Source organism: Staurois parvus, unplaced genomic scaffold (genome assembly GCF_062004578.1).
Source record: "Staurois parvus isolate SC_StPar_1 unplaced genomic scaffold, SC_StPar_1.0 ptg000734l, whole genome shotgun sequence".
In the NCBI taxonomy this organism is placed as follows: Eukaryota; Metazoa; Chordata; class Amphibia; order Anura; family Ranidae; genus Staurois; species Staurois parvus.
The window spans coordinates 3156593-3300771 of record NW_028318530.1 but is presented as its reverse complement, the minus strand read 5'-3'; the positions used below and the strand labels follow the sequence as shown (position 1 = coordinate 3300771).

Here is a 144179-nt window from a genome sequence, read left to right as displayed (position 1 = left end):
CAGTTCCACTGAATCTTTTCAGTGGTAACAGGGCATGCTTAGTCTTGCAGTTCCACTGAATCTTTTCAGTGGTAACAGGGCATGCTTAGTCTTGCAGTTCCACTGCATCTTTTCAATGGTAACAGGGCATGCTTAGTCTTGCAGTTAAAAAAAAAACTTTCAGAAATTGACATTGTACTCAGGATTCTAATGCCTTACCCAGGGGCGGACTGACAACTCATGGGGCCCCCGGACAATAGGGGATCATGGGGCCCCTGTGTCCTTGCCCAAACTCAAAAAATCCTATGAAAAAGGTACCAGGGGCATCTCATGGGGCCCCCTACTGACCCCGGGACCTCGGGCAGTGCCCGAGTTTCCAAATGGTCAGTAAGCCCCTGACTTGGATATAACGAGCATCTAGAGCCTATATCTCAATTTATAGGTTGGGAGGGCATGCTGGGCTTTCTAGTTTTATAACAAGCTCAGAATCTAGCATAGAATTGTACCTAAGGAAGCTCTTATAACAGAGGTGTATAGGTAGGTCTGAGTTCTCCTAGGATAGGTAGCATATTGGCCAGAAATATCAAGCTACCAATGGAACTGATACAAGGACTCACCGCCCCCACCGTCATCGACCCCCCCTGAGCACACAGTTCAAGCTAATCATTGACAGCACTTTTACAATTCAGTTCTATAGAGCAGCTGAGATAAGACAGCGCTGGCTGCAGAAGTCAGCAGAGCAGGGTCAGTGGGACATCTATTCTCTCTGCAGACCCTCAGCCATTGAATGGAAGATTCTTCATCCTAATGCATAAAAGAAGCCCCCAAACCAGGAGACCATAGAGGGGGACCATGGATGCCATTTGGCTGAAAGGCTGCTGGATCTTTGTGGTTTTGCTTTGCACAAGGCAAGTCGCAGGTGGACCCGGAGAAGGCAGAAAAGTCTGGAGAAGGATGAGTCAAGTGAACCCCTTAAATGAAAGCCAACTCTTCACCCATGGAACCTTCCCCAGTGACTTTCTGTGGGGTGTAGGGAGCTCTTCTCTGCAGGTGGAAGAAGACCACCCCACCAGAGGACAATCTGTATGGGACCAGTTTATGAAATCTCGCCAGCCCTGGGTGGCGAACCGCACATCTGGGCACCGTGAAGGCATCTCAGATAGCTTCCTTAGAGAAGAGCTGCCAGCCTTGGAGTTCCTAGGGGTGGATTTTTATCATTTCTCCTTGTCATGGCCAAGGCTTTTCCCACAGGGGAATAACATCCCCAGCGAGCAGGGAGTCCTCTACTACAACCGTATCATCAATATTCTCCTTAGTAAGCGCAAGGAGCCCATCATCACCCTCTACCACTGGGACCTACCTGTCCCTATCCAGGAGCAGCACGGCGGCTGGGCAAACCAGAGTGTCATCCATCTCTTCAATGACTATGCAACCTTCTGCTTCCAGCAATTTGGCGATCGAGTGAAATATTGGATCACCATGCACAACCCTTACCTGGTAGCCTGGCATGGTTATGGCACAGGGACCCATGCCCCTTGGGTGAAAGGAGGAGAAGCAAAGGTGGCAGCAGTGACCCACAACCTCATCAAGGTAAATCCGTGTATAGACAAATGTTTCCCTGTTGTAATCTCTATTACCTTCTTGTTTGTGATTTGAGATATTTGCTACCCATTTTCGGGTGCTTGTCAGTTTATTTCAAGTGTCCTCAACAGTCTGTACAGTTATTGTCAGGACTCTTTCACAATGAACTTAAATATAAAAATGCTAACATGTTCACACTCCCAGGACTCCTGTTTTTCGATATGCCTTGAGTTTTTGTAGGAGATCTACTGTATGTTCATTACCTTAATATTTGCACACATAAAAAAAAACTGCTACTGTTGTATAAACTGTGATCTGGATGCAGTACATCTGCAAGGTTACATGATATTAATCTGGTATTAAATCCAAAAGCAAACATTTATTATAATGCAGCTGACCAATTTTTAGATGTGACAGCTGCTCTACTTTTAATTGTTTAAGGCTTTTTTTCTTTTTTTTTCAATTGGTGATCCTGCCAGTAAGTCTGTTTTTCAACAGAACAAGCTCTCCTGCAGGTGTAGCAATAGGGCCGTGGATAAAGGAGTACCACCAGTCCAACTGTGTGGCCCCAGCCAGGAGGGGGACCAAGCAGCTCCGTGAATTGGATATAGGCAGGGTGAGCGGCATGGTGGAACCGATCCCCCTGTATGGCTCTCTCTGCAGCAGCCTAAAGCTGGCTTCTTCTCTCCCTCCCGCTGGCTTTTACATTTTGCAGAGAGAGCCATACAGGGGATCAGTTCCAGTAATTGCCCCCCCCCCCCCCACACACACACACCCATCACCTTCCCTGTGTACCATATGTTTCCCCCTGCTGCCCAGGCCCCCCATGTGTAACCACCGCTGCTTTGCTGCCAGCTTTCCCACTCTCCTTCCCACCAGCAGCTGCAAAAGGAGCCTTCAGCATGGAGATTGGGGGAAGGGTATTGTAAATATGTCATATTTACCAGCCCCTTTCTTTTCTGAATGAACACAATGAGTGGTCAGTACTGATCACTTGCAGTGTTCATTCATAACTGAAGCCTAGTAAACTGTGTTTTTTTGGGGGGAGTCTGTCAGGTCGGCTGTATGGGGCGCTGCGGTTTCTAACAGCAGCCCTGTGTAGCAGTTAGGGAGTTGAGACAAACCATTTAACACTGACAGGCTGCTTACAATGGGCAGCATTTATTTGTGTAAAAACCTTTATCCCTAAAGGAAAAAACTGTTGCTGCTTAAAAAGTGTTAAAGTGGAACTAAACCCTTCAATAAGGCTTACCTGTAGGTACTGTAAATATCTCCTAAATGTGCACTGTGTGGGAAATATTTACTGTAGCAGCGCCAGTGATGTCACCAGCACATGCTCACTGAGCTCTGAATGAATGGTGTGCCGTGTTGCGACCAAAACTCCTGCATGTATGCGCAGGAGTGAGGTCATCGCGGCACAGCCAGCACTGTAGCGCTGCCCACGAACCTTGAAGGAAAACTGGGTGAAGATGGAAGCCTTGAGGAGCTGTGACAGTGCTCCACTGGAGGCTTCATTTTCTGGTAAGTCTTTCATAATGTGCGATGCATACTAGCACATTATGCTCTTAACTTGCAGGGAGAAGTTCTTTTAGATTTTTTTTGTGGTTTACAACTGCTTTAACTGCAGTTTATCATCAATTTGCTTTGAACATCTAAATCTGCTAGCCCATCTAACACTACCCTCTGCACAGAATAACAGTGCTGCTGTCCACAAGTGTCTCTGTTGATCTTTCATCCAGAGTGTAGGCACACTAATACAGGAGCTGTGTTACTGGCAAAATCACCAGGTGAAAACAGACAGAAAAAAAAAGCTGTAAAAAGAAAACTAACGCAGCCACTGCATCCAATGATTGGTAAGCTGCAATATATAGAATTTTTGATTTTGGGCTTAATACCACTTTAAACATTCATTTTTAAACACTATCAGCAGCTAATTTAATCAATTACTGAAAATGCAGCTTTACCTTTTAATCCTTACTTATGTTCCTGTTTAAGCTGGTGACTGCTGTCCCAGGTTCCCTGATTCAGGGTTGCTTCTTACTCCTGCAGCATCACATGAAGCCACCCTTGCATGCTGGGACAAGAGTTGTATTTCCATACACTTTGTGCATCAATAAAAACAGCCCTATAGTGGCAATCCACTCCCCTGCTCCTGCCTTCCCTTCTCCAAGCTAACCGACTGACTGGAGACTGCACTGTCCACTGGTAACTCTTTCCTGTGAAGACAGGAAGTTCAGGGAAGCAGCACTGTGAGAACAGGAGCCAGCTGCAAAGTTGTAAACTTTCAGTGGTTAGGGGGCGAGTTAGAACTTCTGTGAGATTTTTATTGCTGTTAGGAAAAGTAAGAGGAGATAAGGACAGAAAGTGAGGGAAAATCCAAACTTCTGAGTTGGCTCATTCACATGGGCAATCACACGTTTATCAGCGGACGCTCTGTCCATGTGAATAAATGACAAGCTGACATTATCAGGAAATGTGGGTAAATGCAAATTCAAAGATTACCTGTGGTTGGGGTCAGATGACTGCCTAAGTGCATGTGCATTTACCCTCGGACAGCCAACAACATATCTGGCTGTTGCAGCTTGTCATTCACACAGGCAGAGCAGTCATAGCTAAACACAAACACCAGTGATTCCTCCCGCTCCAAGAATCTGCGGATATTTGCTGCTGAGACTTGCCCCAAGTGAATGTGAATAAGACTTACCATTCCCTGCTCTATCCAAATTAAAGAAAAACGTTTTGGCTTAAACAAAAGAGAAAAAAAAAGGCTAAAAAAGAAAAAGCAGCCACCACATTTAGGTACTGATAAGCTGCAATATATACGTTTTCTGTTTTGGGCTAGTCCTGGAAAGGAGAAAATGCGGTCATTAAAGAATGACTAGTTTACTGCAGAAAGAGTTGTGCTAGCTGCAGGTTATATTGCTATTAAATTAAGACAATCATTGTTTCCTGTGTAGAAGATGCAAGAACAATATTGCAAACAAATGTTACAAAATGTAACTCTAAATAAATAACTTGCCAGAGTGCAAGCTAAATGTAGATTACACAGACTCTAGACTGGCCTGCCTCAATCGTTTTAACTAATAAGACTTGAAGTAGTGTAGACTTCCTTTTTCCCCATTAATACTTACCTAGGTGGATGCAGCATGAGTCCCTCGCCGGCTCAGGGATCACATAATCACATGAGAACTCAGGGATCACATGACAGCTATTCACTGAGTTCTCCTTGCTGCTGTGAGCAGAGAGCAGTGACTGTCATTCACTGCTGTCTGCTCTGCCCCCCCAGTGCTCACTGGAGCACTGGGCTGTGGAGGAGGAGGGAACGGCTGGCTCAGACTCTCAGCGACTCACTGAGAGGCTGAGCAAAGTGTCACTCCAGACTCTGGGTTGAATCCCGACTTTGAAGTCGGGATCTATCCCCGGCCTGAATCGGCTGAGTGGCATCAGCCAACAGTGGGCTTCTGCCTGCTGTCAGCTAAAAATGGGTCAGAAGAGTGCAGAACGAACTGCATTTGTGTGATCCACAGGAAAAGTACAGCAAAATAGCTTTGGCCGTACTTTCCCTTTAAGGGATCAAGGAAGCCCTGCTTATAATTATTATATCTGCAGCCAGTGGTGTATTTAGGTTTTGTGCTGCCCTAGGCAACACAAAAATTGGATGCCCCTCCTCCCCAGTGTAGAGAGCCTGACACTGACCAACACCAGACCCCCCCCACGGAGAAAGCCTGACAGTAACCAACAACACCCCTGCCCCATCACCCCCCACCCGAGAGAGCCTTTCATTAACACCCACCTCCCTGGCGACAGAGAGAAAGACACTCACCTGTACAACAATGGACATCCCCGGGTACGGCAGTCGGGCTCTGCATACACCATCAATCAGCCCGCAGACTCTTTCAGATCCCCTCTGGTTCTCATGCTGCATATGTTCTTCCTTCCATGGGGCTGTACTGCCCCCTTAAAAAATGCCTCCCTATGCAAATGCCTTGTTTGCCTTGTGGTAAATATGCCCCTGTCTACAGCTCAGTGGACATTAGTGTGTATAGAATGTTTAAGATATAAGAGTAAAAAAAAAAATAATAAGGGTTGTGGCACATTTAGAGTATGAAATAAATAATAACAATGACCAATGATCAGAAAAGAAACTCAGACCTTGAGAATTGTGGTACCTCCCATTAGTGGTCAGTGGAAAAATGCCCTCTTACATAGGTGGCCAGTGATGTCTTCATTTAAACTGATGGTCAGTGTGGTGCCCCTTACATTGGTGGTCAATGCTGTGCTCTGTTACAGTGGTGGTCAGTGAAGTGCTCTGTTACATTGGTGGTCAGTGGCCGTTAGTGTCAGAATGCCTGCCGCAGTCCTGCTATAAGTTGTTGATCGCCACCATTACTAGTATATAAAAAAACAAAATTCCAGTATATATACCGCCATTTGTAGATGCTATAACTTTCACATAGACCAATTAATTTACACGTATTGGGATTTTTTTTATTAGCAAAGACATGTCGCAGAATACATTTTGCACTAAAATTATGAAGAAATTTGATTTTATAAAAAAAATTTTACTGGATATGTTTTAAAAAAATAGCCAAAAATTTTTTTTTCTTTTCAAAATTGTCAGGTTTTTTTTGTTTATAGTGCAAAAAATAAAAAATGCACAGGTGATCAAATACCACTGAAAGAAAGCTCAATTTGTCAGAAAAAAGGACATAAATTTAATTTGGGTGCAGAGTTGCATGACCACGCAATTGTCAGTTAAAGTAACGCAGCACCGTATTGGCCTGGTCAGGAAGGGGAGTAAATCCTCTGGAGGGCAAGTGGTTAAAGGTAAAATGTACCTGAAGACACAAAAAGGAGGTCAGATGATTGGAACAATCGCTCAGAACTCTCATTCTATAAGCACATAACATCAGCTGAGTATAGTTATGCCCTGTGTGACTTCTCTGGAGGCAGCCAAGAGCTGTCATCTTAGAAATGTTGGGATAGATCAAAGAGAGGCCATATATGCAGACAAACAATTGTTTTCTTACGTCATCATTGTTGACCAGACCAAGTGACAGTTATCCTAAATCTAAGTGAACCTTTCCATTCCACAAGCATGTAAACATAGTGGTACCTTCATAATCTGTTCCCTCAAGCTGTGGGTCTGCAAAACATATAGAAGACAGCAACATTACATATTTCCATTGCTTCCATTGGTTACTCAGAACAAGCACAATGGATGGTAAAAATAAAAGGCACTTTTTATTTTCTTTAATCTGTTCTTCAGTACTGCTACTTAGCTTCACATGTACTACATAGAAAGTTTCTTTATCCTCTTGCCAACTACACATATGCTTCCATGGCATTATGAGGTTCTGTGCTGAGAGTGCGCTCACATGATACAGAAGCTACATTACCTCCCTGTGGCTCTTTACATGGGCCTTATTGTCTAGGAAGTACGGCTTCTATTTCATGTGAGCCTGCTCTCAGAACAGAACCTCATTCCGCTGTGGATGCATAAGTGTGGCAGCTGGGCCTATGTTTCTTACCACAGCATATATGCTTTAAAATAAATGAAGTCTACAGTATAATGCCTCATATAGTACAGTGCAGTGATATATACCTCATAATAATGATAATAAACATTTAAAGTGATCCAAATAAAATTGTGTCAATGGAAACATAAATAACGATAAAAGTTCAATGATGTCCTGTGCTTATATGAAAAATATTAATCCAATAGTGATTCAAAATGTGCCAATGTGAAAAGGAAAAAAAGTGTCCACATCAAGCTTTCATTGCTCTTTTCTGTGAAAAAATATTATACATATTGCAAGGAAAAAACTGTCCACCTTGTGAGATATGTCCTCCTAGGCACTGCCCCAGAAAAATCACAGTGATCCCTTTCACCACAATAATAAGATCTTCACTCACCAGACTAAAATGCCTTTCTTTCTCAAGAATATGCACACAAGCTCAATCTGGCTCACAAGGAATCCTCCAAACTGCAGTGTCTCTCTCAAGTTATCCTTTTCTGCCTATGCAGATAGCTGTTCCAGACTCTAAAGAAGAATAATTTGCCCACAGATAGGACATTTTTACAAAGCATAATAAATTCCTTTATTAAAACAACTATTATATTCACAAGTAACAAGCAGGGCTGCACAATTTATATCGGCTGACACCCGGGACATTCAGCTCCAGGCTCCAGGCAGGTGCATTTTTTTTACATTTAGCCCTGCTGTGGGCAAGCAGTCTCTTTAGCCTGGGTTCACACATATGTGTACTGAAATTGCATTCCATTTTCTGTGCATATTTAGTACAGGTGCGATTTTGCTGGCTCTCTATCTCTACAACTGCCTCCCATTAACCTCAATGCAAAATTGCATCCAGTTGTACCTCAATGCAAAATTGCATCCCACTGACTGTGATGCAAAATTGCATCCCATTGACTTCAATGTAAAATCGTGTCCCATTGACTTCAATGCAAAATTGCCTCCCATTGACTTCAATAGAAAAACACCTTCCATTGACATCAATGCAAAAATGCCTTCCAATGATTTCAATGTAAAAACATCTCCCATTGACTTCAATGCAAAAACGCTTTCTATGCACTTCAATGCAAAAACTCCTGTCAATAGAAATCCTATGTGAACACTTATCTCTACATGCCACTCTACTCTATCCCTTGAGAGTCTGGAATGCACCTCAACAACGTGGACAGGACCCTTTTCATAATGGCACTCAAGAGCTGACACTCCCCTTTCCTGATGAGCACCCAACCTCACCCAGGTGTGGTGCTGGAGACAGGCAGGGAGGTGATTAGGAGGTAATTAGCGCAATGTTAAAAAGTTTTAAATAAAAAATTTAAGTCGCCATAATGCCCCTTTTATTTTTAAAACCCCAGATATTCCTAAAAGCACCTTAGATTTAAATACAGTTTTGGTTAAAATTATTTATTTTTTTATCAGGACAAGTAGATTGTCATGAGGGACAAATAGACTGGGACCTTGATTTGGTTCATTGGACAAGCAATTTTTTTTAAAAACTCCACACCCCTGAACATGTGAATAAAAGCAGGCATTAAGATATAAATCTGCTGTGGCCCAGTAAACTAAAAGTATTGTGTACACAAGAGTTACCAGCCAGCTAGGTCTATGTACTGGGAATCCTAGACACTGCAAAAAACAAAAAAAAAAACATTTTTATGATACACAGTAGTTTAGATCAGGGGTCTCCAAACCTTCTAAACATAGGGCCAGTTTTCTGTCCATCAGACGTTCGAGGGCCAGACTGTGGCCATTGGGTGTAGAAATTGTCCCAGCATCAGTGGAAGTAAACAAAGCATTTTTGGTATCAGGGGGAGGAATAGCGCCCCTTCATTGGTGTAAGTTGGAGGAATAGTGCCCAATTGTTGGTGTCAGCGGGAGGAATAGTGCCCAGTTGTGTCAGTGGGAGGAATAGTGCCTCGTTGTGTCAGTGGGAGGAATAGTGCCCCATCATTGGTGTCAGTTTGAGGAATAGTGTCCTATTGTTGGTGTCATTGGGGGGAAATAGTGCCCCATTGCTGGTGTTGGTGACAGTAATAGTGCCCCATCATTGGTGTCAGTGGGAGGAACAGTGTTCTATTATTGGTGTCTGTGGGAGGAATAGTGCCCCATCATTGGTGTCAGTTTGAGGAATAGTGTCCTATTGTTGGTGTCATTGGGGGGCGAAATAGTGCCCCATCATTGGTGTCAGTGGGAGGAATAGTGCCCCATCATTGGTGTCAGTTTGAGGAATAGTGTCCTATTGTTGGTGTCATTGGGGGGGAAATAGTGCCCCATCATTGATGTCGGTGGCAGGAATAGTACCCCATCATTGGTGTCAGTGGGAGGAATAGTGCCCCATCATTGGTGTCAGTGGGAGGAATAATGCCACATCAATGGTGTCAGTGGGTGGAATAGTTTCCCATCATTGGTGTCAATTTGAGAAATAGTGCCTCATTGTGGACATCAGTAGCAGTAATTATGCCCCATTGTTGGTGAGAGGAAAGGAATAGTGTCTTGTATCAGTGGGAGGAAATGTGCTTCAAGGGCCAGATAAAGGCAAGCAAAGGGCCACATCCAGCCCCCCGGCCGCAGTTTGGAGACCATTGGTTTAAATAAACAATTTATTTAGGATTTATATTACTTTTTTAATTTGTTCAATAGCAGTCTTGTGTCTTTGGGTACTTTTCTGCTCATATAGACATAGACATTTGAGAGTGGTTGGATGTACAGCAAAGATCCAACTGTCCTGAAAGCACATGTACTAAGGCTACAGAGTACTCCATACATGAGAAAAGGCTGGCTTTGCAGAACTATGAAGTTGATGCTGATGTAGGGGGTGAGAACAATAACCAAAATCAAGAGAAGTTTTCTAACCTGCAAAATCAATGTTCCCCAGGGGAGCGTGTGACTGCGGGACAACTACCTTCAATCATAGATACGAGGCTGTTACCTAATCAAGCTGACAACAGTTGGATTTAAAGACTGTCATCACATGTCTACGGCAGTGAATAGTGGTATCCTTGACCTCTATCCTATATGTATGATGGACTTATGTCAGGCACATCCAATATTTACTTTGTTCAAGCCAGTGCTGGCCAGTCTCAGCTTGCATTAATTCTAACCAATATCTTAGTTTTTGTCAATGTACTTCTAAAGTGTGCCCAATGAGGGTTTTAGTGTCTGCCAGCGGACATGAGTGGCCTACTTAATTCCAAATGATTTAACCTTGCAGCCTGGTTAAGGTAGTTCTTGTTATGGTGCTTTTAGTGCTTGAAATAAGTTCAAATGTTGTCCCTCAGCTATTCTCAAAAAATAAAATGCTCATTACCTCTACCGAAAGCGTTAACGACTAAAGTGGACTTAAAATCAGAAAGTAGCCACCCATGCTACCAGCTGTCAGGATAACCTATAACCCATAGCACACTTATTCAAACAGCAAAACTGACCACGGCGCATCAAATATAATACTGTGGATATCTGCAACCAGAAAGTCCTGTGCAAGTCAATGACAGGCTGACAGTAGCTATGGCTGTCTGCCACTGTATGCATGCGTCTGCATGTATCCAAACAACAAGCAGTTGCAGTTTATTCAATAACTACTTTCCGACCGCCCTATAGCAGAAATTCTGCTACAGGGCGGCATGAGTGCACAAAATCACACACACACACATATATATATATATATATATATATCACTGGGTCCCAGCTGATGATTACTCGCTGGTGCCCGGTGATTTCCAAGGATCTCCGACAAGGAGGAGAACTGTTTTGTTTACTAACAGTTCTCCTTCCTGTCAGCTCTGGCACACTTGGAAACTCAGGCACTGCCCGAGGGCCCGGGGTCAGTAGGGGGCCCCATGAGATGCCCCTGGTACCTTTTTCATAGGCTTTTTTTAGTTTGGGCAAGGACACAGGGGCCCCGTGATCCCTTACTGCACGGGGGCCCCATGAGTTGTCAGTCCACCCCTGATGCGGAGTAACACTGCATCAGTTACAAGTACTACTACAACATACATTGTAATAACAGTCTTACAGTGTATTTATAAATACTTTTTTCTTACCAATCACTCTTTGCAATTATATTACAAAAACAATTGTAGCACACAGAAGGTGATTGACAGTCTCAGCTTTGCATGTTTCCCTATGAGACTGTATGGAAGGGGGTGTATATTTTGCCTCCGGTCAGGCCGCAGCTCTCCTCTCTATGCTGTGCAGTTTGTGACATCAGCCCCTTTCCACCCCCATCTGCCTTCTGGAGTTCAGAGATGCTGTGTAAAATGTGTGTTTTAGGAGGCTGTAGAGGAGAAAGAACTGTAGATAAACAGGCTAAACTTATAGAGGATGATTTGTTTTATCTCTGTACTTTACCTGATGCGAATCACTTCAGCAGGCATGTGTAAGGGTTTCTAACCACTTTAAATCTGTATTGGTTTTTGATCAGTCTTTTCTGTTTAATATTTTTGAGCTTGAGTTTTTGAGTTCTGTAAACAACATGCTTTTTTATTCAACAAAACAGCCATGAATAGAGAATTAAAGTGACACTAAACTCTGGTTTAAAAAAGTATGTTATATTCAAAAATATATTCTTAACTCAAAAAAGTGAATTCTATTGCTCTTAGCCTGCTCCAAATCTCCAAATTCCTTTTTCTTTTTTTTTCTTTGCTGCTTTGATAAAGGAGGTTATGTTCATTCTTCATATCCGCACTGTATGTAGGAGCGTAGCCAACCTCTCATGCTCACTGTTTCCAAACAAACAAAAAAAAAGAGGGAGAAAAAGTTTGGAGGATCTTACAAGGGCGAAGAAAAATATAGTGGGGTTGATTTATTTGTAGACAATTAGAAATAGTATAGTGGGAAAGGAAGTAGGAGAAAAGAAAAAAAAAAGGGGGGGGGGTGGGAGAGTGGGTGGGTAGCTTGGCGTGCTGTCCAGGGTTCCCTGCCATGGGCACATATTGTTCACAGCATCCAGAAATGTTAACATTTTACCCATCAGGTGTGAGTGAGACCTGGTAATCTGTGGATAGGGTAAACTCAGTACAATTGAACCATCGGTTACAACATTGTTCCTCTTTATTGTATCCTCTTCTATTTTGGTGAACCACAAACTCTACTATGGTGTTGTGGTTTGTTTCCAATATAGGGGTATGCATCAGGGCCAGATCTGGCCTGTCTGATGTGGGAGTGTAATAAAAACTGTCAGGGGGGCAGAGAATGGGAGGTCAGCAGGGCAGTGTACAGGGGTCAGCAGAGCAGAGCACAGGGGTCAGCAGAGCTGGGGATAGGGGACAGCAGAGCTGAGGACAGGGGTCAGCAAGGTGGAGGAAAGGGGTCACAACTGGCAGGGAAGAGGACAGGGGTCTCAACTGGCAGGGCAGAGGACAGGGGTCTCAACTGGCAGGGCAGAGGACAGGGGTCAGTAGAGCTGAGGATAGGGGACAGCAGAGCTGAAGACAGGGGTCAGCATGGCAGAGGACAGGGGTCACAACTGGCAGGGAAGAGGACAGGGTCTCAACTGGCAGGGCAGAGTACAGGGGTCAGTAGAGCTGAGGATAGGGGACAGCAGAGCTGAAGACAGGGGTCAGCATGGCAGAGGACAGGGGTCACAACTGGCAGGGAAGAGGACAGGGGTCTCAACTGGCAGAGCTGAGGACAGGGGTCAGCAGGGCAGAGGACAAGGGTCACAACTGGCAGAGAAGAGGACAGGGGTCACAATTTGCAGGGCAGAGGACAAAAGTCACTTTTGGTAGGGCAGAGGACAGGGGTTACTGGTGCCTGGGCACTCATCAGAGCTCCTTCTTACCACACAGATAGCTTTGGCTTTGGGGAGGCACAACAAAAATCTGGGGGACATAGCCCAACCCAGCAACCCCCTAGATCTGTTCATGCATGCTTTGGCAGCATTGAGGAGATGTATAAGGAGGGAGCATTTGTTTCTCTTTAGAGACATTGGGGTCGGGTGGAGAAGGAAGGAAGGCAGCCAAGTCATTCAGCAGCTGTATGTACCGTTGTCTGTGAATGATCTGTCTAACCTGATTTAAAAAATTGGAGATCTCTGGGCATGACCAAAACATGTTAAGCACAGAGCTTTTGTTGATTTACTACAGACAAATACACTGGGCACTTTGCAAGTGCGGTTGCACTCATTTTCCCAGGAGCTTAGTGAATGTGGTGACGCTTCACTTTGTAAAGAATGACTAATCAGATGCAAGGAAAATTTTAAGAATTGCACAGTTGCTTGCACATGATTGGATGATGGAAATTAGCAGATCTTCACCACATTCATTATGCTCTGGGAAAAATTAGTACAACTGCGCCTGCAACATGGAAACAGTTTTATGAAAAATAGATTATAGAGCCATTATGTAATGGCTGCTTTTAAACTGATCAGTTCTTTTTTTTTGCGTAAAAAAAAAGCAGAAGAGAAATGCATGACCATTAACCCTTTTGCTGCCAGTGCTGCCTTTTGCATTTTTTTTGCACACATATTTAAAAAAATAATTTTGGGCCTGAAGATTACACAAACCCCCAAAACATTATGTATTTTCTGAAAGCAAACACCCTAGAGAATAACATAGTGGTAGTTCCAATTTTTTATGTCACACGATATTATGGCAAAGGTCCAGGAAATGCAAAATATCAGTAAAAATCACACTAAAATGAATTTTAGGGCAAACAAACGCAATACATTGCCCACATTTTTGGTAAAATAAAAGTAAAAGATGAGGTTGTGTAGAGTAAATAGATACCCAACATGCCAAACCTTGAATTTGTGTGCGCCTATGAAATTGCGTCAAACTTCAGTACCCTATATTTTCTATAGATGATACTTCAAAAGCCCCTATAGGTCATCAGTTTAGCGTTACAGAGGAGGTCTTGTGCTAGAATTATTGCTCTCACGCCGACATTTATGGCGATATGTACTATGTGTATTGCAATCATCATTTTCACGTGTAGGCACCCTGACATGTGCGTTTATGTTCATACGTGTGAATATGTGGGGGTGGGCTCAACATTTTTTTTGTGGGGGGGGGGGTGTTATGTGCTTGTGTGTAATTTTATTTTTTTATTTCATTTTCTTAACTTTTTTTTTCATCACACAGGGGACACAAAGTCCCCTATGTGATGATTTTTTGCAGGGTCTAAAATACCCTGAGCTCCATTAGATGTATTGCAATGCAAACTGCATTGCTATACATCTTTCCTCGGCTATTTTAGCTGGGAAAGTGACAGCCATGACCCCGAAGTGATGTCACGGACCTCGCCTTCCAGGTCACACAAAGAAGGGGAAGGGTGCAGACGATCGTCCGCTCTCCTCTTTCCCCTCCACCCATAGACACCCACCATGGCACTCCCCAGGCCCGTAGATGGGCAAGTGAAGCCCAGTTACATGGCGGGAGCATGCCAGTGCAGGAGGCGGGCACCGGAACCAGAGGCTGTGGATTCAATCGGCAGCAGTGGAGCTGCTTGACTACTTCCACCTGACAGGCAGGAGTATGCCTGTCAGTTTTGTACACAATTCCAGTGGCCGCAGCCACTGGATTGTGTATAAAACCCCCTGCTGTCAGGTCCATACGGTGTACGGAACTGGCAGCGAAAAGGTTAAATCCTATGGAACTGTTCACACTGGTCAGTTGCAGGTCCACTGCTTTTTTGAATGTCCTGCAAACTGCATTTTTGGTAAATGTCTGGTGTGGTAAAAAAATGCACCTCCCTAATGAAATGAATGGAAAACACATAAACAATATGGCAAAAATGCATCAAAAATGCATTTGTTGTGTTATTGGTTTTTTGATGCATGTCCTTTTTTACAGGTGCAAAATGCACTGGAAACACAGCAAAAACGCTGAGTTTTTATGCAATCTAGGAATGTGAAAGTTGCCTTAAGCATGTAACAATGAGCCTTGAACTCAACCTGTTGTCTACAGATAAATCAATACTATTAGTTTAGCCTTGAATATAGCAAATAAACAGAAAATGTATGCACGAAAACATTATTTTTCCCTTTTAACAGACTTTCTTGTATGTGAGTGAAGTGAGGATTTGCAGATAGTAGTGTGCAATGGCAGTGTGTGAATGGCTGTGATGAATAATGGTGATGTGTCAGTGACAATAGCCCTTAGTAGTGATTCTCTGTGATTGATGATGTCACTGAGCAGCACAAAGATCAACTGCAGTGCTTTCTACAAACCAAGCTTCTTATATTGATTGGCTTTAGGAAAGCGAAGGCATGCACTGCAGATGGTTGAAGGTCATGTAAGGCTAACCACCAAAGATCAGCAGGGACCTAAAATGAAGCTAACTCCTTGATGTGATCCTCTAAAGGTCTACAGATATCCGCATTGTATAATCCAGTGCAATTCAGATTGGTCCTTGTTCATGAAAGCCAACCTGGTCATCTATGCATGATAAACTTTGACAGGTTATTTTATCCTTTATATGTTTTTTTGTACTGATTATGGGAAGACCTACACACAGCTACATGTCTGTGCTTTTCAAGGTTGGAAGCAAAAGCTAATCCAAACAGACCTTCACCTGTATTCTGAAAACTTGTTTCATCTGTGAGCACTGGCTGTATACCAAAGTCCATTACGTCCCACAGTGTTAGAATTCCTTCACTTTATTATCTTTTATTTCTTGTTGGGTGGTCAGTTACTGGCTCAGCCACCCAACTAATGGAACACTATAGCAAGGCTGAACCTAGCATGCAAACATTCACAATTTTCATTTGTTTTACAAATAGAGTTTCTATCTTCCTTTCTTTAGCAATTATTGGTCATTTAAGTGCAAACCCAAAAACAAAAATGTAATATATTGCGGCTCACTAATCCTGAAATGTGGTATCTGTGTTAGTTTTCTTCTTTTAGGCTTTGTTTTCTGTTGTTTTAACCTGGTGATGGGGCCAGTAACACACCTTCTGTCTTAGGGTGTCTCAACTCTGGATGAGGGCAAAGGAGACACCTCAAGACAGCTGTTGGCCATACACATATAGATTTTTCCATTCCTTCATCCACGCTAAACAGCGCAGATGACTGAATCTCCTTCTGTGGCTATTGTATTTTGAGAGCCTCATAGCCACTGTTTGGAAGATAATTTTCCGCTCCTTTGGTTTTTCAGGCTAGGAATTTTTTGCAGGGGTGACTGCCAGGGTATCCCGCTGATTAAATTTTGGACCAGCTCATCAGGAACTGGACAAAATTCAAACAGTGCATGGCCAGCTTTACAATTGCTTGCAGATTTAGATGAACATGACTAACAAAATAAAGTGGAGTTCCAGCCGTTTTTGTGTTTATTAAAAGTCAGCAGCTACAAAAACTGTAGCTGCTGACTTTTAATAAACACAGATTCACCTGTCCCAGAGTCCAGCAATGTACGTGAGTTTTTAAGCTTTTTTTAGTGTTTTTTGCATTAGCGTTTAGCTGCATTTTGCCGCGTTTAGCAGGGTTTTTCCGCATTTGCATTTTTTGGCGTTTTTTGACCAAGAACTTTTTTTTGGTCAAAAAAAGTCCAAAAAAGCCAGTTTGTGGCATTTTACCATGTTTTTCAACGTTAGAGCGTTTCTACAACTAAAAAACCCACTAGTCCTGTTTTTTTTCCAGCCTAAAAATGTCACAGCCAAAAATGTTGATTACAGTCTATGTGTGCATGGACACATAGGATAACATGCTCTGGGGTTTATTGGCTGTAGAAAAAAATGTCAAAAGCCAAAAACAGCAGCTGTAAAAACATTCAGTGTGCATGAAGACATATAGCCACCTCTCTTTTCAATACCAGTCATAAGCTTTCCATTCATGGAGTCTGTCAGTTTCTTGATCTGTTGATGATCAACTTTTTATGCAGCAGCAACCACAGCTTCCCAGACACTGTTCTGAGAGATGTACCTATCTCTTCAGGAAAGCCTATCCTGCCGTCAGCTAATAATGGAATCTTCTACTCTTCCTATCAGTCCATCCCCCTACAGTTACTACCTTTCGTACCACTAGCCCCTCCCTCCTAGACTGTAAGCTCCGAGGAGCAGGGCCCTCCTATCCCTCTTGTATTGAACTGTATTGTCACTGTATTGTCTCCCATTATATTGTAAAGCGCTGAGCAAACTGTTGGCGCTATATAAATCCTGTATAATAATAATAATGTACTGTTTTCCTTCATCGTAAATCTCCCTTTTAAGAAGGGCCCACAAGTTCTCATTAGGGTTTAGGTCAGGTGAGGAAGGGGACCATGTCATTGTTCTTTCATCTTTAATGCCTTTACTGGCTAGAGATGCAGTGGAGTACTTCCATGTATGCGATTGAGCATTGTCCTGCATAAATATCATCGTCTTCTTGGAAGAAGTTTTTTTTCCAGCCAAAAAACGCTCCTGCCAAAAAATGTTGATTACAATGTATGTGTGCATGCACACATATGATAATATGCTGGGGGGTTTATTGCCTGTAAAAAAAACGTCAAATGCCAAAAACAGCAGCTGCAAAAATGTACATGATGACTTAAAATGCTCTAATGCTGATAAAAGCTGAAAAACGCTGATAAAAGCTGAAAAACGCTAAAAACCACAGCTATCTGGCGTTTATGAGTGTTTTTGAGCCTGAAGATTGTGTGGGAATATAATTTTGCTAAAAAATGCAAATGCTGAAAACACTAAAAATGCTGAAAAAAGGTACTGCAAAAATGCTAAAAAAAGCGACAAAACTCATGTTTTAATGCAGTATACTACAGCTAAAGCTACTGGCGTTTTTATATTGTCCAGTGTGCATGAGGCCTAAGTTTTAATTTACTCTGTCATAAAGTATCTTGTGACTGATCAGAACCGTAATTCATTCTGTTTTCAAGAAGAATCCTCAACAAAAAGAGACATTACAAAAATTGAAAACTATGCATACGATAACACGCACTTCCAACAATTGTAGGCTTCATACGTTTCCTGATCTTTCATTGGCTTTTACATTAAACTGCTGAGACAGGATCAGGCCATTTACATCCACCTTAAGGCTTCCGAAAGACCTTTAGAAAAATGTGTAGGAGGGTTTAGAGGTCTGCAAAGTGTCACTGGGTATTGAAGGTTGCTATTCAAGATCGATCAATAGTCTCTATAGTGATATATGTATGTAAACACTGTTTCTAACACAGTCTAAAGGAGGCGTTAGTAGCAGCTGAAGCTAAACATGCTCAAGACCTTATGAACATTGAACATGATGTCATATACAATCTCAATAATTTGCTTTTCACATAATTGGTTAACTAAAGTGAGATTCTCAACTCCTCAGCCTCAATGTGTGTTTAGGAAATGTTAGGCATAAATACTGTATGCAGACTTATACACTTTGTCTTCTACTCAGACATGTTAGGAAAGGCTCATGTCTTTCAGCCAACTAACATATCAGTGAACCTTGACTGTGCACCTGCTGCACTAATATGTTTCTCACTCCAGTGTACTCTGTGCTCCTATTTAAAAATTGTTCCACTGCTAATGGGAAAAAGAAAGGGTTCTTAAACACAAGGCCAGAATATTATATACACCCCTAGATCTCCTGCAAGTTCTTCACCTTGATTATACTCCTCGGAATATCTTTGAAGGTTATGTTTAGTAGGTAAAAATGATATAAGTAAGTTGACCACCCCCTCCTCCTGAAAAAACTGTATTTACTTGGTTTCCGTGACTGTAATCTCCATTGGTTCGAATCTTACCTATCTCACCACACCTTCAGTGTCACTTACAACTCTACTTCCTCCTCTCCTACTCCTCTTACTGTCGGGGTCTCCAAAGGTTTTGTCCTTGGACCTCTCCTATTCTCGATCTACACTTCTTCCTTGGGTCAGCTGACAGCTTCCCATGGTTTCCAATACCATTTCTATGCTGATGACACACAAATCTATCTCTCTATTCCTCAACTCACCCCATCAATTTCCTCACGTATCACTACTTACTAACAGACATATCAGACTGGATGTCACACCACTTCCTAAAAATCAATCTATCCAAAACTGAGCTCATAATATTTCCTCCCCCAATGCCTCTTTTCCTGATTTCTCGGTCAGGATCAATAGCACCACTATCAACTTATCGCTGCATGCCTGGGAGCTAGGTGTAACCCTGGATTCTGAACTATCCTTTAACCACCTCCCATCCGGCCGTTGTATATAAACGGCTGGACAGTGGCAGTGCAGGGTCGGGTGGCCATTTATAAATAGCCTCCCCGCCCCCTGCTTGTGCGCGCTCCCTGGGAGCGCACAGCACAGCGATCCGGTGCCCACACAGTGGAACACCGATTGTCGTACGGGACCTCTGTGCGAGGTCCCGATCATGTGATCACTGATTGGCCAGTCAGTGATCGCATGAAGAGTAGTAAGCAAGATGTCACTTCTGACATCATTACTTACTACGTGTGAAATCTGTGAATGATCACAGAGGTCACATGGTACAAGGCTATTCACAACCGCCTTGTACCATGTGACAAGCTGTGACCAATCACAGCTCACACAGTAGTTCTCAATGGATGCAAGAATGCAGCCAGAGAGAAGGATAAATTATTGCTTTTACAGCCTTTATGGGTGTAAAAGCAATTAGTGTAAAAAAAAAAAATCTTCAGCACCCCCTACAAGTAGTACAGTGTCACCATGGTGACACTGTACTGCTAGGGTGACAGTATTTAAACAAACAACAAAAAACATAATATAAAAAATAAAATAAAAATGTAAAAACAAAAGTTTAAAAATTTTAATTTTTAGTTATAAACTAATTTGGGTTATTATTTTTTTTACTAAAAAGATAACAGAATACATTTTGGCCAAGATTTATGATGAAATATTATTTATTTGCAAAATATTATAAGAAAAACACTTTTTTTCAAAATGTTTGGACTTTTTCATTTACATAGCAAAAAAAAAAAAATCCCAGTGGTGAATAAATACTACCAAAATAAAGCTTTATCTGTCTCAAAAAAATGCTAACAAATTCATATAGGTACAGTGTTGCATGACCGCGCAATTGTCATTCAAAGTGTGATAGCACTGAAATCTGAAAATTGGCTTGGCAGGAAGGGGGTAAAAGTGTCCGGACTTGAAGTGGTTAAGGCCCACATCTAATCCCTGTTCAAATCATGCTGCTGCAACATCTCCAGAATACGCCCCTTTTTAACCAATGATACCACAAAGCTCCTAATTCCCTCCCTGGTTATCTTATGAATGCTGCTGCCAGACTCATCCACCTTACCAGCCGTTCAGTGTCACTACTCCTCTCTGCCAATCCCTCCACTGGCTTCCACTCACCCAATGAATAAAATTCAAAATACCAACAACAACTTACAAAGCCATCCACAACTCTGCCCCCAGCTCCATCACTGACCTGGTCTTAAAATATCAACCAAATCGCTCTTTTCGATCCTCCCAAGTCCTTCTGCTCTCTAGTTCCTGTGTCACCTCCTCCCATGCTCGCCTCCAGGACTTCTCCTGAGCTTCTCCCATCCTATGGAACTCCCTACCCCAAACTGTCCGGCTGTCTCCTAATCTATCCACCTTTAGACGATCCCTGAAAATCTTTCTCTTTAAAGAAGCCTATACTGCTTCTACCTAGTAGACAGCCATTTATTTCCTCCATCACCTCATCCCCCCACATCTATTACCTTTTGTATCACTCAACCTTTCCTCCTAGATTGTAAGCTCTAATGTGCAGGGCCCTCTTGTACCAAATTGTATTGTAACTGTAATGTCTACCTTCGTTTTGTAAAGAGCTGCGCAAACTGTTGGTGCTATATAAATCCTGTATAATAATAATGTGTCTTAAGGGACGTTACTAAGCTAATCTCTTAAGTAGGTAGAAAGGGCTACCCAGTGCCTTTGGTCCTGCTGGTAACCTCTGTAGATCTCCACTACCCAGGAGGTCCCAAGAGTCTTCACGTGCTGGTGCATCAGCAGACTAATGAGAGTCATTTTGATTGCAGGACAGGATATTGTATTGGTGAGCTTATTCTTACAGTGTTACTAAACCCACAACAGTAAAATCAGTCTGCACATGCAGTAAAGCATACTTGTTATACTCACTGAGGTTTGTGTACTGTGGGAGACCAGATATAGTGAATTCAGGGTCTTGGGATTAGTAACACTTTTAAGTTTCTAAATATTTGTTTTTTTTTAGGACCTTCAGGTTGTGCTGGAGCCCCACTTCAGTTAGTTAGTGGGACCTATGAGCACTGAGTGGTGCCTGCCTACAATATGAGGATATCATTCAAGGCTACTGTCATTTAGAAGGAAGATTCATTAGGTCTTCAGTGATCATTTCTATTATCTGGCATTATGCATTAATGCCACATTACATACCAAATTTAGAGTGGCATGAAAATTGCAGTCTGCACCAAATCCATCACAAGGATGGACTTCTAAAAAAATAATTCAAGATCTATATACAGAACATGTGAAATTAGCCTGGGTATACTCATATCTGGTCCTTAATGGTTGGTTCAGGTTCAAAAGTTATTAAAGTTCATCTTTTTATGAAACTCGTTCTCACCAAACCTAGCCTACAACCATCCAGTGCCTCCCCTCCCCCAGTGCTATACCAACGAGATAAGATCCAGTATTTTGTTTGTTCTGTTCCAACAGGCATGCATTGAGCTAGTGCACCTTCCAGGCTTACAGCTGTTAGCTGTCAAAATTCTTCTCTGACTTTGTGTGTCTGCCTGGTTGTCAGTGAAGGATTGGTTGTGTAGCCATGGCTCTACCTCCCAGCCATACTGTATTTAATAGGAATATGACTGAGAAGCAAGGTCCTTTGCCCAATGTGACTGAGAAGAAGACATTCTCCAGATTCCACAGATCATAGAGCCTAGGACATTATTAGAAACTCTTTTTGAAAGAGTGCATATATTATAGAATTTGGGCAAAATTTAAAAAATATAATTTTGGCTCCCAAGTCAAATTTTACAAATAGGTAGGAGTCAACAGACACAGTCACACAATTACTCCATACAGTGACAGACAACAAAAGAAAATTAATTTTCTGTTTGTTGGTATCTGGGCACATGAGCTTTTGTGATCTTCATTTAAAAAAAAGTTATCAGCAGTAGATCAGGTGTAACTGTAACATTAATTGGTTAAGTTATAAAGAATTTGCATGGCCATTCATCCACTAGAAGAACCTATGCATTCATTCTGTGTGAATGGGGCCACAAAATTTAGTGTAAATAGGGCATATGCTGTGCTGTTCGATTGTAAATAGTGGATTTTAAACAGAAAATACTGCATCATTTGGCCACTGGATGGAGCTAACTATTATAGGAAATTCCTATGATAATTAGCTCTATCTAGTGGTCACATGTAGTATTTTCTGTTTAAAATCAATGCTATACATTCGAACAGTGCAGGATATAGCTTATTTGATTTTTTGCCCCATTTGCACACAATGAATGTACATGTACTTTTACTGGACAAATGGCTATGCAAATTCTTTATAAGACAACACCTTTCAAAGCATCATTCTTGGGTTACTGTACTGTTCTGTATGATGCGTGACAAGCAAGTGATGCATTTATCTGTAGTTTTAGATTAACCACCAAAATGATATACTGATTCATAGTGGGGAAAATGTCAGCTGGAATAGGAATTTCACAAGATGAGATCTTAACGCTTAATATTGATGTGGTGTGCTTGCTTGGTATTAAGCAAACATTTGTCTTTGATAAAGACAAACCAATAAACAGTACCCAGTGGTGCTATATGAGATCAAATTGTACAGAACATTGATTGTGTTTCCTTATTTCAGTAATTATTAGGTTATCTTTTATATATATATATATATATATATATATATATATATATATATACTGTATATACTGTGCACAATTACGGTATTAGGCAAGTTGTATTTTTGAGGATTAATTTCATTATTGAACAATTACAATGCTCACGGTCAATCCAAAATGTTAAACTTCAAATCTGAATATTTAAGCAAGTAAAAGTGAGGTTTTGGCTTTCTTAGGGAAATATCTCTGTGTGCACAATTATTGAGCAAATATTAATGTGCAGAAATTTTATGCAACTAAATGAAAACTCAAAATTCTCCCATCTTACTTGTTATTTTCATATGTAAGTGAGAATAATAAACAAACAACTAAAAATTTACAAATAAACATTTAAAAAAAAAAAACAATTACCAATAGGCTCCATGCACACTGAGCGTTTTAATAATAATGCTGGTGATGTAAAAATGTGTGTTTTTTAGCATTTTTGTATTAGAGTTTTGATGCGATTTTTCGAGTTTTTTTCATGTTTGCGTCTTTTTCGGCCTTTTTACAGTTTTTTTAACCAAAATATTTTATTTTTTGGTCAAAAAAAGTCCAAAACCACTGGTTTGTCGCAATTACTTCAATTTACAGCATTTTACCATGTTTTGCCGTGTTTTTCAGCATTACAGCTTTTTACAGCTGAAAAACTTCTCTAAAAACCCACTAGTTCTGTTTTTTTTTTTTCAGCCAAAAAATGCCCCTGTCGAAAAACATTGATTACAGTCTATGTGTGCATGGACACATAGGATAACATGGGGAGTTTACTGGCTGTAGAAAAAAATGTCAACAGCCAAAAACAGCAGTTGTAAAAACTTCCAGTGTGCATGAGGACATATATTCACCTCTCTTTTCAATACCAGTCATAAGCCTTCCATTCATGGAGTCTGTCAGTTTCTTGATCTGTTGATGATCAACTTTTTATGCAACAGCAACCACAGCCTCCAAGACACTGTTCTGAGAAATGTACTGTTTTCCTTCACCGTAAATCTCCCTTTTAAGAAGGGCCCACAAGTTCTCATTAGGGTTTAAGTCAGGTGAGGAAGGGGACCATGTCATTATTCTTTCATCTTTAACACCTTTACTGGCTAGCCATGCAGTGGAGTACTTCCATGCATGCAATTGAGCATTTTCCTGCATAAATATCAACGTCTTCTTGGAAGATGCAGACTTTTTCCTGTACCACTGCTTGAAGAAAGTGTCTTATAAAAACTGGCTGTAGGTTGGGAGTTGATTTTGAGTCCATCTTCAACCCAAAAAGGTCAAACTAGATCATCTTTAATAATATCAGCCCATACCAGTACCCCATCTCCACCTTGCTGGGGTCTGACTCAACGTGGAGCTCAGTGCCTGTTAATGATCCAGACACTGACCCATCCATCTGGTCAAACAAGAGTCTCTCTCATCTCTTCAGTCCATAAAAACTTTGAAAAATCTGTCTTCAGATATTTCTTGGCCCAGTCTTGACGTTTCAAAGTATGTGCTTCTTTACCTTGGCCATGTCTCTGAGCACTGAACACCTTGTACCTCTGGGCCCTCCAGATAGGTTACAGTTCTAGAATATGAAAGCCCTGGAGGATAATTGGTTCCTGGTATTGCTACGTTTGATTCTTCTCAAATATTTGGCAGTTAGTTTGCGTCTTTCTTTCTCAACACATTTCTTGCAACACTGTTGACTATTTGCAACAAAAAGTTTGATGGTTCTGTGATCACGCCCTAATATCTTAGCGATTTCAAGAGTGCTGCATCCCTCTGGAAGACTTTTTATACTTTTTGACTTTTCAGTCTGTTAAATCTCTTTTTTGGCCCATTGTACCTGAGGAAAAGAAACTGCCTAATAATTATGCACAGCTTGATATAGGGTGTTGATCTCCTTAGGTCACACCCTTCCTCATTACACATCACCTGATATGCTTAAATCCAATAAACATTCAAGTTCATACAGCTTGGAGTTGAACAATGTGCATAAAAATTATGATTTGGTCAAAATACTCACTTGCCTGATAATTGTGCACACAATGTATATAGGTTCTTCAAAATGTTTCTGCACTGTTTTTTTAATATATATTACTTTTTTTAATCTAAAACAAATATAAACTGATATTTTCATATTTTATTGGATAAGTATCATCATGGTAAATTACCTTGGTGCTTTTGTTTGTTGTATGTGTTATGAAGTCAGGCTGCATAAAAGTATATGTCTTTAATATTTTCTATGTAATAGTACTGTAGCCCTATGCTAAGCTCTCCTGTGCTGTCGGGGAAGGAGGGTAAAATTGGGCTTTAAAGAACACAGCAGCTTCTTATATCTCTCAGGGGCACAGTGAGTTCTCAGGTTTGTGCACATAATGCAGACATTATACAGGAAGTTTATTACCTTGTTGTATTTTTTATCTTTACAATACCCAGAATGCAACAAGAAAAAAAAAAAGCCACCAAACACATCTGGATTTTCTTTTGTTCAGCCTGAGAGGTAAACAAGAGAAATCAACTGATTCCCCCATCTGCAGCAGTGAGGATGGAGGAATTTCTATTGCTGGATATTTTATTCAGGCAGCCACAGCACCCATGGCTGCCTAAATATGGTGGCCCTGTGGAACAGTAGCTGCATCTTATAGATTTCAGTCACTGTTTGGTCCATAACGTTCCAGCTAGTTCATTCAATTTTTAAATCGACTTTTGACACGCTGGGTGGTGTACTTACAGGCCACTCATGATTCACATTTTGAATAAGGAGTCTATTTTGGTAAGGAAAAACAGAGGGTACACAAGTGGCACAGTTCCTTCGAGATACAGTCCAGATCTCTAATGCCCCCCTCTTCCTCCCCAAATTATACAGTTTTGGTTACAGTGACCCTTTAAATAGATTAGAGCTATATACATTGCATAATGACAAAACAATTCAAAATAGTCTCTTAATTAAAGCTTGTTCTGCCCATTATATCTGCTCAGCAGCACTAAGTTGTATTTAATTAATCTGCTTCCTTTCCCCAGACCATTTAATTGGGCACATTTTTCTTGCATTTTAAAGAAACAGCCCTATTTTTACTGTTTGTACAGTTTATGTTGCTACTGTTGTAATGTAATTTTCTGACGTTAGATGTTTTTGACCTTTTATATAATATGTTTTCCTATATAGACTAATTCAGTTTTAATCAGTCTGTTTTTGGTCACTGTGTGTATTATGCATGTCCCATGGGATTCTCCATGCTGTATACTATTGCTGCCTCCTTCATACAGAAAGTAATGATGCGTCTGTCAGTGCTAATCTCTGCATTATATACAGCCTCATTTATATGAGCAGCATACCTCTGAGCAGGTGCAGTTTTATGAAATTAAAAATAAAGAAAGTTTGTGGTTCATATGGTTAACAACTTTATGTATTTGCATATGAAAGCAGGGTTATGTGTATTTTTAGCTGTTTTGTTTTGTAGAAAAAAGCTCCCAATATAAGCACATCAATATGAGCACTGAAAAAAAAGCATGGTCAAAGACCAATATTAACACATATCATTAGATAAAAATAATCTAAACACTGATGCAAGGATACATTTTTTTATGATGGACAGGATACAAACCAGCATTTGTTTGACCACAGCAAGCTTCCCAGGGTAAAATACTTTGACCAAATAACATTTTTACAAACATATGTTTGTGTAACTTCAGTTCCACTTTAATTCAATGTGCTTCTACATGCAGGAAAAATGTTTGATGCACATTGCAGATGGTGGCCACATAACACTGTTTCCATTCTATAGATCTCTGGGGCAGAACCTGTGGCCCAGGGGCTGCATGGGGTCCTTTGACACTTTTCTGTGGGCTTACTCAGGCCAGGTGAAGGAAAATATTCTTTAGACTGGATTCTGGTACTTAAATGGTTTGGTTTATTTCTTTCACACTACCTAATGTTTTTTGCTATTTATCTCATTTATTATTTTTTATTTTTTGCCCTCTGAGCTTTCAAAACAGACATTGCTGAGAAAAATATTCAATATGGCACAAGTAATTTTTAAGGGGCTTAGATGTAGAAGCATTGATTTGTAATAGTAGAGATTTATAAGAGTCACCAACCACTCTTATAGTATGTTATAGTCTCTGACAATCTCTTGTAGCATGTCTGCAGTCTCCAACAATGCCTGTAGCATGACCTTAACCTTTAACCATGTCCTGTTTCTATTTTTTTTTACAGGCTAAACCTTAATGATAGTAGACACTGCACTTTTTTTTATCGATTGGGTTGTAGCTCCATAGGTTGATCAAGCATGCACATTGGGAGGAAGTGGAAACATTCTGTGTTTGCAGTTTGGAATCTTCACCCTGGGCAGTGGTCATCCTTGTCCCGACACTGATCCCAAGTCTGTAAACATCTTAAAATGAAACAAAATATACATTACCATCTAATATTAGAATTAGGAGAACACTAGATGTTTTTTAAATGTGTATTTCTCACTTTAATCCAGTTTTGTTTTTGTATTGCAGGCTCATGCTATGGTTTGGCATACCTATAATACCAACTTCCGCCCTAAGCACAAGGGGTACTTGTCTGTGACCCTAGGATCTCACTGGTTAGAACCAGAAAATAAAAACATTGATGCTTCAGCTATTGATATGTGTCAAGAGTCCATGGAAGCTGTACTTGGAAGTTTTGCCAAACCTATTCACGGTGATGGTGATTACCCTGACAGTCTAAAGACAAAGTATAGCTCTGTTTTGCCCAAGTTTTCTGAAAATGAGAAATCTTACATTCAAGGCACAGCAGACTTCTTTGCTTTTTCTTTTGGACCAAATAACTTTAAGCGCTCAACTGATGACAACAAGACACTTAGGGTTTCCCTTTATCTGAGAGGGGTATTGAACTGGATTAAACTCGAGTATAATAACCCCAGGATCTTGATAATGGAAAATGGTTGGTTCTCAAACAGCAATATCAGAACTGAAGATACTACTACGCTATACATCATGAAGAAGTTTATAGTTGATGTCTTACAAGGTTGGTAAATATATATTTAGTTCACATATGTGAAAATTATATAATACCTGGCTCAGAGGTCTGAAATAAAATTAAACCAAAAAATAACTCCCTTTCTACTTTGATTATATGAAAATACTCATGTAGCAGATGTGTACCAAAAACACCAAAAATATGCAGAACATTGATGCAGAATTCGTACTGTCCTGTCACTCAATGGGCAAGCCAGGTAGCCTTTTCTGCTGTGCATAGTCAACTTCAAAGACTTATTGTAACGCCATCTCCTGTGCTCCATTCAATTCACTGTATGAAACTGAATGAGTGCAACTAGTTGGTTTTCCTGAGTCTTATTGGGAGAACTGTTGTCAGCCTTGATTTCAATACAGCTATGAAGCAATCTGCCATAATCTGTTTGTGATATAAAGCTGTTTGATATTGGTTGTCATTGTCTGAAAGTATCATGTTCATGTCCAGCATAATGCCTAGTACACATGCTTCGAAAGTGGTATTTTTCATCCCATTTTTTCATCAATTGTCAGATAATCTGATCGTTAGTACACAGCTTTTGAGAGCCGATCACAACAGTTCATGCAAAATTATCCAAAGGGACAAGCACCAAAAATGTTTCTTATACAATAGTAGAACAAGCAATTTTCATTTAAACAGTACAGTATTTATCCAAAAAAAATTGAGTAACCAAGACCGATTTTGAGAGCCGATCACAACAGTTCATGCAAAATTATCCAAAGGGACAAGCACCAAAAAATTTTCTCATATGATACACCAGAATAAGCAATTTTAATTGAATCAGTACAGTTTTCATCCAAAAAAAATGTAGTGACCAAGATTGTGTATGCCTTGAAACAAAAGAATACATTTTCGATATGAGACTAGCATGCTGGGAAAAAAACGGACAATCAAACATCCAGCGTTCTTATCGTGAGTAGGAGGCTTTAGTCTCCATGTATACTGACAGTTGTGCAATTTGTCTGCTCCAGTTGCTTCACACAGCTGGTGGGGAAGATAGCTGTGCCTGAGTAGGAGACTGGTGTAGAGTAAATCCATGTGCACTTGAGCCATTGACAGGCACATCATTCTAAAACTGCCTTATCCAAGATGTTTGCCTAATATAGCATATATTATCATCAGAAAATATTATGGTTTATCTTTGACATACTTTCTCTTTTAATTTTTTTGTGAACAGCTATTAAACACGATGGCATACAGATCTTTGGTTATACTGCATGGTCACTGATAGACAGTTTTGAATGGCAAGAAGGCTATAAAATTAGGCGTGGATTGTTTTATGTAGACTTCAACAAGGACAAAGCACTTACACCCAAATCCTCTGCACTGTATTACAAACAAGTCATCAGTCGGAATGGATTCCCTTCAGCTACTCTTGATTCACCAATTAAAGGGCAGTTTCCATGTGACTACTCCTGGGGAATAACAGATTCTGTTTTGAAGGTATGTTTCCCTACTATGTATACGTGTGTTTCACAATACGTCCAACAAACATTATCCACTTCAATCATCTATGTTTCATAGATTGCTTTTCATTCATGGAAGCTATATACAGCATCTATGAATGGAGGAGGTGACCTGAAAGAGCAGGCATAGTCGAGCACTCCTGATCAGTGGCTGTCACAGGTCCACAGCTGGATATATCTTCCATAGCACAGAAAGTTTATGGCTGCAGGGTATGGGAGGGGGGCAGAGAACTACAGATTTCCACTACTACAGCTGGCAGCAGCACAAGGGACCCTTCTAATTAAATTTAGGTAATGTCCCATATTATTTTCTAAACAAAGGCCTTAATTTGATCTACAGACAATTTTTTACATTTTGAATAGAATGGGGATTGGTTAGAATTGCTGTCAGTTTGGTTTTTTTGCTGTTTACTTTTGCTGTATGTTATCGAGTTATTATTGTTGTCTCTTCTTGTTGGTGAAACTTTTATTTGCTTTGTTCTATAACAGTATTCACTGGAGCAATAACTGAGGTGTCATCTGCACAATGGGGACACAAACAACAATAAAAATACATTTTTAATAGTTTGGGAAATAATTAGAATGGGAAAAGGGAAATGGGAATGGGAAAAGGGCAGTTATAAAAACCTCAAAGAAGTTCTTGGGTGAGCGTGCCTGTTTAAACCATTATTTTTTATCTATTTATTTAAAGCACTATCCAGGCCTTAAGTGTTATTCATTTGGGCAGAGTAGGGAAGGCTCAAGCTGGCCATACATTAAGCAGATTTATTTATTCATCTCCTGGTCTACCCCCATTCGCTTGATGTTCTTTGATTACAAAATTGAAGGAGCGGGGTGGAAAACTGGCAGCCAAACAACACCTATCCAATCAGATGCAAGTACCAAGTGGGTGTTTTGATATCCAGTGCATCCATTCTCAGAATACAATAGACATGATTGGAGTTTTGTCCATCCAAGCTGTTAAGACAAAAAAAAAAAAAAATCTATCTCCAATGGAGGAGCAGACCATAATAAAATATGGTTTTATAATAGAGTGAAAAGGGGCGTGTCCAAAAAGGGTTACAGGGGCGTGTCCAAAGGTTGGTAATAAATAGCATGTATTCAGACTGGTCGGAGTGGTAAGGGGGGTACCCCAGAGCTCTGTCCTGGGATCAATTCTGTTTAATTTATTAATAAATGATATAGAGGTTGGTATATATGGCTCAATCTCATAAATAAAGGAGTGGGCAACTAATGACAAATGAGGTTTGATGTTGAAAAATGTAAAGTAATGTACCTGGGGGCTAATAAATATGAACGGAAGTTACTCAATAGGAAAAGAAGCTCTGGGGGAATCCAGGATTGAAAAAGATCTGGGGATCCAAGTAGATGATCAGATTCAGCAATGACATGCAATGCCAAGCTGTAGCAAGCAAAGCTAGCAGAATATTAACATGCATTAATAAGGGAATTTATTCCAGAGTTAAATTGATAATCCTGCCACTTTATAAAACTCTGGTTTGGCCATATCTGGAGTATGCAGTTCTGGTCATCTATCCTCAGGAGGGAGATGCGGGAACTGGAGAGGGTCCAGAGAAAGGCAACAAAGTTAACAAGGGGACTGGAGGACCTCAGTTACGAGGAACGACTACAAACATTACACTTATTCTCCCTGGAGAAGAGAAGCTTGAGAGGAGATATGATAGTGATATACAAATACCTTATTGGTGATCCTAGCATAGGGAATAAACTATACAGTCTCCGGAGGTATAAGAAGCCATGGGATCACTCAATGAAATTGGAGGAGAAGCCGTTTAACCTTAAACTTTGTAGGGGTTTTTTCACTGTCAGGGCGGTAAGGATGTGGAACTCACTTCCACGAGGGGTGGTGACAGCAGGTAATATTGATAGTTTTAAAATACCCTTAGATGGGCATCTTAGCGAGCACAATATACATGGATATGGGATATGATATTTGACATGAGCACACACGCACCCACACAGGTGTGAACTGGATGAACTGGCATTTTTATCCAACCTTACTAACTATGTAACTATGTGAAATTTCCTGAATAGGAGCTCAGATGTCAATAAAATCCTGAGAGATGTTATAAACATTCTCTATTCCAGCATAAGCTAAAAATAAATTTCATTGGAGATGGGCTTTATGAAAGATAACTGAGCAGTTGAATCATGCTTGCAAGCTCAACCACCCTCAACTGTCAATGGTTAGCTCATCTTAGGAGAACACTGATTAACCTTTCCAAGAAACATCTGACCATTACAGCTAACACATCTCTGTAAATCCAGTAAATGATGAACACCTGAAAAAATGTACTAGATGAAAGTCATTTTTGGTGTGACCCACAATTTACTGATTTGCCAATTTGTATTTCTGTTATACCACTGAATACACATGGTTGTTGATTCCTTCTGTAGGCAAAGGATGGGATCATCCTTGCTGAGATCAAATCAATTAAAAGTTAGAATGGATCTAAACTGGTGGTGGTCTTTCGTGATGCAGGGAGCCTCAAGTGCGGTCCTTGACATCACCAAAGGGGCACACATAAAATTCAGAGAATATTCATTATCAGAGACAGCAGCCACAGAACAGAGCATAGTCAAAGATTATGAGCATGATACAAGAGATGGTCAAAGAGATGGTCATGTAATAAAGATGATGAGCAGAGATTGCAGACATGTTAAAAGAAATGGTCAGAGACTGCAGACGTAATGCAAGATATGGTCAGAGATTACAGACATAATACACGAGAGGAGCAGAGACTGCGGATATGCTGAGAGAGACTGTGAACATGCTATATAAGTTTTTGGAGACTGGGAAATACTTCATTCACTCTGAAGAAACAGCATACCCGTGCTGTTCCTTTAAAGCTCTGTGCCGTGGCCCGGGACTCCCACACGCATGCGCGGCGGTGACGTCATAGCAGCTCGGCCAGTCAGACAGCCAGAACTCGCATTCGGAAGGAAAACCGGGTGAAGATGGAAACCCTGTCAATAGTGATGACGCACCGCTGGAGGGCTACGTATTTAAGGTAAGCCCTGATACCATGCATACTAGCACATTATGACATTATTTTGCAGGAGATTTTTTTTTTTTGACCTGCGGTTTACTATTGTCCAGGTCCCCCTCCCTGTATATACCACTAGCAGTTAGTAGGTCCAAAACATACCTGTAAAAAATAAGGTTAGCTTTATACTTACTTTACCCCTGTTCTCTGACCAAGCTCAAGAATACAGAGCAGCTGAAATCTTACAAGAAGGTGCTCTTTTAATGGTCTGGAGTGTGTTCTCAGGAGATTTAGCCTGCTCTGCATCCCCCAGGAATCTATAGGGAAAGATGGAGATGTCATGTGCAGTGATGCATAATTTGTTTCTTTACTATGGGCTAGTAATGAAAATGGGGGAAGGAACCTGGACAGTATAAGCTGATCTTGCTTTTTATTGCAAGGTCCTCTTTAATGCTACCAGTTTTCACACCAGGGCCATGGATAAGGGGGTACCACCAGTCCTCCTGTACAGGGCCCAGGCCAGCAGGCGGACCCAGGCAGCTGGGTGATTCAGATTTGTGGGCAGGGATGGTGATCAACATGATGGGGGGGGGGGGGCAATTACTGGAACCAGTCCCCTGTATGTCTCTCTCTGCAGCAACTGAAAGCTGGCTTCTTCTCCTCTCCCTCCTGCTGGCTTTAATCGTTTGCTGGGAGAGCCATACATGGGATTCATTCCAGTAATTCACCCCCCTGCCGCACCCATCCACCCTCCCTGTGCACCATATGTTTCCTTTTGCTGCCCAGGCCCCTATGTGCCCCGGTTTCCCTCCTCTCCTTTCCACCGGCAACTACAGTCACGCAATAGGTTCCTCCAGGATGGAGAGTAGGGGAAGGGTCCAGTAAATATGTCACATTTACCATTTACAGTAAATATGTCACATTTCATATTTACCAGCCCCTTACTTTCCTGAACACAATGAGGGATTGGTACCAATCACTCATTGTGTTCATTCATAACTGAAGCATAGCAAAATGTGTGTTTTGTTTTTTTTTGAGGGGGCCCTGTCAGATTGGCTATATGGGGCCCTGTGGTTCCTAACAGTAGCCCTGTTTGCCACTGTCATTCATTCTGCTACAGTGAAATCTGTTATTAAATTGTGGCCCCCTGCTCTTCCAAAATATGATAAAAGCAATACTGAGTATATCCCATCACTGGACAGCCTCTACACTGCACAGCCAGCTACTGCATCACGAGGTCTTACCAGGCATGGGTGCATGCAGCTCAGGAAGCACTATTGTACTGTATTGCAGTGACATACACTGCATCAAAGAGAAAAACTAAGTTTAAAAAAAAAATGTGATTTTAGTTATGGATGTGGGGAGCATACCCAGGCTGCCAGGGAGGTTCTCTTTCGGCCTGGCAGATTTTCTGTAAGCCATCCAGTGATAGTACCGTTTCAATAAATTTGAATATACAGGATGACAGACAGACTCGCATTATAGAGGAATAGAGACAATAAAGCAATGCTGTATTATGCTGTATTAGTAAGAGGAATCACCATGCATGTGATGGTCAACACTGCCTAGTTCATATATATATATATATATATATATATATATATATATTTATATATATTAATTTAACAAGTTTCTTTATTTTTTACACAGTACATATACCACTTGAGATCAGCATGATGCTACAGTGCCATTATTATACAGTATATTGCATATATTTTCTCCTTTTTTTCCCATTAGGCAGAGCTGGCTCCCTCCTCACCACAATTTGTAGATCGTAGATTGTATGTGTGGAACATTACAGGCGATGGCTTCCTTCATGCAGTAAAAGGAGTGAAACTAAAGACTCGTCCACCTCAATGCACTGACTTTATCACCATCAAAAAGCATCTCGCCCTGCTGACCAACATGAAAGTCACCCATTACAGATTTGCCCTCAACTGGTCTTTAATTCTGCCAAAAGGAGACCTGTCTACAGTTAACAGAGAGGTCCTTAGGTATTACCGCTGCATGATAGACGAAGCACTCAAACTTGGAATCAAGACCATGCTGACACTTTATTACCCAACTCATGGCTCTTTAAGCCTTCCAGGGCCATTATTAGAAAATGGAGGGTGGTTAAACAGATCGATTGTTCAAGCATTTGCCGATTACACAAATCTATGTTTCCAAGAACTTGGTGACCTGGTGAAGCAGTGGATCACAATCAATGAACCGAATCGGCTAAGCCAGTATTACCATGGCAGTAGCAATAGGACTTACCAAGCTGTGCACAACGCCCTTATAGCTCATGCCAAAGCATGGCGATTGTATGACGAGAAATACAGGCCTCTTCAGCATGGCCACATATCATTGTCTCTACACACTGACTGGGCTGAGCCTGCCAATCCTTTTCTCCAGTCCCACACTGCAGCAGCTGAGCGTTTTCTGCAGTTTGATATTGCCTGGATTTCAGAGCCAATCTTTGGCTCTGGTGACTATCCACTGCTCATGAGACAATACATCCTTTCTAAAAACCAAAAGGGGACATCCAGGTCTTTCTTGCCCCACTTCACTGAAGATGACAGGAAATTGCTGAAAGGTTCTGCTGATTTTTTAGCCATAAACCATTTTACCACCAGGCTGGTGATCCATGAGCCAAAGAACGACAGCAGATTTGATGCTGACCGGGATGTTTACTTTCTGTCTGATGTAACAAGTCTCACTTCTTCTAGTGGCCTAGCAGTAGTGCCACATGGGATTAGAAGACTTTTAAACTGGTTAAAAAAGAATTATGGGAACTTGCCCATTTATATTACAGCAAATGGAATAGATGACAAAGCTTCAGACAATGATGTACTTAGAATGTACTATTTACAGGAATACAACAAACAGTTGTTACAAGGTAAGTGTGTGAGAATATACATGAATGGTACAAAATGACCTGTAAATCTATCATGAGTCTGTCTTCCAAAAAAGGTGATATTTCACTTTATTTGATGTTAGAGTAGAGTGACCAGATGTCCCTGATTTCCAGGGACAGACCTTAGTTTTAGGGGGCTGTCCCCAGGAAAAAAATGTCCACAATTTGATCTACAAGTAATAGAATGTGTCCCCGATTTCTTCCAAAATGGCACCCCCCGGCCTGGGAGGCTACAGGGTAATCCATCTTAGCAGCATTTCTGTGAGTTGATTGGCCTTGAGCAGAAGGAGGGAGGGGAGGGGAGGGGCGTGTCTGCTTTGGTCTGTTCTTGGGATTATTCAGCCATGACGCTATTATTTTCACCTCTGCGCTGCTTCTGCTTCAACACCAATAAAAAATGTTCGTGGTCAGTAGGGTGTCTCCAGATTTAATTTGGAAAATTCAGTCACCTTAGGCTAGAGGACTGGATTCTTCCGTTTTTTGTCTTTTAAGAGAATCCAGTTGCAAGATCTCTTTTTCAGCTTGTCTAGCTTTGCTTCCTTTCATGGAGCCTTCTATGTAGCATGAAATAAATGGAAAGAAAACAAAAAAAAAGAGGGTAAAAGCAATTTGTATTGAGCATAGTATGTGGGTGCAGGGATGGGCCAACTCATAGGCAGGACAGTTACCCACCTTGGCCATTATAGGTGGGGTATGTAATATGGTACGTTAATTGCATTGGGACAGTTGCTTTTCTATTATAATCTGTGGGGCTGAGTTGTATACTTGATAGCTAGGACCCACTATTTGTATCAGGAATGCTTATTGTGGCTCCTTTATAAAGGATGCCTGTGATTGTGATTTTTTTTTTAAAAAAGTTGTTCTTTTTTAACCTTTAAACTGTCATTTTTAAACTTAACTGTCTTTAAACTTAACTGCAATTAGTTATTAACAACACATTTGTAACCCTTTTTTTCTTAAGCTATTTTTTGCAGATTTTTTTTCCATTCATTTTCTTCATTCCTTTAAAAAAACAAACTAAAATTTTTAAAAGCCTCTATTTCAGAAATAATGCCACCTTGCTTTGTATTAAAACCATAATTTTAGCACAACAAATCAGAGAATAGAATTTATAATTTTGAGGGGTTAGTTTCCAGATGGTAATGTTAATGAAAACCCATCTCTGGGTTACCATGTTTATTTGGATCAAACTGACCATAGTTTAGAATCCAGGGACCCAGCTTTATATTAAATTAGTTGCAAACCTCTGAAATTAAAAATTAACAAATCATATCCTTCTATAGTGTGCACATGCCTATAACCAAAGCAAACTGTAATTTCTGTCTCCTCTCTCATTCCTCTGCTATCTATATGAGTCATTGTGACAGTTGATGCCCATGCCAGAAAATTGGCCTGCCACCCAGCACATAGCATGTGATCGACAGCCTCAGCTGTGCATGTTTTTCTGTAAGACTGTGTAGTGGGGGGTATCCATTCCCTCCACTCAGGTCTCAGATTACACTCATCTCCCTGCTCTTTGCTATGCATTTTGTGACATCAGATCCCCTCCCCCCTCGCCTACTAGGGCTGAAAAATGCAGTATAAATTCTGTACCCTACTCACATCTTCAATCTCTCCCTCCCTACTGGCACCTTCCCCTGCCCTCTAAAGCATACACAGATCACTCCCATACTTAAAAAGCTCTCACTGGACCCCACCAGCCTGAATAACTTAAGACCCATCTCCCTGCCCCCATTCACCTCTAAACTCTTAGAACGCTTAGTCTACAATCGTCTGAGCTCCTACCTCACTGACAAAAACCTTCCTGACCCCTTACAGTCTGGCTTTTGCTTTCAGCAGTCCACTGAAACTGCCCTACTAAAACTCACTAATGATTTACAAACTAACATGTGGTGCACTGAAATGAAAATTCTGGTGCCGAAACTGATACCAAAAATTCAGAAAGCACGGGACCAAAAACCGAAACCAAAATGTCCGCGTATGTTGGGGTGGGGAGGCTCAAATATTTTTGTTGTATTTTTTAACTTTAATGTGACTTTTTTAACTTATGATTTTATTGCTATCACATAGCGGACCAATAGTTCTCTATGTGATATAATATGAGTGACAGGTCCTTGGTTTTTGCTCCCTTCACTGTAGCTCCAAAAATGAGCTGTCATTCTCCCCTCCCCTAAAGGAAACTAAGGGGCGCGGGTCACTGGGTAATGTCACTGGGTGACCCCGCCCCTTAGTTTCCCTTAGTGGTGGAGAGAATGACAGCTCATTCTTGGAGCTATAGTGAAGGAAAAAAAGGCGGTAATTGCATTTAAAAAACAATTAGTTGTTAAATGTAATTACCGCTTTTTTTTCCCCTTCACTATACGGTTGTTGGTTCGAATCCCAACCACGGCACCACCTGCCTGGAGTTTGCATGTTCTCTATGTGCCTGTGTGGGTTTCCTCCGGGTACTCCGGTTTCCTCCCACACTCCAAAGACATGTTGGTAGGTTAATTGACTCCTGTCTAAATTGGCCCTAGTATGTATGAATGTGAGTTAGGGACCATAGATTGTACACCCCTTGAGGGTTGGGGACTGATGTGAATGTACAAAATATATGTAAAGCGCTGCATAAATTGACTGTGCTATATAAGTACCTGTAATAAATAAATAAATCTGAGAATTAGCTGTCATTGCACATGTAGTACACACAGCCACCTATTGGCACCTGTATTGTCTAAAATTTTCTTATCAGCAAAATGCCGATAGGGCTATTTTCGGCCGATATGTTTCAGCCACCGAAAGTTCGGTGCATCCCTAGCAAAAACCAATGGCCACTACTCCATGCTCTTACTACAAAACCTCTCTGTGGCTTTTGATACTATTGACCATCCCCTCATCCTCAAAAAACTCCGCTCTCTTGGCCTGCGAGACGCTGCGCTCTTCTGGTTCTCCTCCTACCTATCACAGCATGCCTTCAGTGTTACCTACAACTCTGTCTCCTCCTCTCCACTCCCTCTTTCTGTAGGGGTCCCCCAAGGTTCTGTCTTTGGACCCCTTCTCTTCTCCATCTACACTTCCTCCCTTGGTCACTTGATTAACTCCCATGGCTTCAAGTACTTTCTCTATGCTCAGTGGTGTATTTTGGTTTTATGCTGCCCTAGGCAAGACTAAAATCGGGCACCCCCCCGCATCTAAATTTGCCCCACCCCTTCCTGTTTAAGATCCACCCCTTCATCTGTAAAACCCACCCCTTCCTATTTAGACTCCACCTCTTCCTATTAGAGCTCTGCCCACTGAAACCGATGGGGCGCTATTCCTCCCACAGACATCAATAATGGGGCACTGTTCCTCCCACACTGACATCAATGATGGGGCACTATTCCTCCCACACTGAAACCAATGATGGGGCACTATTCCTCCCACACTGACACCAATGATGGGGCACTATTCCTCCCACACTGACACCAATGATGGGGCACTATTCCTCCCACACTGACATCAATGATGGGGTACTATTCCTCCCACACTGACATCAATGATGGGGTACTATTCCTCCCACACTAACACCAATGATGGGGCACTATTCCTCCCACACTGTTACCAATGAGGGGGCACTAATCCTCCCACACTGGCACTAGTTATGGGGCACTATTCCTCCCACTGACACCAATCAGAGAAAGAGAGAGGGGGGAGAGAGGAGGGAGAGAGGGGGGGGAGAGAAGGGAGAGAGAAGAGAGGGAGAGGAAGAGAGGGAGAGAGGGGGAAGAGAGAGAGAAAGAGGGAGAGAGGGGAGAGAGAAGAGAGAGGGAAGAGAGTGAGAGAAGCGATAAAAGACAGAGGAGAAGAGAGAGTGAGAGAGAGGGGGGAGGGAGAGAGAGAGAGGAGAGAGAGAGGAGGGAGGTAAGGAGGGGGGGGGGATGGGAGAGGAGAGAGAGGGGGGGAGAGAGGGGGGAAAGAGAGAGGGGGGAAAGGAGGGGGCTAGAGAGATGGGAAAGGAGGGAGAGAGAGAGGGGAGGGAGAGAGAGATGAGGGAAAGAGAGAGGGGGGAGAGAGAGGAGGGAGGGGGAGAAGAGAGGGGGGAGAAAGAGAGGAGGAGAGAGAGAGGAGAGAGAGAGAGAAGAGAGAGGCAGAGAATAGAGGGAGAGGGGGGGAGGGAGAGGGGAGAGAGGGGGGGAAGAGAGAGGGGGGTGGGGGGAGGGAGAGAGAGGGGGGAAGAGAGAGAGGGGGGAGAGAGAAGGGGAGGGAGAGGGGAGAGAGAAGAGAGAGAGGAGAGGGGGAAGACAGAGAGGGAGAGGGGGGGAGAGGGAGAAGGAGGGGGGAAGAGAGAGAGAAGGAGAGAGGGTGGGAGAGAGGGGGAAGAGAGAGAGAAGGAGAGAGGGGAGAGAGAGGGGGAGGGAGAGGGGAGAGAGAAGAGAGAGAGAGGAGAGGGGGAAGACAGAGAGGGAGAGGGGGGGAGGGAGAAGGAGGGGGAAGAGAGAGAGAGAAGGAGAGAGGGTGGGGAGAGAGGGGGAAGAGAGAGAGAAGGAGAGAGGGGAGAGAGAAGGAGAGGGAGAGAGAGAGAGAGGGAGGGGGGGGAGAATACACAAGGCTGGAAGTGTAGGCGGGACAGACACAGGAGGAGAAGTCGGGAGGAGGAGGGGCAGCTTTCTCTCTCCTCTCCCGTCTGTGTGAGGGGTGGGGGGACTGTCAGCACTGGGGACTGCATATGCTGACAGATCCCCTGCAGTGCTGGAGGAGGGGGGGGGGCGGCCGTGGGGGAGCATACAGTAGCTGATCGCAAGAAGGAGATGGACAGGGGAGGTGACAGGTGGCACATAGAGCAAAAGAGAAATGCACGGTCCTCTATGTGCCACCCGGCCCCCTCTCCAGCCGGTTCCATTGCTGACAGGTTCTCTGTCTCCTCACCCATCCTTGCCGCTGAGCACACACGAACCCGCCCCAACACGCCCCGCTCTAGCACACACGAGCACGCCCCCTGGCCAAGCACAGCCCTTTGCAGCGATGGCATTGGTCCCTTCTGCCTGGGGGTGATGCCGCCCCCCTGAAAAGTGCTGCCCAAGGCAGATGCCTTGTTTGCCTTGCAGCAGATACGCTCCTGTCTATGCTGATGACAAGTCTTTCTCTCTATTCCTCATCTTACACCTTCAGTCTCACTTCACTGGGTATATGTAAGGCTTTATAACCACTTTAACATTGGGTTCAATCATGTAATTCCTTTTGTGTATTGTCAAATATTTCAAAGATTGCATCTCCCACTCTCCCAAGTCCCAAAGAAGATTGGCAGCCACAGTTTTAGTATATTTGAAATGCATTGCTGCCAGAAATTGCAAATGACTTATAACGTATTGTACTTTGCATCTCATCAATGGTTTCTCTTCCAGCCTACCTACAAGATAACATCAACCTCAAAGGATACTATGCTTTTAAACTAACTGATAAAGCAAAACCCCAGTACGGATTCTACAATTCTCCCATTTACAACATGAAACCTAAAGCTTCTGTGGACAAATACACTACAATCATTACCGCAAATGGCTTCCTTGCTGACCAAGTGGACAACTCATGCAGAACGAGTGAAGAGAACTCATGTCACTTCTGTACGTTTGTGCAGGAGAGAAAGCCCCTTATTTTCTTCAGCTTTTGTCTTTTCTTCACTTCAGTTCTTTTATTAACTGTTGCAATAATAAGAAAATATAAGCGAAAGAGGAGAAAACTGCACACAATCAAGCACCAACACAATGCCTGCTTGCTCATTAAAAAGAAAGGTGGTTTCAGCCAGTGCTGAGAGAGATTGCACACATGTAACTCTTCATTACAGTTCACTCCATTTGTTCTCCTAACACCGAAGACCGTTGAACTCCCATGTGTATGTGAGCATGTTTACACTGGCGACACATCTATGGACTATGTTGTGTCCATCACATGCCTTGTCTGCACAGGTGCGTGTAGTTTTCCAAATTGCAGGACGTATTTAGATTTTAATTTATAAAAGTCAATTCTGTTGTAATATTGTTTCATTATTTATAATGCAAAAAGCTACCTAGGTAAGAAAAGGTTTTCCCATTTCGAGCATAAAATGACTTTTTGAGTCAGCAACCGCACAGTTCACCCCATCCAGATTCCAGCCAATCAGCTTCATATTATTGGACCAAAACAGCTCAGAGTAGTAGGTAGTCATAGAAGTTTAAAATGGCTAACTCTGTGTAGGAGAGGTACTCCACAACTCAAATTGTATGCTTGAAAGTGTAAACAGTTTAAAGAGCAAGATAGCCCTCAACTGATTTAATTTTGGGTGGACTTGCTCACAAATTTCAGAGATCCTGGTGGAGAAAGATTCCCTCCTAGATTCCAGTTCATGTATTCTTTCATGCCTTTATGTATGTCAAGGGCTTGAAGGTTCTTGGTTGGAAGTACTATTTCCTCATGTCATCAGCCACCATCACAACAGAAGTCAATACTGGCCAGTTGATGGTGGTGGTAGACTATGTAAGATTTATCATGGCTGTTGTGGGACAGGGTTGTGTTGGCATTCCCCTAAAATTTGTTAGTTGGTATTTCTGGTCCTACATAAGACATGCACAGTCAGAAAAGTTAACAGAGATGGTCATGTTGACGATGTAGCTTTATTCACAATGTATAGTGTGCTCAACTAAATTGATAGACCACTTCAAAGTGTTACATAAAATAAAACCATACTCTGGTTTCTCTTCAGATCGTATAAATCTTTCTCCTTTTACATAAAATAAAACCCATCAGATTACTGATTTTATTTTAAAGCATTAAGTATTCATTCACTATGCTTTGTTTTCTTCACTGGCTTGGATTAAGTGAAGTCTTGAATAATATGTTACCCAAGATAACTAGATCTGTTAGGATACGTATAGACTATGCAAATGAAAATACTGTGTAGCACATTTACTGAATCAATTTTGAACAGAAATGTATGCATTTTCTTTGGGAAAACATGATCCATAAACAGTCAGAGAGGCAAATGATTTGGAAACGTATTTAGTGTAGTTAGAGGTATATAATGTAATATTACATACTGTATAGATCATGCAATTTCCATTGAAACTAAAGTATGCACATTTCACAAAACTGGCAGATCTAGTTAATGTGGAATAAATGCGTATAGATTAGGCAATGGTGTACATGTACCTTGAATAGGGAATACACACTGGATGATTGACTATGTTAGTATGGAGATTTTATATATCCCCGGTTACATATAGGAATGCTGAATAAGGAAATTATATATGTGCAATATTACTATGCTGACATTGCAGTATCTGTCATTTTTGGTTTTCAGCTTTTAGACTTGCCATAATAACCAAAGTAGAGCAGTTACTATGACTGCCAATTAATTGATAACATATTTATTAATTTCTATGCCCCATTAGTTGAAAATTATTCAAAAGACTAAAGCCTTACCTGTGACAAGCAGGCCCCCTAAGGTTTACAAAAGGATAAACAGCACTCCATTTTTTGGAAGTGATTTCTGACATGTCAGAACATCTCTTTCCAACCTAACATTAATCATTTTTTTAATTATATAAAATGGGAATTACTGTGTATTTGTCAGTACCATTGGGCCTAGTAGTGTAAGTGTCATTCAAGAGCTAACATGCTTCTCACAACCTATTATATTTGGTGGGACATTTGTCAATCCATTATCATAAATGGAAAGGACTTGAAGGGAAATATGGCTATTTCTGGTCCTTGAAGCAGCCGACAAGCACTGCTGTCCAACATGCCTAAGACCTGTAATTTTATGTGGTACAGGTGCAGTAAAAGAATTGTTCCCTTTTTATACAGAAAATATATTGCTCAGATATTGGTCATTAGATGTTTTCCAATAGCCTGAAAAATGTTGCCAACTTGGTCTCAGAATTGGTCACACCATGCACTTTGTACTCTGTAATACCAAGTGATGCCAAAATCAGTTGCATCGTATAGTGTATGTTCAACCTCAAAGTATAACTAATGGCAAAACATTTTTTTTTTAGTTTTGGATAGAGTGGAGAGGGATTTTAACTGATTCACTCTTTCTGTATGACCTGGTCAAAGTCATCACCAAAAGGGAATCCAAAAGAAAATCCCAGTTTTGAGTTGCTTTTCTGTTCTTGGAACAGAAATAGAGGGGAAATTAACTTATTAACAAATATTCTGTTGACAACCAGAGATTTCCTTCACTTCCTGCTGTGACTATAGGCCAGAAAGTGAAGGGAAATCTCCCCAATGGGACACAGATGGCAAAAGAAAAAAAAAAACTTGATAGGGAATATAATCCTCCCTTACTCTATCCAAAATGGAAAAAAAAGTTTTGACTTTAGTTCTACTGTATGAATGAATACAAGACTTCCTGTGATTGGCTGAGGTGGAGAAGTGGGTGGATGACATCATTATCTCCACCTCAGCCAATCAGAAGAAGCTTTGTAATCATTCATAGAATACAAAGCTTCCTGTGAATTGCTGAGTGGTGTTCAGCACCACTCTATTTTGATGTGAGATGGGAAGTTCTTGTCCTACTGCCGGGACACAGCGTTGTATATTGTATGTAGCTTAGGCTTTGCCCAAACTAACTATTTAAAAGAACATTAAACCCAGAGATCAGCTTTAACTTTTAATGTACAAGGACCATGTTTGGGTAGCTTGAATGTAAAACATTGTTATAATGAATTAGCCAAATGGGGCTAAATCTAAACTCAGTCTTTCACTAACTTTTTTACATGGAGAAACCCTTGAAATAGTTTTCAGGTTTCAGGTATCCCCTTCCAAAAATTACTATATCTACAGCAGCCTTTCTCAACCCTAAAGGAACCCTTGAAATAATTTTCAGGTCTAAGGGAGCCCCTGATAAAAAAGCAGCCCATGGAGGTGAGTTGGAATAATACCCAATACATTGGTGGCTAGTGTAAAGAATGCCTCCACCCCTACAGTGGTGGTGAAAATGCTACGTTTCCAGACAGCTAAAAAGATCATTGGTTTCATGCCACTGGCTCCTTCACATGGTGTTGGCATTGGGATTATGCAGAAATCATCAAAAGGGAGATTATTCTAGGAACCCTTATCAACCTCTGAAGGAACCCTAGCTGAGAATGGCTGTAACACTTAGACGTGAAATATGAACAAAACATATCCCTCTATAGTGTGTACTCGTCTCTATCCAGAGTACCAAGTGTCATTTCTGTCTGCTGCTTCGTTCCTCTACTAAGTGCATGAGTCACTTCTGACACGGTGACGGGGAGGGAGTTCCAGCAGATTGACAGCCTCAACTCTCTTCTTGTGTGCTGTGTGAAGGGGGTGTGCCCCTTCCCTATAATCAGCTCTCGCTGAGCTCTGCAGTGTGTAACTTCAGCTTTCCACCCCGTTTTATGAAAGCCCAGGCAAACTTTATAAATTCTGGACTTTGAAGGGATATACAAAAGAGAAAACTGAATAAACAGGTACAACTTACATAGAAGGATTTGTTTAATCTTTGTGTATGTATGTAAGGGCTTACAACCACTTTACAGTATATTAGAGTGGTGGTACGTGGGAAGAATGCTCCTTATATTGGTTGGGAAGAACGTTCCCTGTGCAAATAGCTTAAATGATCATTCATGTCTGTGGTTATGTATATGAGAGGCAGAAATAACTCATCGTTCAAAGTACCCACAACAGCTTTTGGAGGTACCCTAGGGTTCATCACTCAAGGAACTCCAGCAACCTCTGGAGGTACTCTAGGCTTCTCCAACTTCATTCATAAAGTTCTGACCCTGACTTCTAGATGGGAATGTTCAGCAATAACTTATATTTACCAAAAAACTGGGAAAACTGTGTAATTAAAACACAGGGTCATAACATCCCAACATGCCAGATCCTATATATGTAAATAGATTACTATATTTATTCTTAAAAATGTGAAATGTGTTAATATCAAGAGAATTCCTCAGTCCAGGCATAAGACTCTGTTTAACTACATTTTTATTTAGCTATTTTAATTGTCATGAGCCTTAAAATAAACAGTACAGATAGATGCAGTAGGTAATACAAATGTGAATCATACAATTGTAAATTACAAACGGATACAGGGTTTTATATACAAACTAATATTTTAACATCCATTGTCATATTTTATTGGATTTACTGTACATTTATTTTCATTTAATATCATTGCCACAGCCAGGTCCTTACATATTGATTGGCAATAGTATGCAGGGTCTTTCATGGTATGGGCAGTGTTTGCACAGACCTATTTTACAGTATGAAAAAAATCAATATATTATTGCCTTGCACAAAAATTGGAATGGTACCAAACATAGTCTAATGCTTGAACTCTGAGAACTCTTCATTGTGATTTATTTGTTTTTATTGAAATAAAATGGATATGCCAGTGTAAAAATTGTCATTTATTGTGCTACATGCTAATGTAAAAGTCTCATCCAAAATTAAAAACTGAAAACAAACTATAGCTAGCCTTTAAAGGGAAGCTATCTTGGTCAATTTCTAAGTTTTTAACTGATGTTTTATATTTTTTTTTATCATTTACTTATATAAAATTGTTCTCTTTTAAGTAAAAAATGAATACAGGTGATACCTATAACACTGGTTTTAGATTTTCTACAAAAAGGGCACAGTAGTATTTTTTAAGTTTTAAACTGTCTCTTTAAAATGTAAACAAAGCTACAGATGGCAGGACGTGTAGTGAGCCTCTTGTCATTAAACCTAGGTGATCGGAAGTGGAAGTTGTCCTTCCCCCCCTCCCCGTAGTCTTCTGGGACATGTGACAGGTCCCAGAAGACTACGGGACCATTAACAAAGTGCAGCACTACTAGCGCATGTGCAGTGGGCACCTGGACGTGAAGCCGCAAGTTGTCACAGCTGGCTACCCACACTAAGGATGCCGGCGCTGAGGAGAGAAAACATGCGGTAAAACCAGCCATGGTGAGGAAACCACTGGACCGAGGGACAAGTAAGTGTCTATATTCAAAAAGTCAGCAGCTACAGTTTTTTGTAGCTGCTGACTTTTATTTTATTTTTTTTTTAATTCAACTGGAATGCTACTTTAAGCTGTGTGTGTAATCTGAGATCCAGCTATGCTGTATAAGGGTCCATGCGCACTGGCTTAAAAAAGTGCTGCCTCTACAGGAGTTTTGTATTTTGCCTGTAGAAGCTGCTCATTGTTATCCTAAGGGGTTGATTTACTAAGGCAAATAGACTGTGCACTTTGCAAAGAGCAGTTGCACTCTGCAGGAGCAGTTGCTCCAGAGCTTAATAAATGAGCAGAAGCTCTGCAGACTTCCATCATCCAATCATGAGCAAGCAAAAGTGCTTTTTTCAATTTTCCTTGCATGTGATTGGGTATTTATTGCAAACTGAATCTTTATCTGATTTACAAAGCTCAGGAGCAATTGCACATGCAGAGTGCAACTGCACCTTGTATGGTGTACAGTCTATTTGCCTTTAGTAAATTAACCCATATGTGTCCATTTACATTAGGGCGTTTAGAGGCATATTTTAAGCTCAGCGTTTTTAGGCAGAAAAAAACCCCTTCTGGTTCGTGTTTTTGAGAGTAAATTTCTGGTAGAAAAATGCTAAACACACCTAAACACTAGTACACAATGCCCATGCATGGCCCCTAAACAGATTTATTTCAGCAAAGGAGTTAAAGCCCAACTGCAGCCAAAACATTTTATTTTATTTTGGTAGGCAAAAGTTCTGTTTGTTATAGCTGTGTGGGTCCCTGTTGGGAAGGCCCCCCCCAAAACCTGCCAAGGAAGAAAGTGAGGGGAAATTTCTCCAATGGGGTCAAACAAAAAGAAAAAAAAATTTTTTATTATTGTGAGGAAAGATTCTTACTTTTGACAATGTTTTTAACAGCTGTATGAGCCTCCCTGTCCCAGTAACATCCATAGGAGCTATTGGTATCACAGGCAGAGGGAGGGAGTGAAAATCTAGGAACATATTTACAGACAGAAATAAAACCTGAAAAAAACAGTTATACTATTCAAAAACCCCCAAAATTTAAATTTGGCTTTAAGGTTAGTCTAGTAAGCATGTGAAAATGAGCCTAAAGTGACACCTTCTATCTGGAAATAGTACATATGAACTTATGCAATAATTCATATTTACATATTATACTGTATATATCTATACATAAAATATAAAATCTTTTACAAATGTATTTTTAGTCCTCAGCATAATACACATATAAAATATACCTAAATACATATTAACTTAAAGTCAACCTTCACCCATTTGCACAACATGCTCTCACCTGTCTCCTCCCCCCAGCCTCTTACACATTTTTGAGCAGAATTTTGTTTTTTTCTTTTCTTTTTTTTTTTAACTGCAAAAGCCTTTTTCTTTACATATTTGCTTTCTTATTCTTTGTCTAGATGATGATGATGTATTCGCTGCCTCCTGGGATGTCTACATGCATATGCATGTGGTGTTGGTAATTGGGGGGGGGGGGGTATTTGGTGCATGTGTGGACACATGGTGGGTCTCTGCCAGGTATGGTATATGGGACGTGGCAGAGACCAGCAGTGTGTCTGTATATGCATTGGATGCAAGTGTACAATCTAAACGCACACGGTGCTGCATTAAAAGTGGCTGTTATTATTATACAGGATAATAATAATAGCTGTGTGTATAAGTGAGTGCTGCAATGACCGTTGACTGGAACCGAACAGAATCAGTAAGGGAGAATGTCACCAGCACACCGAGGATCACCAATATGGGTCCAAAAGTTTTAATGAACGATCATATAGTTAAAGCAAGACAATGTTTCGGAGTCTCGCAGGACACATGCCTGATGAAGGGGTCCTGCGAGACTCCGAAACATTGCCTTGCTGTAATTATGTGATCGTTCATTAAAACTTTTGGACCCATATTGGTGATCCTCAGTATGCTGGTGACATTCTCCCTTGTATATGCACTGGCTCTTCCATCAAGATGGCAACACAAGGAGCAGAAAAGAGCAAGGGGTTCTTCACCTGCATGAAAACAACGCTGGGCTCCATCGACTTGTATGCTTTTATTTTCAAACAGGGACAATTTATAGGGATTTTACATTTTATTTAGGATCTCAAGGGTGGGATTCCCCCTTAATGTCATACTGTGAATTTCAAATATATATTTCTTAGACTATGGTATATAGGTGAATTGGTAATTGTGCTAGGATGTGAAACATTGCCTATGTTTTTTTACTGATCCCTGTCTTTATGTATAACAAGTAGCAGTTAATGGGATTTTTTTGCATGAGTAGAGAATCATGACAATTGCAGATAGGAAAGAAAAGAGGAGAGGTGCCTTCTAAGTGCAGTATTAAAATGTTTTTTTTATAAGCCACAAATGTAAAAACTCACAAAAATGGGGTGAGTTTTTACATTTGTGGCTTATTAAAAACCGCCTCTCCTCTTTTCTTTCCAATCATGCACATAAAGAGTTGGCTGACTCTGGGATGGCTGCCACCTAAAGTGGTTATACAGTTACAGACTTTATTTGGGACTTACAGACTTTTTGTATGTTCTAACATCACTGGAGATTAGCCAACAGTGCGCTGAGAGTTCTTTACAATATGACAATTGTAGATGACTGTCCAGCGATACAACTGTTCAACACACATAAATGCACATACACATTATATACTATATTGTATACTAACCACAGTAGTTGATATAGTGCAAGTCTATAGGGTGCTCAAAGAGGCCATATCATGGCTGTATATCCAACCAGCACCTATGTCTTCATGCATATCTCTAAACATGAACATTCAACTCAGCCAAGCATTTGCATTCAACATACAGGGAAAAGATGGGGGGGGGGGGGTATGTGTAAATACCACCCATTGTTTGCTCATTATTGGAAAACTAGAAAACAATGGAGAACAGACAAAGTTTTCTAACCTTGTCAGTCTTTCTTCTGATAATTGATGAACAGCGATATCTGCAAGAACCATAGTCAGGAGATTGTCACCCAAAAACAGCCGCATGACATGAACATCACATCTCATACTTAACTGTACCCATACACACTGCAATGTTAAGCAGTTGGCCTGATACTCCAGCATATATTTTAAGGAAAATTATTATGTCAGATAATTACCAAAATCAAATCAGTAGGAAATGTAGCAGTTATGTATATAAATGTGCATATCATTTGTCATCATATTCTAAATACATAAGGATTTTCACCCTGCCAGGAGCCAGTCTAACTTGGGCACAAAAAATGATGTAATAAGAAATTACAGACTTGGGAAGTTGTACATGGGTTTGCTAAGATTTTCCACAGACATATAGTAAAAGCAACCATTTAATTATCCTCTAATATACTCTATTATGTCTAATGGTTTGTCCTCCACTAGTTAGATTTCCAAACTAGTAAAACTATGAAGCTCTTTGAGTCCTTAAGGTGACCGAATTTGGAGTTGATCCTTATAAGAAACACATTTGTCACACAGGAATTCATAGCTAGGAGAGGACCCTGTGTTTGTGCTAACAGGCATCCTTATCAAAGTATTCTATGAATGTTATTTAGGGTTCCAACTCAGCCTTCACAGAATGCCTATGTACTCTAGCCTGTGCCTAGAAGTGGGATCTGCTGAAGCATTGCCATTTGTAGTTTTTATGGCACAGTTCTTGTTATCGGTGTCATCCTAAAACTCCCCGACATAAACAAAGTACATTTTTGCTTTGAGACCTCATAAAGGACACCAACAAGACCTGGTATTTTTCTGGCCCACTGTACAATAGAACATCTACTAACAAGCCTGAAATGGATGGACCAGTTTTCTGGAGCAGAGAATGTGAAATAAATCTGGTAGTTGTTGTGACATTTGCATTGCTCTGATAACCTTCCCAGGTCATGTCATCTGATAACACCACCTACTGGTAGCAGGCACACTGAAAACAGCATTGGAGATAAGATTAGACCCCTGTGGCAATATGCATCACAAGGGAGGTTCTGCATCTTCTGTTCATCTGCCAGCAGGAATTCTAGCCAGCTGGTAACTGCATCATGTACATTGCTGTTGTGCTGTATTGGAATTCAGTGGAATTAATTGATACATGCCAATCCTACAGCATTTTAGTTGTATGCCATGCCATGGCACTAGATGATACAGTAACATGAAAAATATAAAACCATTTCAATTACATAACACAATCCCTCTGGATTGGCTCATAAATTTCTTTAGCTGATAGCATTCCAGTTGAGTTTCATGACCCAATGACATTCCTTAGATAAGACTGACTGAGATAACATTGTACCTTTCTTCTCTCTAGGCATTTTGGAACAAAAGGTAGACTTCAGCTGGCCATACATGGTTAGATGTTCCTTTAAACATTCATAGAAAAATCGTTCATCAGAACATTCTTTCTGGTCATCAAGTCTACTTACCTTAGATTATACACCCCTTGAGGGTTAGGGACTGAAGTGAATGCACAATATATAGGTAAAGCGCTGTGTAAATTGACGGCGCTATATAAGTAGCTGTAAATAAATTATTTCATTTGAAAGCCCTTTGCCCAAATCTGCTATTTGAATGGAACCTCAAATGTATTAAACAGGTTTCATTACAATATGTACGATTTTTCCTCAACAAAAGAAACATTCATAGTTAAGAGTTTCATTTATTAAGGTGGAGACATTTTCCATCTTTCCCCTTTAAATTTCTTGTCACTGTCACCATAAACGAAAGCTAACTTGACCCCTCTAAGCACTGGAAAATTAAACAAACGTTCTGTGAACTATCATTTTCAGACAAAAATTCTACTAGTGATGGATAGCTTTAGAAAGGTACCCAAAAATATTAGATGTTGTCATCATTTAAGTGGACCATATCCTAACAGATTTTTTTAACACCCACCTTACCACTTGCCCCTGGATCCTGTTTCCTCACAAATGGTACAGTCATGATCTGGCTCTATCTTACACTCTCTAACTCACATCTTCAATCTCTCTCTCTCATCTGGCATTTTCCCCAACTATCTAAAACATGCACTAGTCACCTCCATACTTAAAAAGCCTTCCTTGGACCCCACCAATCTTAACAACGTATGCCCCATCTTCCTGCTCCCCTTTCCCTCCAAACTCTTTGAAAGTCTGGTCTACAACCGACTGAGCAAACATCTTACTGAGAACAACCTTCCTGATCCCCTTCAGTCTGGATTTCACCCTCAATACTCCATGGAAACTATGCTCAAACTCACAAAGGATCTACTAATTGCTAAAAGCAATAGACATTATTCTGTACTCTTTGTCCTGGACCTCTCTGCTGCCTTTGAAATGGTGGACCACTCCCTCCTCCTCAAAAAACTCTACTCCTTTGGTCTTTGTGACTGTACTCTTCACTGATCCCACCGCACCTTCAGTGTCACTTACAACTCAACTTCCTCTTCTCCTACGTTTTCTGGTGGGGTCCACAAGGTTCTGTTCCTGGACCTCTCCTATTCTCGATCTACACCTCCTCTCTTGGTCAGTTAATACCCTTCTATGGCTTCCAATACCATTTCTACGCTGATTACACCCAAATCTATCTCTCTACCCATCAGCTCACTCCATCAGTCTACGCATGCATCACTAATTTACTAACAGACATATCAGACTGGATGTCGCACCACTTTCTGAAACCCAATTAACTCAAAACTGAGCTAATATTTTCTCCCCATGTACCTCTTCCCCTGACTTCTCTGTCAAGATTAATGGATCAACCATCCATCCATTCCCTTATGCCAAGATGCTAGGTGTAATCATGGATTCTGAACTTTCCTTTTGGCCTCACATTCAATCAATGTCCAAAGCATGCTGCCTCAACCTCCACAACATCTCTAAACTATGCCCCCTTCCTAACCAATTACACCGCAAAGCTCCTAGTCCACTCACTAGTCATCTCTCGCTTCAACTACTGCAGCTCCCTCCCCACTGACCTACCTTTACATACGCTATCTCCCTTCAGTCAATTATGAATGCTTCTGCCAGACTCATCAACCATAGCAACCACTCAGTGTCTGCTACCCCTCTCTGCTGATCCCTCCACTGGCTTCTGCTCACCCAACTAATTAAATTCAAAATACTAACAACAACATACAAAGCCATCCACAACTCTGCCCCAGCTACATCACTAACCCAGTCTCTAAATACCAGCCAAATTGTTCTATTCATTCCTCCCAAGACCTCCTGCTCTTCAGCTCCCTTGTCACTTCCTCTCCCAAGCTCGCCTCCAGGGCATTTCCCAAGTTTTTTCCATACTATGGAATTTCTTACCCCAATCTGTCTGCCTGTCTCCTGCTATGTCTACTTTTAGATGATCCCTGAAACCCCATTTCTTCAGAGAAGCCTATCCTGCCCCTAGCTAAGAAACTGTGCTTTATTTTATCCATCCACTCATCCCCCAGACTTATTGCCCTTTGTAACATTTGACCCTCCCTTGTAGCCTCCCTGGCGGTATTCCTGAGTGTAGTTCAGGGTAAAGTTTCAGTGCCCCAAACTACACTTGGGCTTACCATGCGGCGCTGCTCCGCGATCCCTCGATCACTTACCTTGTCATCCGCTCCCGCGATGTCCCTCCTGCAGTGTCACCGGCAATGTAATCCAGTGGATGCCTGCATCTGTCATTTGGGTTCCGTCCCCTGTGAGCGTCGGAATGTACGGGGGATGGAAAGGCGGGAAATTTGAAAATTACAAAACGTGACATTCGCTAAAATCACATAGTAAAACATTACTGTATCAAAGCATTTCACATACATTTGGTCCCTAGTGCTTTGTCCTGTGCCCTGCCTGCATTTTTACTGTTCGTCCCTTTAGGTCAAAATCGGTTTTAGACCAGCTACAGAACAGCGATAGTAAATTAGAACCACTTGCAGAATTGAGTGATAGTGATTTGTGGGGAAATTCGTCATCAGACACTGAAAACGATTTTCTTTGCTCAGTGAACGAACTTGGCGCTATATTTCCAGTTTCAGTGTTTTTGGTTTGATTATATTATTGAATTAAATTTATTATTATTATATTATTATTTTTTATGATTCTTTATTAAATTATAATTTATGATTTCGTGTTTCAAATTTTAACATACCCGGGATGTTTACTAGACTCTTGTTCGGACAGATTTCAGTGAGTTATTCCTAAAAATTGATACGATTGATAAAATAAAAAACGACATATTTCCATGCAAAAAAATGTACCGCTTTGAGCACAGAAATATGGACATAATCAGACTGCTAGGGAGGTTAATTTGTAAGCTCTAATGAGCAGGGCCCTCTGATTCTTCTTGTATTGAATTGTATTGCAGCTGTACTGTCTGCCCTCACGTTGTGCTAAATGTTGGCGCTATATCAATCTTGTATAACAGTAATAATAATAATATACCATTGAAAACATTTTGTCATATCCATCCAATAAATGCAAAACATTACCTATTGATTCTGCCAGACATCTAGTGAGCTGTTAACTTTCTGTGAACTTAAACATTCCCACCAATTCCTGAGGAATGTATTGGTCTGTGTCATGTTTAACCCCATGTACCTACATCAGGTACTGGAAGGGTAGGTCTGAAGGGGTAATTTCTGGAAGGGGAAATTATCTGATGTCTAAGGTGTAATATATAGCTGTACTCTTGATCACTAAGGTTTCCACTAGTATTCTTCTAAAAGGTAGGCTCAGATGGAGAGTATATACAGTATAATGGAAGAGTTTTTGTACAGTGGTTTATGTGTGTCTGTAAGACTCATTTATGGCATAGTAATTAGAGGTTATTTTGTGGGTACAAGGACTAAGGCAAAAGTGTGCAGTGTAAACTGTGGGTGAGTTCAGACTCTAACCACACCCCTTTAAGCTACAATCAATATGCAGAACAATGCCCCATGTTTTGCTGTGCACTCCAAATATTATTCCCATACAATACTTTCATATTCTGTCAGTCACTACCTCCCTGCCAATCACTGACCTCAATAGAGGGCTTTTCTCTGACCCCAATAGAGGGCCCTTCACTCTTCCTTCTATAAGTATTGCATTGTATGGTAGTTGTAACACACTACCTGTCCTAGGGTGACAATGGTGCTCCTCCATCAATATAGTACAGTAAGTTAACATTGTCACCCTAGGACAAGAAGTTAGTAATGGCAACATCATCATTTGAAAATAAGGTCTGGAAAAAAAAAGTAATGCATACACCACATGCAAGGACTGTTAGAATGCCACATATGCAATTTTTGTTCTTGGGTTTGGATACGATTAAATGTGAACCTGTAATTTTACGTGATCACACTGATTAATGAGAATCCTTTGGATGCTCCTTTTTTTTGGGATAGCATCCAGAACAAATAAGAAATTCCCCTTGGACAATGTGGTCATGTGATCACTGCTGACCAATGCATGCCTCCCATTGCTCTCTTGGTTGAGCTCACATCGGGCTCATTACTGCCACCATTACTGCAAAATAAAATGAATAAAGAACCCAAACCAGATGACTTATACCCTCAGAGTTGAACTCTGCTATTTCTAAGTCATTATTTCAAATTTGTAGAGACTCTTTAATGACTGGTGTAATGCCAATGTGGTGCCTATATTTAAAAAGGGATCAAAGTCTTTACAAAGTAACTCCAGATACTGGAGATTTTAATAAAAGACCACATAGAAGAGTTTTTTCTGGAAAACAATATTTTAACTCCTTCATGCTGGAGCCTCCTGGCCCTTTAGGGGTTTTCTGATGCCGGGAGGCGGGGTGGGGTTTAGGGTCATGTGACCACTGTGATTGGCTGTCATGGCAGTCACATGATCAGAAAGGTCCCGATCACATTGAGAGATTGGGACCTTTCTGTGGGACACTGACACATGTGCTGGGAGCACGCAGGGCAAGCGCTCTCAGCATATGTTTGTTTACAAATGGTACGTAAATATGCGGCCGCTCTGCGTCAAGGCCCAGCTGCCGAGAGGCCGCATATTTGCCTACCATGGGCGTGAAGAGGTTAAGCAAAAGACAGCATGGATTCAAGAAAGATTGAAGTTAAACAAATCTGATTTTTTTTATAAGGAAGGAAGCAAAAACTTGCACAAAGGAGTGGATGTGGATATAGTATACTTGGATTCTGCAAATGTGTTTGACACACATACACACATACAGCTAAAGTGGCTAAAAGACGTATTCAGAGAGTAGTGATTAATTATTCATACTCTGAATGGTCTAGGGCAGTGGTTCTTAACCTGGGTTCGATCGAACCCCAGGGGTTCAGTGAGTCAGTCTCGCGGGTTCGGCAGAGGTGAAGACCCACACCCGACTCATATGATTCGTGCAGTAAATATTCATTATTATGTTTTTGTGTGAAAATCATGTTTTAATGGTTTTGTTCTTTGTTCTTAACGGTTTTGTTCATTTTGTGCACCTATGTATAAATATATACCTATGTTTTGAATTTTAAAAATCATATTTTATTTGAATGCGCATATGAAACTGGTGGGGTTCAGTACCTCCAACAAGGTTAAGAACCACTGGTCTAGGGTTATTAGTGTGGTACCTCAAGGTTAAGTGTTGGGACTCAATTTTTCACCTAATTATAAATGGTATGGAGTTTGGGAGTAAGAGTACCATTTCAACATTTGCCAATGACACCAAGCAAAGCAGTGGAATACCGTCCTTACACAATGTCTCCACCTTACAAGCTGACCTCAGTGCACTATGTATAGTATTTGGGCAACTATGTGGGAAATAAGGTTTAATGTTGATACATGTGTAGCGGGTGCAACTGAACTTCTACTGATGTAAGTAGGAACAGCGGGCTTGGGGATTGCTCTCCTTTTCAACACCATCCAACCCCCCCCCCCCTCCCCTTACTGCTGCAGGAAGACAGAGTGGCTCTGTGTTATTCTGCTTGCTCACCCCCCCCCCTTCTTATGTCAGTATTGGGGAGCTGAGCATTGAGAGAGAGAGAGAGGACGGAGCAGCTTTACAGAGAGGGGCAGAGGAGAGGAGCATTATGGGACATGTAAGCCTCAGAGACAGGCTGACCATAACAAATAATGGATTGGGGACTACAGCTGCTAGCTAGACCAGTTCAGTGAGGAGGAGAGAACAAAATTGAACCAGATATCCTGCCCAGGCAGTTTGGGATTTTTTGGGGTCAGATTGTGACAGGAGGGGGAGTGTGACAAGACTGTGTCAAGGAACTCCACCTACAGTGCCTGAGAGATAGCTCCAGGGACAGGAACCTGCAGTACAGTGCGATCCCTAACAGGAAGACCAAGTCTGTGGGAAGCTTCTAGAGTGTGAGAAAAACCACCGCCAGGACACAGACCTTGCTGTGCTACCTACCTGAGTTGTCACGGGCAACCAAGAGTGAGGAAGACATTTACCAGGAGAGACTACTGCTGTTGTGCCACTGGTTCTGGTGAGAAGTGGTGACTGACCCATTAGGAATTACCTTACAGTTACTCCATAGATTTATTACTGCCTGCAGACTGTATTGACTGCCTTAACGCGCACCAACAGGCCCCACACTTAGCCGGCTGAGAGTCAGGACTAAGGACTGCCCCTAACAGTTGCTGTCCTGAGGCCTTTGTCCCTTTTACTAGTTAAAGGTGTACCATACCTATTCTTTAGAGTGCACTCTAAACCAGTGGGATACTATTGCCATTTCTACTGCATCTAAAGCGAAATTTCATTGTTTATTGCTGAATTGCTAATCCATTTATTGACCTTATGTGGAATATAAACAAATATGTGTCACTGCACAGCAATTGTATAATGCCTAATAAAGCAGCTAACACAAATGTAATTTACTCACAAAAAAGGAAAATAGAAATAAAAATTGTGCAAGCACTCAAATTGATAAATAAACACATTATGACTTAATAATGTCACAAATAAATGAAATAAATACAACTTTCAGCAACTACATCAACTCCATATAACAAACATGCTATATTGCTATATGGAGTTGATTTAGTGCTGAAAGTTTTATTTATTTTTATTTCTTTGAGATATTGTTAACTCATCAGGAAAATGCTGCTCAGTTCAGTGCAGAGAAGGGCAACTAAACTGATAAGAGCAGGGGCGGACTGACCATTTGGAAACTCGGGCACTGCCCATGGGCCCGGGGTCAGTAGGGGGCCCCATAAGATGCCCCTGGTACCTTTTTCATAGGCCTTTTTGAGTTTGGGCAAGGACACAGGGGCCCCATGATCCCCTATTGTCTGGGGGCCCCATGAGTTGTCAGTCCGCCCCTGGATAAGAGGCATGGAGGAGCTCAGCTATGAGGAAAGATTAGAGGAACTGAATTTATTCTCTGAGAAGAGGAGATTAAGGGGGGATATGATCAACATGTATAAATACAACAGTGGATCATATAGTGACCTCTGTGTTGAGCATTACAGAGGACAGGGGACACTCTAATGTTTGGAGGAAAAGAGATTTAACCTCCGCAAATAGAAAGGCTTCTTCAACGTCTCCACATAAGAAAAGACTTCTTTAATGTAAGAGTTGTGAAAATGTGGAATAGACTCCCTCAAGAACTAGTACTGGCCAGCTCAGTAGATTGTTTTAGAAAAGAGCTGGATACATTCCTAAATGCACAAGCTATAACTGCCTACTAACAATTATAGATAATAACATGCAATCAGTCTCACCATCTGGGAGATCTTCCTCTCCACGCCATCCTGACCACTGGAGCAGGCTTTGTTCATGTGAGTGAGCATATATTAATTTATTACTGTTTTTTACTGGTACTGATCTGGTGCCATGCTGTTCTTTGCTTTACATGTCTGCCAGAGATTCCCTGATCTTGGGCTTCCAGATATTGTATGTGCCCAAGGAGCATTGTATTTGCTGATATACCAACTCAGCTTACACATCTATGGACTTGCACTAATGCCCCGTATACACATTTAGAATATTGGACGAATGATCGTCCGTTTTTTTTTTCTGCATGCTAATCCCATATCAAAAGTGAAGATGTTATGCTAATTCTTTAACAATGGAATAAAAAATATGAAGAATGTATTGTATTTGTATTGTATTTTTGGACGACTACTGTACTGGTTAAATGAAAATCGCACAATCTGGTATCGTATGATAAAAATTTTCGAGCTTGTCCCTTCTACTTTTTAAGACGATTGCTGTGTACTAACAATCAGATTATTGTACAATCGCTTTAAAAGAGGCATTTTTCATTTGATAGTCTGATCATGTATATGGGGATTAATACTACATTCTACTGTCATTTTAAAGCACTGACTATGCTTATATAATTAACAAGATGTTAAAGAATTAACCCAACATTTCATATCCTTGATATGTGCCTGCTGTACCATTTACTTGCATGAAAAAGTATCATGTTCTCTTTGTATTGCTTCCTTTGTGTGAAATCCCTGATGTTTCTGCCAGACCCTCTGCTTTCCTATTAAAAACTGACCACACTAAGCAGGAGAACACACTGTGGTAAGTTTTCTAGCTGTGCTGAGAACACACTGGGGTTGATTTACTAAAACTGGAGAGTGCAAAATTTGGTGCAGCTCTGCAAAGAAACCAATCAGCTTCCAGGTTTTATTGTTAAAGCTTAATTGAACAAGCTGAAGTTAGATGTTGATTGGCTACCAGGCAGAACTGCACCAACTTTTGCACTCTCCAGTTTTAGTAAATCAGCCTCACTATGTTCTCTTCCAATGATCAGACTTCTGCTGACACCCCTCCCCCCTTCCCCCCTGCACACTGGAAAGATCAGTGTGCTGCTTTTTCCCTTACCCCAGCTCTTATCCAGCTGAGAACAGAAGGTAAAACAGAATGGGTTGTTGTATAAGGTGAGGGTTTAAAATCATGTTAACTCTCCTACATGAACCAAACACTAAAATATTGGCTTTGCGTTGCCTGACCCTTTAATTTCTTGTTCCCCTACAACAAACATACACACAAAAATAAAATTCCCAGATGCTTAATATCTGTAATTTTTGGGGGCAAATATTTAAAAAGATACATTGAGTATCCACAACCAAGCATTGTTTGCTCTGTTAAACCAATAAATCAAATCTCAGAGCAGTCACAGTGAACTGACAACCTTGTAATGGTAAATTACAAAATAAAACATTACTTTCTAATCTGGTTAATTGCTCCAGAAAAGATATGGTCAATTTACATATTTAACATGGCTCGCTTTACCTAGGACTTTATTGCCAATTAAACATTTTACACAACTTCCTCCTTACCTGTCCTAAAACATGGTTGCTATGCTCCCTGGAGAATGACAGCTGTATAGCTTAACCTGCTCCTTACTTTCCGGTATCGCTACTAATTCCAACACCATAGAAACAGGATACGTGACTGATGCACGTCATGGAAAAATACTGATTATGGGATAAGTGTAAAAAAGTCTCCTTTAATCCATATTTCTAATAAAACTAACACCATTGTGGTTGTGTAATGTGTCTGAGACACTTTCACCACAAACAGCACTGACCAAGAGAAATAAAGAACTCTAGTCTGATGAAAGCAGAGCTTGATATAATACTGATAATATAATAGACCTCTATAGTGATTTTATTTTTATTACAGGTACTCACATAGCACAGTCAATTTATGCAGTGCTTTACATATATATTGTACATTCACATCAGTCCCTAGACCCTAGTATAAGCTAAGGTCCCTAACCCACATTCATACCTACACATACCATGCCCAATTTAGACAGGAGCCAATTACCTACCAGCATGTCTTTGGCGTGTGGGACGAAATCGGAGTACTCGGAGGAAATCCATGTAGGCACAGGGAGAACATGCAGACTCCAGGCAGGCAGTGCCATGGCCAACAACCCTAGTGCTGCTAGGTGGAAGTGCAAACCACTTAGCCACTGTGCTGCCCAAGAGTTGCTTAACCACCTCCCACCCCCCATATAGTGGAATGACGGGCGCAAGGCGGTTCTCTCATTCTGGGAGGACGTCATATGATGTCGTTCCATTCTAACCGCGCATGCGCGGCTCTGGGAGCACGCAACACGGTGATCGACAATGCGCTGTGTCCCTCGGACACAGCGGATCACTGATCAACGGAAAGAGCCGAAGATGTCGGCTCGGTCATGTGATCAGCTGTGTCCATTCACAGCTGACCGCATTTTAATAAGGAAATGCCGGTTATCGGCATTTCTCTCCTCACAAGCTGTCACGCTGACAGCTTGAGAGGAGAGGAAAGCCGGTAATCGGCATCCCTCAGAGGGGAGCCCCAGCAGTGCCACCTGTCAGTGTCCATCTGTGCCAGCTGTCAGTGCCCATCAGTGCCACATCAATGCCACATTTCAGTGCCTACCAGTGCACATCAATGCCACATATCAGTGCCCATCTGAGCTGCCTTTCAGTGTCACCCATCAGTGCCAGTCAGTGCCACCTATCAATGCCAGTCAGTACCCCCTATCAGTGCTGCCAGTCAGTACCCCCTATCAGTGCTGCCAGTCAGTGCCGCCTATCAGTGCCAGTCAGTGCCACCTATCAGTGTGCATCAGTGCCGCCTATCAGTGCCCGTCAGTGCTGCCTACCAGTGCCACCTAACAGTGCCACGCAGTGCCAACTAACAGTGCCAGTCAGTGCTGCCTATCAGTGCCAGTCAGTGCGGCCTATCAGTGCCACCTATCAGTGTCGCCTCTCAGTGCCATATATGAGTGCTGCCTTTCAGTGCCCATCAGTGATGCCTGTCAATGCCCATCAGTGCCACCTACCAGTGCCTCCTCATCAGTGCCCATCAGTGCCTCCTGTCAGTGTCCATCAGTGCAGCCTATCAGTGCCCATCACTGCAGCCTTATTGGCGCACATCAGTTAAGGAGAAATATCACTTATTTACAAAATTTTATAACAAAAACTAAGAAAAAACGTTTATTTTCAGTCCAATCCGGGCCTGATGTGACAGAAGACAGAAGCAGCCGGATGAATTCTGCAGTGTTTAGAGATATACTGTAAGCCCAGATTCAGCCAAATGCAGCAAAGTTGATTGGACGGCGCTTCACAGTACAGATGGACAATGATCCAAAACACACTGCAAAAGCAACCCAGGGGCTTTTGAAGGAAAATAAGTGGAATATTCTGCAATGGCCGAATCAATCACCTGATCTCAACCCAATTGAGCATGTATTTCACTTGCTGAAGGCAAAACTAAAGGCAGAAAGAACCACAAACAAAGAACAACTGAAGACAGCTGCAGTTAGAGCCTGGCAAAGCATCAGAAAGGAGGAAACCCAGTCTTTGGTAATGTCCATGGGTTCCAGACTTCAGGCAGTCATTGCCAGTAAAGGATTCTCAACAAAATATTAAAAATGAACATTTTATTTATGATTATATTCATTTGTCCAATTACATTTGAGCCCCTGAAAATTAAGGGACTGTGTATAAAATTGGTTGCAGTTCCTAACATTTGTACTTGATATTTATGTTCAACCTCTTGAATTAAAGCTGAAAGTCTGCACTTCAAATTCATTTGGATTGGTTTGGGGTTTTTTTAACATTTGAGATTTTTATTTATTTTTTTATCTTTTTCCAAATGATGTTACAAAGAAAAACAGAAAAAGAAAAAGAACACCTTAAGAGAGAACAATAACATAATGAGAATATCATGTCTTAACCTCTTCCATACCGGGCACTTTTACCCCCTTCCTGCCCAGGCCATTTTTCAGGTTTCAGCGCTCTCACACTTTGAATGACAATTGCGCGGTCATACAACATTGAACCCAAACTAAAATTTTATCATTTTCTTCACACAACTAGAGCTTTCTTTGGGTGGTATTTAATCACTGCTGGGGTTTTTATTTTTTGCTAAATTATCAAAAAAAGACTGAAAATTCTGAGAAAAAAAAACACGTTTTTCTTTGTTTCTGTTATAAACGTTTGCAAATAAATATTTGCTCTTCATAAATTTAGGCCAAGATGTATTCTGCTACATGTCTTTGGTGAAAATAACCCAAATTAGGATGTATTTTTTAGTTTGTAGGAAGGTTATAGAGTTCACAAACTATGGTATAGATCTGAATATTGATCAATCCTGAAGTACTGACAGCCAATCTAATTTCTTGAGGTCCAAGAATGTCAGAACAGTACAGATATCCCCCAAAATTACCCCTTTTTGCAAAGTATACAGTCCGACGTACTTCATAAGAGGCATGGCGAGTTTTTTGAAGTTGTATTTTTTTTGTCATAATTTTTCAGAAAATTAAAAAATTAAAAAAATTATTTTCACTATTTTTTTTTTACATACTGTCACCAGTGCAGTACAGGATCATCACATAACTGGCATGGCGGTGATCAGGGACACTGACTGGTGACAGTATGAAGAAAAAAAAATTTATAATATTTTTTTATTATTATTTTTAATTTTTTATTACATTTTTTTTTTTTTTTTTTAAGATTTGTTTTTTCGTATTTCACTATGACCAAAGTAGTACACTGTTACCTTAGTAACAGTGTACTACTTTGGGGAAGTGATCAGTATTATTTTTTTTTTTACACAATTTGCTTAAGCAAGCATTTTCCTGAATAACATCAATTCATTCAGGGTTTTTTTTTTTGTGCTTAGCTGTGATTTGGCCATGGCTAATCACATGACACAGCTGGGCTGTGATTGGCCCAGCTTGTGCATGTGATCGCTGTGACCATTCACAGCTAGGCGCACTAGTATACAATGGATGGCTTGAATGAAGCAATCCATTGTATACAACTGTCATGTGACCTGCTGTGATTGGTCACAGCAGGTCAAATGGTATCAGCAACGGGGCCGGTACTCAGATCTGTCATCGGCCGTGTCTGAGGTACGCGGCCGGTGACAGATCGCGCCGCTGCACAGCTCTGCAGGCGTGCAAACTGCACATGCCCCAAAGGACGCCATATGGCGTCCACCCGGAACGCTGAGTGATTTTGCTGGCCGCCAATCGGCCATTGGCCGGGCGACAAAAGGTTAATATAGGTGTTACAATCAGGGGCGGACTGACAACTCATGGGCCCCCCGGGCAATAGAGGATCATGGGGCCCCTGTGTCCTCGCCCACACCCAAAAAAGCCTATGAATATGTAGTGAGTTTGCACTAGTTCAATAACCTCTTTTATTGAAGGAGCAAGGTCTTTTTTCCAGTGTCTAGTAATAGTAAGTCTAGATGCTAGAAGGATGTGTGTCACCAATACTCGATATTGAGTTGGATATGCATCTATGTTGATGCTCAGAATTGCTAAAGTGGGATTTGGTTGTTTTAGTATTCCAGTGATATCTGCTATTATATGAAACATTTTGTGCCAAAAGCTTCTAATGTTTTTACATGTCCACAGTATATGGAGTAAGGTACCAGTTTGGCCACAGCTTCTCTACTTTTGCTGTGTTCAAAATTTAGCCATTTGATAAGGAGTAAGATACCATCTTGTAGAGATTTTGTGAGTTAGTTCTCAGAGATTGACACATCTAGTTGCTGATAATATAGACTGAAATGCATGTTTCTGTTGTTTATTAGATATTTCAGTTCCTAACTAATTTTCCCATTTAACTAAGGGATTAGTTTTATTAAATTCTCATTTTTGTTGGAGTCAATTATAAAAAAGGGTTATACCTTTTGGTTTAGGGGTAGTGGAACAGTAAAACTGTAGAGATACTTTGGGAATATAAATTGGTTTTATTGTTTTGATAGAGATTTAAGTGTATATAAGTTGGTTTCTTGGAGGGAGAGATATTAAACTCTCTCATAAGAAGCTCGAACTGCTTTATATTATTTTCTGTACTAATATCTTTTATAGTTTGTACGCCGTTATGTATCCAGTTTGATATATTTATACTAGGCATTATAACTTTCAGAGCTGCTACAGGTATAGGGCTAGGATTTGTTTGGGAACAATCCATAGAAATGGAGCATAAGTACTTCCAAGCTTGAATCGAAGCTTGTATTGTTGGTGATAGTTTATTAGTAGATATTCATTGCCATGTACTTGCTATTACCATAGCGCTTAGGTCAATAGTAGAAGTTGATGGGTTTTTTTCTATATCGCACCATTGTGTATTATTATCTACTATGAACCAATGTTTAAGTTGATCTACTAGCGATGCTTTATGATTGTCCTTTATGTCAACAAATCCCATACCTCCTGTCGTTTTATGTTTAATTAGCATGTTATGTGAACATCTGGGTCTGTCGTTGCACCAGACATATTTCTTAAGCATGGATTGCAATCTTGTTGGGATTTAATTAGGACTGGGATTGATCTAAAAAGATATAAAATTTGTGGTAGTATGAACATTTTGAATGCCACAAGTCTACCAGACCAAGACAGTTCATGTTTGGCCATTTGATTAAGATGGGCTTGAATTTTTGGGATACATTTAGAATAATTTAAATCTACTAGATCAGAGGAATATCGTGTTAAAGTTATTCCTAGATATGGAATAGTTTAATTCCTCCCAAATATAAGGGAATTCTTTTTGAATATATGTTTTTTGGTTGTGATCTAAACCTAGGTTTAGAATATTAGATTTAGATGCATTTATTTTATAGTATGAAATATTACTAAACTGTATAAGAATTTGCTGTACGCTTGCTAAAGAGGTGGAGGGATTAGTTAACATGAGGATAACGTCATCCACGAAAAGGGTTATTTTATGGTTGATTTTTCCTATTAGGAAGCCATGGATATCTGGGTTATTTCTAATATAATCAGCAAGAGGTTCAATTAAAAGGTTAAAAATTGTTGGAGACAGTGGACAACCTTGTCTGGTACCGTTAGTGATTGGGAATTTTTTAGATAATAAATTAGATACATATACTTGGGCAGAGGCAGTCGAATATAGTGCCAAGATAGCATTAATGATCACTCCTGAGAATCCAAACTTGAGTAATACCTGGAACATGTATGTCTAATGTATCCTGTCAAAAGCCTTTTCGGCATCTAGAGCTAGTAGTAAAGAGGGAATTTTTTGTGATTCTGTGAGGTGGATTATGTTAATCAATCTCCGAGTGGAGTCAGATGTCTGTCTTCCTTTCATGAAGCTTACCTGATCAGGTTTGATCAGGTTTGTAAGTATGTTTGTCAGTCGAAAATCAATGATGCTTGCATAAATCTTTATATCAGTGTTCAATAAAAAAAAAAGGCCGGAAATTGAGTGGAGTGTCTGGATTTTTTCACGGTTTGGGTATTGTTACAATTAATGCTTGTAACATTTCAGAAGGTAGTGTAGCTGATACAGATGTGTTAGTATATACCGTATTTTCCGGCGTATAAGACGACATTTTAACCCCTGGAAATCGTCTACAAAGTCGGGGGTCGTCTTATACGCCGGGTGCTGTGCTGAAACCTTACCGTACTTCCGGGTTGACGCTACTGCGCATGTCTTCGGCAGCAGTAGACGATCGCGGATCACCGTAGCTCGCAGAACTGCATGAGACGTCGGATGCGGCAGTGCTCGATTGAGCTTGACTGAAACTGTGATATGCAGAGAAGGGATACACAGTGATTCTGCGCATGTCACAGTTTCAGTCACGATCAATCGAGCACTGAACGGCTGCATCCGACGTCTCATGCAGTTCTGAGAGGAATGGTGATCAGTGATCGTCTACTGCTGCCCTAGACATGTGCAGAAGTGTCAGCTCGGAAGTACCGGTATGGTACTGCTGCATCCGACCTTGTCCCCTTAACTGCTATGAGATACGGTAATTATTAATATTATAATGTCTGTGGCAGTTCTGTGCAATTTATGGTATCTTGGAGACAGGCAGGGCTGGGCAGGCAGGGAGAGCTGACCCACCCAATCCAAGCAGGCTTTGTATGCAGTGTGCACAGTGTGCACAGAAAATACTGGTACATTGCTTGCCGTGATTGGTTGGAAGAGGGGGGTAGTCTTATACGGCGAGTATAGCCCAAACCCTATATTTTAACAGGAAAAGTAGGGGGGTCGTCTTATACGCCCAGTCGTCTTATACGCCGGAAAATACGGTACTTGGTTTAGGTAAGGGCTTAGAATGTTTTTAAAAATTTTATATTATTCGCTGGAATAAACCATCTGGTCCTGGAGATTTACCACTGGGTAGTGATTGTATTGTTTTATGTACTTCAATAGATGAATTGAGAGTAGTTGTGCTAAACTGATATCAAGGTAATTGAATTTGTGACAAGAATTGTCATTGTTATTATTATTATTATACAGTATTTATAAAGCGCGAATAGTTCGCTCAGCACTGTACATTACAGAGGGGGACAGAACATGTGACAGAACAATACCAATACAGTGCAAAACATGAGGGGATCGAGGGCCCTGCTCTTTCGAGCTTACAATCTTGTATATTCTTTATGGAAAGTTGGGGTGTTAATGTGTCTTGATTTAGATTATAGAGTCATTCATAGTAGTAAGCAAATTAATCTGCTATTTCCTGAGGGTTGGTGATATTAGTTTTGACTTTTGGATTGATAAGATACGGTATTTTGGTTTTAGCTTGGAATGATTTTATTTTATTTGCTAGGTATTTCCCTGCTTTATTTCCATTTGAATAATAGTTGAGTTTTAATCTTTGTGTATTTTTATCAAATTGATTTAATAATAATGAGCGCAGTTCATCTCTAAGTTTGAAAAGTGTGTTTCATGTGTTTTGGTTTGGTGCAGTTTTATTTTGTGTTTCTAAATCCTGGATATTTAGTAATAGGTCATTAATTTGTTTTTTAGCTTTAGCACACATTTCTATAATAATACCACATATATATGCTTTGTGAGTACACCAGAGAATATTAGGGTTTGATACAGATTGTGAATTAATATGGAAAAATTCCTCAAGATGTTTTTTTGAGCATCAGGGTATTATTAGGAGTTTATACGCGGAAGATACTGTGGCTTCAATGAATGGTTATCTGAAATAGTAATTGAGACAGGTGCATGGTCTGTCCACGTTATATTACCTATATCGGATGTAGTTATGTTTTGTAGTAGCCATTTATCTACTAATATGTAGTCAATTCTTGAATAAGACTGGTGTCTGGCAGAAAAAAAAAAGTCAGCGTGTTGACATCTCCAGGCATCATACATATCCTCATTTATCAGAAAAGGATATAGGGTTGGAGTATTTCTTTTTTGAGATTTTGTAGAATCTAGATCTCTATCTACTGTGAGGTTAAAGCGATTCTTGGAGATTAATTTGAAGAGTTTAGTGATATATCTTTTTTGGTGAGTATTAGGTGCCTATGAATTCACAATAGTATAGTCAGTGTTATCTACAGTACAGATAAGAATCATATAGTGACCTTCAGGGTCTGAAATGTTTTTGTGTAGCATAAAATTCAATGTGTCTCTAATAGCAATAAGTACTCCTCATTTTTTTCGGAAGCATTAGCTGTGGAAATGTGGAAATTTTTACATGTGGAAATTTTTTATGAGTACATTTAGGTGGAGCCAAACTTATGAAATGGGTCTCTTGAGTGCAAATTATGTCACCTTTGTCTTTAAGTACTTGTTTCCATATGTTTGTATGCTTAGCTGGGTGATTCAAACCATTGACATTAAGTGATAAAATTTTTATAACCATTGTAGAAACATATTTAGGATTATCAATTGTGGCTTGGGCATAGGGCCCCTGAGTTGATGACAAAATTCTATAACTGTGTTGGTTATGTCATACAGATTATCAGGAATATTACTGTAATAAAGAAAAAAAAAGAAAAACAAAAAAAAGATAAGTGTAACTGAACATATAGCAAACTGGTAAAAAAATTGGACCTTAGCCAAGATCCGAGTGCAATAAGAATTGCAAGGTATTTGTGAGGTAATAATATAGTATGTGGCCCTACCTTTGGTAGACATACATAAAAGAGATGTATCTGGTAAAGGTAGTAGTAACACACTGCACTTAGTGCCTCGTTTAGAAGTTGGTTGTACATTTATGCGGGATGCGAAAAGATAACATAATTGTACAGTCAGTGCTTGGTTTGGCATTTATGGGTGACCAGGTTCCAATCTGGAGTTGTTCTGGCAACAGGGGAATGTTGGTGTTCATTTTCTGGGAGTATATCACATTCTCTGAGGTGCTGCAGTTCTTCCTCTAGATTGTTGATTGTAGTAATCGAATCGTTCCTAAAAACGATCAATCTGGTAGGATGCCCCCAGCGATAAATGCTTTTATGATTCCTTAATGCTTTTGTTATTGGGAGGAAATTTCTGATGATTTGCATGGAGTGCTTAGATAAATCTGTGAAGATTTGTATAGAAGAGAATTGAGTACGAAGGTTTTGGGGTTTATGCATGGTTTCCATGATTTTTTCTTTAACCACTTGCCTACCGGGCACTTTTACCCCCTTATTTACCAGGCCAATTTTCAGCTTTCAGCGCTGTCGCACTTTTATTGACAATTGCGCGGTCATGCAAGATTGTACCCATATGACATTTTTATCATTTTTTTCTCACAAATAGAGCTTTCTTTTGGTGGTATTTAATCGCTGCTGGGCACTTTACTTTTTGTGCTATAAGCAAAAAAATTTGAAAAAAAAAAAAAAAGTTTCTTTGTTTCTATTATAAAATTTTTCAAACAGGTAATTTTTCTCCTTCACTGATGTGCATTGATGAGGCAGCACTGATGGGCACTGATAGGCAGCACTAATGAGGTGGCACGGGTAGGCGGCACTGATAGGCAGCACTAATGAGGTATCACGGATAGGTGGCACTGATATGTGGCACTGATTGGTGACACTGATAGACGACACTGATAATGGTTACTGATAGACAGCACTGATAGGTGGCACTGACTGACATCACTGCTGGGCACTGACTGGCGGCACTGCTGGGCACTGACTGGTGGCACTGACTGGCAGCACTGCTGGGCTGCACTGATGGGCACTGGTGGGTGGCACTGGTGGGCACGGGTGGGTGGCACTGGTGGGCACAGGTGGGTGGCACTTCTGGGCACAGGTGGGCGCACTGCTGGGCACACGTGGGTGCATTGCTGGGCACAGGTGGGCGAACTGCTGGGCACAGGTGGGCGGAACTTGTGTGTGGCACTGCTGGGCACCGTTCATCAGGGCACTGATGATCAGTGACCCTGATGATCGGTGCCGATCCCTGCTCTGACAACTGCCGGTTTTCGGCAGTACTTTCCTCACGATCTGACAGCGTGAGGAAAGTGCAGCCGAGAACCGGCATTTGCATTTCCCGGTGATCAGCGTGTCATTGGACACGGCTGATCACGTGGTAAAAGGCCGCTGTGATTGGCCTTTTACCACATCACGTGATCAGCTGTGTCCGTAGGACACAGCGATCACGGAGATTGCCGGGGGCGCGCAGGAGAGCGCGTTCTGGGAGGATGTCATATGACGTCCACCCAGAACTGGCCGGCCACAGTGCAGCCGTCATTCGGCTATCTGCGGTCGGCAAGTAGTTAATATGAAAGAAGTGGATTCTCATCAAGACATCTAGTGGAATTTTTTCTGAAATGTAAGAAGGCTTTGAAAGACACTGTATTCTGTAGATGGTCAGATCTACTGTACGTTTGTAGCATCAGGTATGAGCATACGAAAGAGTTCTTGAGTATATGTTCTGAGCTCATCAAGCTGGATCGATTCTGGAATACCTCTTATTTTAATATTGTTACGTCGTGATCTATCTTCTAGGTCTGCGATTTTGTTTTTTAACCAATCTATTTCTTTGTCTTTTTCATTATGTGCATCTACTAGAGCGGGTGTCGGCAACCCGCGGCTCCGGAGCCGCATGCGGCTCTTTTTCACCTTTCCTGTGGCTCCGGAGCACACTGCCCACCAGGTGACAGGCAATAGAGTCGGCAAGCCGCGGCTCTTTTAATGCAGATCTTCTGTGTGCCGGGCGCCCGCTGGCAAACATTGGCTGTCAGGATGTAGGCGGGGCAGCCCGGATGTAGGCGGGGCAGCGTGACGAACTCCTCTCCTCTCACAGTCCGCCCTGAAGACCAGAACGGCGCGGGAACCCAGCGAGAGGAACGCGCGGAGCAAAGGTAAGTGAATTCACACAATATGGGGAATGAATTACTATGGGGGATGAATTACTATATGGGGGATGAATTACTATAGGGGGGATGAATTACTATAGGGGGGATGAATTACTATGGGGGATGAATTACTATATGGGGGATGAATTACTATAGGGGGGATGAATTACTATGGGGTATGAATTACTATATGGGGGATGAATTACTATAGGGGGGATGAATTACTATAGGGGGGATGAATTACTATGGGGGATGAATTACTATATGGGGGATGTATTTTCAGTTTTAAAAATGTTTCTCTCAAAATAAATTTCAATCGTGGTTTTGGCGAGATTTGGCTCAGTCGAAAAAAAAGGTTGCCCGCCACTGACCTAAGGCTATGATTGTGATTATGACGATACACTGTGGCCCTGATTAACCCTTTGCTTACTGGGCCCTTAAACCCCCTTCATGACCAGAGCGTTTTTTGCAATATATGCAGTGTCGGATTTGTTTTAAATGTTGCAATGGTTTTGCGGCTCCCAGTCTTTTTTTCCCTCTCGGAAACGGGTCCAAGTGGCTCTTTATGTCTTAAAGGTTGCAGACCCCTGTACTAGAGTATTGAAAGATGTGTATTCTTCCATTTTTGTTTCCACAAGATCAACTCTATCTCCGAGATCATTAATCTCTAGTCTGATCTGTTGCATAGAATTTATGATGTCTGATTGTATAGCAGATCTTAGCGGGAGAAGCATCTCTTTCATTAGCGTGTCAGAAATAGATTGGCTGGTAGTTGCAATGTTAGCGATTGGATCACTCACAATGTTAGCAGAATGAGAAGAATTAGTATGAAAGTTTGTTTCAGTATGATGTGTTTTAACATCTGCCATTCTAGGTTAGATTTGGCTGGACTATCTATGGATGAAATAGAGGAAGAAGGAGAAGCAGGCTGTATTGTAATGGAGCTGCTGATGTGTTTTTCAGGTGTCTCAGGAGGAGCTGCTGGAACTTGCCTGTGTGATGAGCGGGAGGAGGAAGATCCAGAGCCACCACCATTTTGGATTGTGCTTTGATGCGGCCGGAGGGAGAACTCTGTTATTTTCTGGAGTCTCCTCTCTGCTTTTCTTTTTTTTTGTCATGCTCCTGAGGGTCACCGGGGCTTCAGCTTTCACTCGGTGTCTTCAGTGTTTGAGATATGATGAGAGACCACCAGGTCTGTAGTGAGATGTAGAGACTGTAAGTGATAATTGGTAAAATTTGCCTTGACACTTTCCCTCCTGAGGATTTACCCCCCTTCCTGACCAGGCCATTTTTTGCGTTACGGCGCTGCGGTACTTTAACAATGGCATGGTCATGCAACACTGCACCCAAATTAAATTTACATCCTTCTTTCCCCATGAATAGAGCTTTCTTCTGCTGGTATTTGATCGCCTCGCCTATGCGTTGTTTTTTGTTTTTTTTAGAAAAAAACAATATTTGTGACTTTTTGCTATTAAACATGTCCAGTAAAAAAAAGTTTAAAAAAATCAAATTTCATCATAACTTTAGGCCTGTGTGTTTGTGCTTCACTGTAAGCACACTGCTTTGCATGGCTGTGCATTGTGCAGGAGCTGACAGGGGAGAGATCTTTTTTGCTTACAAATAGTTCTCCCCCGTCAGAGGTGCTCGGCAATCACTGGGCGCCGGCGAGTAATCACTGGCCGGAACTTGGTGACTGACAGCCCCAGCTGCAGCCCCTAGCCAGAAATGCGAAATCCCGTATATATACACGATTTTGTGCACCCGTGCCGCCCTGTAACAGTACTTCTGCTATAGGGTGGACGGGAAGCTGTTAAAGGAGGTACTTTGTGTTAGCACCTGGCTATACTCGTAAAAGCATGTAACATGTTTAGGAGCATCAAATGCTTGGGTGTTAATTCATTTCATTGGCTAGAGTAATAATTAATTCTGGCCATTGAAATTAATGAATTAATGCTCAAGTGCTAAATGTGCCTCGCATTAACATTAACATTTACAGGTGTTAAGCAATTTTTCTGCCAAAACTATATTGTTCTTGGAAGCACAAGCTGTAAGGATTATTTCTGCCTCTAAACATTTATGTATGTGTGAACATGGCTGATATTCAGGGGCATTTAGAGGCAGAAAAAACCCCACATGAGCAGAACTTAAAATGTTCAAAAACGTCCAGTGTGCATGAGGCAAGGAAGATTTCTTTCATTATTTTAGCAGTCGCCTATTTACATTGTCCCACAACTCTAAAGCTCCAGTGACTGACTCCAAATATGAGGCCACACACCAGCCTTTTCCCCTGCATAAAAACTTCATTCACATAAACCATCAGAGACACAACACCCAACCCTCTCATTAAGGCTTTGCCCCCTGCTGTGGCTTCATTGTGCAACATAGCAGTTTCTCAAACTGAAAGTTTAATATGGACTCATGCAACAGTGTGTAAAGATCAGTGCTGTGTTCAGATCTATAAGACCTCGTTCACACGGGCGTACTTTCACAATACTCCATTGTAAAAACACATATGTGTTTTTGCTGTGTTTCGGGTCTGTTTTTGCACCTGTGAAAAAAGGACACGTGACTCAAAAAATGCACCTAAAATACAATGGTGGGTGTGTTTTTAATGCATTTTGCCACTTTTTTTTTTACCGCACCAAAATGCACCTTGCATATGCCTAAAAACCCTCCAGTGGGACTTTATTGCAGCGATGAAGGATCATATATATATCCAAAAAGACATTATGGTAAAAAAAAAATCACCTTTATTACTCAGTCTTTTTTTGTATAAAATACGTAATTTGTAAAAAAAACATTGCTCTGACAGTGTTCTTCCAAAAGGACTCTTTGTACAAGGTCAAAGACCACACAGAAAGGAGAAATAATTACCCTGATGCGTGCACCTTGCAGGACTTTGAAAAAAGCAACGGACCCCCAACTGACCAGTGTGAAGTGTTCCATAGGATTTAATGGTCATGCATTTTTCTTCTGCATTTTTAAATGTAAAAACAGAAGAAAAACTGAGCCGTGTGAAAGCAGCCTTCCAAAGCACACCCGTGTGAGGGTTGTATTTTACCTCCACAGGATGCACAGGAATTCCATGCATCCTCATGCAGGCAGTCCCATTCATGTCAACTGGGATGCAGCGGCTGCACCAACACAGATGCTCCCAGTTCGTCATCCATGTGGGCACGTGTCTCCAAACTCACATTGCTTGTATTAGGGGACATGCACCCCCACTCACACCAATGTCAAACTGGGAGTGGCATCTGTGTCCGTGCAGCTGCTGCATCCCAATTGACATGAATGGGACTGCAGATGCACAGTACACCAAGTACGCCCTTGTGGACAAGACCTAAAAAAAACTGTACCTGAGGTCAGGCAGAAAGGCCATTTTTTATGCTTCATGCATGGAAACATTTGTGATAACAGAATGTCAGGATCCTAGGCTGCAAACTTCACCTGCACCACCAGGCAGCAAAAAATGTTAGTAGGAGGCAGAATCTGCCTGTGTCTTAACAACAGAAGACCATTTACTTGTTAGCACTGTATGCATGTAAACGTTGTTCAAATGTTACATATGTACAAAGTACAAATTTGATATATTCTCATACCGTAGTATGCATGTGTCCTTGCGGAGAGATGTGGCTGCAAATCGTATGAATAAACTCCAATGGGGAAAAATAATATAATTATTATTGCTAACATGGCAAGAAAAGATGCATTTTGAGTCACTAAGAATTGGTTTCAGTGAAAAATTATTACAGTATGGTCATATAGACATTTTTGATATGACTAAGTATCTTTGGCACAATTTCAATGAAATGTGAAGTACAAGAGTGCCCCCATATGGTTATAAGTTAAAAGTACATTTAACGAAACACCCACGCATACAGATCCACACGACAGCATTTTAAATCAGGGGTCATCAAACTTTTGAAACAAACCATGGTGACACTGTACTGCTAGGGTGACAGTATGTACAAAAAATAAATATAAAAAAAATAAAAATGTAAAATATTTTTTTAAAAATTATAATTTTTGGTTATAAACTAATTTGGGTTATTTTGTTTTTAATAAAAAGATAACTGAATACATTTTGCCCAAGATTTATGATGAAATATTATTTATCTGCAAAATTTTATAAGAAAAACACTTTTTTTCAAAATTTTTGGACTTTTTAATTTATATAGCAAAAAAAATAAAAATCGCAGTGGTGAATAAATACCACAAAAATAAAGCTTTATCTGTCTCAAAAAATGCTAAAAAATTCATATGGGTACAGTGTTGCATGACCGCGCAATTGTCATTGAAAGTGTGATAGCACTGAAAGCTAAAAATTGGCCTGAACAGGAAGGGGGTGAAAGTGTCTGTACTTGAAGTGGTTAAAAACAAATATGCCTCATAGCTCACAACGACTCATCTTCTTCATCACCTAGCAGCTAACATTACCAGAGCTAAAGCATGGAAGAAGGCCTTAAGCGATATTAAACCTAAAAGCAAATATTTATTATATTCCAGCTTACCAATTCTTAGGTGTGATGGGTGTATTCATTTTCTTTTTTTAGGCTTTCTTCTATTTTCATCTGGTGATCCGGCCAGTAATTCTACTGTTTTTGCAGGTGCCACAATCGAGGTGGAACCGCACTGCGTTTTGGTGTCATTGAAAATGAATGGCACCCGAAGAGGCGTTGTGCAATTTGTCATTATTGCAGAGCATTTTTGGATCGTGGGCAGAATTGTGGCGATTCTGCTCGAGATCGCAAATGCCCCAGTGTGAACAGAACCATAATAAAAATATTGAACAGAAAGAAAATGAAAGTGCAATAAAGACAAATATACAAATGAAATGCTCATATAAATGTAGGTGTCTAATGTACTATATACACTGTATATCAGGATACCACTTTCCCCTAATACTGTACAGCTGCAGGATACCAGTAATCTAATAAAACATTGGCACTGTTAAATAAAAGTCAACAGCTAAATCCCTGGAAGGAATGTACTCTGCCACATACAGAGAAGGGTCTTACAAGTAAGGTTAAAATGTCAACAGCGACAACAATTAAAAAAGTAACAAACCAACCTAGCAAAAGATGGATCATATAAATACACGTAACCTTAAAGTGGTATTAGCACCGGTTCACACCAGGGCGACATGACAAGCCACACCACATTTGTGGAAGTGGAACAGTTCAAATCGGTGAGACTCAAGTCTCAGCGACTTTGAAAAATGTTCCTGCATTATTTCTGTGTGACTTTATTGTGACTTGCATTGACATCTGTTAAATGAAGTCACACAGAATGTCAGCAAGCTGCAATGAAATCATACTGAATAGTCGGCTTTGAAGTTGCGATACTTAGCCGCACTGGTGTGCACCAGGGCTTAAATCCTAAAACAAGTATGTAATAAATTGTAGCATATTAATTTTTAAATGTGGTGGCTACATTAGTTTTCATTTGTATGCTTTTTTCATGTATTTTTGTGATGGATATGGTAAAATGCCTATTTGGTTTCTTGTTGAATATATACATATTTCTATACATTTTATACATATCTACTTTTATATTTTTATCTAAATGCTTTAATGCTTTGTATGAATATATATATGTGTGTGTTGTGTGTATACAGTCATGGCCGAAATTGTTGGCACCCTTGATATTTCTCCAGGAAATCATGTATTTCTCACGAAACGTATTGCATTAACACATGTTTTGCTATACACATGTTTATTCCCTTTGTGTGTATTGGGACAAAACAAAAAAAGGGAGGAAAGAAAGCAAATTCGACATAATGTCACACAAACCTCCAAAAATGGGCTGGACAAAAGTATTGGCACCCTTTCACAACTGCGGATAAATAAGAATGTTACAAGCATGTGATGCTCCTGTAAACTCACCTGGGGCAAGTAACAGGTGTGGGCAATATAGAAATCACACCTGAAAGCAGATAAAAAGGAGAGACGTTCACTTAACCTTTGCATTGTGTGTCTGTCTGTGCCACACTAAGCATGGACAACAGAAAGAGGAGACGAGAACTGTCTGAGGACCTGAGAACCAAAATTGTGGCAAAATATCAACAATCTCAAGGTTACAAGTCCATCTCCAGAGAACTAGATTTGCCTTTGTCCACAGTGCGCAACATTATCAAGAAGTTTGCAACCCATGGCACTGTAGCTAATCTCCCTGGTCGTGGACGGATGAGGAAAATTGATGAAAGATTGCAACGCAGAATAGTCCGGATGGTGGATAAGCAGCCCCAAACATGTTCCAAAGACATTCAAGCTGTCCTGCAGGCTCAGGGAGCATCAGTGTCAGCGCGAACTATCCGTCGACATTTAAATGAAATGAAACGCTATGGCAGGAGACCCAGGAGGACCCCACTGCTGACACAGAGACATAAAAAAGCAAGACTACAGTTTGCCAAAATGTACTTGAGTAAGCCAAAAGCCTTCTGGGAAAACGTCTTGTGGACAGATGAGACCAAGATAGAGCTTTTCGGTAAAGCACATCATTCTACTGTTTACCGAAAACGGAATGAGGCCTACAAAGAACAAAACACAGTACCTACGGTAAAATATGGTGGAGGTTCAATGATGTTTTGGGGTTGTTTTGCTGCCTCTGGCACTGGGTGCCTTGACTGTGTGCAAGGCATCATGAAATCTGAGGATTACCAAAGGATTTTGGGTCGCACTGTAGGGCCCAGTGTCAGAAAGCTGGGTTTGCGTCCAAGATCCTGGGTCTTCCAGCAGGACAATGACCCCAAACATACGTCAAAAAGCACTCAGAAATGGATGGCAAAGAAGCGCTGGAGAGTTCTGAAGTGGCCAGCAATGAGCCCAGATCTAAATCCCATTGAACACCTGTGGAGAGATCTTAAAATTGCTGTTGGGAAAAGGTGTCCTTCCAATAAGAGAGACCTGGAGCTGTTTGCAAAGGAAGAGTGGTCCAAAATTCCGGGTGAGAGGTGTCAGAAGCTTATTGATGGTTATAGGAAGCGACTGATTTCAGTTATGTTTTCCAAAGGGTGTGCAACCAAATATTAAGTTAAGGGTGCCAATACTTTTGTCCAGCCCATTTTTGGGGTTTTGTGTGACATTATGTCATATTTGCTTTTCTGCCTCTGTTTTATATTTGTTCCAATACATACAAAGGGAATAAACATGTGTATAGCAAAACATGTGTTAATGCAATACCTTTTTTGTGTGAAATACTTGATTTTCAGGAAAAATATCAAGGGTGCCAACAATTTCGGCCATGACTGTATTTGTTGTCTGCTGGTCTTTGTAGTCCTCCTTGCTCATGAAATGTCTGCTCACATGCACCAACCCCCTCCCATCGTGTTGACTTGAAGACAAAGACATATTTTTCTTTCTATAGATAAGACTTAGAAGAAGATCACGCCTATACTCTGACGAAGATTGTTTTCGTGTGGAAATGACCAATCAACGACTAATATAATGCTTATGCAGCGCTCACATGACTCTTGCATCATTTTGCATATATAAGCTCACTTTCTCATTATAATAAATTAGAAGTGTTCATAGACTGAACTTATGTATCATCGTGAGTCTCTTCCAGTGTGCGCACATTCCAGAACTAGCTAGAATTATTAATTTGGACAGGAGTAGATAATGACCAGACTCTTAGGCTGGCCATACATTATACAATTATCTGCAGATTTTTGGTTTAGATTTACCAAAAACCATATAATAGGAGGACAAACCTAAACAACACTTTCAGTTGTATCCAATTAGGCAGGCCCTTGCACTACATAGTTGAAGGTAAATCTAAAGGAAATTGGGCAGAAAATCTGCAGATAATTGTATAATGTATGGCCAGCCTTAGTCCTCATCTAAATCATTTTCACCTGTTAATCCGTCCAATAATGCCTCACACATACTGGGCATTTACTGTAGCCCCTGTGCTTGAGATTCTGGTGTATTTGTGCAGACAGAAGGCACAGATTCACCATCCAGCCCCATTGCCTGCAGCCTATAAAACTTTATGGGAGGCTGAAATCTGCTGCGGCATGACAGGACTGGATGGTGCATCGAGTGGTCCTAATGTTTAAGGCAGTATGCGCCCAAGAACAAATGCTTGCATGTAAGAAGTCTGCTTCTCATAGCAGGGCTGGAAGGTCCACCTGTATCTTCTGCCTACACAAAAACACCAGTCTGGGGGGGATCAAGGATGGGAAAAATCTGGGAGTCCAAGGAGATGAAAGGCTCAGCAATGGCATGCAATGCCAAGTTGCAGCAAAGTTAGCAGAATATTAGCATGCATAATAAAAGGCATTTACTCCAGAGATAAAACTATAATCCTGCCACTTTATAAAGCTCTGGTTTGGCCACATCTGGAGCATGCCATCCAGTTCTGGTCACCAATCCTCAGGAAGGACATGCTGGAACTGAAGAGAGCCAAGAGAAGGGCAACAAAGTTAATAAGGGAACTGGATGACCTCAGTTACGAGGAATGACTACAAACATTAACCACTTGTCCTCCAGACGATTTACACCCCTAATGACCAGGCCATTTTTTGCGATGCGTTTCTTTAACTGACAATTGTCACGCAATGTTGTACCCAAACAAAATGTATGTCCTTTTCACACAACTACAGCTTTCCTTTGGTGGTATTTGATCACCACTGCATATATGTAACAGCAGAGAACTCGGGCTTATGATGAATCGGGTCTGTGGACCAATATGACTGCAATTCATTCTTTTTTTGTAATGCCCATGTCGAGGGTTAGGCCCAAAAAAGTTTTTAATGCGGAAGCCGTGATAAGTTTCCTTGCAAATTGTCTGATAAGAGCTGAATTTGGGTGGGCGGTGATGTACTGCTGTACATATAAATTGCCTTGGCCCACAATCAATTGATACAGATCTTCTGTGAAAAACAGCAAAGGGGCTAAACACTAATGCTGGCAGTGAACGGACCTGATACTGCTAACACTGCATTTTTGGGGACACAAAGGAGGCACTAATATAGTTCTGTTCGTGATCAATATATTGATCCGTACAAACACTATACTAGTAATGGTGGTGATCAGGGACCTATAGCGTGAGTGCAATAGTGTGCGGGCAATCTAACGCTAGCTGACCCTGGCTGGGAGAAGAGCTAACTGACCCTGACGATATCTGATGTCGCTAGTGGCAGGAATACAGTGATCAGTGAAAAATTCTATATACTGACACTGTACTAATGGCACTAGCTGGGTGATCAAAGGGTTAATAGGGGCGGTCAAAGGGTTAAATGTGCTAATCTAACACGTGCATGTAAAATGTAGTGCTTTTACTCAGTGTCAGGTTCTCTCTTCTCTCCCTAGACCAACCTGGGGGGCAGTGGGGGCGCAAGCGCATTCACAACCCAAAACAGGAAGTGACTCAAGATTATGTGGCTTTGCCAAGAGCTGCTGCTCGCACACAAAATACGGGTAAGCGGTTGGCAAGTAGTTATAAAAAAATAAATCCACAGAGCCAATTCATCATATGCCCAACATGGACCAGCAATGTACTGGTACGTCGCTGGACTTTGAGTGGTTATACCGGGATGATGCCTGCAGATATAGGCATCATCTTGATATCATTTTTTCAGCTGGCGGTTGGCTTTCATGTAAAAGCAATCCTAGTGGACAATTAGCTGCTGAATTGTTTTTACAACCAGTGGGGACATCCCTCCTCCTGTCGCCTTCCACAGTTTTCTTGGGTTCTCCTGTCTCACAGGGGAATCCGAGAATGCAGCTGGCAGATCCGCTGACTGACCATAGAGCTGATCAGGCACCAGCTCCAATCATTTCTATAGTCTAAGAAATTGGAAGCTATGAGCATTTCATCACTTCAGTTTTGCAGGATATAAACAGCGCCATTTGTAAATTGGGAAAGCATCTGATAACACCGATCTTGGTGAAATCAGATGATGTAAGGGCAGAGGAGATATCTAGAGTCTAATAGACCCCAGATTACTCAAAAAAGAATACCTGTCAATGCCTATTGCAATCAGAGGGAATATTTACATTCCCTGTGATAGCAATAAAAGTGATTAAAAATAGAAAAGAAATTGGCAATGTAAAAATAATTTAAAAAATCAAATTACCTAAAAAGAAACTAGGAAAAAAAAAAAATAAGCACCCTTTCCCCCCTGCACGCGTGCACCTGCGTGAGCAAGCATTGACCCCATGACGGTATGTAAACAGCGGTTGCACCATGCATGTAAGGTATCGCTGATCGCTGTGAACGTCAGATCGAGGGCAATAATTCTAGCACTAGACCTCCTGTGTAAATATAAGTTGGTGACCTGTAAAGGCTTTTAAAATTTTGCCTATCGCAGGGGTGGACTGACCATTTGGAAACTCGGGCACTGCCCGAGGGCCCGGGGTCAGTAGGGGGCCCCATGAGATGCCCCTGGTACCTTTTTCATAGGCTTTTTTGAGTTTGTGCAAGGACACAGGGGCCCCATGAGCTGTCAGTCCGCCCCTGGCCTATCGATAATAAAAATGTACGTACGTTGTTGCCATTGCACAGGCATGCGCAATTTTAATGTTTGGTATCTATTTACTCAGCATAACATCATCTTTTTTATGTTACCAAACAATTGGGCAATATATTTCATTTTTGTGCATTAAAATTCTAAAAAGTGTACTTTTTCAAAAAGATTTGCATTTGAAAAATCGCTGCACAAATACTGGGTGACATAAAAAATTTCAACACCCACCATTTTATTCTCTAGGGCCTCTGCTTTAAAAAAATGTAATGTTTGGGGGTTCAAAGTAAATTTCTAGCAAAAAAACTGTTTTTTCATGTGAATAAAAAGGCCCTGATTTACTATTGTGCCTGGGCGCATTTCCGTGGGCGAACATCTAATTTTTATGAGCGACCATCTACTTTTACCCCGCAACGAGATTTACTATTGAGCAGTGTCCATAAGTAGATGCCCAATCGAATTTACTAACGAGACACACACCAGGAATCAGACTCACAAAGCAGACTTGCTAAGAAGCACGTCTAGCACCATGAAAAATCACTGCAGAGACACGTTCACTTTGAAATTTGCTTTGCCAAATATCAGGACTTCACTTTAAACAGTATCTGCTATTTAAACAAAAATTAAGAATGTGTTAAAAATAGTTTTTTTAAAGCAAATCAACACAGTAAAAAACTAGACGCCCGTGCAGTGTCTTTGGCCGATATAACTGAGCATGTGCAGAACACATTTTAGACGTCCTCTGTGGGCGCTTGCTTTTTAGCCACTGCTCAATAGTAAATCTCAGTGTGGAGTCCTCTGCTGGCCGGCACTCGGTCGCGTCTACTGTGTTTACCAAACAGCACTAAGCATATCTTCATGTAATCTAATTTGATTTCCTTAGTTCTAGTGATTCTATTTTTGTTTCTTATCTTTATAATTATTTCTGTAATGATTTTACTTATTTGGAAGGTCTAGATAATATTTATTTTGACAGCTGAATGTAAAAATAAAGGTCCGCAATAAAAAATAAAACAGCGTGGGTCCCCCCTCTCATCCATACCAAGCCCTTCAGGTCTGGTATGGATATTAAGGGGGAATTCCACGCCGAAATTTAAAAAAAAAAAGTGTGGGTCCCCCTCAATATCCATACCAGACCCTTATCCGAGCATGCAGCCCGGCAGGTCAGGAAAGGGGGGGGGGACGAGAGAGCGCCCCCTCCTGAACCATACCAAGCCACATGCCCTCAACATGGGGGGGTGCTTTGGGACATGGGAGGCTCCCCTGCCCCAAAGTTAATGGGGACAAGGGCCTCTTCCCCACAACCCTGGCCGGTGGTTGTGGGGGTCTGCGGGCGGGGGGCTTATCAGAATCTGGAAGCTCCCTTTAACAAGGGGGCCCCCAGATCCCGCCCCCCCCCTACGTGAATGAGTCTGCGGTACATGGTCCCGCGACTCATTCACAAAAAAACAAAGTGTGGTGTAAAAAAAACACAGTACAGGGTCTTTGACAAGTCCTTTATTAAAACAATGTCCCCCGAAGTAGATCCAACATCAATCACGGCAGCGGTGGCGACCCGAAAAAAGAAAAAAAGTTCCGGTCCCGTCTGAGGCTTCCAGCCGTCTGAAAAAAAGGCTAGCTGACAGTTCTTAAATAGGTTTTTTATTTAATTTCGGTGTGGAGTTACCCCTTAATATCCATACCAGACCAGAAGGGCTTGGTGTGGATGGGAGGGGGGACCCCATGCTGTTTTTTATTTATTATGGTGCTGGTTTTTAAATGTAAATTTCCCTTTTTTTTCTTCACTATAGCTCAGAAATTCACCTGTTACTTCCCCCAGCTAAAAGAGAAAGTTTTCTTGGAATTTATATCCCTAAAGGAAACAATGTTTACTATGAGTTTATTAAAAGATACAAAAGTTTTCTGTAACTTCGGGGAAAGTGACTTCTAAGCTTGTAAACTATAGTGAAGAAAAAAAAAAGGCTGGCATTTGCATTTGAAAATCAGCGCCGACATACACTTTGTATTGCGAAAAAAATTATAAACAATTGTGTAAACCGAGGCATTATTTTCAATGGATTTTCATTCGTAAACCGAAAATTACGTTAACTGAGGCGTTGGTAAACCGAGGTACGCCTGTATTAGTATTGCAATCCTTTGTAGTGGGATACATAGAACCAACATACATCTGAATTGGCAACATAGCACAACATTTGTCTCACATTTGAGATATCTGGCTAGTTACACTGACCTTGCCCAGGGATTTAGGATTGATTCACACCACAGAAATACAGGCAGGATTAGTGTTTAGCACTACTGTCTCACAACGCTAGGGTTGTTGGTTTGAATCCCAACCACAGCAATGAAGTTGCATGATCTCCGTGTGACTACCCTAACATACATGTGCTGGTGGCAGCATCTTTGCTTTCTGTTTAAATTATCCCTAGAATGTGAATTAGAATGAGGCCTTGTCTGTTCAAACACCTTTAAAGTAGCACCTTATGTGAATGTCAAACAATGGGATGAGATAAGGGCCTGGACTAATGCTGGTTTGCACTCCACCTCCTTTTGGGAAAGTTTGTCAAACCATGAGAGCGAAGAGTGAGCGAAAGAAACGGATTAAAAAAAAAAATTAAATAATGGCACGGAGTCCCCCCCCCCCCAAATCCATAACAGACCCTTATCTGAGCAAGCAGATACCGCATGCGTTCAAAGATTTATTTCCTTTGCTGAATTGCCTGCTTGGTTCACACTAGATGTGATTTAACATTGTGCTTTTTGTTGGCAATTTCACCGTGTTTTCTGTAGATTTACCAATGAGTTATTGCGTTTTCAATTGTGTTTTGCATTGCGATTTCTATCGTAGTCTATATGTGAAATCACTACAAAATGCTGAAAAAGTTAGACGAGAACTACTTTTGAAATTGTGCTGCAGCAAATCGCTTACGTTAAGACACTCACATCCACATTCATTAGATCGGATATTAGGTACAATTTCAATTCCCAAATTGCACCTAAAATCGTGCACCCTGGATGCGACTTGGCATGCGATTTGCATGGCATGCGACTTGCAAATCGTATGCCAAGTCGCACCCTATTGTCTGCTATTAGAGCAGTCACATGGGTGTATTTCCAACACTGATTTCTAAAGTAGTACATGTACTACTTTTGTGACGATTTGCATAGATATCTGTGTCAGATGTCTTGCAAATCGTAAGGAAATCAGCATCTTCACTGTATGTCACTCAATTTCTAAATCGGCTTTGATGTGACCGCAGTGTAAGGCCTTATGTTTGATTTCCTGAGTGTTTTTCCGATTTATGGGAAATGCCGCATACTAGCAAAAGTGAATTGACATTTTCAGTATTGCAGAGATGATGCGAGATGTGGTCATGTGACTGCCTTAACTCATGCGATAATCTGGAGTGAATTGTGCCCATAGGGCCAAGAAATATTGCCAATAGGGTTCCCTTTCACATCCCTGTTCAATGTTCTGTTGTATGCTGTACAGGTACACGTCACTGTGGCTTTCTTTCTGACTCTGATTTGTGGGGCCTGTATACCAAGGGTTAACGCAGGTGGGAAGAGAATCAGGTGCAAACACTTTCTCTGACCAAATGAATGACAGTGGTGGGTGTGGCCTACCTTATATAAGGATATGCAGTTGTGGCTGATTTTTGCCTTATACAGGCACGTTATTTCTGCATGTCCTTGTCTGTGGTGGTTTGGGGGAGGAAGAGATATTGTGGTGAATTGCCCCCAGGCCACACTCATGCTGTGTTTTGATGTGGGCTGTAAATGTTTTGCATGTTCTTCCTTCTAAGGTGTGTTTGTGTGTTATTGTACAATGATTGTTTATTATCTTTGCATTGTAATCCTAACACATGTCCATTGCTCTGCTCTTCCAAATTTGCTTTATTTAGAATGAAATGCATATTTCAGACAAACATGGTGAGAAATGTATGTGTGGGGGATTTGGGAAGTGTTTTTATTTTGGCACGTATGTATTTTTATATTGATATTTCGATCTGCAGCTTGTTTTGTGAATGAGCCCAAGTGAATCATATTAACCGTTTGTTTCCTGCTGTAACCTGTGAAAGCACAGTTCATTATAAGTATAATCTTTAGATTGTAAACTCTTATTAGCAGGACCGTTCTATTTTAGCAACATCAATCCTGTGTTTTTTGTTTTTTTTTTTCACACCAAGATATTGAATGTAGCTGTTTGTTTCTGTCCAAATAAATGCGGAATGTGTATTTGATCAATTAACATTTGTACTATGTATTTTTTGGGGGGATTATTTCATGTTCTAGTTGAATGTTGCACAGTGGCTAAATGGTTAGCACTTCCACCTGGCAGTACTAGCGTCGTTGGTTCAAATCCCAGCCACGGCACCTCCTGCCTGGAGTTTGCATGTTCTCCCTGTGCCTGTGTTTCCTCCAGGTACTCCAGTTTCCTCCCACACTCTAAAGACATGCTGGTAGGTTAATTGGATCCTGTCAAAATTGGCCCTAGTATATGTATGAATGCAAGTTAGGGCTCTTAGCACACCCCTTGAGGGTTAGGGACTGATGTGAATTTACCACATCTATATGTAAAGCGCTGCGTAAATTGACAGTGCTATATAAGTATCTGAAATGTACTAGCACCCCTAACACTTATTTTTGCTAGCTATATAATATGTCCAAATCTTCCTTGTTACAGCGCACATGTGCAAGTATGTCCAAAATAACAAACCAAAAGCCCCCTATTGTACGACAAGACCATGTTATGTACCAATGAATAGGTCGTGTTCAATGTGCAGCTAGCTCTTCTTTTTCTACAATCCTCTTAACAGCAATAAGTTGGGCCCCCAATTTATGTTGACTTTGGGCCTTTACTGGCAAATATATATTCGCCAATGTCATATACACAGTATAGCTGCAAGCATACATTCATCAATGCCAAATCTACAATAGAACTGCAAACATATATTTGCGAATGTCATATACACAATGGAGCCGCGTGTAAAATTGCTATGGTGCACAAGTAAAGGCCAAGACGGCTGTTGGAGGAGGCGCTAGAGCAGCTGTCATACCGGAAATACGTCATGACGTTTGCACACACCCGGAAGTGGGGAGTGTGAGTGGATGGGAGTGTAGTTAGGAGAGTTTAGTGGTAATTTGCAAGTCTATTTTTTAGTTTTGTGAATTGTTCTTTTGTGGAAACCCAGACCACATCTGGACATGGTGAGATAACTGTTCTCCACCGAGGAGCTGATCCTCATTTGCTGGGGAAACATTACTAATAATTGTTGTATTTTCAGTTGAAAACATGTCCAATTCCTAGATCCATTGAGGTACATAGCAGAGGTTTAAGGTTCTTCCTAACTATACAGGTGGCACAGACACAAGCATACATCCAGGGCCACTGTTAGATATCATGGGGCCCCGTACAGCCCAACCATATTCCTGTGAAATCTAAATGATAAAACTGTACTGAGTTCATAAATAAAGCTGTGTGTGTAATTGAGGCTTTGGGGCTCATGGGTGCTGTGGGCTGTAGAGTGGGAATCAGTGGTTTGTTTTTGTGGCTATCGCCGTTTGCAGGCAACCTATGTTACACTATGGAATTGCTGCAGGTCATAATTTGACAAGCATATGGGTGCAGGTGTACAGCCCTGAACACAGACAGTGAGCATACAGGGCCACTTCCCCACGCCGTCACACCTGTCAGATTAAAACCTGTGTTCATACAGCTGCTGTGTCCCTATAGTGTAACAGGTGGCTCTAGCCACATCCACAACCCACTCATTCATGCTGTACAGGCCAGAGGACCTGTGTGAATGGGGCATTTTTTACTTTTTTTTTTTTCCCTCAGCTCGTTAATTTCAATGGGCTGCCTAATGTTTGGGAACATGCAAAAATACTGCAGCCATATTATTTTAAAAGTGTGTTGCACCTAACCACGCACATCTGCAAAGGGCATTGCATTTCTTTGCTATAAAATGTGTGTTCTTGCATGCGTTTCTGCACCACCAATGGTGTGAACAAGTCCTAAGGGCCAGTTCACACTATAGAAACAGTCTAGATGTGTTCCTGATGTGTTTTTGCATGCCCTTTTGGCATGCATGTTTAGTGTGTTCCAGTACATTTTGGATGTGTTTTGGACACGTTGCATTGCATTTTTGTATCCCTTCCAGTTAGTTTTTTCTACTTTCTTTTAATTCAATTTAATTAGGGACATGTGCATTTTAGTACATTCAAGGGCGTTTCAATGTGTTCCAGTACAGTTCTGTGCAGAAACAATGCAGCGTGGTCAACTTTGTTTACAGCACCTGCAATGCACTGAAAATGCAAGCGCTGATGTGAACTATGACATTGACAACCATATAACCTTCTTTCTGTGGATTTGTGATGCCAAAAAAGCAACTGAAACACATGTAGTGTGAACTGGTCCTAAAGATTATTAGAGGTAAGGGAACGGGACTGACCAGGGATTGTGAATTCAATCAGACTAGTGGTGATATACAATCAGCAATCGTATAATAATGTGAGATCTGAGCTGTAGCTGATAGAAAATGACACATTCACTTGATCAGTATATAGTTAAAAAGAGTGGGGTGGTGATCCATAGATTTGCATATGGGACAGGTGATGATGGGGTGGGGGAGGGGGTCAAGTTGTACAAGGAGACAGATTTAAAAGAAGAGAAAAAAGTTACAATGAAATATACACAGCATGAAACTTGCACATTTCCTAATTGGCAGAAGAACAGGACGCAGGTAACATTCATCCACTTTCTAGGCATTAGGCAAAATCATAATTGATCAATATTCCTGGCACTGACACAACCCAGAAAATTGATCTCCATTTTTTTAACGTTCATAAATGTCAAGGAGCTTATAATCTAAGGGCAGAAACTTAGCCACATAACTAGGTCCAATGAACCTAACAGCATGTCTTTTGAGTGTTTGCAGAAACACATCCATACAGGGAAAGCATGCAAACTGGGATGCAGCCATGACTGGGATTAGAACCCATGACCCAAGTGCTGTAAATTCTGAGCTCTAACCACTAAACCACTGTGGGAGACAGTTTGAGATACAATGTAGAATAGTTACATTGTTTAAAAATGATAAAGCGAGCACTGGTCAAATAATATAGACTACTAAAATGGTATTACACAAGATAAATAAAACCACGAACAGTAGTGCATGAACTTGTGAAAGGTCATCCACCCTTGTGACAGTGTACTACACTATTAAGCACCTTTCTGTGGCTGAGCTAATTCCTCCCCAGGACCATTTGGGCAGCCACCCTGATGGATGGAGCTGAATGACTAACCCATAGCTGCCAGCATACCGCTGCACCCCCAGATGTGCGATGTGTATAACCCATGCGCATTAATACTTTTGTTCTGGTGAGTGTAGACCAGTCCCAAGGGTGGTTTACCTTTCACGAGTTCATGCACTACTGTCCGTCACGGAGAAACCACATGTGCCATTTATAGGCACTGAGTTGGTACTCTCACACGAAGGACATTCCATTATTCAGGAATGATTATATGAACTTATTTTAGCACCAATTACCATTTTAAATCATTATTGCAATTATTTGCACTTTTTTGTTTTTACATGCGTTCATTATTGATCACATGCATTTATAGCGCTGCATTTGACTTAACATAGAATAGTTACATGAGAAAAGAGAATGAAGATATATCATTATATTGGGAAATTAGAACTATCCAAATTATTTGAGATAGAAGTGTGAAAATGTTTAACATTTGAAAATAGAATGTATGACATTCATTAGTTGTCTGATCATTTTGGAGAAACAGCAAAAAAATAAATAAATTACAATATAGGTGTACTATTTATGTTACATTCTAAGTATTCTCTTATGCTGAGAAAAACCCCAATGCTACAATGCCTGCGCTTGTGCACCATCTAACAAACATCTGGTACTGCACCTAAAAATGTGCCAGACGCGATTCCACATTTACTAATACCAAAGTCGACGTTCGTCAATGAAATTGCTAGACGCCTCTCAGAAGACTGACAGGTCTTGATTAACTGAGTCTGCCTGAATGGTCAGAGTCTGCTGGTAGACTCTAGTCTTAGTAAATCAGGGCCTAGGAGTCCGATTTCAATTGGGTGTAAAGCTAGGTGACTGTATGCATTTTTCATGCACTGATGTAGCATGCGCTGACGCCTCTGTTATTCCCAGTTTCTTCCACTTTGTTATAATACCCCTAACAGTTGACCATGGCTCATTTAGTAGTAAAGAAAGTTGCACGGATGGACTTATTGCACAGGTGGCAACCTATCACAGTACCACACTTGAATTCACTGAGCTCCTGAGAGTGACCCATTCTTTCAGAAATGTTTGTAGAAGCAGTCTGCATGCCTAGGTGCTTGATTTTGTACACCTGTGGGCATGGAGATGATTGGAACAGCTGCATATGATTTGGAAGGGTGTGCCAATAGGTTTGGCACAATAGCGTGCATATACACAGTTAATTCATAAGTCTTCAAACTCCATTCACTTTTTTTTCAATTTTGTTATGTTGCCACCAAATTAATTTTTTTTCCTCAATCTACACGCAATACCCCATAATAACAAAGTGAAAACAGAATCTTAGAAATGACTGAATTTAATAAGAAAAAAACCTGAAATATTACATGTACTTAAAGTAACACTAAAGCTAAAAACATTTTTTTTACCTTAATCTATTCCTTGCATTAAAGGTTGAAAATGTTTTCTAGTTCTTTGCCCACTTCCATGTGAAGGGGAGAAAAGATCCAGCATTGTGCATGGCTTTTTATTTTCCCTTCTCTTTCTTCACACTGGACTGTAGCAGCAATAGGAGCCATTGGAGCGCACAGACATGGGGACACACAAAGAAGAGAAGCCAAGATCGGCAGCGAGAGCACCCGAAGAAAGGAAGATCAGGGCCACTTTGTGCAATACCTCTGCACAGAGCAGGCAAGTAGAACAAGTTTATTTTAATTTAAAATTTTTTTTTTTTACTTTAGTAAAGTATTCAGACCCTTTACTCAATACAAGTACCTTTGCCCGCAATTACAGCTTTGAGGCTTTTTGGGTATGACACATTGCACACCTGGACTAGGGCCTTTTCTGCCATTCTGGTTTTACAATAATCCTGTCTGAGCTCTGCAGGCAGTTTCTTTGACCTCATGGCTTTTTCTCTGATACAGTACACATTGCCAGCTATAGGGCCTTTTATTGAGGTATGTACCTGTGGTAAATTAAATTGGACATAATTTTCAAAGGCAGACTCCAATCAAGGTGTAGAAACATCTCAGTAACAATCAAGAAATGGGAGCTAAATTTCAAGTCTTGTTGAAAAGGGTCTGAATACTTATGCCAGTGTTATATATTAGTTTTTCCTTTTTCATACATTTGCAAACACTTCTAAAATTTTGTTTTTACTTTGTCATTATAGGGTACTGAGTGTATATTGAGGGGAAAAAATGTAAATTGTAGTGTCAGGATACAACATAAAATTGAAAAAATGAAGGGGGTCTGAATACTTTGTGAGTGCATTGTATATACACCCTAATGTTTTACCATTCAGTTCTATTTTAAACTGGATGTGTTTTACAGAAGGGGAGGATTCAAAAATTACTTTAATTTGCCATAATCTGACAGTCAAATCAAAACTCATTAGAAAACATTTTTTCCAGCTGCATAAATACCTTAAAGACATCTTCAGAAATGTCCTTTGTTCACATTATGACAACTTCTCAATTATTGTGCTTGTTTGAAAGGCTGACAGTTTTTTTTAAGTTACTGTCCAGCCATAATTCCTGCAATAACCCAGCACTGTTCTACCTACATAACAAAATGAGGTAAGAACCAACAATGAAGGCTGCTAAAAATCCATGCATTTCATATAACTGACCTTTAGGCCACAAAGAAGCAACTAATAATCAATTTGTACCAACACCATATTAATGAACATTTGATTAGCAATGAGCACACTTTTTTCTCCATGTAGCATGAATAGGGGCTGTTCTTAGAGTATAGGATACATACACAGATAGAGATCACACACAGTTTTCATGCAACAATCTACGTATGCAATCCAAGAACAATGTAGACTGCAAACTCTGTACTAATAGCTGTTCAGATGTGAAGGGTATTGCTCATTACCTTGCACCCAAAGACCAGGTGAATCTGCAAATTGGACAGTTTTCTTTATTTCCATGTAAAAGTGCAGGAAGAACCAGAGGCATCCATAACCTCGATTAACAACTGAATGAACGCCTATAGTATATGCACATTTGGCCATATTTCAAACTAACAGCTTTGCCTAACCACCATGGTCATTTAGCTGTATGTGTACAGAAAGCTCCATTAGGTTAAATCCTTTTTGCACATAATTTAGAATATATGATCCATTCTCAAATGTAAAAAGACACAGCACACTCTTTAGATAAATGGACTTTATTAGATGTAGCACAGGATCCAGACTTCTTGAATCTGTAAAAGAACACATTTCATATGCGTCAGTATTGCATAGGAGGTGGATAACAAAACAAAAAAAAATAAAAAAAAATTGTGACCACGCCCTAGCCTCTCTCAATCCTCCCAAAAAATAAAATCAAAACAAAGTAAAAAAAACAAAACAAAAAAAGCACACTAAACAGCAGTTGGTATAAACCTGAAAAGTTGGGAGATGCATGAAGGTCAGGCCTCACAAACTGTTTCACTATAATATGGCACACTCCAGCACAGATAATGAATTGCTATACTACATTTTCTGCCTTACTGAACCCTGTTGATGGATAAGTGTTCACACAGCTAATCATTCCACCTTATATGCAACTTATATCAACTTATATGCAACTTGCATTTTCTGCACGCATACAAAAAAAAAAAAAAAATCAATTCAAGACTAAAAGATTAGTTAAAATCCCAAACATGTTCTGAAAGCAGAGAGCCGGGAGAATAAACTAATACTTCCAAATGTTTGAATCACACAGTATATTAGTGCAATGAATTATGAATACAGTAAAATATTTTAAGTAGTTGTAAACCTAGACAATTGTACCAGTTGTTGGTGGGTATGTATAGCTGCAGGGAGCATATGATATCAAATCTCCACCTCTCAACTCCCAAATCCTAAACAGGAGGGCTGAGAGAGACTAATGGAGACTTTTAGAGAGGTAAATTCACTGCAATAGTTATAGTATATTACAGGATGCTAGTGAGCTTGTTAAGGCTTACAACCACACAAATTACTCAGTTATTTGGTAAAATATAAAATGAGGTTACATGGGCAGACATGACAATCCTTAAAATTACATGAACTGGCAAACGTCAGTACCCACATTTTGCACAGGTGATACTTTAAAAGCTCCTTAACTGTTATAACAGGCCTAGAATTATTGCTCACTGCAGCATCGACAGCAGTTTGTAACGTAATCAATGTTTTTGTACATAGGTTCCCCCAAACACGTATACTTTTGTATGCGTGTACATAAGGGTGGACTCACAATTTTGGGAGGATTTTTTAGTGCTTGGTTTTAACCAGTTGCCGCCTGACCTATGGCCAGATGGCGGCCAGCCGAACACTTCGTCCCTCCAGGAGTACGCCATATGGCGTCCTTCCCGGAACACGCATTGTGCATGCCCGTGCTGTGGAAAGAGATGTCACCGACCGTGTACCTCGGACACAGCCGATGACAGATCTGTGTACCGGCCCCATTACCAGTACCATGTGACCTGCTGTGACTAATCACAGCAGGTCACATGACAGTTGTATACAATGGATAGCTTCCTTTCATGCCATCCATTGTATACAAGTGTGTCTAGCTGTGAATGGTCACAGCGATCACAGGCTGGGCCAATCACAGCTAATCACAACAAAAAAACCTGAATGAATCGATGTCATTCGGTTAAATGCTTGCTTATAGCAAAGAAATACTTTGAAATAATCAAACTGAGTAAAAACAAAATACTGATCACTAATGTACAATGTTACTATGGTAACATACTACTTTGGTCATAGTGAAATATGAAAAAAAAACAAAAGAGAAAAATGTAATAAAAAAAGTATTTTCCCCGTAATGTCACCATTCAGTGTCCCTAATCACCGCCACACCAGTTCTATGACTACGCTGTACTGCACTGGTGACAGTATGTAAAAAAAATTGTGAAGTTATTTTTTTTTTTTAATTTCATTTTCTGAAAAATGACAAAAAAATTACAACTTTAAAAACTCGCCATGCATCTTATGAAATACTGTCTACTTTGCAAAAAGGGGTCATTTGGGGGATATTTGTCCTGTTCTGACATTTTTGGGCCTCGAAATTAGATTGGCTGTCAGTACTTCAGGATTGATCAATTTTCAGATATATCCCATAGTTTGTGAATTCAATAACTTTCCTACACACTAAACAGTAAATACTGACTTGGGTAATTTTCAAAGAAATGTAGAATACATCTTGCCTAAATTTACAATTTATTTGCTAACTTTTATAAACCGAAACAAAGAAACTTTTTTTCAAAATCTCCAGTCTTTTTTTTTTGTTAATTTAGCAAAAAATAAAAACCCCAGCGGTGATTAAATACCACCAAAAGAAAGCTCTAGTTGTGTGAACAAAATAATAAAAATCTGGTTTGGGTAGTGTTGCATGACCGTGCAATTGTCATTCAAAGCGTGAGCGCTGAAATCTGAAAATTGGCCTGGACAGGAAGGGGGTAAAAGTGCCCTGTATTGATGTGGTTAAACACTCTCTCCACTTTTTTGTTTTTAAATAAATCAGTGGGGACCAAAAGTTCTTTATGTGATAGGATTTTGCTATAACAAGTTATTTTAACAAGACATCAAGGTTCTATTAGACCCCTGATGTCTCACCTGCCTTCCAATGAAGCTGATGGCGCACAGAAGCCTCTGTGTTCATTCTAGATCGGGTATAATCAGTGAACACAAGGTCAGCCACCAGATCACTTCAAACTTGAAATCAGTTTGCTTGTCAGATTTGCATGCACTTCAGGGGGTGTGAGATAAATGAACTAACCTTTTACTCTTCAAGCTGCTGGACTGTTCCTTTCTCTGAGACGTAGATACCATCCAAGAATTTTCGGATATCTTTGTTCTTTACTGTGGTTGCTTGTTGGATCAATGCAGCTAAGAAAAAAAATGGCAGTAAAAAATGTGAAATAGCTTTCACTTTACCTGTGTATCACATGACAAACAATTACAACAAATTGTAAAGCCAGTTATATGTTGTGCAGAGCAGCATATAAATAAGAATATTTAGATATCACATAGGTAAGCCACACAATGAAGTACAAGTACAACATCTACACAAGAACTTAGGTGTCCGTTTATTAAGCAGTAGTAAATAGCCGCTGCTGAGTTCTCTGGCACTCTCAGAAGAGACAGCTCTCCTCTGAGTGCCTGTTTATGAAGTGGTGTGTTCGCTTCTCTTTTGCAAAACGGCTGCTATTGCTGTAATCTCATGAGATATAGTGAGATTACAGTAAGAAATCAGTAAAACACAGCGCCATCATCAGTTTAAGCAGCGGTAAAATTACCCCTGCCGAATTGGCCGCTGTTCCAAATGTTCCCAAATACACACACACATATACATAGATCGATAGACAGATAAACACAACACAGCACTTTACAAAATTAAATCTACATTGCTTAAAAAACTTTAAAGGAACACTTTGAAAACACAGATCTCAATAGGGAAAAACATCATACTGGATATCTATACTGATATGGGTTGGGCAATGCGTTAGGAATGCAAGGAAGCCCCATCGTTTGAATTCAGTCCTCTGTAGGTTGATGGTTTTCATTTCCATTAAAGACCCTCCAAAAATGAAAGTAGAAAATGTATGCAGCAAGCTAGTCAATTTTGCTGAAATTTCATTGCAGCAACTCAAAATGGTACTCAGTTAGTATGGCCCTCACGTCCTTATATGCATGCCTGACAACGTCGGGGCATGCTCCTAATGAGACGACAGATGGTGTTCCTCCCAGATCTGGACCAGGGCATCACTGAGCTCCTGGACAGTCAGAGGTGCAATCTGGTGATGTCGGATGGAACAAAACATGATATCCCAGAGGTGTTCAATTGCATTTAGATCAGGCGAGCGTGGGGGCCAGTCAATGGTATCAATTCCTTCATCCTCCAGGAACTGCCTGCATACTCTCGCTTCATGAGGCCGGGCATTGTCGTGCACCAGGAGGAACCCAGGACCCACTGCACCTGTGTAGGGTCTGACAATGGGTCCAAGGATGTCATCACAATACCTAATGGCAGTCAGGGTGCCATTGTCTAGCCTGTAGAGGTCTGTGCGTCCCTCCATGGATACGCCTCCCCAGACCACACTGACCCACCACCAAAACAGTCATGCTGAACAATGTTACAGGTAGCATAACGTTCTCCATGGTTTCTCCAGACCCTTTTTACGTCTGTCACATGTGCTCAGGGTGAACCTGCTGCCATCTGTGAAAAGCACAGGGTGCCAGTGGTGGACCTGCCAATTCTGGTGTTCAATGGTAAATGCCAATCGAGGTCTATGGTGCCTGGCAGTGAGCACAGGGCCCACTATAAGACATCGGGCCCTCAGTCCACTCTCATGAAGTCTGTTTCTGATTGTTTGGTCAGAGACATTCACACCAGTGGCCTGCTGGAGATCATTTTGTAAGGCTCTGGCAATGCTCATCCTGTTCCTCCTTGCACAATAGAGCAGATACCGGTCCTGCTGATGGGTTAAGGACCTTCTATGGCCCTATCCAGCTCTCCTAGAGTAACTGCTTGTCTTCCTGGAATCTCCTCCATGCTCTTGAGACTGTGCTGGATGACACAGTAAACCTTCTGGCAATGGCATGAATTGATGTGCCATCCTGGAGCTGGACTGCCTGTGCAACCTCTGTAGGGTCCAGGTATCACCTCATGCTACCAGGAGAGACACTGACCCTAGCCAAATGTCAGTGGCCTCCACCTGTAAAACAATTCCTGTTTTGGGGGTTGTCTCATTGTTGCCCACCTAGTGCACCTGTTAATTTCATTAACACCAAAGAAACTGATTAACAACCCCCTTAGCTGCGTAACTGACCAGATCATTATCCCTGGAGTTTAATTTACTTGATGCTATACTCGGATTAATAAAATGTTCCTTTAATGTTTTTGAGATTAATACATGCACACACAATGGGGAAAGCCCCCCTGCCATTCACAACACCCCCAAAACCCTAACGTAGTTTAGCCTATATATTTTCTAAACTACTTTAGGGTTTTGGGGGTGTTGTGAAAGTCAGGGGGGCTTTCCCCACTGTCTTAGCCCTGTAGGAAAAAGAAAATCTAACAACTTCCTTCCTCAGTACTCCAGCGATTCTCTCCTCTCCCCGATTCTCCACCTCTGGGCTGGAAAATCTGGGGGGGGGGGGAAGAATTTTCACACAGATCGCCAGTGAAAGGCTGGCATCGCTCCTTCATAAACTGTTCGTTTGTGCCTGTCAATGACAGATTCTCCGTGTGATGAGATGAACAGCAGAGAACATGTTCTCCGCTGATCTTCTCGGTTTCAAAACCACTAATGTACCAAGATCAGCAGCGATTCTCACTGATCTGCTGCTGATCTCAGTTTCATAAATGGACACCTTAGACATGAAAAACTAGACTGATGCTACATTTAGGCATGCTTCACACCTATGCAGTTTGCTTTTGATCGGTTTCTGCAGCTTTTTGAGGCGTGTTTTTCACACTTTTGTGATGCATTCTGCATGCTTTTTTTGGACAACTTGGTAGGCAGATTAAAAAAAGCTCAACAATGCACTACATGCTTTTCTGCAGCATCTCCACTGAAGCTATTTAACCAAAAACACACTGTTTTGCATTTAATATGGTTCCAGCATTTGAAAAGGTCCAAATTTAGGCCTACTTCAAAACAATGAATTTTTGGGTGCTTTTTTGCAGAAATGCATTACAACCCATTTAACATGGTTTCCTAAGAGACACATTCACATCAACTTTTTTCAGCCCCTGCATTTCTGGAAAGTGTCAAATTGGCCCATAATGCAAGGTGCACCAAAAACACGTGAATACCATGCAGAAACGCACTGTAAAGACACAACGCACCACAAAACACTGCAGAAATTGATTAAAAGCAAACTGCATCTGGGTAGGACCCCAATAAGTCAATGTCAAGTGCCCAATTAGGAAAAAAAGTCTGTTACTGGCTTTTTGAAAATGCTAGTTGCCTGGTTGACCTAAGTACACAGACCAAGAACAAGCAGGGTGAATTGTAAGAAATCCTCATCCACTGTCAGTGATGGCATTGAAACCAAAGAATCAGCACAGTCAGAGCCAACATTCTCCAAAAGTATAAAAACAAACAGCAGCCTCTATTGTCTATTAGTTATTTCAAGGGTTCATGCATTGTATTGTGGATTAAGCTATACACCAAAACTAGAAAAAATTGCCTTCATGCAGATTTGAACTGTATTTTACACTTTATGCAGGTGAAAATTTGTCAAAACTGGCGTGCACACAGCATACATCAACCCTGTGCCACTGCCTAGCAAATTCAGAAGCAACGTGTATACAATGTGTAGGCAATGGTAGCAGCACAGGGTGACCTTCACATTCAGTCATTTTATGTCTATTACACTCTATGAATGTTTATATCTCCTTCTAAAAGCCATTGTTGTGGTGGGTGCAGATTCACGTGCTCAGAGATGTAAATATCAATCATGTGTAATCGCCGATGCAAAATGCACGTCTCAGCTCATACCGACATAAGTGTACGCCCTTATTAAGTTCAGTTGTAGTATGGAAAATATTTTAGGTAGATCCTGCCGCCTGCACGATCCTGTGTAAATTCACTCATGTAAATGAGGCCTACAAGTTCTTTCAATGTACACACGCTAATGTTCACAAAAGTTCATAATAAATAGCAATCTCAATAAAAGCCCCCCTCACCCATGGAGTAGAAATCAGCAAATAAGGCAATTCAATAGGGAGTCACGGGGATAAGAGTGAAATTGCCTCCCCCCACAAATAAGATGCAAAACTACGTAACAAGTGTCGGCACCATTGACTTCTACTTCCCAAATGCATGTAATGTAGCCGTTTACATCACCTCAGCAGGCAGGGACCCACATTTGACGTACATTTGAGTAGTGTCATTCTGAACTGGGGATTAAAGATTAAAGCAAGTGATTGCAGTGGTCTCAAAGCCCTGTCAATCACAGTAATTGCAATCCCCCCACTGAAGACTGTCCAGTCAGTGAATAATTCATTACAGGAACCAGGTGGATTGAAAACATGTGCCTATTTCATCAAACGTACTTCAGCGCTTTGGATTTTCAGAGATTTGCTCAATAACATACAAAGGTAACATACCAGAGTTTGAAACAAGCTCAATGTCATTGCCTTCAAGGATCAGCTCATCTTTCTGGGCTTGGGACAAGGCACAGTTGACACCTGCAAACAGATGAAGATCTCATTCAGCCTCTGTCAGCAAAGAGCACAGCATAAATCAAACATCAAAGGAATTATGTCATCAACTGCTTTCTATCAAAGAACATTTGACAGTGTTCGAGGTTAAGTTTTCATGTGCTTATCAATCCTGAGATAGAAAATATGTTTTTAGGATACATTTTCTCAATCAGATGTCTTCTAACAATCAAACCACACAAGTAGCCTATTGTAATTATAGTCCCTGGTCACAGCAGTGCGAATTGTCATGCAATTTGATCGTTTCAAATTGCATGACAAGTCGCACCCTATTGCCTGCAATAAGTGGTCAAATTTTGTAAAGTAGTTCATGCACTACTTTTTGCAGGTGTGACTTGCATAGACATCTGTGCATGAAGTCGCACAAATGTGTTCCAAGTCGCACTGACATCACTTTGAAATTGTGCAAATTCAAGTGAAGTCACACAATTTCAAAGTTGGACTCGGTGTGACTGAAGCCCTATAAGCATAAAGAGAACATGTCACTATAGAAACCTGGTACTGCCAATGTTAAGTTGAAAGGATATGCTGTGGGGACAAATTAAATGACCTGGAACAAGCAAGCTGCCAGTGAAGTTTTTCTTAGTCTGAATACTTGTTCCGGGCCACCTATTAAGCAGAAAAATGAATGAGATTGCAATCAGGGAATCACAGGTTCCCCGGTATTTCCTTCATATTTCGGTCTAATCTGTTAAGGTTCATGCAATTTAGGATTCATAAAATATAAAGTTATAAAAGACACAAAGGTATATATCCAGGATGAAGACTTGACAGGTTTTCAGACCAATCGCTTGTTACTAGTAATTCTATGCTGCCATAATCTTCATAGCAAGCAAATTTTACTGCAAGTACTCATTAAGCAGTGAAAGATGACAGCCCGAGAGCTTGGACCAAACAAGACAGCAGTGGCACTTCCTGCATTTTCTATCATAAATTACCTTTCATCTAACAGTATTTCCAACGTCAAAAACGATAACGCAAAAGCTAAGATCCAGCCGCCAATCTGGTCACTGAGTGACCAGATTGACTGCTGAAACACTTGCCTAACAAAATGTATCATTCATTGTAGCTGCAGGAACTGTAGAGAAATTTATCTTGAAATTGTTCAAAAGTGGCACTGAATTCCTTCACTCCTCTCCCCTTATTTTCCATGGCAACAGGGACTGGGCCACCTGCCAATGTGAACACCAGCAACTGCAAGCTGTTAGAAACAGACAAACCCAACTTCAGAATCAACACCCTTGTGATCTTTGAGGATGAACTACTCCAGCAACTAGAAAGATCAGTTAGATTGTTTTAATGCTTTTACCGCTTGAGAATATGCAAAAACACCAAGGTCCATTATCAAGTGCACTTAAAAGTTAAAGCATTACTAAGGGCTGTTTTTTTTGCTTTCTTTTAATTAAAACATGTTATACTCATCTGTAGAGCTGAAGCAACAAATTGATTATGAAAATAGTTGTCAACTATTTTCATAATTGATTAGTTTGTCAGTTGATTAGTTGGCCTGCATACAGAATGCATTATTTTTTTTACGTATCAAAAGATACAGAGCAGCACACATACAGCTCAGTACATGGTTCTTACACGTCAGTATACACAGTGCAACGCACATACAGCTCAGTACACTGTCCATACATGCCAAGTGCCTGAGAATTTGTGAATGTGTGAGGAGCAATGCCTCATGGTACATGTAGTTCTGGGCAGAAGAAGGAATTCTAAAAAGGCAGAAGTTTATTTTTTACCTTGCTATAGGGGCACTCTATACCATACTTTGCAACTTATACCTTGCTATAGGACACTGTGGAAGCAGGAGGAGCCAGAAGTGCCGGTGGGGGACCCTGGAACAGAATCACGGCTGCTCTGTTCAAAACCACTGCACAGAGCAGGTGACAAGTTTGTAGTTTAAAAAAATCAAAGGCTTACATTCACTTTGAAGCGGAGTTCCACTCAACTTATCAAAACAAACGTCAGCAGCTACAAAAACTGTAGCTGCCGACTTTTAAAAAAACAGCCACTTACCTGTCCCCTGGTGTGTCCCCTGCAGCTCGTTTCACCGGCCGTCCTGTATTCAAGGAGGCCGGCATCTTCAGTGTGGGCAACCAGCTGTGATAGCTTGCCGCTTCACAGCCGGGTACTCACTACGCATGAGCGAGTAGCGCTGTGCTTCATGAATGGTCCTGTAGTCTTCTGGGACCTGTCACGTGTCCCAAAAGACTACAGGGAGGGAGGAGACCTTCCGCTTGTCATCAGCGCTCAGTTAAAAAGTGCATCTCTGATGGCATGGGGGTGATTTAATCATTTGAAATGGGCAGCTTGAGCAGGACAGGCACCATCAATGCTGAAAGATATATATCCAGCTATTAGAGTAGCATATGCTCAGGCAAGAATGGAACATTCCTCTTCCAAACTGCAGCAACTGGTCTTCTTGGTTCCCAGACACTTACAGGGTTTAATGTTGGGTTATCTTGTAAATTTAGGGAGCACATTAGGTAAATCTTACGAAGGACCTAACCTTCACTGTCAAAAATAAAGTCATATCACCTTACATTACTTCAGCTCTCGACAATTTTATGCTATTTACATCTTTTCAGAAAGAGGTTCTAAAATATATGAAACAGGTCTAGAGCTAGTTCTTTCCCCCATCAGAAGAGAAGCCACCTCACATACCTGGTCTCATGCGTACTCTGCGGATGTATTTTTCACCCAAGAAGTTCCTGATTTCCACCAGCGATCCAGTCTCCTGAATAACTACGTTAATGGGAAAGTGAGCGTACACCGATCTCATCTTGTAACGAAAACCCTGATCAAAAATAAAATCAAGCTGTATTTATAGTAAATGCTAGGAGGCACAGATCAAATTATTCAAGCACAACATATACCAGTAGTTTTTGCATAATACCTATTGAATTTCATTTTCAGAGGTTCATTTGAACATTTAAGAGGTCTAAAAAGCTGCTTTCCCTCACTGTAATTTTATATAGTAGAGTTACCATGGACTCTTCTGTGAACAAGTGACCGACCCTCTATTAGGATGGTACAACTTTAACCACTTCCCCGCCACCCTATAGCAGAAGTACTGCTACAGGGCGGCGTAACATCTCGTGTGTGTGTGTATATACACACATATACACACAGGATTTGCATCTCCGGAAAGGGGTGCATGTGCCGCCCTATCCACACCGCCATTGGCAGCTACAGATGTGTATCGCTGGGTAACACTGAGAGGAGAGACACAGGTCTCTCTCCTGCCAGTAAGAACATGCTGCTGTGTTTCTCTGCACAGCAGCATGTCTCCCTGGCAAAACACACACAGCACATTATGTAAACCAGCACACAACTAACCCCTTTGATCGTCTCAGATGTTAACCCCCTTCCTGTCCAGCATCAGTGCTTTTTATTAGCACTGATCACTATTAGTGTCATTGGGATGTCCGTGGCAGTAGGTCCCCCCCCCCCAGTGTCAAGCATCCCAGTAACAGTTTAAGTTGCTGATTGCTGCCATTACTAGTATAAAAAAAAAAATCTCAGTATATAGATGCTATAAATGTCACGTAAACCAATTTACATGTATTGGGATTTTTTTTTTTTAAGCAAAGAAATGTAGCAGAATACATCTTGGCCTAAATTTATGACGAAATTTTATTTCTTTAATTTTTTTTTTACTGGTTATGTTTTATAGCAACATGTCAAAAATATATATATATATATTCTTTTAAATTGGTTTTCAAAATTGTCGTTTTTTTTATAACGCAAAAAATAAACACACAGGTGATCAAATGGTGCTCTATTTGTGGGGAAAAAAGAACAAATTTAATTTATGTACAGCGCAGCATGACCGCGCAATTGTCAGTTAAAGTAACGCAGTGCTGTATAGCAAAAAATGGCCTGGTCAGGAAAGAGGGTAAATCCTCTGGAGGGCAAGCGGTTAATTTCTCCAAAGCAGCACTGAACGTTTGTTCTAGCGGTTCATCTTTGCCAAAACTCACATCCATTGCTCTGTTGGGTTCAGGATTGTTCAACTCCAGTTTACCTACATATGTTAAGGTACAGAAAGGCAATGCAGAACACAATAAATATAGCTACATAATTCTAAAAACTATAAACTTACCAGTGTGACTCCCTTGATCATGTTTTGCACATGACTGCAGATTGTGCGCACTGTGGCCAGCTCCTTTCTGTTACCCCACCATTTGTCAACACGGAGCTGCAAAAAACACAAGCACTGAACAAAGTACCGTAGTAAAACATTTACTTCATCCCTGTGATGGGTGCACTAATACTCCTGAATAACCTTTCAACTCCTTTCAAGCAATACAATACCCCCCTTCCAAATAAAAACTCTTACGATCAGAACCAGACTTTCAGTTAACTTGAAAAGGGGTTTATGCCACTTGCTGCACAATGTTCCTTTAAATAGTGACAGAAAGCAGAAGAAATTCCCCCACTAGCTGTCACTAGAAGCTGTAGAACAGGCAGAGGTTCCAGCAGTGGGAACATGCTACCTGTTTCACCCAAAAACAGGAACATTTAACATGTTCCCAAAGGTGAACTTATCCTTTATCCAGTGGGGGGTGTCAATATTTCAAAATTGCACAAAATCCAACATGAACAATGTGCACAAAAAAACTGTATATGAAGAGATAAGAATCAGTAGGATTGTGTCCTGAATAAGGCTGACAAAGCCTTTAGCACCCAATTACACAACACACTGCACCATGAAAACATGTTTTCATGCATTGCAGCATGCAGTTAAAATGAATGGGCTGCTATTAACCTCAATGCACGACAAATGGGTCTTGCAACACACATCGTGCAAGGCATTGCACCCAACATGAGCTTGAGCTAGCCTTAAAAGTGTTTATAATCCCTCCTTATATGCTCTCTTTTGGTCTGTTAAACCTCCCACTGATATCATGTACAGTCATGGCCGAAATTGTTGGCACCCTTGATATTTTTCCTGAAAATCAAGTATTTCACACAAAAAAGGTATTGCATTAACACATGTTTTGCTATACACATGTTTATTCCCTTTGTATGTATTGGAACAAATATAAAACAGAGGCAGAAAAGCAAATATGACAATGTCACACAAAACCCCAAAAATGGGCTGGACAAAAGTATTGGCACCCTTAACTTAATATTTGGTTGCACACCCTTTGGAAAACATAACTGAAATCAGTCGCTTCCTATAACCATCAATAAGCTTCTGACACCTCTCACCCGGAATTTTGGACCACTCTTCCTTTGCAAACAGCTCCAGGTCTCTCTTATTGGAAGGACACCTTTTCCCAACAGCAATTTTAAGATCTCTCCACAGGTGTTCAATGGGATTTAGATCTGGGCTCATTGCTGGCCACTTCAGAACTCTCCAGCGCTTCTTTGCCATCCATTTCTGAGTGCTTTTTGACGTATGTTTGGGGTCATTGTCCTGCTGGAAGACCCAGGATCTTGGACGCAAACCCAGCTTTCTGACACTGGGCCCTACAGTGCGACCCAAAATCCTTTGGTAATCCTCAGATTTCATGATGCCTTGCACACAGTCAAGGCACCCAGTGCCAGAGGCAGCAAAACAACCCCAAAACATCATTGAACCTCCACCATATTTTACCGTAGGTACTGTGTTTTGTTCTTTGTAGGCCTCATTCCGTTTTCGGTAAACAGTAGAATGATGTGCTTTACCGAAAAGCTCTATCTTGGTCTCATCTGTCCACAAGACGTTTTCCCAGAAGGCTTTTGGCTTACTCAAGTACATTTTGGCAAACTGTAGTCTTGCTTTTTTATGTCTCTGTGTCAGCAGTGGGGTCCTCCTGGGTCTCCTGCCATAGCGTTTCATTTCATTTAAATGTCGACGGATAGTTCGCGCTGACACTGATGCTCCCTGAGCCTGCAGGACAGCTTGAATGTCTTTGGAACATGTTTGGGGCTGCTTATCCACCATCCGGACTATTCTGCGTTGCAATCTTTCATCAATTTTCCTCATCCGTCCACGACCAGGGAGATTAGCTACAGTGCCATGGGTTGCAAACTTCTTGATAATGTTGCGCACTGTGGACAAAGGCAAATCTAGTTCTCTGGAGATGGACTTGTAACCTTGAGATTGTTGATATTTTGCCACAATTTTGGTTCTCAGGTCCTCAGACAGTTCTCGTCTCCTCTTTCTGTTGTCCATGCTTAGTGTGGCACAGACAGACACACAATGCAAAGGTTAAGTGAACGTCTGTCCTTTTTATCTGCTTTCAGGTGTGATTTCTATATTGCCCACACCTGTTACTTGCCCCAGGTGAGTTTACAGGAGCATCACATGCTTGTAACATTCTTATTTATCCGCAGTTGTGAAAGGGTGCCAATACTTTTGTCCAGCCCATTTTTGGAGGTTTGTGTGACATTATGTCGAATTTGCTTTCTTTCCTCCCTTTTTTTGTTTTGTCCCAATACACACAAAGGGAATAAACATGTGTATAGCAAAACATGTGTTAATGCAATACGTTTCGTGAGAAATACATGATTTCCTGGAGAAATATCAAGGGTGCCAACAATTTCGGCCATGACTGTATATGTGATATTTCTGTGATATCATGTGCAGGCGACATATCTTTATAGAGACAGAGGTCCATTAGACCTGTCTCCCCTGCCCTTCACTGTAGCTAAATAAAGTACAGATCATGCTTGATTAGCTGCTGTCTGGGCCACTGCAGCAAGGAACAGCTCTGAACCCAAAAGTAACTAAACACTCATTGTTTCTGGGTTCATTCACTGTAGCGATCAGGGAACGCATTTTCCTCCCCCACAAAGCTGCCCCTGCCCAAGTCCTCACACTCCGCATCCTAAAACCATTTACAGTAGTCCTAAAACCAAGGTGAGTGGCAGTCCTTGACAATACCATGAGGCCTCGTTTAGATGTGCAGAGTGGGGGAGTGGGAGTTAGTACAAATGTGCAGTTAAGCTATGTTTTTACCACCTGCCAACCGCCTCCCCTTAAGCTGCAATAGGCAGTGGATGGAGGCATTTACATGCCATTCAAGTGTATAATCCAAACGCACACGTTCCTGCATTAAAACTGGCTGTGTGTATAAGTGGGCGCTGCAGTGACCGTCGGCTGAAACCAAACAAAATCAGCAAGGAAAAAATGTCACCAGCACACCGAGGATCACCAATATGGGTCCAAAGGTTTTAATAAACGATCACATAGTTACAGCAAGGCAACGTTTCGGAGTCTCGCATGACCCCTTCATCAGGCATGTCACATGCCTGATGAAGGGGTCCTGCGAGACTCCGAAACGTTGCCTTGCTGTAACTATGTGATCGTTTATTAAAACCTTTGGACCCATATTGGTGATCCTCGGTGTGCTGGTGACATTTATTCCATTTACATGCCAGGGTCACAATGCTTTGCACCACAGCAAAATCTACCATAGTGATCGGTGGGTGATAAACACGACACATTCCAGTGAACAGAGAAGCATCAAACTTCCCACAAGCGCTTGCAATGCATGCGATTGCAGCACGTTAGATAAAAAGGAGGTTAAAAAAAGCCAGTGAGGCGTCATCACTTCATGACCTGTAAACCTCTAAAACGTGATCCGAACATGGATCATGCTTCAGAGGAAAAGTCTAAATCTACCCTAAAAGTATTTAGGCGGCTCTATAGCCTAGAGCACTTACTGAAAAGCCAGAAGCTGAAAGTTTAAAAATACCAAGCTCACATCTGTAACTGTGGAAATGAGCTTTTTCTAACCACTTGAAATTCAGGCTGTAAATAAATGACCTATGAACAGCAAATAGTTAAGTCACCTATAACACGTCAAGAGGTGCAGCACTTACCCTCTTCTTCTTTCTGCCCAGTAGAGACAGCTCTACATTTATGTGGTTGAAGTTCTTCTTCAGAGTTCCTCTGGGCCCCTTCACAGTTACTGTGCGGCCCTTCAAGGAAACTGCAACTGTTTAAGAGCACACAATTGTTAGAATTAAAGTATACCCAAATAAAATCTACAATGGCACACAAAGATGGTCTAAATCAAGTGCAGTTAAGACACAAGACACCTACCCTTGTCAGGGATGTCAACAGTCTGGTTGCTGAGAATGGTCTTCATTCTGTAGGGAGAAAAACAAAATCTATTACTCTCTACAGACCTGCATACTGCCAAAATGCAAACTACTATTCAGCAGGCATTGGATAGAGCCAGGTCTCACAACATGCTAGCCTGACAAAATGTTTAGCTCCTTCATGGGACCTCTAAACTACAGGGCAGAATGCAACCCAGAAATTCTAATCCACGGGTGTCAACTGGTGTCCCTCCAGCTGTTGCCAAACTACAAGAACCATGAGGCATTGCAAGGTTGACAAGCATGACTCCCAAAAGCAGAGGCATGATGGGACTTGTAGTTTTGCAACAGCTGGAGGGCCGCCAGTTTGACACCCTGTTCTAACCAAAGACGAAAAAGGAAAACATTCAGAACAGCACATCACATACATGTCAAAAACATGCCATCCCCTGCGATGCATTATCACATCTCTATGCCATACTGTTGATCTACCAATAATTTCTGGTTAAATATCTGCACCTTTACTCAAATTCTGAGTGCCATGTGTGCAATTAGACATAAGCCATACAACACCATAAGAGATGTCAACCATTCATTCAGCATTGTGGAAAGTTACTGCACAACTGCTCTGTGGAAAGCTCCAGCTACATACCGGCACAGTACCTTGCAATGTTAAAGTGATAGTAAACCTTTTTTTTTTTTTTTTTTTTTTTAAATGGACCCCTTGGCGTGTTATGCCATAATGTGCTAATAGGCAAGTCTCTCCCATCCCAACCCCAACATCCTGGGACAGGTCCCTGGAGGATAGGGGACCATTCAGAATGCACAGCACATCTCATCCTAGTGCAGTGGGGAACTAGTTGTGAGCCAGCTTCTCAAGCTCAAAATTGCCATGTCAGGGACCCGAAGACAAATGAAGAACCAGCCTGGGTGAGGACTCTGCTGGATCCCTGGGCTGGTGAATACCTGTTTATTGTATGTATATTAACCATTTCACATACCCTACAACATTATGTCTAGAGAAAGATTTAACCTCCAAGGAAAGGCTTCTTCACAGTAAGAGCTGTGAAAATGTGGAATAGACACCCTCAAGAGCTGGTTCTGGCCAGCTCAGTAGATGTTTTTACAAAAGGCCTGGATTCTTCCCTAGATGCACAAAATATAACCGATACATTTATAGGTAAATTAGGATCCGGGGAATATCCGTCTGCCTCTTGGGGGGTCAGGAAGGAATGTTTTCTACTGCTGGAGCAAATCAGATCATGCTTTGAGGATTTTTTGCCTTCATCTGGATCAACTTAGTATAGGATTGTGGAAGGACTCATTTCATGTCTGTACAGTGTTGCATGACCGCGCAACTGTCAGTTAAAGTAACGTAGCGTTGCAACGCAAAAACTGATCTGGTCAGGAAGGGGGGGGGGGTAAATCTTCTAGAGGATAAGGGGTTAAGCCTAATCTAACTAGCCCTGTAAAGTAAAAAAATCACTATACTTAGGCCGGCCATACATTATACAATTTTCTTAAGAATTTTGTTTTAGATTTACCAAAAACCATATAATACGAGGCCAAACCTAAACAACACTTTCAATTGTATCCAATTAGGCAGGCTTTTGCACTACATAGAAGGTAAATCTAAAGGAAATTGGGCAGAAATTGGACAGAAAATTGTATAGTGTATGGCCAGCCTTACCTGTTCTGCAGCCGCTCTGGTCCCAGGCTGAGCTGTCAGCGGTGGCTTCAGGGTGTAGGAGAGGCAGCTGACAGCAGAAGCCCCATAGTAATGATTGGTTGTCATCTCCCAGCTGTTGTGGGATTCCTCCTGCACAGAGGGCGCCACCAGAGCAGAGCGGCTGCAGAACAGGCCAGCATAGCGATTTGTCTTCAGGGATGGATGGATTCGGCTCAGAATGTGACTGTAGTTCGGTTCTGCCGTCCCTTGCACATTAATACACGCTGTGAGGCATGCATGGTAAGACCCCAATAAGAAGGGTGACAGGCAAGACATAAGACCCCACAGAGCAGCCAGCAGGGTCCAATAACATGTGCTGTGTAGAGCTCACACAGCCCAGCATGGTATTGTCCTGAGCCCAGGGGTCAGTGTGGAGGGAAGGGGCCCTCTGCTGCTGAGAGCCATCCCCTGGGAGAGCCCAGCCATCCTGGGGACATCACAACACCCAGCAACCCCCCAGCAGGTGATGGTCTGTACACAGAGTGCGGGCACAACTCCCTGCCTACAGCCAGCACAGGCCAATCAGTGTGTAGGCCGGGCAGAGGACACGACTTCAGTACAGACCGCACCGGGCCGGCCTCAGCCCCATACTCGCTCCGTTCTCCTCCACATACTGTGCAGCCTATACTCTACTCCCAGCCGGGCTCTGCGGAGGCTCTATACACCGGGATGGACATGGATTTCCCCATCTATCGCTCCAGCCGCCGCCATCTCCTTACCTCGCTGCTGACGGGGAAAGGGAAGGCGCGTGTCGTCATCACGTTTTTATACAGCCGGCGACGTACAACCCCCAGAGCCACTTCCATGCCGGACACGGACAACGCAGCCGTGATCAGTCGATTTCTGATCAGAAGTTTGTCATCTTTATTGCAGACTATGCCAATGTTTTAGGCACGGGACTGCAGGCGATGGAGGTTTCTGCATGTGTGCAACACTAAGAGGAACACAAAGGGCTTCGTCTCTACGTGTAAAAGGCTTACAAGGGTGGCTATGGGGTGATCACCGATCAGGGCTGTGCTACGGATGCCTGGACGGCTCAGTCTACCCTCCTGTCTCAGATCTTAGACTCGATTAGTAGATTGCCAAGCTGCCGTGATAGTTCAGCTGTCAGGTTGTGTTCCCGGACACGATGAGGCTGATCGGGCTGAGGAGAGGGGCGGAGCTGCTGCGGGTCACCGGGGTGAGGCGTCACTGGACCTGTACCGACTGGACTGGGGGGGAGGGGAGTAAAGCGCCTCTAAACCCCAAACCAGAAGTGTAACCACTTGCCCTGCTGAGGATTTACCCCCCTTCATGACCAGGCCATTTTTTGTGATACTGTGCTGCGTTAGTTTAACCGCTAACCTACAGGGCACTTACACTCCCTTCCTGCCCAGGCCAGTTTTCAGCTTTCAGTGCTGTCACATTTTGTATGACAATTGCGCGGTCATGCAACACTGTACCCATATGACATTTTTATCATTTTTTTGCGACAGAGCTTTCTTTTGGTGGTATTTAATCACCTCTTAGTTTTTGTTATAAAATGTAGTAAATTAGTGATTTTTCTCCTTCACTGATGTGCACTAATGAGGCTGCAGTGATGGGCACAGATAGGCTGCAGTGATGGGCACTGATGAGGCACTAGTAGGTGGCACTGATGGGCATTGACAGGCATCACTAATGGGCACTGAAAGGCAGCACTTATATATGGCACTGATAGGCAGCACTGACTGGCACTGATAGGCAGCACTGACTGGCACTGATAGGTGGCACTGATAGGTTACACTGAAAGGCAGCTCAGATGGGCACTGATATGTGGCATTGATGTGCACTGGTAGGCACTGATATGTGGCACTGATGGGCACTGGCAGGTGGCATTGATGGACACTGACAGGTGGCATTGCTGGGACTACACTGATCATCAGTGCCCTGATGATCAGTGTACATGTCCCCTCCGAAGAATGCCGTTTACCGGCTCTCCTCTCAAGCTGTCAGCGTGACAGCTCGTGGGGAGAGAAATGCCCATTAACCAGCATTTCGCTATTTACATGCGATCAGCTGTGATTGGACACAGCTGATCACATGACCGAGCCGACATCTTCGGCTCTTTTCGTTGATCGGTGATCCGCTGTGTCCGAGGGACACAGCGCACCACCGATCGCCGCGCTGCATGCTCCTGGAGCTGCGCACGCATGGTTAGAGTGGGAGGACGTCATATGACGTCCTCCCAGAACGAGAGAACCACCTTGCGCCCGTGATTACCTTATATGGCGGGCGGGAGGCGGTTAACAATTGTGCGGTCATGCAGCGCCGCACCCAACTGAAATTTACCTCCTTTTTTCCCATAAATAGAGCTTTCTTTCAGTGGTATTTGATCGCCTGTGCGGTTTTTATTTTTTGCGATATAAAGCAAAAAAGATCAAAAATTTTTTACTTTCTGCTATAAAACATCCAGTAAAAACAATTTAAAAAATCAAATTTCACCTTAAATTTAGGCCAAAATGTTATCTGCTACATATCTTTGCTAAAACAAATCCCAATACATGTAAATTAAATGGTTTATGTGAAAGTTATAGCATCTACAAATGGTGGTATGCATACTGGAATTTTGTTTTATACTAGTAATGGCGGCGATCGGCGACTTATAGCGGGACTGCGATGGGCATTCTGACACTGGGGGAGAAACTGACTAACTGCCACTGACATCCCCATTGACATCAATACAGTGATCAGTGCTGTGACACTGTACTAATGGCACTGGGCAGGAAGGGGTTAACATCTGGGGCGATCAAAGGGTTAACTGTGTGCCATATTGTGTTTTCATAATGTGCTGTGCTTGCTTTACTAGGGAGGCATGCTGTTTTGTATTGCTCTGCTATGCATAGCAATACAAAGCAGCATGCTGGAGCTGATGGGAGAGATTTGTATTATATATAAACAAAAAATACAGCGCTGTATGGTATAGTCCAATATTAGCAATAATTATAATATAAAGATAGACATTCAAATAGAATTATCAAAGAAACAAAGTCCTGTGAAAGTGCTCGCTGAGTCCCAGTGTTAATGGTAAAAATGCAAACTAACCAGAAGCGTATTGGAAATATGCATATATGTGAAAAATCTTGAAGATCCCCCTCTCATTCTGGTCAGAATGTGAATAGGAGCTGAAGAAGATGAAGGTGAAGTGCCCTCGTGTGGTAAAAACGAAATCCTACAGATCAGAGATATCATAGCAGAGATGTATGGAATATTCCCCTTCTCTGGAGCTGGTACAAGGATCACTCTGTGGCTGAAAAAGTTGAGATAGCTCCTCACAGGAGACACAGGAAAGGGCTCAAAGTGTAGTATATCAATTTCACTTTATTATTCCAAAAGCATTAGCAGAGAAAGTATATATAGTGGTGCCAGGTGAATGTGAGTAACTGACCCTTTAAATTCAAAGATGGCCGCCGGGCCTCCACGTGGCACCAGCGGCGTGATGTCAACGATGTCCTGGGCTCCACCTATCTTGAGAGATTTGTATTTTTTACATACAGACCTCTCCCTCGTCAGTGATTAATATTATTATACAGGATTTATATAGCGCCAATAGTTTGCTCAGCACTTTACAATATATCAGGAGACAATACAGCAACAATACAGTAACAATACAGTTCAATACAAGAGGGATAGGAGGACCCTGCTCCTTGGAGCTTACAATCTAGGAGATAGTCGACAATCACCAGGTGCCGGTGGGAAATCTCCGTCCGGGACCTGGTGACTGACAGCTGTAGCCGCCAATGGCAGTGCGGGTAGGGCCCACGCGCCCCCAATGTGGAAATACAAACTCACATGTATATATATATTTGTGATTTTGCGCAGCCCTGCAGTATTTGTGCTATAGGACAGCGGGGAAGCGGTTAATATATTGCAGCTTATCAATCACTTAATTTGGTGTCTGCACTCTTTTTCTTTTTTAGGCTTTTTCCTTCTTTTTTTACCCGGGGATCCTGCCGGTAACACACCTCCTGTCTTAGGCCTCTTGCGCACTGCAGCTTGAAAAAGCATAGTACAGTATTTTTTTACTGATCTAAAATGCATCCCATTGTTTACAATGTGCCTGTACACATAGGTGCACAAACATTGCTGCACATTATCGAGTAAAAAAATAGAACATTTTGTGTTCTTCATCTGTATTTTGCGCAGGTACACGCAAGTACTAATGGTTTTCATATAGGAGTGTATTATAGGTGTTCATATGCACAAAACAAATGTCTGAAATTAAGTCTAGGAATGCTGATGCTCAAACATCAGTACCGTTTGCAAGAAGCCTTAAAGCGGCGTTCCAGTCACACTGTAAAAAAATAAAAGTCAGCAGCTACAAAAAAAAACTGTAGCTGCTGACTTTTAAAAAACAGCCACTTACCTGTCCCACGATCCAGCGGTGTCCTCCCCGAAGCGCGTTTCACCAGCCACCTGGTGTTCCAGGCACCGGCATCTTCAGTGTGGGCACTCGGCTGTGACAGCTTGCAGCTTCACAGCCGGATACCCACTGCGCATGCTTGAGTAGAGCTGTGCTTCCTGATTGGCCCCGTAGTTTTCTGGGACCTGTCACATGTCCCAGAAGACTACGAGGAGAGAGGGGAGGAGGACAACTTGGTCTTCTGATTGACTAGGCGATTGCAGCGGAAGTGGGAGTGGGTACCTGTCAATTTTGGGTTCCCGCTCCCCAAAGTTGTCAATCCTTAATGGGGAGCGGGGGACCAGTCTGTAAAGCGGAGCTTCCCCTTTTGGGTGGAACTCTGCTTTAAGCTGTCCATACATGATTCATTTTCTTTTGTTCAACCAGTGGGTTGAAGGAAAGAAAATTAATCAATTCCTCATCCACACATTTGATGATGACAGGGGAATCCCTCCCAGTAAGCTATTGCATTCTGGCAGTGGGGAGACTTCCTTTCCATCAGAAAACACTGATCAACACTGCAGGCTATAGCTGGCAGCACTGATTAATCAGGAAAATTTTCCAACAGGCTGGCTGTACAGAAGTTGAATCGAGAGATCAACTTCTGTACAACGACCCAGGCCAGACATGGATGAAAATTTGGCCAGACTACGGTTTTCTTTCTTTTTTATAAGTGTTTCCTAAAGCCAGAAGGTTGGAATGTTAAATAAAAATAGTTTTGAGGCATGTCAGTGGTTTTTGTGTCTTTTTCTACACAATTAACCACTTTCCTGCCACCCTATAGTAGATATACTGCTACAGGGCGACGGGTGCGCAAAGTCACATATATATATATATATGTGATTTTGCATTTCCGGGTAGGGGGAGCGTGCCCTACCTGCACTGCCGTTCGCGGCCGCGGCTGTCAATCACCGGGTCCCGGCCAGTGATTACCCACCGGCGCACAGTGATTACCGAGCATCTCTGATAGGGAGGAGGACTGTTTTGTTTACTAACAGTCGTCCTCCCTGTCAGCTCGGGCAAACTGCTCTGGATGGCTGTGCAGAGCTCAGCCATCCAGAGCATTGTGATTACAGTGAAGCACACGGACACCGCCCCAAAGTAAAACACTCCCTGCACACAGTTAACCCTTTGATCGCACCTCATGTTAACACCTTCCTGCCCAGTGTCATTAGTACAGTGTCAGTGCTTTTTTTTTTTTTTTTTTTAGCACTGATCACTGTATTGGTGTCACTGGGGATGCCAGTGACACCAAGTCAGTTTCTCCCAGTGTTAGAATGTCCACCGCAGTCCTGTTATAAGTCGCTGATCGCCACCATTACTAGTAAAAAAAAATAAATGTAAAAATCCAGTATCTATACCGCCATTTGTGCGCTATAACTTTCACAGAAGCCAATTAATTTATACATAGTGGAATCTTTTTTTTTAGCAAAGACATGTAGCAGAATACATTTTGGCCTAAATTTATGATGAAATTTGATTTTTTTAAATTTTGTTACTGGACATGTTTAATAGCAAAAATATAGGTTTTTTTTTTTCTCAAAATTGGCAGTCTTTTTTTTTTATAGTGCAAAAAATAAAAAATACATAGGCGATAAAACACCACCAAAAGAAATCTCAATTAGTGGGAAAAAAAGGACGTAAATTTTATTTGGGTGCAGCATTGCATGACCACGCAATTGTCAGTTAAAGTAACGCAGCGCCATAACCCAAAAAATGGCCTGTTCAGGAAGGAGGGTAAATCCTCAGGAGGGCAGGTGGTTAAACAATTGAATGAACATTTTCTAAGAGTGGTGATTTCATACTTTTTGCCAGGGGTTGTATCTCTTTCCTCTAACAGGACATCCTTATTCAGTTCCTTAGTCTGTCGCTAGTTCGCCCAAAAGAAGTTCCTGTCTCTTGGTTAAATGGAGTTGAGATGGAGAATCTATCTCTTGACCTTTAATTTCCTCTTGCTGTTCAAGATGGACCCTGTGTTGATGCTTCGATTTCTACTCTGCTATCATCCAACCCCATAGTTCAGGTTCTATCCTGTCCTGACAAGATGCACTCTACTAAATCTATGAGTGCTTCCTGAGCTTTTAGCTGCAGATGACTGTTTCTCAGATTGGCAAATCTGCTACCTAGTCTTCTATCCTCGGTTTCCCTGTGTTCTTCCAGGGGCTTGAGGTGATTGTAGGCTGATTAGTGCACTTGCCACAGGAACAGTTGGGTGCTGTCCATGGTGAATTTTTCAGTCTGCACTGGTGTTTTTGGGGCAGGCTTTCAGGCCTCCTTGAAGTGGGGGGTGCACCCCAAGGGCTTGTCCTGGGGATTTGGTTGTTGGTGTAGATGGGGAGTGTATTGTAGGATGGTGCTCAGTTGTTTTTCTACTAGGTGGTCATTTGACCTCATCTGAAGCCAGCTTCTAATATAAGAACTCTTGGGCAGGCCTTTTGCGCTACAAGCAATTGTCAGCTTTCCTGTGTCGTTGCATCAAGAGTCTGTGGATGTTTGTTTGCCTATCCCATAGTGGGATTACTTTGACCAACTTTAGGTGAAGTACATCCAGATCACACTTGCAGACAGTCGTTTAGCTAGCTATAACAGCTATATCTAGTTCCATAGCAACCAGCAATGGTAGGCTCCAGCGCACAATTACCTTTCGTATCCTAAAATTAATTCTAGGGGCCCACTATATGGCTGGGCTACAGCCACCGGAAATAATTGCTGCACGTTTGACCATTGGCATCTGGATATTGTGAACATCGTGAGCACCTTGCACAGAGAAATCATCCAGCATGATAGGCAGGACTGCCAATCATGTCCTCTTATGGTGCATTCTTTCTGCACTACTGATGGGGTTAGTTGTCCCCACTTTCCTATAGTACTCACTTATAAGATAGGATTTGCTTAAGCTTCCCACCCTGATCGTTCGTTATTGGTCTTCTACTTGTATGCTGCCATGTAGGCAGCAGGAAAACAGAAAATTGTATCAAATGCCTACCGTAATTTTCCCTTCTTGGCACCAATCAATGGCAGCATACTAAACCCACCCAGTTTGTTCCTTGCAATGTATAGAGAATGGGTTGTTATGTGGGCATTAACTCTTTATAGCTTTGCACTGGTCCTGTGGGTGGAAGTAGGCAGGGCTACTACCACATGTATGCTGCCATGGATTGGCGCTAGGAAAGAAACATTGCGGTATTTGGTACAATATTACATTTGAATCATGCTGCTAACATTCGTAAATATGAATATTTACTTATTTTAACTTTTTTTTTTTTTTTCCATTTTTTCAGTTGCTTCCTGGTTTCTGGCTTAAGCCAAAATGATGTCATACATCCCAGAAGTCTTTTTGGGAGAAGGGGCTTTCCTAGCCTGCATTTCCTGAGCTAAGGACAGATGGATACCTGGAAGTAATTGCTACATGAATCCTCTGCCCTTACTCAAGTAGGACATGACTAGCAATGCTAGGGGGTGTTTTTCAAAATGATTTCTCAACAAAATAAAGCATGGAGACATGGATAGATGAGTGAGTTTGATTTTAATATTAAAAATGAAATAAATAGTGTTTTCAGTTTGTGGTGCTCAGATACAGTTTAGTTCAGCTTTAAAGTTAGAAAAGGAAGACATTTGGACATTTGAAACATTGAAATTATTCCAATGTTTCAAAACTTTGTTGAAACCTGGTGCAGATTTAGATCTCTGATTGTTAATAGTGTTTTATGATTCTAGAGGGAGTGATGTTATTATTATACAGGATTTATATAGCGCCAACAGTTTGCGCAGCGCTTTACAAAATGAAGGTAGACATTACAGTTACAATACAATTTGGTACAAGAGGAAACAGAGGGCCCTGTTTCTTAGAGCTTACAATCTAGGAGATGCTGGGCCAATGAGCTGTGGGCATGATTCCTGGCCCTGCAGCTGACACGCATAACCATATTAGGTCAACAATGTCATGCACATACCCATCCTTTTTGTGTACATGCATCTGCGGGGTGCTCCATCTCTCACCTACAGCTCATTGGCCCAGCTACGACAGGTAACTTACAGGTTCCTACTGAATGCAAGCTCATCCCTATTGACAATCGGGGATTTCCCTCACTTTGCATTGATTTCTTTTTACTTCTTGTTGTGATTATGGGACAGGAAGTAAAGGGAAATTTCCCCAATTGGACCCAGATAACAAAACAAACTGACAGTGGTTATAATCCTCCCTTACTCTATCCAAACTGAAAAAAACATTATAGCTTTAGTTCTACTTGAATAAAACATGTCTTCATAAATATTGGGATTCTCTGCAGGTTAAAAATTGCCTGAAAAAGATTATTTCTAACTTTTTTGAGTGATAACCCCCTGCTTCTCAGATACTGTATAAGAGCAGTCAATAGCAAATAAGTTATCATTGGCTTACTGTGTGAATGTATTTGAAGAAGTGAACTTTAATGGGCTACTGATTCTCACAAAAATGTCTTGGTGGGTCACTTCTGTTCAACAGATTTTTGAGTTGTTGGGAAAAAACATAGACAGTGTTATCTTATTATTAGTTGCAAATGTATGGACACATTAACAAACATGATTATGAAGTGTCTTTTTTGTGTTTCCAGTTAATATTGAATTAATAGGTATTGGCTTCCCACAAAATATTGATCCACAAAATGGTGTCACTGGTAATGCTTATAGATATAGGTCTGAGATATGAAAGGACCTACAGTAAATCAGACCAATCTACAAACAGGTGCTTTCTCCATACATAACTTCAGCCTATACCAGGAGTCTCCAAACTTTCATGAGATCCAAGCTTTTAGCCAGAGAAGCTTATTAGATTTGTGTTTTTGGAAACCAAGTTACCACAAGGTCTAAATAAATGGAATATTAACCTCTTTACTGATTTTCGGTGAGATTGTTTAGATATATATGTGCTTGCATTTTGAGTATTTGGTTGTGTTCCTATATCCATACTACAGTGATGGCATTTGTTCTCATCAAGAAGCTACGTGGGGTCAGGCCTGGTTGGTATCTGGATAGGAGAGCGCCCGGGAGCATCTCTGGATTATACTCTTGCGTTGATTATATAGTTTGCAGTTTTTTACATTTATATCCTTGATATATGTCATTCTGTACATTTTTTCTGAGGTTTTATATATATTTTTTTTTTGGTTGGTTCAAATGGCAGGAGGTGGTACCGTAAAGTTGATGTATGATTTAATGAAACCTTTAGCTTGTTCGCAGTGGAGTTTATAAGGACTTGGGTGGTTCAAATGCTTCATGCAGAGGAACTTTTTTTTTTTTTTGTACCTGCCTTGCATTGTTTTTGAAAAAAGTTATAATAAAGGAATTTATTTTATTTTCTGGTTGTGCTGATGATTTTATGGTTTTAACATTTCACTTTGCTCCTATTAGCTGAACAGAGTGGCGGGGAAGCAAAGAAAGGTGAGTATATGCTGCTGGGGAGTGTGGGAGTCGTGTGATCCTTCTACTTTGTCCTTCATGGACAAAGTGGGCTGTCATATCACATTGCTGAATTTGTTTGTGGCCAGTGAGTTAACAATCATATGTTCAATCATTCACAAAGACTTCTTCCCAGTAAGCAATAGATAATAGTTTAAGTTAGTGGATCTCATTGTTTGATAGTACAGTAATAGACTTAAAATATTGTATACTTGTGCCATATTAGATGAATGTTTTTTTTTTTTGCAGCTGGCAGAATACAGCACATCTTACAGAGTACTGTCTAGTTTGTCAAATGATAAAAAGGACCTCATCCAAAACGGGCCAGACTTGCATGACTTTGTATCTGGAGACTTAACAGACAAAACCACATGGGCTGAATACAAAGGAAATCTGAAGCGTCAGAAAGGAGAGCGGTAAGAGTGACACTTATTTCCAATATCTATTTGTCAAAGTGGAACTCCAAGAAAAGTTGATTTTTAAAAGTTAGATTGAGCTAGCTTAGTGACCTTTAGGACTAAGGTGTCCTTTTATGAAACGGAGATCAACAGCGATCCTAAGGATCATTGCTGATCTCGGATCATTAGTGGATTAGAAAACAGAGATGATCAGCAGAGAACATGTTCTCCACTGATCATCTCGGAACACAGACGGCCAGTGTATGAAGGAGTGATGTCAGCCCTTCATTGGCGATCTGTGTTCTCCCTCCAGATTCTCCAGCCCAGAGCTGGAGAATTGGAGGAACCGCAAACAAAGCAGCGGTAATTCACCGCTGCTTAGTAAACGGTGTTTGACTGATCTCTTACTGTAATCTTGCGAGATTACAGTAACAGCAGCCATTTTGTAGCATTCAAAGTCTTTGTAGATTGCTTCTCTCCCTATTCGGAGAAGTGATCTACACAGCTTCATAAAAAGGCATTCAGAGGAGAACTGTCTCCTCTGAGAATGCTGGAGAACTGAGCAGCAGTCATTTACTGCTGCATGATAAAAGAACACCTAATTCAGGCAAGCAGAAAAAAACAGTGTGTTTAGATGCATACAGCAGAGAGTTTTGTACACATCTGAACGCAGCGCTATAGTAATCAGTGAGCCCATACACAAAACTGCATCTAGATATGTAAATGTGTGCTGCATTTAGTTGGGCATAGAAAAGTAGGACACAGCTGCAGATTTTACTCGTATGTATAAATGCACATACATTCAAGTACTTTATGCATTTATTTTGCACTGGATTTTTACTATGTAAGAGGCCTGCTGGGGGGTGCAGATATTTTATTGTTATGGGAAGCACAGTGGCTAGGTGGTTAGCATTTCTGCTTGGCAGCACTTGGGTCATCAGTTCGAATTCCAACCATGGCACTACCTGCCTGGAGTTTGCATGTTCTACCTGTGCCTATGTGGGTTTCCTCCCACACTCCAAAGACATGCTGGTAGGTGAATTGGCTCCTGTCTAAATTGGCCCTAGTATATGTATGTATGAATGAGTTAGGGACCTTAGATTGTACGCTCCTTGAGGGTTAGGGACTGATGTGAATATACAATATATATGTAAATGCTGTGTAAACTGTTGGCTCTATATAAGTACCTGTAATTAATAAAATAAATACATTTTGTAGTCTGTTTCACAGTGTGAGCTTTGGTCTTCCAGCAGTACTGCAGAAACGTTCTGTCTCTTGCAATGAGGATAGAGAGTGTTTACTTGTTGTCTTCTTTATTCAGAAAATTTCTTGTATTGTTTTCAATGAATGGCAATGAAGGCATCCTTTGGACAAGGGTAGATTGTGACACTTCCACTCTGCCTTGTCCATTCAGAGAACACCTTATATTCAATGAAAAAAAGAATGCAAGACATTTTCTGAAATGAGGAAGTGCCCAGCAAGCAACTCTTTATGTTCACTACAAGAGACCGGAAGTCACTGCAGTACTGCAAGAAGAGCAAAGCTCTCCCTGTATGTGGAACAGACAACAACTGAAAAGGTCTGCATCCCCAGCAGCCCTCTGGATGTTACTAACCAATCATTACAGGTAACTAAGCTGGCCCAGATTATTTTTTTTGGTCCGAATGGTTGTTTTGTGTCTTGTTGGACCCTTGGCTGCTGCCATTTATATGTAGTACAGTTCATATAAATTATTGTAACACTTCAAAAATACTCGTGGACTGATTTGCAGACAGATGATCCAGACCATATGTGCATAAAAACATGCATAAAGCAAGTTTTAGTGAAAAATCTTGTATCAGTGCTGCTTCGACCAAGAAGAAGGGAACTCCGTGAAAGCTTGACCTAAAAATGAAATGAATAAACAAAGTATCACAGACAGGACTCAGTTGTATTTGTTGCAAATGTACTAATACAGTTACAGTCACGTAAAGCATCTTCCCTACAATGATACCCAATGGATTTATAACAGGGTCCTTATAGACGTCGATATTTTGAAACTGGATGGACCATGTTGATAATTTTACATGAAGTGGTACTTTACTACTCTCTACCCAAGCTCTTAAAAAGTAGCTGTGCAAAGTTTCTGTTGCTTTTGCATCAGTCAGTTTTGGAGGCAGCCCGGACCATCTCTCTGTAAATGAAGAGTTTTATCCAGTGCAAATGACAATATTGTTTAACAGTCTTTATTACTTATTAGGCCTCATTTTAATGTTCTCAACCTCACATAGCTGTATTTCATACCACTAAGTAGACTGGTGTACAAATGAAGCCTTAACAAATAGTAAATTTGTGTTTCTGTAAGCCACTATCACACAATACTTCTGAACTTTTATTCATAAAAAAAATCTCCCATTCAAATGGTAATAATGAACCCAGTAGTATTATAATGTCATAACAAAATAATTATAGTACAAGTAAAAGTTGTATTTTTTTCTATTATGCTTCATTCTCTTTGTTCAGTCTTAAAATATGGGCTCTTTATATCGCTCAAATGTCCCACAAATGATTTTTTTTTTGTACTGCAGTAAGAAATATTGACTTATTTCACAGGTTAAGACTCCCACCTTGGGCAAAGACTACCATTCCAATGGGTAAAAATTACAATAAACTGAAGAACACCTTACGGAACCTGAATCTCCACACTGTAAGTATACCACACAATGAGAGTATACATTTCTGAATTATATATAGGCAGTCTTGCCTAAATGCATTGCCAGCTCTTTTATTGCACTAACAGTTGGGTTTCCATAATGGTTGTTACATACAGTCTTTAAGGTATAACTAAAGGCAACATTTTGTTTTAGCTTTAGATAGAGTGGAGAGGGGTTAGAACACCTCGTTTTTATTGCCGTTTGTACCACTGTTGGGGGGATTCATCCTCTCTGTCCTGGTTACCATCCTCACAGAGAGGGAAAGCCTAACATTTTAGGTTACCAGAACAGGGGTAGAGGGGAAATCTTTGAATGGGAACACTAGTTCTGGTGATCCTAGTGACAACCAGGAATTCCTACATGTTGAATGGATTTCCTCCCACTTTCTGTTTTGACTACAGGAAGTGAGGGGAAATCTCCACAATAAGACACAGATGGCAAAAAAACTGACAGGGGTTATATCCCTCCCTTAATCTATCCAAAATGAAAAAACAAAAAAGGTTTTGTCTTTAGTTCTACTTTAACTCAATATCTGTCTTTAATCTACAAAAGATGTTAACATAGAATTCCAGGCAGATATAAAAACACCAAATAATGCAGCCATATGTTCATTAATACATAATGTATTTTTTTTAAATTCAAGAAGTGTAAATACCTGAATTTGACTTGTTATCGGCCTCTTGCAGTCCCTGTACAACAAAGCTCAGACTGGGGGAGGGAGAAGAAGCATAAGAAACCAGCCAGTTATGCTGTAGTGCAAAGAGCATACTGATAGGAGGAGAGGGCAAAGTAATGAGCTCAGCAGTCAGCTGTTTCTACTTTTAATGACTAGTCACAGGCTAAGAGAGGGAATAAAACCTGTAAGTGTTACTGAACTGCAGCAGGAAAAAAAATTGGGTCCCCTGTTAGATAGTTCTGTGTGGTGTGCCAGAGCTGTGTAAATTTCAGATCTGGATAAACAAAAATACCAAACACACACTATATTGCCGATTTTCGCACCGTTAATTGGTCAGCCGTTTTTCTGGATTTTGTCCGATTTTTTTGATTGGTAAAGTTGGAAAAAAATCGGCCGATTTTTGCGGCAATGATGGGCAAATCGACCAATCTTTTTACCGATAAAAAATCTGCGCATGAGCTGTGACCTGCAAGAAAAAGAAGAAGAAGAAAAAAAAGAAGAAGAAGAAGAAGAAGAGGAGAAAGAAGAACAAGAAGAAGAAAAAGAATTCCAGTCCGCTATTATATTTAACATGAAAAAAGTATTGCAGTTGCAACAATGTATCTATTTGTATCCCAAAAAACCCCATCTGTATCCGAAATGGATACAAATAGATACAATGTTGCAACCGCAATACTTTTTAATGTCAAATATAATAGCCGGGCTCTCTGCAGGGACAGAAGTAATTAAATGCCGGCCGTAGACGGGAAGAAAATCGCTGATTTTTTTTTTTTTACTGTTGGTGGTAACGTCGGCCTATTGAACGACCGATTTTTCGTTTTTTTGTTAAAAAACCGGCTGGTTTTCTCCCAGTCTATGGCCTGCATAAGACTGGGATGCTGTTAAAATTTATGTGCATGTAACAGCAGGTGTTTCAATACTTTTGATATATATTTATTTATTTATTTCAGGTACTTATATAGCGCCGTCAATTTACGCAGCGCTTTACATACATATATTGTACATTCACATCAGTCTCTAACCCTCAAGGGTGTACAATCTAAAGTCCCTAACTCACTTTCATACATACACATACTAGGGACAATTTAGACCGGATCCAATTCACCTACCAGCATGTCTTTGGAGTGTGGGAGGAAACCGGAGTACCCGGAGGAAACCCACACAGACATAGGGAGAACATGCAAACTCCAGGCAGGTGGTGCCAAGGCTGGGATTCGAACCAATGACCCTAGTACTGCCAGGCAGAAGTGCTAACCATTTAGCCACTGTGCCGCCTGCATATATATATATATAAAACAAGATTTGCATTGAGGTAGATAGTACGCTTAAAAATAAAGATTAGAGACACCATGTAATGTCATGCTGTTGGTACTTTTTGGGTGTACTTCTGCTTGTGAACATGCTGGTATTAAATTGTGTATTAATCAGGTATGTGAAGAAGCTCGGTGCCCCAACATCGGAGAGTGCTGGGGTGGTGGAGAGTATGGCACTGCTACAGCAACCATCATGGTGAGGGAAAGCATAATTTCGAGCTGTTGCTTTAATAAAATGTTTCAGTATTTTTGATTGATGCTGAATGATTCAAAATTAAAATAATAGAAAACTCATGTCAGAACTAGAGAATCTTATTTTTTTGTGAATTGGAAAGTAATCTTTGCTGTGTGGCCCACTTGATGGCCCGGTCTTAGGACATGAAGTACAAGTGCACTAAAAGTGTAAAAACCAATGTACCTTCATATATGATGATTGTATTATGTACACACTTGTAAATTGTGCCTTAAAATGGAACTGCACTCTCTCAATCACCATTGACTATTCGTAATCCTTATGCTTCTAGTATTAGTAAATAGATAGGAAGGTATATCATATTTATTTGTTTTAAACTTTTTTTTTTTGCATTTCTCCTGTTGCTTCCTGGTTTCCAGGCCTATACAAATGATGTCATACATCCCAGGAGTCTTCAGGAGGGTAGGAGGAGCTTTCTCATCTAAGCTCACCTTCCTTTCTGCATGCCTGAGCAAAGGGCAAATGGATTCCAGGAAGTAAAGGCTACATGAATTATCTGCTCTTACTCAAGATGTCCTTGGCCAGAAATGCTAGGGGGTGTTTTTCAAAGTGGTTTGTGAGCAAAATAAAGCATGGAGACATGGATGGATGAGGGAGTTTGCACTGAATAATAAAAATGAATTAAATAGCATTTTTGTTTGTGGTGCTCAGATGCAATGTAGTTCTTCTTTAAGTGGCTATCTGTATATCAGGTTGTGGAGTCAGCACCCCTGTATAACAAGTGCTGAAATTACAGGATTAGACACATGTAGAAGACTAATATGCTGTACAGTTAGTGAGAAAGAGGAGCAAAGAAGTACATTGCTACTAAGCAGGAAGCAAAACTTGCATATTTAATAAGTAAGTGTGGCTTCAAGTAGTGCACATTTCAAACTACATATTATACAAAGAAACAGAGTTTTATAAAGCTCTCACATATATACAGTGATTCCATTCACATGTATCCATAAAGATTATAGTTTCACTTTAAAGGGAAGCTTTAATATTATGGGCTCATGAATGTGACAAACATAAATGTCCATTCTTGACAAATGCTGTCCAAATTTTTCATAGGACAGTGAATGATCATCATTAGCCTTAATGTAGTATTTTTGCTGAAATACCTGTCAGAAAAAAAATATCCCATTAAATTGTTAATAAAACCCCGGACCCTGCATTCTCTGTATCTGGTCTCACACAGTACACACAACATGGAAATGCAGTTATTTAAGTAAGTATGAACTGCTAAATACCTTTACTCTTCAGCAGTTAGAACAGTCTTGTGACTTCTATCAGTGTCCAGCAGAGCACTGGTTAAAGCTTGTAGGAGGAGTTTTCATTCTCCCCTGATTGTCCTATGAGGCTGCATAACCCACGGCCTTCTGTCTGGACAGCGCTGATTGGCCCTGTGCTGATCACAGGCACTCTTCCAAGAAAAAAAAAAAAACTCTAGCAATACACACCAAACTGAGCATGTGTATCTTGCCCCCAAAGGCTTTGTTTAATCGAGATATGTTAGGCACAGTAGAAGAAAGGGAGGATCAGAGAAGACAGGGTCAAACAGCCTTTTTACACAATGCAGAGGATTAACCCCTTAGGTTCCACAGTGTGTATAACAAGAATGCTTTACTGAATATTCAAAATTTTTTTACTGTTGTGGGTTTAGTAATACTTTAAGGCCACTAAATGGAGCTGACAATCATAGGAAATCACTGTATTAAGCAAAATAAGGTTAGAATTTGTCAAGAATAATTTGTTTTATAAATAGACTGCTTTTCTGTAAAAGTTTTATTTATTTATTTTTACATTTTTTGTCTTTAAGTCAGTACTTTTATTTCCTTTTATTACTATTTAGATACAATATTTGCTGTGCAAATTTCCCACTAATAGACAAAATGACATAACCTAAGATTTGTGTCTTCTCTCTCTCCCCTCCTCCCTCTCTCTCTCCCCCCCTCCCTCTCTCCCCCATCTCTCTCTCTCTCCCCCCCCCTCCCCTCCCTCTCTCTCTCTCCCCCTCCCCTCCCTCTCTCTCTCCCCCCTCCCCTACCTCTCCCCCTCCCCTCTCTCCCCCCTCCCTCTCTCTCCCCTCCCTTTCTCTCCCCCCCTCTCTCCCCCCTCTCTTTCTCTCTCTTTCCTTCCCTCCCCTCCCCCCCCTCCCTTCACCCCCTCTCCCCCCTCTCTCTGCCCTCTCCCTCCCTCCTCTCTCTCTCTCTCTCTCCCTCCCACCTCTCTCTCTCTTTCTTTCTCCCCCCCCTCCCTTCACCCCCTCTCTCCCCCCCTCTCTCTCCTCTCTCTCTCCACCCCCCCCCCCCCCCTCTCTCTTTTTTTCTCTCTCTTCCTCTTTCATAGCCTAGATAGAGTAGGCAGGAAGAGAGGATAAAAAAACAGTCTGAGGTTCAACTATTGGGCCTTAAACAGCAAAGCAGTCAGTATAAGCCTGCAGAGCCTAGAGTTCATCCTGCTGTTTTGAAATCATATACTTTACTGCTGGCTGCCTTTCTTTAGCCCTGAACATAATAAATCTAAAATTATAAATGACATCTTGGGTTTTTTGCTCTTAGATATGGTTTATGTTTCCAGACATTAGAGGTAATATATCAGTGTTTGTTTCTTTCTGATTTATTGCCAGTTAATGGGAGATACATGTACCCGAGGCTGCCGCTTCTGTTCAGTAAAAACATCCAGACAACCTCCTCCACTGGACCCAGAGGAGCCATACAACACTGCTAAAGCCATAGCAGAATGGGGACTGGACTATGTGGTTCTCACATCTGTGGATAGAGATGGTTGGTATGCTTGTCAGCCGCTTTCAGTAGGCATATGTATATGGAATAAAACCCAGCTAGTAAAAGAGCCTTATTTCTCTATGCCCATATAAATATGAAGGCTTGTCCTATACAGTGCCTTGACAAAGTATTCATACCCCTTGAAATTGTCAACATTTTGCCTTGTTACAACCAAAAACACAAATGTATTTTAGTGGGATTTTATGTGATAGACCAACACAAAGTGGCACATAATTGTGAAGTGGAAGGAAAATTATAAATAGTTTTCAACATTTTTTTACAAATATCTAGAAAGTGTAAAAGCAAAACTCCAGTTCTAATAAAAAAAAAAGTAATTGCCAAGAAAAAAAGCTGCTCTCCACTCCTGAACACGCTGGTACTGTGTTTTTTTCCTGCCTTTAATTGCCTGTAAATGCCTTTATGTACAAGGACATATAAGCTAGCAGAGAGGGGCTTTTAGAATAAAAATGTCAACTGCCTATAAAAGTGGAGTTTTTGATGCCCAGTGTGCATGGGGCATAAAGCTATTATACCTTTTATTTTTTAATGATTCTCTTTTTACATTTCATGTATTTCTATTTAGATCTCCCAGATGGAGGTGCTGAACACTTTGCTAAAACTGTGTCTCACTTGAAAGAAAGGTAAGTGCATAAACACTTTGGAAGGTCAACAGTCGGTTAATTATCAAAGTAATTGCTCTTTGATCACTGCAAGATTGTTAAATCTGTTATACTAAATGCTCTTAATGGGCTCTGTATGACCTTCATAAGATTGAGTTAGAAAGGTGCATTAAAGTGTTACTAAACCCAGGACCCTGCATTCACTCTATCTGGTCTTCCACAGTTCACAGAGCATGGAAATACAATTATTTTATATATATTTTAAATATAAACCGCTAAATATTTTTTCTCAACAGCTGTTAGAGCAGTCTTGTGACTTCTATCAGTGTCCAGCAGGGCACTGGTTAAAGCTTGTAGGAGGAGTTTTCATTCTCCTCTCACTGTCCTATTAATCTGCAGGACCCCTGACCCCCTGTCTGGACAGTGCTGAATGGCCCTGTGCTGATCACATGCACCCTCCCAAGAAAAAGATAAAACTCTCTAGCAATACACACTAAACTGAGCATGTACAGCTTGCCCCCAAGGCTCTGTTCTATCAGGAGATGAAATGGGGACAGTAGAAAAAGGGGAGGATCAGAAAAGACAGGGTCAAACATCCTTTTTACACAATGCAGAGGATTAACCCCTTAGGTTCCACAGTGAGTATAACAAACATGCTTTACTTATTGATTTTACTGTTGTGAGTTTAGTAACACTTGAAATAAAATATTATGGTGTGATATGTAGAGATATAGAGATATTTTTCTCATTTTTACTTGTATGCATAGATTTTCTGTAAACATTTTACCTTTTTAATTTTTCTGTGCAGAAATCCTAAAATACTTGTTGAGTGTTTAACACCAGACTTCCGAGGCGATACGAACGCTGTAGAAATCATTGTTCAATCTGGTCTAGATGTCTTTGCTCACAATGTGGAGACAGTGCCAGCTTTACAAAGGTACTAATGCACACTTATCAATAGTATGTCCTTCGAATTATCACATTATGGGTTAGCTGGAACTGTCCAACCTAGAACAGAAATAGTTGTCAATCCTTAACTGGTTAAAGTGGAGCTTCACCCAAAAGGGGAAAGTTCTGCTTGACTGCCTCCTCCCCCCTCCTCTTTAAAATTGGGCATTCATTTTTTTTTTGGGGGGGGGGCAAAGGAGAGACAACATGGTTTTGACAGGTTCAACACATCCGCCCGCTCCGCCTACAGCCTTTTGGGACACATCACAGGTCCCAGAAGACTGCTGGACCATTCCCAAAGTGCAGCGCAGCTCGCACATGTGCAGTGAGGACATTGCTGGGTCCCTGGACATGTGCGTGTCCTTATATTAAAAGTCAGTAACTACAGTATTTGTAGCTGGCTGACTTTAAATTTTTTAAGGGGACACTGAAGCTCCTCTTTAACTCGCATACTTTTAATAAAATGTTTAAAAACTGACCTTTTTACTGAAACCTACCTCAAACCTTTTGTCCCTCCACACACCTTAGAATCAGAGTTTTGTTCCTGTTGGAATATCTTTGCAGGTGACAATGGGCAGTTAGCCCTTTCCTTTTCTGATTGTAGCAAGTAATGTTGACATGAGTCTTATCAGTTTGAGTATGAGTGATCTTAGGATAATTTTGCATGGACTGTTGTGATCGGCTCTCGAAAGCAGTCTACTAATGGTCAGATTATTGGCATTTTTCGTCCGACTTTCACATTGTGTGTACTAGGTTTTAAATCTCCTGCGAATTACCGCTTTTCTTGTTGACAAATCTATAGTCACTTGATCATGCAACTGAGCTATGATCTCACAATGCTGCAATTCAATCACATTGTGCATGTTGTGTACAATTAATCATGTCCATAGAAATTACTGGGGTGTGCAATTAATCTCTAAGGCTAGGTTCACACTATTGTGGCTTTGCAGGCTGCATTTCCATTTATTTGAATGGGCTGCTGCGCTTGCGTTTTATGCAGGAAAAAGGTTCCTGCAGCATTTTGAAAATGCAGCGGCCAAGAAATCACATGGTGCTTTTGCACCATGCGATTATCCTGTGATTCCTGCACCCGCATTTTTAGATGCATGGGGGTGCCGTTAAGATTGAATGGCAGTCCTACGTTTTTTCAAAGAGCAGCGTGTTTTGGCTGTGGGTGGTTGTGGGTATGGGAACAGCTGCGATTCCCGCACCCCCAACCACTTGCAATAGTGTGAATCTAGCCTACGTGTTTTTTATACAAGAATTGCTTGTTTCACCCCTGCAGAAGTACTTGCTGGGACTTTCTGTTTTTTTACATGCGGTACTTATTTTGGTGCTTGCACACTGCAGTCTGTACACAGGTATGGCAGCCAGCTGGGACACAGATCAGAAAATGTATGCATTTGAGAAAAGGCCAGAACTGTATGAATCCACTTGGGCTACTTGTGCCTCCAGGGAAGGCTTCCCCTCCAACAGAACACAATAGCTCTGTGGGAGGGATTTCCCCATTAAAACTGATTGTGTTGATGGGGGAATCAAGCAGTTTTCTTTTTCTGCAATCCATGGTCTATTGCTTGTCTTAGCCAGCCAAAATCCTGGATATTGGATGTCATTAAATAATACCTATACACAGAAAAGAAAATTGTGCGCAATTAATCACTTGACTTTTGCTCATAAAAGCAATCTAATCTCTAGGCGATTTTCCATTCTCTGTGATTAAAATCTCCTTAAACCTTTACAGCTGTTAAATGTAAAGCTGAAGCTTAGGTATGGACCATTTTACATAGTTACATTGGTCCAGCTTTGACCAATGTAAGTATGCATGTGCCATACCTGGGCAATCCCTGTGGAATCTAGAAAATAATGTAGTAGGCACTACAGTGATGTCTCCTGCCCTTTGGGCTCCTTGCTGAGCGGCTGCCCTGCTGCTTGATCAATAGAGGGAGGTCCTTGTATGGCACACTCCTAGCATTTCTTCAGGGAATGCAAAGCATTCTCTGATTGTACAAGATGGAGAGGCGGGCAGTGATGTCACATTCTCCACCTCGTCTAATCAGAGAACACTTTGCATTCATTGAGAGTGCATAGTATTCTCTGCATGGTGCCCATGCTGATCGACCAACCTCCTGTGTTCACTAAACAGCAGGGCAGCTGCTCAGCAAGGGATCCCTGTAGTAGCAGTGTCTATTAAATTGATTTCCAGCAGGTGGATTATCCAGATTTTGGCACATGTTTACATATACTATATAGCCAAAAGTATTGGGACGCCTGCCTTTACACACACATGAACTTTAGTGGTATCCCAGTCTAAGTCCGTAGGGTTCAATATTGAGTTGGCCCACCCTTCACAGCTTCAGCTCTTCTGGGAAGGCTTTCCACAAGGTGTTAGGAGTGTGTCTATGGGAATGTTTGACCATTCTTCCAGAAACACATTTGTGAGGTCAGGCACTGATGTCAGACGAGAAGGCCTGGCTCGCAGTCTCCTCTCTAATTCATCTCAAAGGTGTTCTATTGGGTTGAAGTCAGGACTCTGTTCAGGCCAGTCAAGTTCTTCCACCTTAAACTCGCTCCTCCATGTCTTTATGGGCCTTGCTTTGTACACTGGTGCGCAGTCATGTTGGAAAAGGAAAGGGGCCATCCCCAAACTGTTCCCACAAAGTTGGGAGCATGAAATTGTCCAATATGTCTTGCTTTGCTGACGTCTTAAGAGTTCCCTTCACTGGAACTAAGAGGCCAAGCCCAACCCCTAAAAAACAGCCCCATGCCGTAATCCCCCTCCACCAAACTTTACACATGGAACAAAGCAGTCAGGCAAGTTCCGTTCTCCTGGCAACCACCAAACCCAGACATGTCCATCGGATTGCCAGAGAAGCGTGCTCTAGAGTCCAGTGGCGGCATGATTTACTCCACTGCATCTGACGCTTTGCATTGCATTTGGTTATGTAAGGCTTGGATGCTGCTGCTCGGCCATGGAAACCCATTCCATGAAGCTCTCTACGCACTGTTATGGTGCTAATCTGAAGGTCACATGAAGCTTGGAGGTTGTTCACTATTGACTGCAGACAGTTGGCAATTTCTGCACACCGTAGGGTTCAGCATGCACTGACCCCGCTCTGTCATTTTACGTGGCTGTTGTTCCCAGTTTCTTCCACTTTGTTATAATATCACTAACAGTTGACCGTGGATTATTTAGTAGAAAGGAAATTTCCCGGATGGACTTATTGCACAGGTGGCAACCTATCACCGTACCACTCTTGAATTCACTGAGCTCCTGAGACCCATTCTTTCACAAATGTTTGTAGAAGCAGTCTGCATGCCTAGGTACTTGATTTTGTACACCAGTTGCCATGGAGGTGATTGGAACACCTGAATCCTATGATTTGGAGGGGTGTCCTAATATTTTGGCAATATAGTGTATATTGGTCAAATCCAGACCAATGTAACTATGCAAAGTCGTCCATACCTAAACTTTAGCTTTCATTTTACTGTGCATATTATCCTGCTAATCATATGTTATCCAATGGAGATGCCAAACTAAAGTCCTTACTAAAGTTACACCAGCATACACGCATCAGCGCAAGAGTCCCCAAACTTTTTAAACAAAGGGCCGGTTCACTATTTGTCACATTGCCCCTGCGTCAATGGTTAGAATAAATAAGATATGCCCCTACGGCACAGCAAGTAAAAAATATGGTCCGACATCAGCAGAAACAGTAAATGCCTGTGCACCAAGGTTCAATAGGCATAATAAATGCCCCTGCATCAGTGGTAAGTGGAAGTAGAAAATGCTCCTACTTCTGTGTTTATTAGGAAAAATAAATGCCCAGGGTCAGGAGGAATAAACCATGCACTGGCATCCATGGCAGTAAAAAAATGTTCAGTTTTTGGTGGTGAGTAGGAGTAATATATGCCTCAGCATCAGTGGCCATGGTATTAAAACTTTCCCCAGAAAAAAATGCCCCCGCATTGGTTATCAGTGGAGGAAAATATGCCCCTGCTTCACTGGTCATTGGAAGTATTAAAAGCCCCGGTCAGTGAGAGTAATACTGTACATACTGTGTCAATGGTTAGAATGGTGCCCCTATGTCAGTGGAATGAATGGTGCTGCTGTGTCGGTGGGAGTAATGGTGCCAGTGTGTCAGTGGTCAGTGGAAAATGGTGCGTCATCATTGTGTTTCTGTGATCACTTGCTTTTCATGATCCATGTTTAGCACTACTCTTTGTATGGATGTTACATTTGGGACTATACAGGCAACATGACCTGTATATTCACATGAAAAATCTCTGTATGTGAACTGTATATCGATTATAAATATGATTTGCACAAAATTGATTACATAATCAATATTTTACTTTTACCTGATTAAAAATGAAACACATAATTTGAACCGTTTTTTTACTTCTGTACATAATGAAACAAAAAACATTATGCGATCCCTTTAATCGCACAGAATTTTCTATCCTTAATCGTCCAGGTATGTACGTGACCCTCGGGCTAATTTTGAACAGTCTGTAAGTGTCTTGAGGCATGCAAAACACATCCGTCCAGACATTGTAACAAAAACCTCCATCATGCTGGGTTTAGGAGAGACAGATGAGCAAGTGTATGAGACAATGACAGGTATGTGACATGAGATAAATATTGGTATATGTGCATGTAGCAATAGAAATGCTGTTCCCTCTATAGCAATTCAAGTATTTCTAGCTTATTGCAAGAGAATGTTAAAAGAGAAGTAAGGGCTTAAGGAACAAAAACATTATACTCACCTAGGTGGAAGCAGCATCAATCCAATGCTGCATCTATACCCTGCCGGCTCTGCACAGAGAACTGAGCAATCAAACACTGTGATCGCTCAGTTATCCCCCTCCGCTCTGAGCAAAGAGCAGTGACTGTCAGTCTCCAGCTCTCTGCTCTGCCCTTCAGCGCTCACTGAAGCGCTGGGCTGTGGAGGGGGCAAGAGGGGCTGGCTCAGGCTCTTGGCGGATCACTGAGAGGCTGAGCCAGGTGCCAGTCTAGGCTTCTGGGTGGACCCCGACCATATGGTTGGGATCTTTTCAGAGTCTGCTCCGGCTATGTGAAATCAGCCAACAGCGGGCTTCAGCCTGCTGTTGGCTGAAAACGGATAACAGGAGTGCAAAACTAACTGCACTCCTGTGATCCATGGGATAAGTATAGCCAAAAAATGGTTGTAAAGACTCAAGGTTAACCCGTATCACTGACCCAATGCTGACCGCCACAGAATTTTGTAGGTACTGTACCCAGGGGTGTTTTTACCACCAGGCAAACATAGCATTTGCCTAGGGTGGCATTTTTTCAGGGGGGCAGCAGCATTTTTCAGGGGGCCAGCGGTATTTTTCTGGGGGGCAGCACCGCCCCCCAAAAGAAGGGATGGAAGAAAGGACACGCAGCATGGGGACCAGGTGGTATCTGAGAGAGGCTGCTTGATGGTGTATACAGAACTTGACTCTTGTTCCCGGGGATGTCAGACGCTGTGAAGATGAGTGTCTTCTCTCATGCTAGGGTGATGGGGGGTTGCCAGTGTGTATGGAAGGCCCTCTTGGGTGGGGGGGGGCTGGGATGGGGTGTTGCTGGTCAATGTCAGGCTCTTATCGTGGGGGAGGGAGGTGTTTGTCAGTGTCAGAGTGGGGGGGGGCAATTTTTGTGTTGCCTAGGGCAGCACGAAACCTAAATACACCACTGACTGTACCTCCTTATATTCCTCTCAGGTGACGCTCACAACTTAGGGAACCCGTTTATTTCTGCAAAATATATCTCTAGCATAGTTGTCTGTATCTCAGAGGAATGACCTTGAGACCCCTATTTCTGTGGAGGAGATCACCACGGCTATCTCCACCCTTGCCCCAGTAAAGTCTCCCGGCCGAGATGGGCTCCCCCTGGATTTTTATTCTACCTACTCGGAGGTTCTAATTCCGGAATTACTGCACCTCTTCAAAAGTATTTTCACAGAGGGTGCCCTGCCGGATTCTATATGTGAAGCTCTAATAATAGTGAATCATATCAGCATATTTCCCTAATACAGGTAGATATTAAGATCATGGCTAAAATTTTGGCTTTTACATCTCAATCAAGTTATCCTATCTTTAATACACCCTGACCAAACGGGATTTATGCCAGGGAAAAACACTGCTATGAATATTCGTCACTTATGCATGAATATACAAGCCTCCCATGATGAAGTCGGTACTAGGGCAGTGGTGATGCTCGGCGCTGCAAAAGCGCTTGATTCAGTGGAGTGGAGCCATCTCTGGGAGTGTCTGGAGGGGTTTAGTTTTGGGCCCAATTGCATTAAATAGGTGCAATTGCTGTATTTTCCCCCTATTGCCAGTGTGTCTGTCAACGGGTGGATATCAGACATTTTTCCCTTGGGCCGAGGGACCCATCAGGGTTGCCCTCTGTCCCCCTTGTACGCGCTTGCGGTGGAACCCCTGGCCACTCTGCTCAGACGACACCCTGATATTAGGGGCCTCTGGGTTGGCTCCTTGGTGGAATCTGTTGGAATGTATGCGGTCTATATGTTTTTTTACCTGGCTGACACAGGCCCCTCTCTAAGTACTGCTTTACAGATCATTGAGGAGTTTGGAACACACTCTGGGCTGCTTGTCAATTGGAGTTAGTCGCAGATCCTTTCCCACGACATCTGTCCTCCATCGTACATTTCTGGTTCCCTGCCTCTATGCAGAGTTTCTACAATCCAATATTTGGGAGTTTCTGTTAGCAGGGAGCTCTGAGGTTACCCCACGCTCAGTATCGAGCCACTATTTACTATCCTTAAGGCACGCATCCAATCGTGGGCAAGGCTCCCACTGGGGGTAATGGGAAGAATTAACCTAGTCAAAATGATCCTCCTGCCTAAGTTCCTTTATATATTCTGGCACTCCCTGATACTGCTACCCCTGAAAACCTTCAAAACACTTGAATGAATTCTTAACTCGTTTATCTGGGGATCGGGTAGACACAAGATCTCCTGGCTCGTACTCAAAAACCCCCACTAGCTAAATCGGAGACCGATCGTTACCATGCTCTGGTGTGTGGGCGGCCCGGTCGTACTTTGTTTTCCCCCCTACAGGTAGCGTTGCTGGACAGCGGGCATCCCGGTGCTCATGCTCCTCACAACACAATAGGGCATCACCACAAACGTATCTGAGAGCTGGCTCTTCGTCTCGTGAACGCCCCCTCCTATCACTCATATGTTCCCCTTTGGCTGCTTAAACTCCTCACTATCCCTAACCTTAAGATGAGGTGCTTGGGCCCATTGGGCCCAAGACGTTCCAAACCTTAAAAGAGGAATTTGACCTCCCTAACCATATGTTATTTAGATATTTACAACTCTGTCACGCCTTGAGGGCCCAATTTCCAGAGCCAGCTCCTCTACTTCAACCTCTAACATTGATAGATGTGGTGCTTGGGTCCGAATCTACCAAGCTGATTTCGGTCTTATACACTGCATTGCGCACTCCCACAATAGCTAACATAGCGGAGGGGGCCAAATCCTGCTGGAAGCCATTGGAGTCAGAGATCTGGGATGAGATATTGGAGGGCACCAAGTTGCCTTCACCGAGACTCCCCAACAGACTTGCTCAGCTCTATATAGTACATCAAGCTTATCTTACCCCACTTCGGGTCTCTAGATTTCATCCCGAGCAGAACCCTCTGCTCTCGATGCCTCAGGGACACTGGCACCTTTTTCCACCTCAAATGGTCCTGTCCAATTATTCAGATGTACTAGGAACAAATCATCAAGTTGCTCCATGATCACATGGGCTCACCTTTACAATTAGATCCCAGAGTGTGTCTTGGTCTTCTCCCTGACCTGCCTGAGGACAAATTCCTTGTTACACTCTTATGTGAATCCCTATTTAGTGCCCAAAAATTAGATGCACACCGCTGGATGCAGACAACCATCCGTACCCTCCAGGCATGGTTGATTGAAGTTAATTCACCTCTTCTATATCTGTATAAACAAAGGATGCCCCACGAAGTACAACAAAATATGGGATAGATGGCTTGCTTCACCTGCCACCTATGCAACCTGATTTAAAGGCGATATCCGTGGCTGGGTTCCTCTCACTGAATTTTGTATTGCTCTACCCCCAGACACTGAATACTAGTGCACTTTGCTATGTTATTTGATCTATGTTATGTTTGCTATCTAACCTTTTTTGTCATTTCACATGTCTCCTGGAAATGCTCCTTGTTACAATACATGTAAACAAATTCTGTGTGCTTTGCTTGGGTTTAATTACTTTTAAAGTAAACTAAGTAGAAGTGGAAATAAAGCAGTTATATGTACATTTACATCAGTATGCAAACTACATTATCTTTTTTAGCTTTGCGAGAAGCAGATGTGGACTGTCTGACCCTTGGCCAGTATATGCAGCCAACTAAACGTCATCTAAAGGTAATAAACCATTTCTGAGATAAACATAGCTAAAGTAAGTGTTTGACTACCTTTTTATAAGTATAACTGCATTTAAAGTTACTTATAACCTCTGTTTGTATTTCCATTTTTGCAGCATATTGGGATAACACCTACTTTATGTTTGTTATATGTTTCTATTCACATAGTATAACTTAAAAAAAAATGCTGTCTACCTTTTTAAAATGCTCTTTTGAGAACTCCAGGCTTGGAAAAATGTACTTAGCTTCCCTTTCTCTGTATTGTTTATTAGGGTGCTGTGGAATTATGTTTGTAATTAACACTAATTGTACTTAGCTGGTAGATCTCATTGTCAGTCGTAAACTAGATTTGAACACTGTCTGTCGTATCGATGGGTTAAGGACTTAAGCTGACCATACATGGATCAAAATGTGGTTGGTTCAGTAGGGACTGGCTGAATTTTAATCCATGTATGGGTACTGTCATTGAAAAGAGGTCAATTCACTGATTGACCTCTGCTTAACCAGACTGCAGCGCTGATCAGTGTATTCTGATGGTAGGGAAGTCTCTCTGCTGTCAGAATACAATGACACAATGGGGAGAATTCCTGCATCCACCTTGAATGTGTGGATGGAGAATTGGAGAGAGTTTTCTTTTGTTCAACCCACTGGCTATCTTTAGAAACTTGACTTCAGCATTGTATGGTAATGAGGGGAAACTGAGTGTGTCCCTAGTCTGTGTGCGGTAACAGGCTCGCTGTGAAAATGTTCAGAATAGTTTGCAGCCTGCCCAGAGGTCTGCTTCAAAAAAAAGTAATAAATATATATATTTTTTATTTTTAGGTGTGCAATGTGTATGGAATCACATACCAAACATATAGTGGAATTTTCTTAAATTTGACTGCAAAAATAGAAATACTCTTTAAAATGTATGTAGTGACATCACTGCTCAGTATGGTTGTCACCCTAAGATAAGAAGTGTGGATAATAGAAGGATTACCAGGTTAAAATGAAGGAAAAAAGTATTAAAAAAATAATAATAATAATCTCACACCAGATTGTAATCCTGCCCTTGGGTGATACATTACTCCTGGATACAGTGCAGTGAGTGAGCATTGCCACCCTAGGACAGGAACTGTGATACAGAGACCACATCTAAGGAGTGGTAAGCTGCAGTACTATCAATTATTGTTCTTGGCTTTAAATACACTTTAACCACAAGCCACCAGGCAATTATACCCTCTTCCTGCCCAGGCCAATTTTCAGCTTTCAGCGCTGTCGCACTTTGAATGACAATTGCGTGGTCATGCAACACTGCACCCATATGAAATTTTTATCATTTTTTTGAGACAGATAGAGCTTTCTTTTGGTGGTATTTAATCACCTCTGGGTTTTTTATTTTTTGCTAAACAAACCAAAAACAACTGAAAATTTTGAAAAAAAGTTTTTTTCTTAGTTTTTGTTTTAAAATTTTGTAAATAAGTGATTTTTCTCCTTCACTGATATGCGCTAATGAGGCTGCAGTGATGGGCACTGATAGGTGGCACTGATGAGGAGGCACTGGTAGGTGGCACTGATAGGCATTGATGGGCACTGAAATGCAGCACTCATATATGGCACTGATAGGCGGCACTAACTGGCACTGATAGGCGGCACTGACTGGCACTGATAGGCGGCACTGATGTGCAGTGATAGGTGGCACTGATTGGCAGCACTGATAGGTGGCACTGACTGGCATTGATAGGTGGCACTGACTGGCACAGATAGGTGACACTGAAAGGCAGCTCAGATGGGCACTGATATGTGGCATTGATGTGCCCTGGTAGGTACTGATATGTGGCATTGATGTGGCACTGATGGGCACTGACAACTGGCATTGATGGACACTGACAGGTGGCACTGCTGGGGCTACACAGATCATCAGGGCACACTGATCATCAGTGCTCTGATGATCTGTGTACATGTCCTCTCCGAGGAATGCCGATTACCGGCTCTCCTGTCCTATCGAGCCGTCAGCGTGACAGCTCGTGAGGAGAGAAATGCTGATAACCGGCATTTCCCTATATACATGAGATCAGCTGTGACTGGACATAGCTGATCACATGACCGAGCTGAAATCTTCGGCTCTTTCCGGTGATTGTTGATCTGCTGTGACCGAGGGACACAGAGCAGCGCCAATAGCCACGCTGCGCGCTCCCGGAGCCACTCATGCGCGGTTAGAATGGGAGGACGTAATATGACGTCCTCCCAGAATGAGAGAACCACCTTGCGCCCATCATTGCACTATATGGCGGGTGGGAGGTGGTTAAGGACTGTAGAATGCAAATTTTGTCCTTTTGTTTTGCATATTGTCAGTTTTTGTATGTGAATTGCTTCGGTTCATACCAGTGGTACACTGTTATGCAAATAGCAGCTTTTACTAGGTCTTACTGTCTACCTGGCTTGTGATTGGCCAGTTAGTGCCAGGTGTATTCTGGGGCTCATGCTGTCTGCAATGTCTGCTGTTGCTATTAAACAGTTATGCACAATCCACACGTATATTAAAAATTAGGAATTGAAAACGAGTATTTCCTCTGCCCCTGCACTCTCTTCCTGAGTTGCTGGAGCAGAACACAATGGCTTTAGCTGCTTTGCAATTAAAAGCAAGTCTGGAGCATGGATATCTGAATGTGACCTTTTTTTATTGTCATAAATGCCGTTTGCTGTCATGTTAGTAAGTACACAATGTAAAGAACATCACCAACCTAGCAGTGAACAGCACTTTTGATGGAAAACTGCCCATGCCTGGACTGGCTTCAGAACTGGATGAATCCGTCCAGGCTGCATATAGATCCAACAGTGACGGTATAGTAGTGGTGCGGGTGTGACTTAGGAGTGGCATTGGCATAGGAGCAGCAGACAGGTAAGTAACCACTGACACCAATGATCTCAGATTATTGCAACTGAGAGTACAGCTTGGCTCTGCCCTCGCTCCCTCCTGACTGGCTGTGATTGACAGCCAATGGCTCCTGCTGCTGTGTCTCAACCAATGAGAAGATGAAGACCCAGGAGAGCCGCTGCTCTTGTGTACATTGCTGGATTGAGAACGGGTTCAGGTAAGCATAAAGTGGGGCTGAGGGGGGAGCTGCACACTGAAGGTTTTATGCAGTCTATGCATGGAGGCAAAAAACCTTCAGCCTTTAGAACCACTTTAAGTCTTTGAAATTTCACAAGGTGAATGTTTATACTGATGTCATCAGCTGGGGCTTTCTTCATTCTCACTTTATGGCATCAATGTCATTCTTTACTGCTGCTCAGGCCTTTCAGCACTTCTCCTTACCCATTCTGTAGTGCTCCCTGGTCTTCCATATGCTTCGCTGGCCCCCATGATGGATGCCCAGCCCCCTCTGTTAACTAGGGACTACTTTCTGCTGCACTCTACTAAGAAACCGCTACATGCTTGAATGATTGCAAGGTATTGAGGATAAAATAAATGGTGTGAATGTATGGATTTTCATACAGCTGCCATACTGCCATGCTTACTGCATAGATTTGGAAGGTAACAGGTGGATACTTGATATCTATTTCTTTATATCCTCGGCAGGTTGAAGAATATGTCACACCGGAAAAGTTTAAATACTGGGAAGAAGTAGGGAACAAATTAGGATTCCTTTATACAGCCAGTGGACCTCTGGTTCGATCATCCTATAAAGCAGGTATGCCCAGTGGTGCTGTTGAAGTGACCATACTTGCCATGATTTTAGTCAGATTGCGGCTTAATCAGGCAAATTTGAGCCATGGGTGGCTTTTCAATTTAAAAACTGACTGAGCTGGGTAGAAAATTCTTGGACAATCTGATAGGATGGAGTCACTGTTGGCGTATTCAGGCAGCTGCTGGTGCTGTATTTATGCTGATTTTGGGAGAAATCTAAGGCCTTATGCACACAGGGCGCCTGTTTAGTCCTCTGAACTCCAGAACTGGCAGGAAAAAAATGCTTAAAAAAATGTGTGTAAAGCAGCGTATTACATATGCATGTAGGTGCATGAAGCTCTTGAGCGTTAATGGATTCTATTGGCAATATTAATTTATCCTGACCATTAGAATTAATTAATGTTCAAATGCGCCTGAACACATCTAGTGTTTAGTGTACCTGTAAATTCCATATCGTACAGTACATGACACAGGTCCCTACTGCTTGCTAAAAAATAGACTCATAAAGTTTTATGGATACACTTGGTGGGGGAAGGGAGGAGGGGCAGTCCCAGTCAAAGTCCCTGCCCCTGTAAAGCTTTTGCTAGTGCCCCAATCACCTGAGGGTACTCCAAAATATGGAATTTTAGGTACTCCTTAGATTGTAAGCTCCAAGGAGCATGGCCCTCCTAATCCTCTTGTATTGAACTGTATTGTTGCTGTATTGTCTCCCTTTATATTGTAAAGTGCTGAGCAAACTGTTGGAGCTGTATAAGTCCTGTATAATAATGTCAAAATTCATTTTCTATTGTAGTTTACTAGACTTGGATATGCTGGCTGCATTAGTTTTCTTTATTAGGTTTGTTTTTTTTTATGTTATTTTTCAACTTTCTTAAACAGATCAGGCTGTCCAGCAATAGTGGCAGTTATAGGGTTGGGACAACAATTTACAACTGGCAGGGGTGCTTACAATGGTCAGCTTTTATTCATTTATGTAAAACCATTATCCCAATAATAAAAAAAAAATGTTGCTATAACTTCCTAAAAAATTATAGCTAGAGGTTGGCTTTAATTTGTTAGATGCACTAGCAGATTTAAATGAATTTGACTAACCCTACCCTCTTCCTGGATTAACAATGCTTCTGTCAAATGTGTCTCCATTGCTCCTCCATCCAGAGTGGAGACACCCCAAGACTGTAAGTGTGTTAATGGCTGAACCACCACGTTAAAAAAAGAATATAAAAAAGAAAACTCATGCAGCCATGACACTAAAGGATTGGCAAGCTGACATATATGATTTTTGCTTTTGAGTTTAATACTACTTTAAGCTCGGGGACCTCATATTTTTTTTTGTCAGTGGAAGGGCAATGCTGTATCACAAACTAACCTTTATTTTATTCATTAGGTGAATTCTTTTTGAAGAATTTGGTGGAGAAAAGGAAGACAAAAGTTGCCTAAAGGATACAGTTCTATTTTGTATGAACTATTGTACTCAACAACCAGAATCGTGCTGTAGAAATGATGATATTCGGGGAAGATTTAGAAGGCCGAGGAGAATGAATATGATGGATGTACGTCTTATTTAGCAAGGGATTTGTGATGATTTTCATTGATCTTGCAACTCTTCCACCCAAATGCCTGCAAACCTTTCTGCAAACATTTGTAATAAATGGAGCACAGTGCTTGTAAAATGCCCTGCTTCATACAACCGTCCATCTGATCAAAGGAAGGTTGTGCAGTACTATAGTGACCACTGGAGCCGGGAGGAGGGGAAACACAAGACCAGATATATATATATAAATGCATTTTCCAGAGTAAATGCACAGTCATTACCTGAATATGTCTTTTTAAACCCTGCCTTCTTCTATAATCTGGTGTTACGGATACGTGGACTGTAAACTCACATGCAGAATTAATGGCTAATTTTTAATGGAAATAGTAGAAATGTGTTATGGGAATCATTCAATAGCCTCAAGCAAGAATCTTGCAATTGGGAGACATTTTGACAGTTTGTATGGAACATATTGCCTTGTTCCATATGTGGTGCACAGTACTGCTTTTGCTATACAGCCTCTGCAACCAAGTGAGTATAAACCCAGAGTCACTATAGAGATCTTTTGACTGTGTGCTGTGTACTGCTGTACCGAACACGCAGGCTAAGCTCCAGCCTAAATCCACCCAGAATTACATGCCCAAGTAGCAGCTGATGTATTCTTAACCCCTTCCCGCCGGCGCCTCCTGGCCCTTTAAGAGTTTCAGAAGGCGGCGTTTAGGGATCATGTGACCGCCGTGACGTGTCATCATGGCGGTCACATGATCGGGAAAGGTCCCGATCGAAAGAGCAGACCGGGACCTTTCCGTGAGTACCGGACAGGTTTGCTGGGAGCGCGCGGGGTACGTGCTCTCAGCACATGTTTTTTGTTAATTGCATGCAAATGTGCGGCCGCTCGGCGTCTAGGCCCAGACGCCGGGAGGCCGCACATTTGTGTGCGGCCGGCGTGAAGAGGTTAATTTCCCAACAGCAGGAGAGCTGCAAGTAAATTGATTTCCTTTTAAGTACATGGTGTGAACATATTCTCTGTGACTAATAGTATGTTTGCAACTGACAAGACTTTAAACAATATAGAACATTGAATTGACGCATCCTGAATGCTCTGTATTTTATTTTTTCTAACAATTAATAGTAAAGGTCAAAAACAGATTTCTTTATCGCACATCACAGGACACAGAGCAGGCTATTCATGACTGTGGGTTATAGGCTACCTATAGGTGAATGAACACTGGCTGACCAATCACAGAGGAGGCCCCCCTCTATATAACCCCTCCCATACAGGAAGTACCTGAGTTATGCTCTTGGAGCATACCTGAAAGGCCAGAACGGTTCCATTAGAGAATCAGGGACTTTAATTGGATCCATTCGGAAGGCTATGAGTTAAATGGATGCTATCCGAGCCTCACTGGAAAAGGAGAAGAATCTTCAAGGTTTTGTCTGTAATGCAGCCTTACAGCGCTGGACCCCGTGCAGATGGAACCCTGTGCTGTTTTAAATCTGACCAAGGCGCTTCCAGCGGGGTACTATATGGGTCCAAGGCAGTAGCTCCTCAGCATGGGGACTGAGTCCTTGAAGGTCTGTATGACAATGCCCGCAGTGATGGGTGAAAGTTGGTGTTCCGTCAAGGGACCTGTGGCTGGACTGGTAAGATATCTCCTTTTTTTTTCTCTCTGTAAAGAGAAACAAACAAAAGATCTAAATTGGATAGAAAAGGAGAGGTGTTGTGACTGTGAGTTTACAACAGCGGGTGTGCTCAATGTTGTTCCCGAGATGTGCTTGCTGTTTTTGTTTTCGGCCGCGGAAACGGAAGTTGGGCGTATTTTTGTTTATCAGGCGGCCCTGGACACATATGGGCTGCTGCTGCTGAGAAATCCCTCGTGGCCGGGACATGGAGCAGGCTATTCAGTAGGGGCACGTGTGAGTAGTCCCTTGAGGGGGAGGCGTGGACCAGTCAGTCAGGAGCTGCCCTTGGTGGCTCATAAGGCAGCATTTGCATTGAGTGTTTTTTCGGCACACTACTTGCATAGCTGTATCATTGTGATCTGTGTTACTAGTGGAGATGCACAGGTTTGCTCTATCTGAAGTAATGTCAGAAAGCGGAGTGGGGGAGGTGCAGCAGGAAAGGGCACTAATGTACCACTGCCAGGTCCTGAGGAAACTAGGCGAAGGTCCGCTGAAATATCCTCTCCTGCCAGGCCAGAAGCGACTGGGCAGTCCGAGCCGCTGTGTCTGTCTGGTGTTGTGGCCACTACAGTGGCTTCTGCCTCAGCATATGTAACCAAGGATGATTTTGCTTCAGCCTTAGCGGGTTTAGAAGATAAGATCGCTGGGATGATTGCATCAGTTTCCCAGGGGACTATTATTTATTATTTATTTATTTCAGGTACTTGTATAGCGCAGTCAATTTACACAGCGCTTTACATTATACATTCACATCAGTCCCTAACCCTCAAGAGGCGTACAGTCTAGGGTCCCTAACTTACATACATACATACACATACTAGGGCCAATTTAGACAGAATCCAATTAACCTTCCAGCATGTCTTTGGAGTGTGGGAGGAAACCGGAGTACCTGGAGGACTAAAGCGGCATAGATCCCTGTCACTAGAACCACTAATCCTGGAGCAGGAATGGGTGGAGCCTGAGGATGAAGAAGAGCTGGAGTAAGGTCAGGCAGTAGAATTTCTGTCTGAGGAGTCACAGCCTGAGGAGAAGCAGGAGGTCTCTGCCTCTCAGTCTCAGAGATTTTTAGTCCTAGACCTCACTGATATAGTACGGTCTGTATTCAGGCTACCTATGATAGAAACTTCTGAGGTTACTTATTCTTCCCTGGGCTCTTTGAAGCCTTCACAGAGTACTCAGGCCTTTTCGGGTGCATCCTCTTCTGGAGAAAATTGTGTATGCTGGCTGGGAGCACCCAAAGAGGTTTTCTGTTTTGTACCCCATGGAACAAATGTTTGTTAAGAAATGGGGTTAGCCTGTAGTGGATGCAGCTGTTTCATCCCTGAATAAATCTTTAACATATCCTACGGATACTATATAGGTTTTCAAGGACCGAGCAGATAAGAAGCTGGAGTCTCTCCTTAAGGCCTCCTTCTCCCAGGCAGGGTCTGCCACACAGCCAGCTATTGGCATTTGCCATAGTCTCTTTGATTGGGTCAAGCAACGGACTGGAAGACCATCAGTGCAGGGGGAAGGCTCGGCCGAGGGTTTGTAGGATTTTTCT

General features: G+C 41.5%; 3 protein-coding genes across 4 annotated transcripts; 2 read left to right on the top strand and 1 right to left on the bottom strand.

Annotated features, from left to right (window-relative positions):
- Positions 1 to 691: 691 nt before the first annotated feature.
- KLB (klotho beta) lies at positions 692 to 45639 on the top strand. Its single transcript, XM_089654035.1, has 5 exons — positions 692 to 1569; positions 27320 to 27830; positions 29014 to 29279; positions 34048 to 35191; positions 40570 to 45639. Exons 1-5 carry the CDS (start codon positions 832 to 834, stop codon positions 40971 to 40973), a joined length of 3063 nt encoding a protein of 1020 aa, XP_089510161.1. The 5' UTR covers positions 692 to 831; the 3' UTR covers positions 40974 to 45639.
- A 45344-nt stretch (positions 45640 to 90983) lies between these two features.
- On the bottom strand, positions 90984 to 106238 carry RPL9 (ribosomal protein L9). The gene is made up of 7 exons (XM_089654034.1): positions 106081 to 106238; positions 105858 to 105973; positions 102145 to 102240; positions 100704 to 100836; positions 97920 to 98000; positions 93579 to 93688; positions 90984 to 91035 (listed from the first exon to the last, which is right to left on the bottom strand). Exons 1-6 carry the CDS (start codon positions 106124 to 106126, stop codon positions 93582 to 93584), a joined length of 579 nt encoding a protein of 192 aa, XP_089510160.1. The 5' UTR covers positions 106127 to 106238; the 3' UTR covers positions 90984 to 91035; positions 93579 to 93581.
- Positions 106239 to 108842: 2604 nt separating this feature from the next.
- LIAS (lipoic acid synthetase) lies at positions 108843 to 142040 on the top strand. Of its 2 annotated transcripts, XM_089654032.1 has the most exons (12): positions 108880 to 108988; positions 117617 to 117646; positions 117914 to 118080; positions 120655 to 120748; positions 122860 to 122940; positions 125609 to 125765; positions 126349 to 126406; positions 127194 to 127322; positions 131809 to 131954; positions 135683 to 135753; positions 139315 to 139426; positions 140807 to 142040. In XM_089654032.1, exons 1-12 carry the CDS (start codon positions 108938 to 108940, stop codon positions 140857 to 140859), a joined length of 1149 nt encoding a protein of 382 aa, XP_089510158.1. In that variant the 5' UTR covers positions 108880 to 108937; the 3' UTR covers positions 140860 to 142040. The 2 variants fall into 2 exon arrangements, with proteins under 2 accessions (XP_089510159.1, XP_089510158.1); XM_089654033.1 differs by lacking the exon at positions 117617 to 117646 and having other exon boundaries at positions 108843 to 108988.
- Positions 142041 to 144179: the final 2139 nt, after the last annotated feature.

Excerpts from the sequence above, each read along its gene's own strand:
- LIAS (XM_089654032.1), top strand. The coding sequence starts at position 108,938 with ATGAGGCTGATCGGGCTGAGGAGAGGGGCGGAGCTGCTGCGGGTCACC. Across the intron at positions 117,647-117,913 it reads TGGCGGGGAAGCAAAGAAAG|CTGGCAGAATACAGCACATC; the intron begins GTGAGTATATGC and ends TTTTTTTTGCAG. Across the intron at positions 127,323-131,808 it reads ACAGTGCCAGCTTTACAAAG|GTATGTACGTGACCCTCGGG; the intron begins GTACTAATGCAC and ends TTAATCGTCCAG.
- RPL9 (XM_089654034.1), bottom strand. The coding sequence starts at position 106,126 with ATGAAGACCATTCTCAGCAACCAGACTGTTGACATCCCTGACAAGG. Across the intron at positions 100,837-102,144 it reads TGATCAAGGGAGTCACACTG|GGTTTTCGTTACAAGATGAG; the intron begins GTAAGTTTATAG and ends ATTTTTGATCAG. Across the intron at positions 93,689-97,919 it reads TGAGCTTGTTTCAAACTCTG|CTGCATTGATCCAACAAGCA; the intron begins GTATGTTACCTT and ends TTTTTTTCTTAG.
- KLB (XM_089654035.1), top strand. The coding sequence starts at position 832 with ATGGATGCCATTTGGCTGAAAGGCTGCTGGATCTTTGTGGTTTTGCTT. Across the intron at positions 29,280-34,047 it reads TAACAGATTCTGTTTTGAAG|GCAGAGCTGGCTCCCTCCTC; the intron begins GTATGTTTCCCT and ends TTTTCCCATTAG. Across the intron at positions 35,192-40,569 it reads CAACAAACAGTTGTTACAAG|CCTACCTACAAGATAACATC; the intron begins GTAAGTGTGTGA and ends TTTCTCTTCCAG.